The sequence below is a fragment of the Saccopteryx leptura genome, chromosome 1 (genome assembly GCF_036850995.1).
Source record: "Saccopteryx leptura isolate mSacLep1 chromosome 1, mSacLep1_pri_phased_curated, whole genome shotgun sequence".
Lineage (NCBI taxonomy): Eukaryota > Metazoa > Chordata > Mammalia > Chiroptera > Emballonuridae > Saccopteryx > Saccopteryx leptura.
The window spans coordinates 78,847,621-78,984,235 of record NC_089503.1 but is presented as its reverse complement, the minus strand read 5'-3'; the positions used below and the strand labels follow the sequence as shown (position 1 = coordinate 78,984,235).

General features: G+C 38.2%; 1 protein-coding gene across 3 annotated transcripts; it reads right to left on the bottom strand.

Annotated features, from left to right (window-relative positions):
- Positions 1-36,060: 36,060 nt before the first annotated feature.
- Positions 36,061-136,033, bottom strand: DEUP1 (deuterosome assembly protein 1). Of its 3 annotated transcripts, XM_066360723.1 has the most exons (14): positions 135,958-136,033; positions 119,702-119,873; positions 118,279-118,374; positions 111,913-112,047; positions 101,822-101,935; positions 89,684-89,929; positions 81,532-81,677; positions 77,483-77,585; positions 73,047-73,244; positions 70,734-70,820; positions 54,128-54,151; positions 51,125-51,321; positions 42,755-42,869; positions 36,061-36,567 (listed from the first exon to the last, which is right to left on the bottom strand). In XM_066360723.1, exons 1-14 carry the CDS (start codon positions 136,002-136,004, stop codon positions 36,391-36,393), a joined length of 1,857 nt encoding a protein of 618 aa, XP_066216820.1. In that variant the 5' UTR covers positions 136,005-136,033; the 3' UTR covers positions 36,061-36,390. The 3 variants fall into 3 exon arrangements, with proteins under 3 accessions (XP_066216820.1, XP_066216818.1, XP_066216819.1); XM_066360721.1 differs by lacking the exon at positions 101,822-101,935; XM_066360722.1 differs by lacking the exons at positions 73,047-73,244; positions 101,822-101,935.
- Positions 136,034-136,615: the final 582 nt, after the last annotated feature.

Genomic DNA, 136,615 nt, shown 5'->3' with positions numbered 1-136,615 from the left:
TTTAGTATGTGGAGGATACGCTGAAATAGGAAGAGTGCACGGCATCATGCCTGGTGCGTTTTAGGTGCTCGATGGGTGGCCATTTCCTTCCCACTTGTCAGTGTTCACATCACAGGGCAAACGTCCAGGCCCGCCTCCGGGGCTTTCCTGCGGGCTGACTCCACCCCACACTGTGTGCTGGATCCTTCAGATGTCTCTGGGTCTTATCTCCACCCGCTGTTTTCCTCTCTGTTGTCTGTCGGGAGGCCTAGTGCATTGGAACTGGATTTTCAGAAGGCTGTAACTAGATGAGCTCGGTGAAAGCAGGCTGCACATGGACTTTTAAAAGTGAAGACCACTTTGACGTGAGCCACCTCTTGGGCAGGGAAGAAATGCCAATTTACTGTGGACTTGCTGGGCGGAGTTGAACAATTCTCAGGTTGTAAACAGTACTCTCATGTGGGTGCACTGGGTAATTTTATAGAGACATCAGCTTCCAAATTATTCCCAGTAATTCAGTGGCTTCAAGGCAAAATTGAATAATGTATTAGCAGTTTCACAGAAAGTCATGCTGGGGGTTCTGCTGTAGGATATGGGGCTCTTGGCTTTCAGAGTCCTCATTACCAAACCTAAAAATTTCTTGAACAAATTTCAAAAGAGGAATCAAGTTAGCAACAAGAATAGGAAACCACTGTCATTCGTTTAAAAGGTGTCATTTGATTTTTTTTTTTTTACAGTTATCATACCAAGATGTCATAGTGTATCTACTGGTTCTGAAGCCACCAGCTTAATTCCTTCCTTGTTAGTTCAAAGACAGGGCAGCATCCTCCATGAGGCAGGAGGAAGAAAAACTGTACCCAGACTCGCCTGTAAATTAGAGATGGTAACACCTTCCTCAGGGTTGTGTTAGGCAGGATAGATAGCGACTAGGGTAGGAAACGGGAAAGGGGTCACAGGGGATTTATCTCATTCACTGAATAAAAGACTAGATAGTCTTAAGATCTGCCAAAACAAGATTACCAGATGCTCCAACAGGTCTGCAGTGATGCAAAACGGGGAGCCTTGAAACCCTGAATGTTAGTCCTGATATCCAGGGAGGGGACCCTTGAAACTTACAGCTAAAAGCATATAACCCTTAAAACCCCTAACAAGCAGGGCATTCGGACTAGCTGTTTCCAGCTTGTGCGTTATGCCACATGTCGTCTTCTAATAAAGTGCTTGCTTTGCCTGCATGCTGCATTTCGTCTCTCACCTGAATTCTTTCTTGTGAGCATGACAAGAACCAAGAAGAGGAAGCCTCCTGGATTTGAGTCTTCCCTGGAGACAGTTGTTAGAAAGATTAAAGAGATCATTGCCCTTCCCTTTTCTCCAAAAGGATCTCACATCATTTGCTCACTAGAGTTAGAAAAAGAAATCTCTTGAAATTTTGGCTTTTCAATACCTTTGTGGAAGTCTACTATCCTATGTGTGTGTATTTGTATATGTGTGTACACACATATATATTTGCCCTTTATAGCTCTGTATTGAAAATGTCCCCCATGGTCTGTCACCTGAAGATGCTGCCTTTGAATGAAATTCATTTTTTAGAAACCATGTCTAATTCTGTTTCTACAATATTTGCCAAAGACTTGCTTAAGCATTAAAAATGTGATACACAGCCCTGGCTGGATAGCTTGGTTGGTGTAATGCCAGTGGCGGAGGCCAGGCAGGTCCACACTGGATTCTGACAGACTACCGGTAGAAAAACTGCGGAGCTGAAAATCATTGGGCCATTCCTTTAATTGTCTCAAAATGGCGGACAAGAACACAGGCAGGGGAAACCACCTCTGGCAAACAGTAAAATGGCCCCGCACAGTGGTGGGCAGGCTATCCACACATCCACAATCGCCCATCCCTCATCTCTCTCAAGCGCAAGCACCCATAGCCTTATACAGGCTATGCGCACGTGCCTCTGCCACCCACGTGACCATGCACTAATCAAGCAAAGTGCGTGCAGCTGGTAACCCCACGAACAAGCCTAACACAGCTGCCCCACAGTTGGTTAGAGCATCGTCCTGAAGTACAGAGATCGCCAGTTCAGTCCCCAGTCAGGGCACATACAGGAACAGATGTTCCTGTCTCTCTCCTGCCCTCTCCCTTTCTTATTCTAAAATCATTTTTTTAAATGTGACACACAATCTTTGGGTCAGGGAAATATGTGAGTAGCTTCTTCTCAGTCTTTCCAGAACATATGTGCTAGAACTGGTAAAGGGTTTTGCACATCCTCTAGATTCCTCTCGTACTCTCCCCCACTCCTCAAAGATCAACTGATCAAGAAGAGCAGTTGTGCACTAAGCTTTGCCTCACATACTCTGTCAGGCCTAATTTTTTCTTACGTGTCTTTTTTGTTCTTTAGTAGCCAGTCTGCCCTCCTCTATTCTACTTTCTCATTATTCTATAATCACGTTTCTCTGATGTTAGGGTATTTCACTTGGGCTATCTGTATTAGCTCCCTGCCTGCCAGTTCTGTGGAAGGGAGCTGGTCTTTTCAAAAAGCTTTTAATCCCCTGAGCTGTTGGTTAATAACTCAAGGATTATAGACCAGAGTGAAGATGTGGATGCTCATTAATGCTGTGGTTAGGGATCTTTCTGTAGCCTTCATTGTTCACTTCCCTGTTGTGGTATGAAGGTCATCTGTCTTTGAACCCTCCTAGGACTGAAAGTTTTCTCCAGCCTGTGAATATTCCTTGGCCATTTGATATAAGGCACAGCTGGCCACACACTGATCACTCAGCCTTTCAGAAAGAGTATTAAGCCTTTGGGATTAGACTTTCTTCCCAAGGCATAACTCGTGTGGATTGGAATAAATTAAAGTCTACGATGAACTTCTTTTTCAAGACTCTCCACCTTGAAATACCTCTACCTCCAGCTGCATTACTGGCTCAGTTGAAGGTCTGTCTACTTCATCCACTCAGATTCTCCAGAGACATTGAAATTCCTTGCCTCATACAATCTTCCTGGGTTGGGTTAACAATATATAAAAGACATAGCAATATCTATCTATAGAAGCTATATTTAAAGCCAACGTGTACTAAAGATTGAAATTTTAAAAGATGAAAAAAAAATGTCAGGCAAATTGAACAAATGCCATGGTGGCAATTTTAACATTAGCAAAAACAATTATAATATAAAGATGACATCCGGGCAAAGAATAACACATACTAGCAACGATAACAAATGATATTATAAGCATGGATATGTATGTTGCTAAAAATATAGCCTCAAAATGTACAAAACAAGTGACTATGGACAGAGTAGAAACAGATAAACTGTTTTAGCTGGAGATTTTTAAGATATACCTTTCATAAATGTATAGATCGAACGCCTGAGAAGAGCAAAGATGTAGAAGATTTTAATGATAAAATCAATGTACTCAATCTAGAAAAGAAATATAGGTCTTTTTACTCAGCAGAGAGCACACATGGCCTGTTAATAAAAATTGGCTTACAAATGTTTTAATTTGATGGAAAATATAAACCCACAGATTCAAGAAGTTCAACAACTCCAAGCAAGATAAATACAAAGAAGATCACATCGAGGGACTTCAAGGTCCTATTGCTGAAAAACAAAAATAAAATGTAGTGAGGATAGAAATCAGGCCTCAAACTCCTGTAGCATTTAGCACAATGCTGACAAAATTCTCAGGAGGGAAAAGCCCAACCCAAGACTTTGTTTTGTATTTTTCCTTTCTATAATGTTCACTTAAATATTTATAGTGCAGCTATGTGTGTATAACTGTTCTTGGCAATGGGGATACACCGATGAGCAAAACAGACACATATTCTTGTCTAGGTAGTAGGCATTCTGATGAGGAGATGTATCAAACTACCACTTATGTATGAATGTTAATTTATGAACACGGAAAAACTAAGAAATATATTTCATGAACATGTTATGAAGAAACTACAAGAGGATAAAGGCTAATCAAGAGATAAATGGAAAGACTACAGCCAAAGGATTTGCTATAGGATGTAGACAGGATAAACTGTGGAAGTTATGGTTTCAAAATGCTGTAACAGACATTGGAAGTAAGAGGAGAAAGTAGGAGGTGGCATAAGTATTCTGACTTCTTGCTCTGCTATTATTAGAAGTAAAAATTACTTAAAGTTGCTATTATGGTTTATATGGGTAAGTACTGAAGGAAAAAATGGAAATGATATAACCAGCTAATTTAACAGAGGCTGTATGAAGAAGTAAAAACATACTATTATTTTGTCATTGCTTAAATATGGTGTCAGTAGGTAGAAGCTAAAGTAATAGAGGGTTAGTAAAAGTAACCATTTAAGGTGAGACAAATCTTTAAAAATGATCACAGCACATACAGGAGGAGCAAAGGAAACAAGTCATCTATCTGGAGTTACTTCAAAGCATCAATGGAAGTGAGGGTGTGATATAAAATATGGTGACGGAAACAAGACCAAACAACTGTTGTGTCTGTAAATGTACAAATGGCCTGGATAAACTTAAAGAAAAGGCTCAAATTGGATTATAAAGGAAAACTGAAGGATATACCATATACAAAAAGATGCATGTTAAAGTGATTTCAAACAGCTGACAGTAAAAGGATGGGCAAAAGTCTATCAGTGACACGTGTAGAAAACAACAATGACATTCAAGGAGTGCTGAGAGGAACGTCCACAGCTCTCAGAATTTACATCTGTAAACATAATAAGTGAAATTGGTAGGCAAAAAAAAGGAAGCAGTATTCACAAACCCACAATTAAAGGGGCGCAAAAAGTATAAAAGAGATAAAGGACATAGAATGATGATGTATATAATTCACGATGAAGATCTAAAAAGTACGAAAACGCACAAAATGATAAAATTTTAATTTTTTTTATTATTAATTGAGAGGCAGGGAGGCAGAGATACAGACTGCCGCATGCTGTGACTGGGATCCACCCAGCAAGCCCACTAGGAGGTGATATTCTGCTCATCTGGAGCTGTTGCTCTGTTGCTTAGCAAACAAACTATTTTAGTGCCTGAGGCAAGGCTATGGAGTGATCCTCAGTGCCTGGGGCCAGATTAAAAAAAAAATTTTTTTTTTTGTATTTTTCTGAAGCTGGAAACGGGGAGAGACAGTCAGACAGACTCCTGCATGCGCCCGACCGGGATCCACCCGGCACGCCCACCAGGGGGCGATGCTCTGCCCATCCGGGGCATCGCTCTGTCGAGACCAGAGCCACTCTAGCGCCTGGGGCAGAGGCCAAGGAGCCATCCCCAGCGCCTGGGCCATCTTTGCTCCAATGGAACCTTGGCTGCGGAAGGGGAAGAGAGAGACAGAGAGGAAGGAGAGGGGGAGGGGTGGAGAAGCAGATGGGCGCTTCTCCTATGTGCCCTGGCCGGGAATCGAACCCGGGTCCCCCGCTCCACGCCAGGCCGACGCTCTACCGCTGAGCCAACTGGCCAGGGCCAGATAAAAAAAATTTTAACAGTAATTATAGGAACTGCAAAGAGTGATACACAAAAACATAGTAAATGGAGACTTTAGTGTACCATTTTCAGACCATTACAGAGCAAGTGAATGAGAGATAAATGTTTAGAAGACCCAAACTGCATCATGAAAGAGATCTTATTCACCTATGTCAAATTATGTCCCTAAAAACAGGCTGTGTTTTTTTCAAGTTCCAGAAACATTCACAAAAATTGTTATTTATTTACTTATTTAATGTAAATAAGGAATTCCCACTTCCTTTAAATTATGAGCTTTATGAGATGGGAAGGAACCTTGTTTGTCTTGTTAACCCTGTTTCCCCAGGAACTAACAGAGGTGAACAATAAATATTTTTGAATAAGTGAAAGAAAACAAACGAAAAATACAAATGGCCAGTAAGCCCATGAGTATGAGGTGGATATACAACTTTACAAAGATATCTCTGTTCAAATAGAAATAGAATACCTTTTTACCTATCAAATTGGCGAAACTTATGAAGTAACCATGCTCTAAATCCTTCGTTTATATATATAAATGCATACCTAGATAATGTGTCGACTCAAGCAGCACAGATAACACAAATAGTTCTTTCCAGTTTCTAATCCCTTCATGCAAACATTCAAGGTGAGCCATGATCATTGGAAAATGTTCTAGTTGTATATGTCACATCCTAACGTTCTCTTTATTTCATGGATGGCATGGCCCCAGGCAGGATGGCGTATCACGCTGACAGTCCCATAGCAGGGCTGACCCACTTCTAAACGGCTTCCAGGAGCTGAGGCTTAGCTCTTCTTGCCCAGCACTGAGAGTGGCCCACTCGGCTGCTCCTGGTCTAAAGAAAGAACCCAGACGTTTTCCCCAACCCTGGCTGAAGGCAGGTGATTCTTAGGAGAAGGGGTCTTGGTTGAGGGCCTCAGGTTTAGTTGGAGGGAGAGTTCTTGTACTAAAAAGATAGGCCTTTGGTGATACACACATCAAATGTGAGATCCCAGCCTTTTCTACACCTAGCCCCTGAAGGAGTACACCCTTCAGACAGAAAGTAAAGCATCTTCTCCAGGTAACTTAATAGACCCAGGAGAAAAGACCTAAAGACACTAACGCTGTGGGCTTCCCAGAGAAACGATCTATGAGGATTAGCCTTCAGTCAAGACCTGGGACAGTAAAACTCACCAAGCCTCACCACAGGCACACAGCTTTACAGTGCCCCACCCATATAGAATCAGTTAAGGATCACAACACATTTTTAAGAGGCTAACATAAAGGAACAGTTTAAAAGCAATGTAAAGGAAACAGAGACTTTATCGAAAGATTGAACAATGATCGGTGTATTGGACTGATGTAGATTTTTCTAATATGAATATGTGAATATAGGTATTTTAAATATGGCTTAAAAATTTTTTTGTGTGCTGCACAGTGGTCAAAACTGAGATTGCAGGTGGAAATACTGAGAAAGTTAAAACCAATCTATACAATTCAAACAGAAACCTTGTTCAAGAAACAATCATATTTACGTGGCAGACGCAGAGCTGATTAAAACAGACACCAACTTCCAGGATGTAGTGAGAATCCAGGATGTAGGGAAGTAAGAGCAGTGTGCAGCGGGAGCAGGTGAGCTCACCATGCTGGTGTGAAAGCAGCACGAGAAAGAGGGCTGTGAGGATTCCAGTGCGGAGGAGGTTACCTCCTCACTGCTCCCGCCCCTTCGTGTTAGGGCTGGGAGTGGACACATGTCCTCTGGAAAATCACTGCAATCCTTACCAGAAATAATGACTGAAAACACCATTTTAAGACCTCTGATTGTGTCTAGTTCTCTGTAAATTTTTAGCTTCTTAAACACCATTGAATGAACTTAGAGTGTTTCTTGGTGTTTGCATTAGAGGACAAAGCTTCTATAGCCTGTGGGCCAAATCCAGCCTGCCACCTGTTTTTGAACAGAGTGCTAAGAAAAGATTTTTTTGTTTGTTTTGCTTTGTTTTGTTTTATGTGAGAGGAGGGGAGATAGTGAGGCAGACTTCCACATGCACCATGACCGGGATCTACCTGGCAACCCCATTTTTGGGGTGATGCTTGAGTGGCGAGCTATTTTTAGCACCTGAGGCTGATGCACTCCACCAGAGCTATTATCAGGGGCCATGCTCAAATCAATTGAGCCACTGGCTGCAGGAGGAGAAGAGGGAGAGAAGGGGGAAACGGAGTGGGTTAGAAACAGACGGTCGCTTCTCTTGTGTGCCCTGATTGGGAATCAATATGCTGGGCCAACACTTGAGCCACTGGCCAGGGCCAAAAGTTATTTTTTTTAATTAAAATTTTTATTTTGAGAAAGGGGTAGATTCAAATGCAGTTGTCGGAAGTCATACAGAGAGATCCTGTGATCCTTTACCTAGTTCCCCCCAAATTAACTTCCTTAGACCCTCAGTACAGTGTGCTCGTGCGACCAGGGTGTTGGCACGGGCAGTGAAGACGCAGAGCAGAGCACCCCCAGGATGCTCATGTGTTCCTTCCACAGCCTCTCCTGCTTCCCGCGTGCGCCCGCTCCCTCATTGTGTATGGCAACCGGGAATCTGGTCTCTATTTCTATAATTTTGTCATTTTAAGAAAGTTATACAACAAAAAGTAGCCATTTGAGCTTAACTTTCTCCAATCAGCATAATTCTCTGGAGATTCCTCTAGGTTTTGTATGAATTAATTTGTTTCTTTATTGCTAAATAATATTTCATAGCATGGATGTACCACTTCTTTTTTCTTTAACCTTTTATCTGTTGAAGGACATAGGTTTTGTTTCCAGTTTGGGGCTATTATGAATATTAATGCTACAAACATTCCTGTATGAGTGTTTGTGTGTGTGATCATGTCTTCACTTCTCTGAGATAAACGCCAACCAGTCCGGCTCCTCAGTCAGAGGGTAGAGCTGCCTGACTTGGCCAGAGCAGTGGCCCCACTTTACAGTCCTACCCATGAAGTGATCCAATTCTCTGTTTTTGCCAGCATGTCGTATTGTCACTGTTTTTCACTTTTAGCTATTCTGATAGGTGTGTGCGATGGTTTCTTATTGTGGTTTTAATTTGCATTTCCCTAACGGCTAATAATGTTGAACATCTTTTTATGTGCTTATTTGCAATCTGTATATTCTCTTCAGTGAAATGTGCCTTCATATCTTTTACCCATATTCTAACTGGATTGTTTATTTTTTGTTGTTGTGTTTGGAGAGATTTTTATGCACTCTAGATACTAGTTCTTTGTTGGGTATGTAGTTCGCAAATATTTTCTCCCCGTATCTTTTATCATTCTGTTAACAGGGTCTTTAGCAGAATAAGAGTTTTTCATTTTGAAGACTTCCAATTTATCAAGTTTTCCTTTTATGAATTGTGCTTTTTCTTTATGTCTAAGAACTTTTTGCCCAGCCCTTGGGTCCAAGCTTTTCTCCTATGTTTTTATCCTAAAGATTTTATAGTTTTATATTTAAGTCCATGATCTAGTTTTGTATAATTGATTTTATAATTTGTTCATTACCGAAACAAGTTAATTTTTGTATAAAGTATATGTTTGGTAAAGAGGCCTTGTATACAGAGCAGCCCCCAAATGCCAAAGGAGCAGAGAGGCCAAACAACGAGGCAGATAAGCCTGGCTTGTTGGTTTAAGGAGTTTTAATAGGGAACTTACAGAAACACGTGGATACCCGCACCATTCACGCCCCTCTACCTCAGACCACCTGTTTTTTTACATCCCCCTAAGAAGTAGACATACCTGCTCCTAAAGGAATGCCAGGGTGTTTAAGAGGGAACAAAGGGACAAGATACTGGGGGCTCAGGTGCCAGGGTGAGTTAAAAGATAACACTGAAAGCACCTTTCCCTGAGAAAGGACTGATGGTGAAGGAATGGTTAATGGTAGTTCTGATTAACCTGGAGTCCCTGTACACATTCCAGGTCTGCCTGTGGAAGTGGGGGAGGGTGTCAACAGTTCAGATAGATTAGTTTTAAAATGGAGTCAACTTTTGAATATGGAGTCATGTCTGTCTGCACGGTATGATACTTCTATGTCTTATGTCTTGTTTGCTTTCCTTATATATTATAAACTCTTAACATTGCGTAGATTGAATCCTTTTTATTCTTTTTCAAACTGGTAGCTATTATAATTCCTTTGCCTTTCAATGCTTTATTATAATCTTGTTTCTCTCTACCGAGAAATCTTGCTGACATTTTGATAGGAAGTGTGTTAACACTATACATCGATTTGGGGAGGACTATGTTGAGTCTTCCAATCCATGGTATACCTTTCATTTATTTAAGTCTTCTTTGATTTGTTTTATCAGCATTTTAACATAAAACTCCACACGTTTTTCTTACATTTACACCTTTGTATTTCATTAGCTTGAATAATTGTAAATGGCATTGTAGTTTTAACTTCAGTGGCCATGTGTTCATTGCTGGTATATAGAAATATAACTGATTTTTGTATGTTTATCTTGTATCCTGCTAGGTTTCCACACTCATTAATTCTTGGAGTTTTTTTTTTAATTTGTTTTGTTTTTATAGATTCATTGGGACTTACTACTGGACAGTCATGTTATCTATAAATAGGGAGTTTTATTTCTTTGTTTCTGATCTATAAACCTTCTGTTTCTTTTTCTCCACTTATCACACTAGATAGAACTTCCCGTACTGTGTGGAGTAAAAGTGGTAAGAATGGACAGACACCCTTTCCTTATTCCTGATCTTAGGGGGAAAGCAAAGCATTCTGTTTTTCACCATTAACCAAAATGTTATCCATAGGTTCTTTGATAAACGTTCTTTATCAAACTAAGGAAGTTTCCTTCTATTACTTTTTTTCTGAGACTGTTTTTATTCATGACAGGGTGTTCAATTATGTCAAATGATTTTTCTTCACTAATTGATATCAGGTGATTTTTCTACTTTAGTCATGTGTTCAGGTGAATTACATTGACTTTTGAATATTGAAATATTCTTGTATCTGTTAAGTAAATTTCACTTAATCACAGTGAATGCTTTTTTTTATATATATTACAGAATTTGTTAATGTTTTGTTAAGGATTTTTACATCTGTGATCATGAGGGATATTGGTCCATGTTTTTTTGTGGGTTTTCGTTTTAGATATTGTCTTTGTCTAGTTTTGGTATCATGGTAATTTAGCTTCATAAGATGAATTGGGAAGTATTCTATTTTTTGCAAGAGATTGTATAGACTTTATATTCATTCTTATCTAAACTTTTGTTAAAATTTTCTAGTGAAACCATCAGGGCCTGGGCATTTTTTGTTTTGGTAGTTTTTAATTTATGAGTATAATTTCCTCAGTTTTGGGGCTATCTAAGTGATCTAGTTGATACTGGGTGGGTTAAAGTAATTTGTGGTTTTCAAAACCTTGGTCCATTTCAACTATGTTGTCAAATAAATATTTTTGTTCATAGCATTCATAATAGTGTTGTTCATAGCATTCCCTTGTTCTCACTTAGATTTTTTTTCCTCCAGGGTCTGCAGTGATATCCTCTATTTCATTCCTCATTCGGGTAATTTGTATCTTTTTTTTTTTTTTGTCTCTCTTGTTAGAGATTTGTCCATTTTATTGATTTTTTCAAAGAATCAGCTCTTTGTTTTATTGCTGTTCTTCATTGCTTTTCTGCTTTCAATCTCATTGATTTATGCTCTTTTTTATTTCTTTTCTTATGCTTGCTTTGGATTTATTTTTCTCTTTTTTTTCTAGATTCTTGAGAGAAGAGCATAGATTATTGATTTGACTTTTTCTTTTTTTTAGTGAATGCATTTAGTGCTATAACGTTCCCTCTTGTCATTGATTTAGCTGTTTTTCACAAACATTTATATTTTTATGTTCATTCAGTTCAGTATATTTTTATACTTCTCTTGAGACTCTTCTTTGACTCATTGATTACTTGGAATGTTATTTAGTTTCCAAGTATTTGGAGACTTTTCTGTTATTCATTTCTAGTTCTTTCTTTTCTTATTTTTGATTTTCTAGTTTCATTCTGTTATTAATATCTAGTTTGATTCAATTGTAGTGATAGAATTCACTCTATATTTTTTTCATTTCTTTTAAATTTGTTGGGGTTTGTTTGAATACTCATAATATAATATATCTTGGCATATGTTCTAAGGGCACTTAAAATGTAAATTTTGCTTTTATTGGGTAGAGTAATCTATATATGTTTATTAAATTTTGTTGGTTGATGGTATTACTGATGTTTTTCCTATATTCTTGCTGATTTTTGTCTAGTTCAATCAATAGATGAGACAAGGGTGTTGAAATCTTCAACTATAATTGTAAATTTATTTCCACTTTCGTTCTATTTGTTTTATATATTCTCCAGTTTTGTTTTCTGGTATATATGCATTTAGGATTGTTTCCTATTCTTGGTAGATTGACCCTCCTTTTATTGTTGCATAATGTCCCTCCCTGTTTCTGGTAATTTCCTTTGTTCTGTGATATTAACATAGCACTCCTTCAACCTGCTGGTATCATTATATTTGAAGTGAGTTTATTGAAGACAGCATATTGTTGGGTGGTTTATTTTTCTTGTGTGTGTGTGAGGGGGTGCTGGTTTTTAATCTCTGCCATTCATTGTTTTTTTAAATCAGCATATTTAAACCATTTATTTTGAATGTAATTATTGATATATCAGGGCTTAAGTCTGACATTTTATTTATTTTTTATTCTTTTTGTTTTAAAATTTTTAATTTACTTTTTCCTGCCTTCCTCTTGGTTACTTGAACATTTGTAAAGATTCTATTTTGATTTATCTATAACATTTTTGGCTATCTATGTCTATAGTTTTTTCATTGATGGTTCTAGGTTATATTATATGTGTATAACTTATCATAACCTTTTAGTGTCATTTTTACTATTTCCAGTGAGGTATAGTAAGCTTCTCTCCTTACTGTCCCTTTACTCTACCCTGTTTATTACATGATTATAATTTAAAATATAACATAATTATATATTATGAATTAAATATTAATTTTGCATATACTTAGAATCACATAATAAAGTATATTTTTAACCATCAAACATAATTTAGAAAACAATAAGAGAAATTTAGTCTACTGTAACCATAGTTTTATTCTTTCTTGTGTTTTTTATTTCTCTCAATATTCCAAGATTCCTTCTTTTATTTATTAATTTTGCTTACAGAACTCTTTTAGCAACTCCTTTTGAGTATATCTAATGGTGACAAATTCTCTTAGTTTCCCTTTATCTAAGAATGGCTTGACTTCTTCTTCATTCCCGAAGGTTATTTTCATGGTGCATAAAGCCTAGATTATAGTGCCTTTTGTTCAGCTTTTTTTAAATCATATTTTTATTAATTTTAATGCAGTGACATTGATAAATCAGGGTATATATGTTCCAAGAAAACATCTCCAGATTATTTTGACCTTTGATTATGCTGCATACCCATCACCCAAAGTCAAATCGTCCTCTGTTACCTTCTATCTGGTTTTCTTTGTGCCCCTCCCCTCCCCCCACACCCTCCCTCTCCTTCCTCGCCCCCTCCCCACCCCTCCACCCCACTCCCTGTTACTATCACATTCTTGTCCATGTCTCTGAGTCTCATTTTTATGTCTCATCTATGCATGGGTTCATACAGTTCTTAGTTTTTTCTGATTTACTTATTTCACTCCGTATAATGTTATGAAGGTCCATCCATGTTATTGTAAATGATCTGATGTCATCATTTCTTATGGCTGAGTAGTATTCCATAGTATATATGTACCAAAGCTTTTTAATCCACTCGTCCTCTGACAGACACTTGGGCTGTTTCCAGATCTTCGCTATTGTGAACAATGTTGCCACAAACATGGGGGTGCATTTCTCCTTCTGGAACCGTTCTATGGTGTTCTTGGGGTATATTCCTAAAAGTGGGATGGCTGGGTAAAAAGGCAGTTCGATTTTAAATTTTTTGAGGAATCTCCATACTGTTTTCCACAGAGGCTGCACCAGTCTGCATTCCCACCAGCAGTGTAGGAGGGTTCCCTTTTCTCCACATCCTCGCCAGCACTTATTCTGTGTTGTTTTGATGATGAGCGCAATTCTGGCTGGTGTGAGGTGATATCTCATTGTGGTTTTAATATGCATTTCTCTAATGATTAGTGATGAGCATTTTTTCATATGCCTGCTGGCCATCTGTATATCCTCTTTGGAGAAGTGTCTATTAATTTCTTTTGCCCATTTTTTGATTGGATTGTTTGTCTTTCTGGTGTTGAGATTTACAAGTTCTTTATAAATTTTGGTTATTAACCCCTTATCAGACGTACTGTCAAATATGTTCTCCCATTGTGTAGTTTGTCTTTTTATTCTGTTATTATTGTCTTTTGCTGTGCAAAAGCTTTTTAGTTTGATATAGTACCATTCGTTTATCCTGTCTTTTATTTCCCTTGCCCGTGGAGATAAATCAGCAAATATATCTAGGCAAGAGATGTCGGAGAGCTTACTGCCTTTGTTTTCTTCTAAGATGCTTATGGTTTCACGGCTTACATTTAAGTCTTTTATCCATCTTGAGTTTATTTTTGTGAATGGTGTAAGTTGGTGGTCTAGTTTCATTTTTTTGCAGGTAGCTGTCCAATTTTCCCAACACTATTTGTTGAAGAGGCTGTCTTTACTCCATTGTATGCCCTTACCTCCTTTGTCAAATATCAGTGGTCCATAGAGCTGTGGGTTTATTTCTGGGTTCTCTGTTCTCTTCCATTGATCTATGTGCCTGCTCTTATGCCAGTACCAGGCTGTTTTGAGTACAATGGTCTTGTAGTATAGCTTGATATCAGGAAGTGTGATACCTCCCCCTTTATTCTTCTTTTTTAAGATTGCTGAGGCTATTCGTGTTCTCTTTTGGTTCCATATAAATTTTTGGAATATATGATCTATGTCTTTGAAGTATGTCATTGTTATTTTAATTGGTATTGCATTGAATTTATAGATTACTTTGGGTAATATAGACATTTTAATGATGTTTATTATCCTAACCATGAGCACGGTATATGCTTCCACTTGTTTGTATCTTCCTTGATTTCTTTTATCAATGTTTTATAATTTTCCGAGTAAAAGTCTTTAGTCTCCCTGGTTAAATGTACTCCTAGGTACTTTATTTTTTTGGTTGTAATAGTGAAGGGGATTGTTTCCTTAATTTCTCTTTCTGACTATTCATTGTTGGTGTATAAAAATGCCTCTGATTTCTGAGTATTAATTTTATATCCTGTCAACTTGCTGAATTCATTTATCAGGTCCAGTAGTTTTTTGACTGAGACTTTAGGATTTTCTATATACAATATCATATCATCTGCAAATAATGATAGCTTTACTTCTTCTTTTTCAACTTGAATGCCTTTTATTTCTTCTTCTTGTCTGATTGCTGTGGCTAGGACTTCCAGGACTATGTTGAATAAGAGTGGTGAAAGGGGGCACCCCTGCCTTGTTCCTGATCTTAAGGGGATTGCTTTTAATTTTTGCCCATTGAGTATGATGTTGGCTGTGGGTTTGTCATAGATAGCTTTTATCATGTTGAGGTATGTTCCCTCTATTCCTACTTTGTTGAGAGTTTTGATCATGAATGGGTGCTGGATTTTATAAAATGCTTTTTCTGCATCTATTGAAACTATCACGTGGTTTTTCTCCTTCCTTTTGTTTATGTGATGAATACAATTGATAGATTTGTGAACATTGTACCAGCCTTGCCTCCCCAGAATAAATCCCACTTGATCATGCTGTATGATTTTTTCCATATATTGTTGGATCCGGTTTGCTAATATTTTGTTGAGGATTTTAGCATCTAGATTCATCAGGGATATTGGCCTATAATTTTCTTTCTTTGTGTTGTCTTTGCCTGGTTTTGGAATCAGAATTATGCTCGCCTCATAAAAGGAGCTTGGAAGTCTTCCTTCCTCTTGAATTTTTTGAAATAGCTTGAGAAGGATAGAAGTTAGTTCTTCTTTGAATAGTTGGTAAAATTCACTTGTGAAGCCATCTGGCCCAGGACTTTTCTTTGTTGGGAGTTTTTTGATAACTGTTTCGATCTCATGTGGTGTAATTGGTCTGTTTAGGTTTTCTGATTCTTCCAGATTGATTTTTGGAAGATTGTATGTTTCAAGGAATTTTTCCATTTCATCTAGGTTGTCTAGTTTTTTGGCATAGAGTTCTTCATAGTATTTTCTTACAATTCTTTGTATTTTTGTTGTGTCAGTTGTTATTTCTCTGCTCTCATTTCTAATTTTATTTATTTGAATCCTCTCTCTCTTTTTCTTGGTGAGTCTAGTTTAAGGTTCATCAATCTTGTTTACCTTTTCAAAAAACCTGCTCCTAGTTTCATTGATCCTCTGTATTGTTTCTTTAGTCTATGTCATTTATTTCTGCTTTGATCTTTATTATTTCCTTCCTTCTACTACATTTAGGCTTTACTTGCTGTTCTTTTTCTAGTTCTTTTAGATGCAGGGTTAAGTTGTTTATTTGAGCTTTTTCTAGCTTCTTAAAGTGTGCCTGTAGTGCTATGAACTTCCCTCTCAGTACTGCTGTTGCTGTGTCCCATAAATTTTGAGTTTTTGTATGCTCAGTATCATTTGTTTCTAGGAATTTTTTTTAAAAGATTTTTTAAATTTTATTTATTGATTTTTAGAGCAAGAGGAGTGAGAGAGAAAGAGAGAGAGAGAGAGAGAAGGGGGAGGAGCAGGAAGCATCAACTCCCATATGTGCCTTGACCAGGCAAGCCCAAGGTTTCGAACCAACAACCTCAGTGTTCCAGGTCGACGCTTTATCCCACTGCGCTACCACAAGTCAGGCCTGTTTCTAGGAATTTTAAAATTTCTTCTTTGATCTCATTCTTTTTTTTATTAAATGTTTATTCATTTTAATAGGTAGACATCAATAAATCAGGGTACATATATTCAAAGACAACATGTCCAGATTATCTTGTCATTCAATTCTGTTGCATACCCATCACCCAAAGTCAGATTGTCCTCTGTCACCTATCTAGTTTTCTTTGTGTCCCTCCCCTTTCCCTTCCCCCCTCCCTCCTTCCCTCTCCCCGCCCCCCATAACCACCACTCTCTTGTCCATGTCTCTTAGTCTTGTTTTTATATCTCACCAATGTATGGAATCCTGCAGTTCTTGTTTTTTTCTGATTTACTTAGTTCACTCCGTATAATATTATCAAGATCCCACCATTTTGTTGTGAGTGATCCGATGTTATCATTTCTTATGGCTGAATAGTATACCATGGTGTATATGTGCCACATTTTCTTTACCCAGTCTTCTATTTTTTTTACAGTGATTAAAGCCTTTAAGCAAACTCTTGGCCAGTACAGCAAGAATCCATAAAAGAGTAGTGTCCTTAACATGTTCACCAAGTCCAAGTTGGCCCCAACACCATGCAATCCCTAAAAAATGCAACCCAACCCCAGTTCAGTCTGTTAGGAGCTGTCACAAGGAGCAGGAGTCCAGGAAAAGTCCACCTCCAGGAAAAGTCTGCACGGCACTGGAACTGTTGTCACAATTCTATACTTTGCAGCTCATGTCCAAGTCCCAATGACCACTGCTTCTAGCTGGTAATGATTCAGGTAGACTGGAAAAGCCATCTGCAGCACGTGTGGAGATGGAGCTTCTGTTCTCCTCTGCCTGGAGAGATGAGACCAGGTTTCTTTTCCCTGGAGCTCTGCGACTGTGGCTTGGTAAAGAGAACCTTGGGATACACTAAGCTGGGTGGCAAAGGTAGATTCATAATAGAGGTTGGCAGAAGGGGGAAAGCGAGCTCTAAATTAGAAGTAGATCCCAGCCTGAAATATGAGTGGGGCATTGAGGTAGGAGGAATAAAGGAAACACTGTATATTAAACAAAGCAGCAGAAAATAGGACTATCAATACCCACAACAGAGATCTTCGAGGGAAGAATAAAAAACCTGACTATTCAGGCAAGACATAGTTAAGTGGCCCTTGTGCAAATGAGATCAGTTTACCTGCTTCTTGGAAGAAATACCCTAGGCTCGTCCACAGTGTCATAGATGGGGCTGATGGCCCTGGGCACCTTCAGCCTTCAGTGGCTAACCCCAGCATTCTGGGCAAGGTTAGGTTGTAGGTGGCTGGAGCAGGGCTGGAAGAGACTGAACCCTCCCTTAGAGGAGCGAGGGGGAAGCTACCTACCAGTGTCCCTGTTTCCTCACAGCAGAGACATATAAGTATGGCAGGTTTTAGCTCAATGACCTTCCTTTCCACTATTGAAGCAGGACCCAGATGGCATCCTATGAGACCCCTTTGGGGAGTTGGAGCCTTTAAGGGTGTATCCTAAAAGCTTGTAGTTTCCCTGATCTCTATTGGGCTTTTTTTGCCTCTAGGTATCTTAAAAGCCATGCTCAGAAGATCTCGCTGAGGGGTTTGAGGATCCCCATCTGCCTATATAAATCTTTTTCATATATCTGGAACTATTTGGGAAAAGACAAAACAGTGTTATTAGCTGGATCAAATAAAGAAGGTAGTAGTTTGCAGGAGAAAAGGATTTGTTCATCAGCATTCAAAAGAAATTAAAAAAATTTTTTAAGTATAAAGCATGATATGGTAGACCCGTAGGATTTCCAGGATATGACTCCCCCCTTTTAAATTTTTTTAAATTGACCTTAAAATATTTTCTGGGTACACACTAATAATACCTTGACTTTAAAGATTGTAAGAAATACACATAATTTGAAAGGTTTGACAAAATACAGTAAATGCTTTTGCTCTATGTGCAGGAACATTGTCAGTTTAACCAGTTTAGGAAATCCAATAATAGAACAGTGCATACAGATAATGAGCTATAACATGCTTAGTAGCCTCTCCTGTTCTGACAGAGGTTACTATAAATCCAGTATATGTATCCACTGTAATGTAATCTCATTCTTAATCCACTCATTATTTAACAACTTGCTATTTAGTTTCCATGTGTTTGAGAATTTTTGAGCTTTTCTGTTGTGGTTGATTTCTAGTTTCATGCCATTGTGATCAGAGAAAATGCTTGATATGATTTCAATCTTCTTAAATTTTTTGAGACCACTTTTGTGCCCTAACATGTGGTCTATCCTAGGGAATGTACCATGAGCACTTGAAAAGAATGTATAGTCTGCTGCGTTAGGGTGAAAAGTTCTGAAGATATCTATTAAATCGAGTTGATCTAGTGTGTCCTTTAAGTCTGCTTTTCTTTGTTAATTTTCTTTCTTGAGGATCTATCTAGTGATGTTAGTGGGGTATTAAAATTCCCTACTATTATAGTGTTGCTGTTGATATCACTCTTTATATCCATCAAAGTCTGCTTTATATATTTAGGTGCTCCTATATTAGGTGCATAGATATTTATAATAGTTATATCTTCCTGTTGGATTGCTCCCTTTATCGTTATATAGTGGCCTCTTTATCTCTTACTATATTCTTTGTTTTAAAGTCCATTTTGTCTGGTATAAGTATTGCTACCCCAGCTTTTTTTTTCATTTCTATTTGCATGAAATATTTTTTTTCCATTCTTTTACCTTCAACCTATGTGCATCTTTGTTTTAAGGTGTGTCTCTTGTAGACAGCATATGTATGGGTCCTGTTTTCTTATCCATGCAGCTACCCTATGTCTTTTGATTGGATCATTTAATCCATTTACATTTAAGGTTATTATTGACATGTAGTTGTTTATTGCCATTTTATTCTTTAAAGGTGTATTCCTCTTTTGCTATATTGTTTTTCCACTTTGATCTGTTTACACCATGCCCCTTAACATTTTCTGCAGCATTGGTTTGGTTGTAATGAATTCCTTGAGTTTTTTTTGTCTGGGAAACTTTTTATTTCTCCTTCAATTTTAAATGATAGCCTTGCTAGATAAAGTAGTCTTGGTTGTAGGTTCTTGTTCTGCATTACTTTGAATATTTCTTGCCATTCCCTTCTGGCTTCAAGTGTTTCTGTTGAGAAGTTGGATGTCATCCTTATGGAGGCTCCTTTGTAGGTGATAGCCTTTTTTTCTCTCGCAGCTTTTAATATTTTCTCTTTATCACTTAGCTTTGGTATTTTAATTATGATGTGTCTTGGTGTAGGTTTCTTTGGGTTTCTTTTTAGTGGAATTCTCTGTGCTTCTTGAATTTGTGAGAGTTTCTTCTGCATTAATTTAGGGAAATTTTTAGCTATGATATGATTGAACAAAGCCTCTATCTCTTGTTCTTTCTCTTCTTCTTCAGGAACCCCTATGATGTGGATGTTATTTCTCTTTATGTTGTCACAGAGCTCTCCAAGAGTTTCCTGAGACTTTTTGAGTCTCTTTTCTTTTTTCTTCTCTGCTTTCATGCCTTCATTCCAGTTGTCCTCCAACTTGCTGATTTGATCCTCAGCTCTATCCATCCTGTTTTTTTTTGTTGTTGTTTTTGTTTGTTTGTTTGTTTTTTCTGAAGCTGGAAATGGGGAGAGACAGTCAGACAGACTCCCACATGCACCTGACCGGGATCCACCCAGCACGCCCACCAGGGGTGACACTCTGCTCACCAGGGGGTGACGCTCTGCCCCTCCGGGGCATCACTCTGCCGTGACCAGAGCCACTCCAGCGCCTGAGGCAGAGACCAAGGAGCCATCCCCAGCGCCTGGGCCATCCCTGCTCCAATGGAGCCCCGGCTGCGGGAGGGGAAGAGAGAGACAGAGAGAAAGGAGGAGGGGATGGAGAAGCAAATGGGCGCTTCTCCTATGTGCCCTGGCCGGGAATTGAACCCAGGTCTCCCACACACCAGGCCGGCGCTCTACTGCTGAGCCAACCGGCCAGGGCCCTATCCATCCTGTTTTTAATTCCTTCCATTGTGGTCTTCATTTCTGATATTGTATTTGTCATCTCCGACTGATTCTTTTTTAATATTTCAATATATATATATTTTTGTATTTTTCTGAAGCTGGAAACGCGGAGAGACAGTCAGACAGACTCCCGCATGCACCCAACTGGGATCCACCCGACATGTCCACCAGGGGCGATGCTCTGCCCACCAGGGGGCGATGCTTTGCCCTCCGGGGTGTCGCTCTGCCACGACCAGAGCCACTCTAGTGCCTGGGGCAGAGGCCAAGGAGCCATCCCCAGCGCCCGGGCCGTCTCTGCTCCAATGGAGCCTTGGCTGCGGGAGGGTAAGAGAGAGACAGAGAGGAAGGAGGGGGGGGGAAGGAGAAGCAAATGGGCGCTTCTCCTAAGTGCCCTGGCTGGGAATCGCACCCGGGTCCCCCGCACTCCAGGCCGATGCTCTACCGCTGAGCCAACCGGCCAGGGCCTCAATATATTTTTTATACTTGCTATTTCTTTATTTGGGTGTTCATGATGACTATCCATTGTTGTTCTAAGATCCCTAAGCATTCTTACAATTATTATTTTGAAGTCCGCATCCGGAAGTTTGATTATTTCCATATCACGCAGTTCATCTCCTGAAGGTTTCTCTTGTGGTTTCATTTGGATTGCACTTCTTTGTCTTCTCATTGTGTCTGTGTGTTTGGGTGTTTTCTTTGTAGAGCTGGTTGTGTCTAGGCTTGGTGTTGTCTGCCTCTAGTTTTCACTTGTGTTGTTTCTAGGTCTTCTTGGGTTGGCATCAGCTATTATTTCGAATTTGGGCCGCTTTGAAGTCTTGATTTGTTTGTTTTCTTAACAGGTGATTGTCTTGTTTGCTAATCTCAGCAGGGGGCTTATTTGAAACTGTAACCAGGAATGTGGTAGGTGTGACCTGAGGCTCTGAAGTCCTCTTCTGCCAGTTAATCTCTCTGGGGGCAAGTTGCTTTCTCAGCTTCAGTAGGGGGAGGTGTATCTCAGATCTCCATGGAGACCTGAGTTACTGCCCCTCCTCCTCATTTCTTGTTTTCAGCTGTGTGTTGTTGCGCTGATTGGAGCTGGAGAGATGTCTGTATCTCTGCGACCTGGCAGTACTTTTGTATTTTGCTTTGTGGAAGGATCAGCCCCTCCCCCACTTATGGCCGCCTCCAGCACTGAATGAGTCAGCTTTTCATGTCATCACCTGTATTCCTCTCCCCCTCACCATCCGTCTCTCTCTCTCACACCTTTCTTTTTGGAAGACAAGTGGGCCCTTTCAACACACCTCGTTCCCTGGTTGCCAGGCAAGTGGCTGTGAACAGTATTTACTGCTCTTTTCCTTGGAGTGAGAGCCCAGCCTCACCCCCCCCCCCATTCCTGTAAGCAGGGGAGATTCAGGCGCTCCCTACCAGCTTTGTTGTGGCTTCTTTACTCCTTGGTTTTTGAAAGCTGTTCTTATAGTCCAGATTTGGTTTTTTACGCTGATTGTTCATAAATTAGTTTATAATCCAGTTTTGTGGTGTGAGCTGGGAGTCTGTACATCTGCCTACTCCGCTGCCATCTTCAGGTCCTCTGACCTTCTTTTTGATATTTGACTCTTAATTGGCTCTAGATACTTGCACACCCTGCCTAGCTCAGAACGGGTAAAGAAGCTTGCTCAGCTCTTGAACATATATTGTGCCATATATTTCTGGTCCCCATGGATTCTGATGAGAAATCTACTTTAATTAAAACATTTTTCCTTTTATAGGTAAAGTGTTGTTTCTTTTTTCCTACTTCCAAGATTTTTTCTTTTTTTAAATTTTTTTTATTAATTTTTAATTTATTGTGATGACATGGATTTGTGTCCCACTGAATATAACTACCTCACCCCCCACCCCTGTTTTCCTTTTTATACCCCCTCTCCCTAATTCCCTCCCCCCTTCCCTACAGGATTTACTATCCTGTGATCTATATCTCTCTGTTATGTATATATAGTTTTATTAATCCCTTTACCTTCTCTGATCTCATCCCCTTATCCCCCTTCCCTCTGACAGCTGTCCCTCTTGTACCTATGATCCTGCCTCTGCCTCTATTCCATTACTCAGTTCACTTTGTTCATTAGATTCCACATATATGTGAGATCATAATATTTTTCGTTCTCTGCCTGGCTTATTTCACTTAGCATAATAATCTCCAGGTCCATCCATGCTATCACAAAAGGTAAGATTTCCTTCTTTTTCACAGCCATGTAGTATTCCATTGTGTATATGTACCACTGCTTTTTAACCAACTCATTCTCTGACGGACACCTGGGCTGTTTCCAGATCTTGGTTATTGTAAACAATGCTGCAATAAACATGGGGGTGCATATCTTCTTTTGAATCAGTGATTTGGTATTCTTAGGATATATTCCTAAAAGTGGGATAGCTGGATCAAAAGGCAGTTCCATTTTTAATTTTTTGAGGAAACTCCATATGGTTCTCCACAGTGGCTGCATGAGTCTGCATTCCCACCAGAAGTGCAGGAGGTTTCCCATTTCTCCACACCCTCACCAGCACTTACTGTGTGTTGATCTGTTAATGAGCGCCATTCTGACAGGTGTGAGGTGATATCTCATTGTGATTTTAAGTTGCATTTTTCTGATGATTAGTGATGTTGAACATTTTTTCATATGCCTATTGGCCATTTGATGTCCTCTTTGGAGAAGTGTCTATTCAGTTCTTTTGCCAATTTTTTAATTGGATTGTTTACCTTTCTGGTGTTGAGTTTTGGAAGTTCTTTATAAATTTTGGTTAATAATCCCTTATAAAATTTTGGTTATTAACGTATCGACAAATATGTTCTCCTATTGTGTGGGTTGTCTTTTTATTCTGTTAATGGTGTCTTTTGCTGTGCAAAAGCTTTTTAGTTTGATATAGTTACATTTATTCATCCTGCCCTTTATCTCACTTGCCTATGGAGATAAATCAGCAAAAATATTGCTGCGAGAGATATCAAAGAGTTTATTGCCTATGTTATCTTCCAAGATGTTTATGGTTTCACGACTTACATTTAAATCTTTTATCCATTTTGAATTTATTTTTGTGAATGGTGTAAGTTAGTAGTATAGTTTTATTTTTTTGCATGTACTTGTCCAATTTCCCAACACCATTTATTAAAGAAACTGTCTTTACTCCATTGTATACTCTGACCTCCTTTGTCAAATATCAATTGACCATAAAGGCATGGGTTTATTTCTGGGTTCTCTGTTCTGTTCCATTGATCTATATGCCTGTTCTTATGCCAGTACTAAGTTGTTTTGAGTTCAATGGCCTTGTAGTATAACTTGATATCCGGAAGTGTGATACCTCCCACTTTATTTTTTATTTTCAAGATTGCTGAGGCTATTCGTGTTCTTTTTTGGTTACATATAAATTTTTGGAATATTTGTTCTATATCTTTGAAGTATGCCATTGGTATTTTAATAGAAATTGCATTGAATTTATAGATTGCTTTGGGTAATATAGACATTTTAATAATGTTTAATCTTCCTATTTATGAACATGGTATATGCTTCTACTTGTATGTATTTTCTTTGATTTCTTTTATCCATGTTTTATAATTTTCTGAGTATAAGTCCTTTACCTCCTTGGTTAAATTTACTCCTAGGTACTTTACTTTTTTTGTTGCAATAATGAAGGGGATTATTTCTTTTATTTCTCTTTCAGACAGTTTATTGTTGGTGTATAAAAATGCCACTGATTTCTGAATACTAATTTTATATCCTGTCACCTTGCTGAATTCACTAATCAGGTCTAGTAGTTTTTTGACTGTGACTTTAGGGTTTTCTATGTACAGTATCATATCATCAGCAAATAATGGATAGTTTTACTTCTTTTTTTCCAATTTGAATGCCTTCTATTTCTTCTTCTTGTCTGATTGGTGTGGTTAGGACTTCCAGAACTATGTTGAATAAGAGTGGTGAAAGGAGGCACCCCTGCCTTGTTCCTGATCTTAAGGGGATTACTTTTAATTTTTTTCCATTGAGTATGATGTTGGCCGTGGGTTTGTCATAGATGGCATTTATCTTATTGAGGTATGTTCCCTGTATTCCCACTTTACTGAGAGTTTTGATCATAAATGTGTGCTGGATTTTATGAAATGCTTTTTCTATATCTATTAATATTATCATGTAATTTTTATCCTTCCGTTTGTTTTATGTGATGAATCACATTCATTGATTTATTAATATTATAACAGCCTTGCCTCCCCAGAATAAATTCCACTTGATCATGATGTATGATTTTTTTCATGTATTGCTGGATCCAGTTTGCTAATATTTTGTTGAGAATTTTAGCATCTAAATTCATCAGGGATATAGGCCTATAGTGTTTTTTCTTTGTAGATCTTTACTTTGTTTTGGAATGAGGATTATGCTTGCCTCATAAAAGGAACTTGGAAGTCTTCCTCCTCTTGAACTTTTTGAAATAGCTTGAGAAGGATATGTGTTAGTTCTTTGAATATTTGGTAAAATTCGCCTGTGAACCCATCTGGTCCAGGCCTTTTGTTTGCTGGGAGTTTTTTGATAACTGTTTCAATTTCACTTCATTTGTTGTAATCAGTCTGTTAAGGTTTTCTGCCAAGTTTTTTTTCTTAAAGTTTTTAGAAGTTTGACTGTATTATATCATAATGTGTATTTCCTTAAGTTTATGCTATTTGGAATTTGCTTAGCTTCTTGGGAAATTTTCAGGCATTATTTCTTCGAGTACTTTTTTTTACCCTTGCTCTTTCTTTCCTTTTCCAAGACTCCAATGACACAATTGTTAGGTACTCTTTGTTGTAATTCATATGATCCTGAGATTGTTGTTGTTGTTTTTTTTCATTCTATTGTCTCTGGGTTGTTCAGATTGGGCAATTTCTGTTGCCATTAATTGCTCTCTCTGTCTCCTCCAGTTTGTGTTAAGCTTATCCACTGAGTTTTTATTTGCTGTCAAGTATAGTTTTTAGTTCTAAGATTTCCATTTGGTTTTGTCTTCTATATCTTCGCTGAAACAGCTCTGTGTTTTCATTTTCCAGGCATGTTTCTAATTGCTTGCTAAACATCTTATGATGACAACTTTACATTTTTGTCAGATAATTCCATTCCAACATCTGTGCCATCGTAGTGTTGTCCTTGGTTTACTGTCTTTTCTGATTTAACCTGACATCTAGGACATGTGAATTTTGATTGAAACCTGGACATTTTGGGCATTATATTATGAGACTCTGGATCTTATTTTAATGGGCTTACTCTGACAAAGTTCAAGGCAGGAAATAGGGTGCAGCAATACTGAAAAAAATTATACATCATGATCAAATGGGATTTATTCTGGGAAAGCAAGGCTGGTACAATATTCACAAATCAATAAATGTGATTCATCACATAAACAAAAGGAAGGATAAAAATCATATGATCTCTGACTCTACTTTGGTGGGAAATTTGGGATGACTATAGAAATCCAGGCTGGTGTGGGTGGGGGCCACAATATTTTTCTGTGGTGTTTGGCTGAATCAGAATACTTATTGTCTAAAAGTTTTCTACCATACTCTGCTGTCTCTTTCCCTTGTCTTTTGCTTAAAGAGAACAGGCTTCACTGGGGCTTTTTGTCTGTGCCACTTGCATTTCCAGGTTGTCAATTTTTTCAGTGTATTAGTTTGTCAGGGCTCCTGTAACAAAGTATTACAGCTGGGAGGCTTAAACAACTGACCCCAAATTTGGGGTGTCTTATACATCTCACATAGTGTCTTCAATGGAATAAATGCATTCCTCCAACATGAAGCTATTTGTTTGGCCATTAAATCTTAGATTTTCTTGAGTGCTTATAGTTTAATATTTAAAAAAATGGTGACTGAACTATATGTTTATTCTCCAGGCTCTGAGATTGCACTTGGCTCATGTTTGTTTGTTTGTTTTGTTCTTGTTGTAGTTCATTTTTTTTAAACCACTGTATCATGATATGTTTGACATACAAAGGGCTGTACATATTTAAGCATCCAGCTTGATGAATTTGGAGATAAGTATATAATCGTGAAACTAGCACCACAGTCTATGCCATAGACATATTCATTACCTCCAAAAGTTTCCTACTTCCCTCTTTATTATTTTTATTGTTGATTATTTCAGAGCTTTCTGTGTGTGTATCTATGTGTGTGCATGTATGTGTGTGCATGTATGTTCATATGTATGTATATGAATATTTATTCTCCCAAAATTCTTGAGTGCAACTCTTATTAATAAAAACCTTTGGTTATAAACTAAACTTTATATCTAGCAGACCTTAGGCTTAAAGCTAAAGAGGTGTTTTAGTTTAGTTACTCATAATTTTTTTCTTTTTTCTTTTTGTGACAGAGACAGAGAGAGAGTCAGAAAGAGAGACAGATAGGAACAGACAAGCAGGAATAGAGAGAAATGAGAAGCATCAGTTCTTCGCTGTGGCTCCAATAACTGTTCATTGACTGCTTTCTCATATATTCCTTGACTGGGGTGCTACAGCAGAGTGAGTGACCCCTTGCTCGAGTCAGGAACCTTGGGCTCAAGCCAGCAACTATGGGATCATGTCTATGATCTCACGCTCAAGCCAGTGACCCCGTGCTCAAGCTGGTGAGCCTGCACTCAAGCCAGATGAGCCTGCGCTCAAGCTGGCGACTTCAGGGTTTTGAACCTGGTTCTCTGCGTCCCAGTCCAATGCTCTATCCATTGCACCACTGCCTGGTCAGGCTGAAAACTTATAATTTTATTTTTTCAAATCATTTGAGAATGACTCATCAAATAATTTTTCTCAGCCAAAAGATATGTTTGGGATTAAGAATGGTTTTAGCTGAAAAAGTAGTTACTTTTTGAACATTTTCCTCAAGGTGATGAAAATGAGAAATTTCAAAGCTGCAGTAATCTTGTTTTCAGAAACAGAAAAACAAAAGAAATTAAGCCAATGGGAAGAATAGCTCAATTTGTTTCTGTTTTATCATTTTAATGTATACAATTTTCTGATGAAGAGAGATCTATTGTGCACACCTCAAGTGCAACATAAGTCTACTTAGTGTGGGCACTTTGGGCTCATATAATAATTTTTTAGGCAGTCCATCATATGTGATAAAAGACATACTGACCAGATAATTTATTTATTTTATTTTTATTTTTTAATAATTTTATTTTTTTAATGGGGCGACATCAATAAATCAGGATACATATATTCAAAGATAACATATCCAGGTTATCTTGTCATTCAGTTATGTTGCATACCCATCACCCAAAGTCAGATTGTCCTCTGTCACCTTCTATCTAGTTTTCTTTGTGCCCCTCCCCATCCCCCTTTCCCTCTCCCTCTCCCCCCTCCCCCCATAACCACCACACTCTTATCAATGTCTCTTAGTCTCACTTTTTTATGTCCCACCTACGTATGGAATAATGCAGTTCCTGGTTTTTTCTGATTTACTTATTTCACTTTGTATAATGTTATCAAGATCCCACCATTTTGCTGTATATGATCTGATGTCATCATTTCTTATGGCTGAGTAGTATTCCATAGTGTATATGTGCCACATCTTCTTTATCCAGTCTTCTATTGATGGGCTTTTTGGTTGTTTCCATGTCCTGGCCACTGTGAACAATGCTGCAATAAACATGGGGCTGCATGTGTCTTTACATATCAATGTTTCTGAGTTTTTGGGGTATATACCCAGTAGAGGGATTGCCGGGTCATAAGGTAGTTCTATTTTCAGTTTTTGAGGAACCACCATACTTTCTTCCATAATGGTTGTACTACTTTACATTCCCACCAACAGTGTATGAGGGTTCCTTTTTCTCCACAGCTTCTCCAACATTTGCTATTACCTGTCTTGTTAATAATAGCTAATCTAACAGGTGTGAGGTGGTATCTCATTGCAGTTTTGATTTGCATTTCTCTAATAACTAAAAAAGATGAGCATCTTTTCATATATCTGTTGGCCGTTTGTATTTCTTCCTGGGAGAAGTGTCTGTTCATGTCCTCTTCCCATTTTTTTATTGGATTGTTTGTTTGTTTGTTGTTGAGTTTTATGAGTTCTTTGTATATTTTGGATATTAGGCCCTTATCTGAGCTGTTGTTTGAAAATATCATCTCCCATTTAGTTGGCTGTCTGTTTATTTTGTTATCAGTTTCTCTTGCTGAGCAAAAACTTCTTAGTCTGATGTAGTCCCATTCATTAATTTTTGCCTTCACTTCTCTTGCCATTGGAGTCAAATTCATAAAATGCTCTTTAAACCCAGGTCCATGAGTTTAGTACCTATGTCTTCTTCTATGTACGTAATTGTTTCAGGTCTTATGTTTAGATCTTTGATCCATTTTGAGTTAATTTTAGTACAGGGGGACAAACTGTAGTCCAGTTTCATTCTTTTGCATGTGGCTTTCCAGTTTTCCCAGCACCATTTGTTGAAGAGGCTTTCTTTTCTCCATTGTGTGTTGTTGGCCCCTTTATCAAAAATTATTTGACTATATATATGTGGTTTTATTTCTGGGTTTTCTATTCTGTTCCATTGGTCTGAGTGTCTACTTTTCTGCCAATACCATGCTGTTTTGATTGTCGTGGCCCTATAATATAGTTTGAAGTCAGGTATTGTAATGCCCCCAGCTTCATTCTTTTTCTTTAGGATTGCTTTGGCTATTCGGGATTTTTTATAGTTCCATATAAATCTGATGATTTTTTGCTCCATTTCTTTAAAAAAATCTGACCAGATAATTTAAACACTTAATTTTTTATTTTGTGTGAAGCGCACATAGCCAAATAAACTTCATCTCTGATGGCTTCTTTGTTTGGGAAGCAACCATACCATTTCTCTGTGAGTAAAAAACATTTAGGAAATCACACATTGGGCTCTTCTTACCTAGCAAAGGTCTGTGGTATCAGCTGTCGGTGGTCAATGTCAAAACAAGCATGGTTCATTCTAACCCCTTAGATCCTTGGGAGGTTTTAGCTTTCTCCTCCTTGGCAGACAAGGGAGGAAAATGTGTCCATTTAAACCATTTGATACAGCCTGTCAGTGGGTGCCTTCCCAAGAGGGTTTATATGTGAACACCATGCTGTTTTTTGTTTGTTTGTTTGTTTATTCAGTGAGAGGAGGGGAGAGAAACAGACTCCCACATGTGCCTGACCAGGATCCATCAGCAAGCCCAGTAGGGGGTGATGCTCAGCCCATCTGTGGCGTTGCTCTCTTGCTCAGCAACCAAGCTCTTATTAGCACCTGAGGCAGAGGCCATGAAGCCATCCTCAGTGCCTCAGGCCAACTCTCTCCAGTAGAGCCATGGCTGCAGAAGGGGAAGAGAGAGAGAGAGAGAGAGAGAGAAAAGTGAGAGGGGCAGAATTAGAGAAGCAGATGGGCGCTTCTCCTGTGTGTCCTGACTAGGAATCAACCTGGGACATCTACATGCCCAGCTGACACTCTACCACTGAACCAACTGGCCAGGACCCATGCTGGGTTTTAAGGCAGTGACTCTTCATGGGCTGAAAGGAAGGAGACTGTGGTCTGCGAGCAGTATCCCTGCCCTCCAGGCAAGCCCAAGTCTGTGAGAAAAAAAACTTGGTTGGACTAGGGCATATAAAATTGGGTTGTTTTTAGTGGTTACTCTCAGGGGTAGAAGGGTCACTTTAAAAAGCCCTGATAGAGGCAGTGTGGCCCAGTGGAAGGAGCGTGGACCTTGTTGCCCCACAGACTGGCTATTTTCCACACCTCTGACCTTGAGGTAAGTCATGCAGTCTTTTAGGTCTCAAAATAAATTGGGCCTAATTCTTACTTTGAAGAGTTATTATAAATGTTAAATTGAATTTAAAAGTCACAAAGCACTGAAACTGACTAAAGAAGAAATAGAAAATCTCAACAGGCCCATAACAAGGGAAACATTGAATTAATAATTTTGCCATGAAGGAAAGCCTCAGCCCAGATAGATTCACTGGCAAATCCCACCAGACATTTGAAGAAATAATGCTAGTTCTTTACAAACTCTCTCAGAAAATGGAGCAGGGGAAAGTTCCCAGTTCATTTTGTAAAGCGAGAATTAGCTCTGATATCAAAGCCAGACAAAAGCATGACAAGAAAATTACAGGCCATGATCCCTCATGAATATAGACACAAAAATCTTCAATAAAACATTAGTAAACCTGTGGTGTCAGATGAGTACTAGACTTATCAGAGGTATTACTTTGTAAGTTACATAAATATCCAAGCACTATGCTGTATACCTGAAATGAATATACTACTGAATGTCAACAGTAATTGAAACTTTTTAAAAAGATTAATTAAAAATAAAAAATATAGTACGTCTCTTATTAACAACAAAAAGGAAGTACTAAACTAAACCCAGCAACATATAAAATGTATAATACATTATGATTAAGTAGGATTTATCCCAAGAATGTAAGATTAGTTTATCTAAAAACAAATCAATGAAGTCTACTACAGAAACCACATGATCATCTTAATGGATGTTGAAAAAGCATTAGACAAAATCAAACCCCCAATCATAAAAGTTCTCAACAAATTAGGCAAAGTAGATGGGAACTTCCTCAATCTGATACAATGCATTTACAAAAATCCTTAATTTAGCATTTTAACTTAATGGTGAAAGACTGAAACCTTTTCCTTAAGGTCAGAAGCATGGCTGCTGTCATTGCTTCCCTTTAACATTGTATTGGAGATAATTAGTGCAACCAGGTAAGGAAAAGAAACAAAATGAACCCAGAATGGAAAGGAAGAAGTAGAAGCTGGCTTTATTTAAAGACAACATGAGCCTGTATGTAGAAATTTTAAGAAACAGACACTACTGCAATAAATGAACTCAACAAGGTCACAGAATACAAGAACAATATACAAAAATCAATTTAATTCCTATATATTAAGAATGAATACTATAATAATGAAATTAGGAAAACAATTTCATTCATAATAGCACCAGATAGAACAAAATCCTTAGGAATAAATTTAACAAAAGAACTGCATGATTTACACTTGAAAACTGTGAGGCATTTTTAAGAGACAATGAAGAAGATCCAAATAAATGAAGAGATAATTCATGTTCACTGATTAATTGGGAGACTCAATATTATTAAAATGGTAATTTCTTCCCAAACTGTGGTTCAGTTTGGAGAGAATTGCCATTTTAACTCTTATAAAATTCAGCAAGTTTATTTGTTTTGTTTTGAAAAAATTGAGATGGGGACAAACTTATGTGGAAATACAAAGGATCCAAAATAGCCGAAACAATCTTATAAATTGGAGGACTTATGCTTCCCAATATCAAAACTACTACAAAGCCCTAGCTATCAAGGCTCTGTGGTACAGGCATAAGGATAGACCTATGCCAGAATTAAGAGTCCAGAAATAAGCCTTTATTTTTATGGTCAGTTGATTTTTCAACAAAAGTACCAAGACTATTCAATGAGGTAAGAATGGTCTTTTCAAGGAATGGTGCTGTGACCATGGAATAGCCACATGTGAAAAGATGAATTTAGACTCTTATACCATACAAACAGCTTAACTCAAAATATAATTAACCTGATGTAAAATTTAAAATTATAAAACTTCAAGAAGAAAATAGAGGAGAAAATATTTGTGACCTTGAGTCAAGAAAATATTTCATATATATTGTGCCAAAAGCATGATACATGGAAGAAAAAATTGAGGAATTGTACTACATCAAAATTTAAAATATATAGCTACAAAAGACACTATATTTAAAATTTTTTATTGATTTTAGAGAGAGAAACATTGATTTGTTGTTCCACTTATTTATGCATTCAGTGGTTGACTCTTGTACGTGCCCTGACCAGAGATCAAACCTGCAAGCTTGGTGTCTGGGGATGACACTACCAACTGAGCTATCCGACCAGAGCAAAAGACAGTATTAAGAAAATGAAAATATAAGCCACAGATTGGGAGAAAATAAATGTAAATTGTATATCTGATAAAGGACTTATTTCAAAATGTGTAAAGAATTCTTATAACTCAATAATAAGAAAAATTATTATAAAATGGGCTAAAGATTTGAATAGCTATTTCACCAAAAAAGATATGAGAACAGTTAACAAGCACACAAAAAAGTTGCTCGATATGATTAGTCATTATGGAAACGCAAATGTAAACTAGGATGAAATACCACCTCATACACACACTGAAATGTTACATAATCAAAAAGATATCCGATAATAAGTATGGGAGAGACTATGCAGAAATTAGAACATTGCTGCTGGGAATGAAAATGGTGCAGCTATTTAAGCCATACAGTTTGTCAGTTTCTTTTAAAAGTTAAACATAAATATACCATGTGACTCATAAATTCTACTTCTAGGAATCTAACAGCCACTAAAACATCTACATACAAACTTGAATGTAAATGTTCAGAACAACTTTATTCATAATAGCTGTCAACCTGGAAACAAATGTCCATCAGCTGGTGAAATGGATACATAATATGTCATTTATTCACACAGCAGAATACTATTCAGCAATAAAAAAAGAACACAATATTTATACATGCTACAATATGAACCACAAATACATACCAAATGAAAGAAGCCAGATGCAAAACCTCACATATTATAGGTATCCAGTTATATGAAACATCCAGGTAGATCACAGAGACAGAACGTAGTTTAGCAGCTGCCTGGGGTTGGGCATGGGCACAAGGAGTGACTGCAAATGGGCTCCAGGGTGCTCTTGGTTGAAGGAAATGTTCCAAAATGGGGTTGTGGCAGTGGTTGCACACTTTGTAAATTTAGTAAAAATTATAGAATTATACCCTTGAATTGGGTGACTTATGGTATGCAAATATTTCTTAATAAAAGTGTTAGCGATTAAGTAAGTTTATTAGAGTAGCTGGTACATGGTCTTCAATAAATGATAGCATTATTCTTTTTTTTTTAATTTGTTTTAGAGAGGAGAGGGAGAGACAGAGAGAGAGAGAGAGAGAGGAGAGACAGAGAGAAAGAAGGGGGGAGGAGCTGGAAGCATCAACTCCCATATGTGCCTTGACCAGGCAAGCCCAGGGTTTTGAACCGGCGACCTCAGCGTTTCCAGGTTGATGCTTTATCCCACTGCACCACCACAGGTCAGGCCGATAGCATTATTCTTTGAGGATGTGTTTCATCTTCTGAGCTCAGACCCAAGGCCTCGGCGGGCGAGAATGAGAAGCGTTAACAGCTAGCACTTACCTGAGTATTCACTGTGTTCCGGACACCTTGCTAACCATGTCATGTACATGACCTCCTGTGATCCTCACAATGATCCTCTGACACAGGTAGTATTAGTATGCCTGCTCCACAGATAAGGAAATGAAAGGCAAGGCATGAGAACCCCTGCCCCCTCATCTAACCTGTCCTAATGTATTGAGAACCATTAAGGCCTAAGAATTTCTCATCTGGTCCTGAGGCCAGCTAGGTGGCTCTGGGCATCTCTTCATTCTATGCTTGGCCCTGCTGAATGTTTTTGGGTTTGAAACCTTACTATTTGAGATTACCTGGCAATTCAGCTGTGTGATACGATTGTTGGTCACCATAACGGTAATTATCTGCCTAACTAAGGTTCACATTTATCTTTATTATAAGACTGTGACCTCTCTTCCTCCATGTTGGAGGATGGTAATGTGTTCCATTTCTGAACACTGCCTGGGTGACTTCTGTGACATGGGCCAAAGTTTCTGCCTTACCTCTGTCTTGGGAGGTCCCTGAAGGTCATAAAAACTATTCTCCAGGTTTCCCCCTCAGCTAGAACTCAGCAGGCCCATGGTCCATTCATTGTCATCTTTGGGCCACAGTGCAGCTTCACTGTAGGGTGAAAGCGTTTGCAATATTTTATCGGTTAGGACTTAGCTTCTGGTGATGCTTTAGTCTGCGGGGTTTGAAGGGTTGGGCAGAGTTTCAGTTGCTAGTTGGGCTTTAAGTCCTTGGGTGCAAATCCTTATTGTACTTCTACCACATAGCTCTGGTCCTGGGGTGCTTAGGGTTTGTTGGCTCTAACCATTAAGCCCATGGCTAGTGTTCTGTATTATATTCCTATTCAACATTAGATGAAACATAAAAGGAGTGTGTAGCTGCTCAGATGGTGTTACATGAGGTCAAGCATGAATGAAAATCTCCCCCTCACCCACCAGCACTAAGACAAATTTACAGTTTGGGCACTTTTCTGTAGCTGACAATTTGATACATGTAGTATTTTGTCATTGTATTGTAAACTACCTCAAACATCCTCTACTCTTTGCCTTTGCTAAAGGCATCCCTCATGTTTGGATTCAATCCACTCACCAATCACTACTTCTCCAAGAGCTCCCATGACCAGGGCTTGGGCTAGGTGTGCAGGGGAGGCAAAGAGTCCAAGACCACTCCTCTCTCCTAGGAGTTTTCAGACCAGGGGGAGAGGCAGGAACATACACGAAGAGGAAATTTACATTAGTTGAGGTTACAGGATGGGGAGAGGATAATTCCACATCATGTTAAAACTGCAGTTGATTCTTGATTGCCTGGGTCAGATCAGTCATGGTTGAAGCATAGCAGGGCCCTACAAACCCATCCCCAGGGCAGGCCTCTCGATCGGGATCAGGCCGTGGCAGCTGCTTAGCTCTGACTGCTCTCCCAGACTGGGAGGGGTCAGTCAGGGCCTGTGTTGGGCTGAGTCTCAGGATAATGGTAAGGGGATCTCTCTAAGATCCACTTAGTCAGAGAAGCTCTGGTGACAGTAGTCAAGACCTGTTTATCATCTTGTTGTAACTGAAATTTGGGGGTTACCTGTGATTTTTCAGCAGCTCTCCCACCTGCGCCCAATTTGCTCAAGTCCCAAACCAGTTATTATGCTCCTGGATAATTGAGAAGTAAAAGTATGTATTTAAGACATTATGAGGCAAAAGTTAAGTCAAAGCACACACTCCTCTTTGAATTGACTTCCAGTGCTCTATGGCCTGGTGGGGCTTTCTCCAGTTCCTTTGCTTACAAGAGCGGGAGCCAGGCATCGGAAGCTAGCATTTCTGCCTCTTGCTTACCATGATGCTAAGAAGTTTCTTAACAGCTTGATTTCCAGGAATAAGGACACCAGCCTTGCTGACTTCACGGGCTTGTTTTGAGTTGAGATGAATAATGCTATATGAAAGGTTTTTGCAGAGGTAAAGAACTATACAAATCTACCTGGTCAGTCACCCAAAGTGAACAGGCTCTTCATTTTTTCACATAAAAAGGGCACTTGTTATCTAGACATCTTGACTCACTTTTCAGTGCACTGAAGTTTAATTTCTTTCTAGAGAAAAAGAAACTATAAAAGCTACAGGACTTCCCTTGAGTACATGGGATTTTTCACAATCTTTATATAAAACATCATTTTTAAAGAATAGTGGATCACTATGTGTGTATATTTGTTACTTGAATTTTATTGTTCACTACCATACTATTACTGTTCTATAGAGATTTGGAATGTTTACAATCAGTCCATAGATTTTTGCATTCTTTTATTGAAAACAGAGGTATTACAAAGGAGAATGTAACAACAGCAATGCTTTACATTTTCTTTATCTCATTCATGTCCATGAAGTAATTAGTATTAACAGGAAAGCAGTAATATTTGGCACATACATTTTAAGTGTGTAAATAGCTCATTCCATTGTGTTGAAACACAGAGACATTACAGAGATGAATGCAGAAATAGTAAAGCTAGATCTTATTATTATTTTTTTGCCTAAAAGTTTTAGGATGCTTACATAGCTCAAAATATTTTATATTTTTCAGTTTTAAAAATCCTTCAGTTTTCCAACTGGTACACCTGCACAGCACTTGATTCATTTACATCTGGAATACAGTGCTTCCTTTTCCCTCATGTGTCGTTACGGAGGAAACGGGTTTCAGTATACATGATTCAAGTGGGAAATAACTGCATATTTAATACTAAAATACGTGTAGACTAGGAAAACAGTTTTTTTGGAATAGTGATGCTTATTTTATAGTAACTCTATAGCCAAACAATTTTTTATGTTAATGCAGAAATTTAAACGGCTTTATCGAACAAAATACTATTTTCTAGCTGCCTTACAGGAACAATTTACTCAAGAAAATACAACAAACTCTCAGTTTCATTAATCAGCTCTGTAAATATTTTGCCAGAGCCTTTTTTCTTGGGATGGGGGAAACAAACAAAAAAAGTTTAAAAGCTCATATGTGTCTGTTTTGTTTCAGCTTGGTGTATTTATTAAGAGTAAATTCTGTGTGTCTTTGCAGTTCATCGATGTGGGCATTGAGAAGTTTTTCAAGTTCCTTCGCTCGCTTCTCTTCCTCCAGAAGGAAATGCTGTGCAGCCAAGGACGCTGGGAAGGAGAGCCCTGGGGGGGACTAAGGGCAGAGAGAAGTCAGGTGACGAATGTGCAGGCCCTCTAACTCCTCCTGCTTCCCGGCATTCTCCCTGACATAGTGTCAAACACCGCAACCCCTAATGAAATATAGTCTTACCCCTGAAGCTGGAATCCCTCTACTAGGGCAATGCAGGCTCTAATGAAATCCTCAGGGAACCTGAACATCACAGCTCTGTTACATTACAAAGCTCTAGAAATGAATATTAGAGCGTCCAACTGCAAATGCGCAGACAACGTAATTACCATGAAACTTACTTAAAACGTACTGCACTAATTTGCAAAGCCAATGATTTACATGTGAAAACAGGCAACTTAAAAGCTGAAGTAAAGATTGTACAGTAGTAGTAGTATGGTGCAAAGAAATCTTACATAGAAAAAAATTAAAAACTGGCTTTAAAAGGAGGCTAATTGCTACTCAGAGTTACAGGAGGAGGACTGGCTGCATGACTCCCCCCCCTCCCCCCGTGGGGGTGGGGTGCGCGGAGAGTGGCTTCTAAGTGGGGCAGGCCATGAGCTGGGAGGGATCTTGTTTGTCCAATTGCAGCTGAGAGCACCTCAGTGCTGAGCGCCCAGTCCCACCTTTATGTGATCAGGAAGTGCTCATCTAATCGTCTGTGACCTGGTCAGTGCTTACCTTTACACACACACACACACACACACACACACACACACACACACACACCCTGTGTCTGAGGAATAAAGGGTAATATTAGATAATTTTATAGCACTTACTCAAAATAATTTTAAAATAAGTTAGGAAAATTTGTACTTAATTTTTCTAGTTCCGTGTTCCCTAGACACCTCACCTCTTCAACTGTTGTTTTATTGGGAACAATGGGACTTTATAAAGGGCTTGAAAAGTCAACAGTTTGTATGCAGGTGAACTTTGGTATAGGGAGGTTTAGTTCACAAGTCTGTCCTCTGCCAAAGTGTGTGGACCGTGGCGCTGGTAGTGGAGCACAGCAAATGTGCGGGAGACGCACCCCAGCATCTCGCCTAAAGCCCGAGAGCAGGGCTTTGGGTGCCTGGGGTGCTGCTGTGGATCTGGCACAGGCATTCTTTTTAGTGCTCAGTAAGGAGGGCCAGAAGCAGTTAGCATTCACAAGGGCTAGACCACAGCACACGTCCATGACTTTGCCCCAACATTATGTGTTATGTTAATGATACTGTCACGATAATTCTGAAGGAGCCTGGACCATCTGGACATTCCAAGGACTCCAGATAGTAAGGGATCAATGATATATTAGCATTAACATCATGCTAAGGCCTGATGAACAAGAAGTGGTGAGCATACAGAAGGCTTAGCAAGACACATGCTCCACAGAGTAAAAGACAAACCCCACAAACGATTCAGGGACTTGACACAGTATTTTCGGGTATCCAGTGATATGGAGCACATCCACATGTCTCCTCTTAAGCACAAATGAATGTACCTTTCATTTCTTATCACTACAAAAGAAGCACAAAGCTTGATAGGTCTCTTCAGGTTTTGGAGGTAGTGTATTCCACTCAGGTGGAATAGTCCAACTCATTTATTGGGTGACACAGAGGCTGTTTTTATTTTTCTTTGTTTTCAGCAGGGCCCAGAGAAAGAAAGGGCTCTGCTGTAGGTTGGAAAAGGGGTACAACAGGCCTGCTATTTGGGCCAAATGACTTACTAGAATAATCTCTGGCAGAGAAAGATGCCGTGTGGAGCCTCTAGCCAGTTTCAATAAGGAAGAGTTGTTGCAGACCCTTAAGATGCTGGAGTGAGACCATGCCATCTGCAGCGGAAAACTGTATACTATTTACAAAAAAGTTCCTGTCATGCTAGTGAGCCTGAGTTGGGACAGAGTATGTCAGAAGTGGACAGGATGACTTGATCTGGCCTCTTTCCTTGGCCATGCCAATGGACATTATATATGGGCCCAATAGTATATTCTCCCTTTCAGGAAAATTAATCTAGCTACTGTTGTCATTGAATGTCTGATCAACTTGCAGTAAAGACTAAAGCTGTCTTCTTGATATGCCACCATCCCTCAAGGAGACAAACCTGTCTCTTGGTGGCAATTAGATCACATCAGATCCCTTACATCTTGGAAAGGGCAATGTTTTATCCTTACCAGAACTGACATGTATTCTGCAGGTTTGTTTTTCCTGTCTTGGCCAACACCACTATCACTCACAAAGTGACTGATATAGTGACATGAGACCTAAAGGAACCTACTTTACAGCAGAAGACCAGGGGCATGACCATGGTACCCACTGGTCCTACCACACACAGCACCATCCAGCGGATGGTACCCGATGGGCCTCCATAAGGCACAGCTGAGGCATCAGCTTGGAAATGATATCCAGTGAGGATGGGGTGCCTTCTCTGGACTTGGTAGAGACGTTAAACCAGCTGCTTCTGCTTCTGTGTTTCTAACAGTTAGAATACATGGGTCTAGAACAAAAAGGAGGAGGTAGAAATGGCTCTACTCTCAATCACTTCTGTTGCCCAACTCAGAGAATTTGTGCCTTCTGTCTCTGTATTTTTGGGCTCTGTTGGTTTACAGAGGGGGAACCTCCACCAAGAGGCCTAGAAGAATCTCAGTGAACATAAGGCTTTGGCTGGCACCCAGACACTTGGGGCTCCGGCAGGCCAGAAGCACAGGAAGGAGGTTCTCTACTGGCAAAGGTAACAAACCCCTATCATCACAAAGAGGTAGTAAGACTTCTACTACATGATGGAGGTGAAGAGAAATATGTATGGTACTTAGGTAATCCACTGAGGAGGCTTTTTGGTACTCTCATGCCTACTTTTAACTGTAAATGGCAAAACACATCCTGATAATCATGGAAATCAAGGGCTCAGCCCACAAGGCGAGCCACCTGGACCAACAGAGGTGCCAGCTGAGGGGGAAGGGAATCTGGAAAGGGTGAGGAGATGGTGAGTATTAGTCCTTGAGACCAGTTACAGCATCAAGGGATGTAGTGTGTCCCACTAGCCCTCCTTTTATAAGTATTCCCAGAAATTACAACCAGCTAGAGTCTTGGAGAGGCTGTGCCTGAATCTGAACAACCTGAAAAGAACATAGATCTGAGTAGTTTGAAAAGTGGACTATAGTGGCTGCTGGTGGTGCCCTACTCAGACCCTCTTCACCGGGCCAGTGCATCTACCCTGCAGCACTGTGGTGGTGACTGCTAGCTCACAGACGGCCACTTCTCTGGGACCTGTCTTCAGCTGCACTGGAGCCTCCTGCCTCATCTGCCAAGTTGCAATACCTGCTTCAGTCCATTCCATCTCAGAGACAAGACTGATTGACATGGGCATACAATGCCAGACTTCTTGTCCCCACCATGGGGAGCCAACTCTGTTGTGCAATCCATGCTCCAAACCCCTGGTGAGACCAAGCTAAGCTAACCTCTAGCTAAGACCTCATCCTTATTTAGCTTCCCTTCCTCTCCATGTCTACTTCGCCCACTCTTCTGCTGAGAATACTCTCAATGAATCACTTTCACAAGAGTCTCTATCTCAGAATCTGGGGAACCTGACTGATCTCAGACAGATGACTTCCTAGATCAGGCATCCCCAAACTATGGCCCACAGGCCGCATGCAGCCCTGAGGCCATTTATCTGGCCCCGCCGCACTTCCGGAAGGGGCACCTCTTTCATTGGTGGTCAGTGAGAGGAGCACTGTATGTGGTGGCCTTCCAATAGTCTGAGGGACACTGAACTGGCCCCCTGTGTAAAAATTTTGGGGACCCCTGGACCTAGATTCTGGCTTGAGTGACCAGGTGACATCAGTGTCACTTATGGAGAAGGGAAAACAGTAATAGGCAATAAATAAATAAAGGTATAAAGATTTGAAAGCAGGAAAACAAACTGTCATTTTCTTGATTTCGAACACAAAAAAATTCAAAAGCATCTACAGGACTGGAATACACGTGCAAGTTCAAGTGCGTGTAGTTCCCTGGGGAAAAGGACTGAGAGTCCTACCTTGTACCTTATACAAAAATGAATTCCAGATGTAGATCTAAATACGAAAGGTAAAGAGACAAAGCTTCCAGAAGAAAACATAGGATAATATTTTAATAACTTTGGGACAGGCAAAAGTTTTAAATAGGATACCTTTAGGTATTAATACTTTTAATATTAACTATAAAGAAAAAGATTCATAAGTTTAAATGTATTAAAATTAAAAACTGTGGTCATCAAAAGATAACATTAAGTGAAGAGCAAGTAAGAATGGGAGAGTGTCTGCAACACATATCTCAGTAGAGGGCTTATACCCAGAATATATAAAGAACTTATATAAATTAAAATTAATAAGAATAAAGTTAAGCCAATAGAAACTTAGGCAAAAGATTGAACAGACACTTTACAGTGGAGGATATCAAAATGGTAAAATATATGAAAATGTGCTCAACCTCATTAGTCACCAGAGAAGAATTAAAATTACAATAAGATATTACTAGTCACTGGCCATAAAAGCTAAATTTAAAAAGATCAATCACTACCACCTGGCTGGACGGCTCAGTGTATAGAGCATTGGCCCAGCATGCAGAAGTCCTGGGTTTAATCCCCAGTCAGGGCACATATGAAAGGTGATCATCTGCTTCTCTTCCCCTCCCTCTCCCCCTTCTTTCCCTCTTTTCCTCCTGCAGCCAGTGCCTCAATTGGTTTGAGCATGGCCCTGGGCACTGAGGATAGCTCGTTGGTCTGAGTGTCAGCCTCAGGTGCTAAAAATAGCTTGGTACTCATGCATCAGCTCTAGATGGGAGTTGCCAGGTGGATGACAGTTGGGGCACATGTGAGAGTCTGTCTATCTCCCCTCCTCTCTCTTAAAAAAAAAAAAAGGTCAAGCACTACCAAGTGTTGGAAAAAATATAGAATAAAGAAAAGTCTCACACATTTCCCGTTGAGGAGTTAACTGGCTCAGATAATTAGGAAAGCAGCTTGGCAATATCTCCTGATGCTGACCTTATGCATATCCTGTAACCTAGCAATTCTGCTTAGGTATCTACTCAATGGAAATTATACACGTGCACCAAAAGACACATACAGTGATTTTAGCAGCATTATTGGTAATAACCTCAATCAGGATATAAATGTCCGTCAACAGTAGAATGGTTCAATTGTAGTATTACTGCACATAGTATTTATAAAGAAAAGAATACTATAGAGAAACAAAAATGGATAAACTATAGCCATGTAACACAACATGGATGATCAATCTCATAAACAGTATTAAGCAAAAGAAGCCTGAAACAAAAGAACACATATAGTATGATACCATTTATATTAAATTTCCAAATGGCCACAACTAAGCTGTGATGCTAAAAGGCAGGACAGTGGTTATCTTGGGAGCGGGTTGAAGGAGTGATTGGAGGGGGACATGAGAGGAGTTCCTGGAGGGCTACAACTGTCCTATTTATTATCTAGGTGGTAGGTACATTGATGTGTTTCCTTCGCGATAATTCACCAAGCTGTCTAGTTCTTTTTTTTTTTTTTTTTTTTTTTTACAGAGGCAGAGATAGACAGACAGGAACGGAGAGAAACATGAGAAGCATCAATCATCAGTTTCTCGTTGCGCATTGCGACTTCTTAGTTGTTCATTGATTGCTTTCTCACAATGTGCCTTGACCGCGGGCCTTCAGCAGACCGAGTAACCCCCTGCTAGAGCCAGCGACCTTGGGTCTAAGCTGGTGAGCTCTTTGCTCAAGACAGATGAGCCCGCGCTCAAGCTGGCAACCTCGGAGTCTCGAACCTGGGTCCTTCCGCATCCCAGTCCGACGCTCTATCCACTGCACCACCACCTGGTCAGGCTCTAGTTCTGATTTGTGCATGTTTCTCTGTGCATGTCAGAGCAATAGAAAAGATTTTCTAAACAGGCACCAAAGATCACTTTTAGCTCTTTAAAACTGAGAGATCCTTGACGGCTCATGGAATGTCCAGGGAAGTGTCCCAAGAACTTGCATTTTTAAAAATGTCATGTAATTCTGACCTGCATTAGCGCTGAATAACTATTGCTTGAAATACTTCATGAAGCGTTATGGATGTCTTTCCTTCTGTAGATAGGCATGGCCAAATGACTCAAGCAGCACCGTGTTTTTTTAAATAACTATGTACACATCAGTGTATTGGTATCACTGTAAGAGTAATCACCATTAAAGGAAAAAAAAATCCGCAACCAGCAACTTACCAGTGGGAATACTTCTTCGTCACTAACCAAAGGGCTTGTCATTTCTTTCATTTGAACTGGCAAAGGTGCCAATGAAGATGTTGCACTTCTGTTTGGCTCACTGTCTTGGCTACGTCTAAAAAACAAGGAATGGTTGTCACTACTGCTACCAAGGACACCTATTTGCTTATATAGCTATGGATTTTAACTTCTCTGATGTCTAACTGGGGGAAAACACCGGTGAAGGGATTAAGTAAAAACAAACAAACAAAAATCCCTCATAGACCCAGACAACAATATGGTGATTACCAGAGGGGAAGAGGGTGGAGGAGGTAGAAGAGGGCACAGGGGGAATAAATGGTGATGGAGGGAGACTTGACTTGGGTGGTGAACACACAGTGCAATATACAGATGATATAATATAGAATTGTACATATGAACTTTATATAATTTTGTTAACCAATGTCACCCCAATAAATTCAATAAAAATTCCCAACCTGGAGCTGACAGGGGCAAAGGGAAAGATAAAATGCTATGGAATAGGTGTGAAACTGGAGGAAGGGGCCCAAAACAAGGAAATGGACAGGGGAAGACACGTAAGCAACAGCAGATGGAAGTGAAGGGGCTGCTGAGATGATGGTTCAGTACAACAAACAAACAAGAGCAATAAAACAGTAAAAAAAAATAAAAAAGATATTTCTTTAGAAGCCTGGCTGGATAGCTCAGCTGGTTGGAGCATCATCCTGATGTGCCAAGGTTGTGTGTTTGGGGGAGGTGTCACACCTCCTGATATCAAGTTATACTACAAGGCCATTGTACTCAAAACAGCCTGGTACTGGCATAAGAACAGGCATACAGATCAATGGAACAGAACAGAGAATCCAGAAATAAACCCACACCTTTATGGACAATTGATATTTGACAAAGGAGGTAAGAGCACACAATGAAGTAAAGACAGATTCTTTAATAAATGGTGTTGGGGGCCCTGGCTGGTTGGCTCAGCGGTAGAGCGTCGGCCTGGCGTATAGGAGTCCTGGGTTCGATTCCCAGCCAGGGCACACAGGAGAAGCGCCCATCTGCTTCTCCACCCCTCCCCCTCTCCTTCCTTTCTGTCTGTCTCTTCCCCTCCCACAGCGAGGCTCCATTGGAGCAAAGATGGCCCGGGCGCTGGGGATGGCTCTGTGGCCTCTGCCTCAGGTGCTAGAATGGCTCTGGATGCAACAGAGCGATGCCCTAGAGGGGCAGAGCATTGTCCCCTGGTGGGCATGCCGGGTGGATCCCGGTCGGGTGCATGCGGGAGTCAGTCTGACTGCCTCCCCGTTTCCAGCTTCGGAGAAAGGGAAATAAATAAATAAATAAATAAATGGTGTTGGGAAAATTGGAAGTTACCTGCAAAAAAAGTGAAACTAGACCACCAACTTACACCATTCACAAAAATCAACTCAAAATGGATAAAAGACTTAAATGTAAGTCATGAAGCCATAAACATCTTGGAAGAAAACATAGGCAGTAAACCCTCCGATATCTCTTGTAGCAATATTTTTGCCAATATATCTCCAAGGGCAAGTGAAATAAAGGACAAAATAAACAAATTGGACTATATCAACCTAAAAAGATTTTGTACAGCAAAAGACACCATAAAAAAAATAAAAAGACAAACTACAGAATGGGAGAACATATTCGCCAATACGTCTGATAAGGGGTTAATAACCAAAATTTATAAAGAACTTCTAAAACTCAACACCAGGATGGTAACAATCCAATTAAAAATTGGACAAAAGAACTAAACAGACACTTCTCCAAAGAGGACATACAGATAGCCAATAGACCGATGAGAAAATGTTCAACAACCCTAATAATCAGAGAAATGCAAATTTAAACCACAATGAGATATCACCTCACAACTATTAGAATGGTGCTCATCAACAAAACAAAATACAATTTAAATGCTGGCGAGGATGTGGAGAAAAGGGAACCCTCCTGCACCGCTGGTGGGAATGCAGACTGGTGCAGCCACTGTGGAAAACAGTATGGAGATTCCTCAAAAAATTAAAAATGGACCTGCCTTTTGACCCAGCTATCCCACTATTAGGAATATACCCTAAGAATACCAAATCATTGATTCAAAAGAAGATATGCATCCCCATGTTTATTGCAGCGTTGTTTACAATAGCGAAGATCTGGAAACAGCCCAAGTGTCCATCAGTGGACGAATGGATTAAAAAGCAGTGGTACTTATACACAATGTAATACTACATGGCTGTGAAAAAGAAGGAAATCTTACCTTTTGCAATGGCAATGAATGAACCTGGAGACTATTATGCTAAATGAAATAAGCCAGGCAGAGAAAGACAAATATCATGTGATCTCACTTATATGTGGAATCTAATGAACACGGTGAACTGAGGAACGGAATAGAGGCAGGGCAGACTCATGGGGAGCAGAAGGACAGCTGTCAGAGAGAAGGGGGAGGAGGGGGATGGGATCAGAGAAGGTGAAGGGATTAGTGAAATTATGTGTGTGTGTGTGTATGTGTGTGTGTATGTGTGTGTGTATATATATATATATATATAATATATATATATCACAGAGATACAGATAACAGGACAGCAAATCCCAGAGGGAAGGTGGGAAGAAGTTAGGGGGAGGGAGATAAAAGGGGCTTAAATTTAAATAGGAACACAGTGGTGGGGGGTGAGGGTGTTATATTCAGTGGAACACTTGAATCTATGTTTACAAAATAAATTAAAATTAATGAAACAAACAAACAAACAAAAAAAGGTTGAGTGTTTGATCCCAGGTCAGAGCACATACAAGAAGCAATGAATGAATGAATGAATCAGTGGAACAATTAATTGATCCCCGCTCCCTTTCTGTCTCTCCAAAATAAATCAATAAAAAATATTTTAAAAAGACATTTCTTAAAAAATAATTTTCCTAAAAAAAAATAATAATTTTCCTGATGAATAATTTTTACTCAACTTAAAAGACTTAGAATGATTAATAATGAAGCAGAAAACTTTGTACAGTAATATATAGTATAGTAATGTCCTACTATCCTTACTGCCTACATTTCTTCCCTCTCTGTTTTACTTTTGTATCTTTGTTACTTAATTAAATACCATGAAGCCAGTTTGAGAAAAATCTCAAAACAGCTAACAATACTGCTCTTGACAGTTCTGCATAGATACTTGTTTCCTATTTTTTATTTCACTTAACCTCACTGGCTTTCTTAACAGAATTATACTTTTAAAAATTCTAGAACAAGTCTTTGTAAATAATAATTCTCATTCCTATAGGAATTAATAATTTATACCATGTTTTCAATTTACATCATCTCCTAAATTCCTCCACACTGTTGATCTTGGACAGGTGACTTGATCTTTCTGTTACTTTAATGTTTTCATGGATTAAAAAGGTTGTATAAAAACTGAACCCCACAATTCAGATGAAAGGCACAGTACAGAATTTGTTGTTTGTGCTAAAATGTAAGGTAGAAAATGCAACTGAAAAAAATACCAGTGATATTTTAAATTTTGGTTTGCTGACAAAACAAATGAATAATAAAACAGAGAAACAAATCAATTTACCCTAAAATTGTACCCAAAATGTCCTGATAGTATTGGCTGTTTGGGACTAAATAAATGTCTTTCTGAGCATTAATTTATAAAAACAGGGTTTAAATTTAATAAAAATCACCAAAGACCCTGAAAACATAAAACCCCTTCAATTTAAATTTTTTTATTTTTACTATTAATTCAATTCTCCATAGGTATTGATCAATCATTTTCAAAGGCTTCATATTTTAATTTCACACAATTCAAAAGAATTTACATTAATTTTTTCTGTTCTTATCCAAAGACTATCCATATAGACTTGCCTCTTATTATGCGAACATTTTCAAAGCTATGCATACAAATAAAAGTTAAATGAGGCATCTGTAAATTAGTCCATAAAAACAAATACAACATGTGTTCCATTTTTACTTATCTTTTTAAAATTTTTTCTCTCAAACTACAATTACTATGGAAACAAAACAACAAATTAAACTGAAATAACACAGTTTATGACGTGCACAATCAGATGAAACATCCCACAATCAAACAGAATGATAACAATTGCATTGTACATCTGCATAGGACCTTCAGCTGGACCTTCTGAGTGAGGCTCCCATCTACACGTCAAAGCACGGTGAGAAAAGGAAGATAATGATGGAAGTGATTCAAGAAATAGGCATCTCGTTGTAACCTCTATTATACAGAGATTTTGAGAAAAGTATTATTTGTCCTAAATTATCTAAATAATTGTCTCAATTATCCATTTTCTATTGGATGTAGAGATACAGTTTTATGGTGTTAATTACTAAAATTTATGTAGAAAAATTCTTTTTATTGTAAGATCAATAAAATGTAGAGATTGAAAGGAAAGACTACATTATGAAGTAAAGTACTTTTGCTTTAAATCATCTTTATGTCTGACACATTCTTCTTCAAGAATACAGCATTTCAAATACTTCATAAAATTGCCCTGCATAGAATGCTAAGTATATCAATTTAAAAACTATCTTAAAAATTATTTCTGAAGGCTTTTAATACCCTCTCACAAGCTGGTCTGTTCAATTATCTTTTCTATAGGCAATATTCCAAGGCCTCTGCCTACTTTTGCCAGGAGAGAGGATCTGATTGCTGTTGGGGAGAACTGTACCAACTTGAGACCTGAGTCAACTCCTGGCACAGTTCTCAGGGCAGTCTGACTGTCCATCCACTCCTGGCCCTTCACTGATTTCCCCCAGGCTACAGGACACTGTCCTCAGCATGGACAAGGAGCCCTTCACAACGATGCTAATTTACCTGCTTCCAGCCTTACCTCCTAACACTCCACATAATGCTCCCTGGTCTATGGACTGCTCATTTATTTCCTGGCCTAGAATTGTCCAGACTGCTATGTTCTGCTCCTTATGGGTAACACCATGGTACAAAATTTTGTCAACTTACCTCTCTTCTAGATGACTGTTCCTTGACCAGGGATCCTGTGAGAGTGGTTATGACAAACCTGCTGACTTTGTGGTTTTTTAGTATTAGAAACTTTTAATTTATTAACTAGACTTGAAGCAATTTTAATGATTAATGTTTATGATTGTTAAAAATTTTCCAGTTCATGATATAACTTTTAAAACCATAAATTCACATTTTAAGTATGTATCTTAAGTAGAGATAAAACTCCATTTATTACAAAATTGAGTTGTCATTATAGTTATATATTAATAGCTCCAGATATCACTACTCCAAATTAGCTTGTAAATTATTCTAAACTTCAAAACTCTAACTTAAAATACTTTAAAAATCTTCAGTACATCCTCATCCAATTCAATTACATTTCAGTCATATATATTTTTTTAAGTGAGAGGAGGGGAGATAGTGAGACAGACTCCCACATGCACCCTGACCAGGATCCACCTGGCGACCCTGGTCTGAGGCTGATGCTGAACTCAACCAAGCTACTTTTAGTGCCTGAGACTGACAGGTTGGACCACCTGAGCTATCCTCAGTGCTGAGGCTGACACTCAAACCAATCAAACCACTGGCTGCAGGAGGGTAAGAGAGAGAGAAGGGGGAGAGGGAGGGAGAGTGAAGCAGATGGTTGCTTTTCCTGTGTGCCCTGATGGGGAACTGACCCTGGGATATCTATATGCTGGGCCAATGCTCTATCCACTGAGCCAATCAACCAGGGCATAATTCCTTTAAAAACTTCCAAATTACTGTCTTATTAGAAAGCAAATACTTTGTAATATCCTAAAATGTTTCACATTTTAAGTGGATGAGCAGGAAAAACTTATCACTTCTAACAGGAGTGAAAAACAAACAACAAAAATTGAGTTGCTTCTGAGTAGACCAAATATTATTTTAACAAGGTATTATACAAATCTTTTTTAGTTAAAAGCAAGAAGTGGCTAAAAGTTAAACTATAGGCTTTAAAATTCTGTGGAACATTATCTTCCTATATTTTTACCTAAAAGTTTTTTCCTTTCTCAAATAATTTAATAAGACCTTTTTGCATCAGCCATTGATGCATAAATATAACATGTATTTTTCAATTTTTTATGTCTAAAAATATAGCTATATATAGCTTTTACTATTTGACTTCACTGAGCTGTGCTGTGAGGAAAAGAAAGAATATTTCATTTTCTACTTGCTAAATTTAATGGATATGTGCTTTCTAGTTTCCACTGGTGAGTTCACAGTGTCCTCGCATCTGAACAACTCTTTCCGCATAGTGGCTTTTATATGGTAATAATTTATTCAGAACATTTGAAATGCTGTTTCTTTTAAAAAACCAGGTCACTGGAGAACACTGAAATCAGACAAAGCATTAAAACAAATTTAATGAAACTTTCAACAAACGAGACTGGGAGGACACAGGCTCTGCAGCCAGAATACTAGTCCACACTGCTTATTAAGATCATCTCCTGCTGAGCATTTTTCCTCGTGTGCTGCTTTTGTGTCCCCTACTGCCTTGTTTTCGTTGGGCACTTTTAACACATTCTGTACTGCTTAACAAAGAGAAAAAAGGGGCAATCCAAACAATAAAATACTTTTAAAAAGTAATAAACGGCAGAAAACCTGTCTTTTGTTTAACCAACAAAACCTGGTACCCTCACTTAAGTCTTTCAAAGTTATTCCATCAAGCAAGACTAGGAAACAGTGTTCTGCACATTAATGGGTGCTCTATATAGACCAGTGACTAACATATCTGGGTAGATTCTTTATAATATTGTTAGGGGCCTGCTTTTCTCTTACAATGAGAAAACTGTAGACATGGGGTCATGATTTGACCCATGGAAAAATGAATCCACAGAGTAGGGAAGCCTTTTGTGAAGGGTTTATTCTATATTGTAAAATATATTCTTCCACCCAAATCAAGTTTAGACCCCTTTTAGACAGATTTTCAGTTATAGTGGCCAGTTAACATGGGCGCATTCATCAGAGAACTGGCCCCATGACCATCTCAGTGACCTCTTCCACCCTCCCATACTGCTCTCCCCACCCTCTTCCAGAGCACCCCACCACTAGAGCTTTTTGGGGTAATAACTCATCTTCCCTCATTTCCTTCTTTAAGCATTTGAAGAGAGGGTATTAATTTAGCATTTTTGAGTAGTTTCTGTTTCTTGCATCAGATTAGGATATATCCTAATACCTACAGGGCTGAAGTGTGGGAGAAATATTAATATTACAAACACTAACAATTTTATTAGTAATAATACCAATAGTAATGGCTAACATTTAGGAACTACTATATTTGTTTCACAAGAAACTGTGTTTTCTCCTTATAATTCTCACAAAAATAGCTTATTATTTGTATTTGTCAATTGGGAAACTGAGGCTTATAAAGGTTAGGTAAATTTCCCAAGATTATAAACATTATTTTATATAAAAGTGGTATGTAAGGCTTTCGTGCTAAGTATGCTAAGCTTCTGAGCAAAGACTGTGTTGAAGTTGGGCCTGAACCATTTGTTATTTCACCATTGCTCAGCACCATGGAATGCTAATTAATCTGATACCAAATACGTTTGGGAAATGTTACATACCAACCCCCTTCTTGGACACTCACAGAGACATTAACATATTATGAACAATCAGTTGAGATAACTCACTACCTTCGGACCAGCCGAAGCATATTAATAACTCAGAGATCCCATAGAAAAGGATCTTGTTTGGTTTACTGAGCATTTTCCAAGTTTAGAAAAACAGTGAAAAACCTCCAGAGACAGTTTGACTCCATAAATATTTTATTGAAGTTGAATAAATTAGTCTAATTTTGTGGTTGATACATGTTTACTTAAATTTTGAACTAAGACATTTTAAAGAGCATGGGGATTGTGTGGCCAGCAGATAATGATTTTCCATGTACTTCTCTTCACTCCGAGAAGGTCTCTGACAACCCATTGATTATTTCCCCGATGGATAACCAGTGGTTTATTGCTATTGTTGGTGTCAATATAAAGTGTATTGAAGTTAAGTCAGAAGTGAGCATAAAATTCCTATATTTTCTATTTTGTTTGAACAATATATGTAATATTAAAATCTAGGTTTTCTGTTCCTATGACATAAAAGTAAAATATATATATTTGTATATTTTGTATACCACATAGCGAATAAGAATGCTCTGAAGTGATTAAAATTTACTGTAACATTCTACCCATTTCACTGTTATGCTTGGAAAGCTATTGACAACGTCTAATTTCATATAAAACAATGTTCCTACACTGCTGTATTACCACTGTAAAATTTAAACTGAAGAGAATATGTGTAAAGTTATAATTTGAATTGTTTAAAAATAAATTTCAATAAAATGTTTATACATTTCTATCTTTATATAACGAAGTCAGCATACCTATCTTCATTTTTTCCCACTTTTATTTGGCCGTGATAGGCATAGCGTCCCGCGTCTTCATAGGCATTGTGGTTGGCCCACGCTGACTGTCCACTGGCATGAAGTTTTGCGAGGTCATTCCGGAGCCTTTCATTTTCATACTCCAGTTTGTTAATAGTTGTGTACCTTGAATGCTCCCTGTTAGTGCAGTCCGTACTCTAGAGAAGAAAATCAACCATCACTGAAAAAAATTGTTCCTCGTAAGTGTTGCATATTTTCTGTACATTTGAACTCCTGGAAGGGCTGGAAAGGCCCTTCCATTCGAGTGATGTGGCTCTTTTCTTGTGTACCAGCTAAATGCCATTTCCCCCGCTCACATCCTCAGGACACTCAGTGACAGTGGCCCCTGAACACATTGCAGTAAAAGCAATGCAAACACTACTGCCCATGTTCCAATACAGAAAAGGGCTCACTCACTGTCTTTCCCATGTCTAGAGTAAGTTTGCTATATTTAAGTTTTTGTGTTTATATGTTATGCTTTCTAGTGTTAATAATGAACCAGAATTACCATAAATTTCAATTTGAAATTATATTTTTTATTAAAATAATATATGTCATTATAGAAAAGCCTATATTGATTCTCCACTGTTGGGTGATATAACAAATTATATACTAAATCCACATAACTGGGGTCTGATTCTGGACCATTCTAAACCAATGAGCTAACAGCCGAGATTATGCCAGTGCCACACAGTTTTGAGCAATGTAGCTTCATGATAAAGTTTTACTACTTGGTGTGGGCCACTCAATTTTAATGCGTCTTCAAAAGAGAATAAGAAACATGTTTAAATTACAAAATGAGAGGTTTTGAGCAAGGAAAAAAGATCTCTGAAGCTGTTTGAATTAAATGCTGTAAGAACTTTCCTAGGGAGAGTCTGAACTTCTCAGTTTAAAAAAAACATGATATTTCTCACATGAAAATGCTTTGAATGACTCTACATAGTCCTTTCTAGTCCTATGATCTGAATGTCTGGGAACAATGTCATTGCTAATTAAATAATAGTTCTCTACTGTCAGAAGGGTAACATTTTAGTACAAAAAGAAATATCTTGTACCTCTTTTGAAGCTTCCAATTTCTGTGGCTAAAAGCCTGCAAGACTATGGATGAGTGTGGCTTAGAACTTTCATTTTGAAGTTTCTAAATTTAGGTATTAAACTTCAATATGTATTAGGTATTAAACTCTTTTACCTATTTGTTTTATTTTTTGTTTCAAAAAATAAGCCTTTGTAGTAATTTTTTGTTTACTGCTTATAAATATGTATAATAGAAGCTTATAAATCTTTAGAAAGGTCTCACTTTTGAATGAAGGGAAATACTCCAGAAAGTCAAACTTCCCCAAAATAATACAGACAGGGTTATACGCTTCTAGATCTATTGACTATGGTGACCTTTGAAAAAGAAGAACCATTGGAGGTATTTCTCTGCTTGTTAAGCCCTTGCTTGTAGTGTATCTCAACAGTTGTTCATTTGAGATACACCAGTGCAGATAAGAGTAATCAGGATCTGCTTTAAGACAGAAAGAACTGTTTGTTCTAAAATTAGAACAGAATTACGATAATATAAAAGAGGTAGAGTCTTACAAGACTTTGCCCTTCATAAGGATAATATTCATATGAGCAGATCTGGTTGGAAAAGGTCATGAAAAAGATTCAAAATTTTACTTCTAAAAAAATATGTACTATTCAAAATGTGTAATTATTGATGGTCTGCTGCTCAATTACAATTTTATTTAAGCTTTTTCTTATAAAATTAGACTTTATCTGTGACTCTTTTTGGCCTAGTGTTAAAGTAATTAAGAAGAATAGTAAAACTTATTAACAAGGCCACAATTTCCTAAGTGTTCCAGAATTAAATAAGTGTTATGAGCATGACCTGGAAGAATTATACAGCCAATGCACTTACATGATTTACGTTTAAAACATACTCCATTTTTGTGGACAACAGTGTTTTTTTAGCTCTCTCATTTCATGTTTTTCTTAAATACTTCTCTAGAAATTTCAGGAATATATCCTCTGGTACATGGTTATTATGTGAAAATAGACATTGATTAGATTCTATTTCTGTATTTCTGTGGTTTATTTTATAGACCTTTTATCTCAATTTTTTTCTTCAAAATTTTAGGGTTCCATAGTTTTAATCCATTTATTCTTGAAATGGCAAAACCTCTGGTACCTATTAATTGGGACACACTAGCATCAGGCAAGTTGAACTAATGAAGTGTCTGAATAATAGTATTTTGTACGTGCACCTATTCTTTAAAATTCATGTGTGTTCCACAATGGTAGGCTAATAAAGCATTTCTACAGGACTGGCTTTAATCATGTTTTATGGTTCATCCACTGATTTTCAGTATGTAAATTGATGTTTTAGATACTTGGTGATGGTACTAATTTTTATGCTATTATTTTATCTAGCAAACTTTATGGATAGCGAAAGGCAAATTGGTGTTAAAATTTACCATAAATTCTGAGTTCTGATTAAAGCTGATTTTAGGACACTTTAAATGAAAGAAAATGTGATAACTATAACTACAGGTCTAAGTAAATATGGAATCACAAAAATTATCATGCGGACTCAATTCTTTGTTAGCTAATCAGGAGCAGAATAAAGGACAACCCCTCACTTTTCTCCATGCAGTTAACTGTTTGCACAAATCCAAGGAAAACATCTTTTTCAGAGCCAAGAGCCTCTTCCTAGCTCTGTTACTGTTCGAAGAATCTCACTGAGACCTGTGGAAAGCTTACACATAGTGGTCAGCCCCATCAGTCCATCCTCCACAGGAGGATGGGAGCTGCCACAGGCCCCCGCGTGCTGTTGTCCATGACTACATCCAGGGCTGCTATTTCTGCCATTGGTGGGTGGCATTTTACAATTTTCTCTCCCTAAGTATAAATTAGCAGGGAGCTTCAAAGTTAGTCAAGCAGAAAAATTCTCAAAGCTCTAGTTATTTAGAAATAACCTACCTTAATATCAGTAATTCCACTCGTCTAGAAAGGAAAAAAACAATTATTTTAATATTATCCAAATACAATGTATTTTAGAAGACCTAAAAATAATGATTTAAATATTTTGTTTCTTTTTTCTTGAGGTATAATTTCAGCACCAATGATTTAATTCTGTATTTATTCATTCCAATTATTTCAGAAGGAATTAACTAATTATCTAACTATGTAATTAACACATAACAGATAGGAGTTTTCTTCATGCAATCTCTAAAGTGAGTGCAAAATAAGTGACATAATAGATTGTAAAATTTTAAAGAGGAAAGAATTATACTAAACTATTTTTTGTAATTTAATAGATACAAGATTTTTCTCTTTGGAGAGTGGCTTGACTATTTCAATTATCAAAGCCAATTCTGAATCATCACATGCAAAAAAATAGAGATCAGTTATAAAGTCAATATTCCATATGAATTCTAACCATACATTAAATATATATGATTAAATACTATTTTAATAAGTATCACACTGAGGGCCATACATCAATGGTATTCCATTTTATGATATTCAATTAACCAATCTTTAAACAAATAAATACTGTATATGTATGTGCTAAGTATTAAAGAAGTAATCAAATATGAAAGAGACATCTTCCCTTCATGGAAAATACAACAAAACATTGAGTTGATTAAATTAATATGTATGAAAAAATAGTGAATACTAGAAAGTATAATTGTGTGTTAACTTATGTTGCACCAAGTAGGAAATCAAATGCTTTTTAATCAATGAACAGTTACAACTATTTGGACTGAGATCATGCAGGAAGTAAGATAAAACAAGGCTTTGTTCATCTTTTTAATCATATTAACAATGGTTTTCATGATAATTTATTCATGCCTCTTAGACTACAGGTGAGATTCATAAACCCACAAGTATTTAATGAGCCTTACAGTGTACCAAACTCCGTATGAAGAAAATGTATAAAATATAGTTCACTTCTTTTCTAAAGAATTCTATGACTGATGAGACAAAAATTACATACACATACAAAAAAATTAAAAAATAAAAGAAGACTTAGGGCTAAATATTGATAACTAAGTATGTGAAAGAAAGTAAAAAAAAAGGAGAAATAAGTGGGGCCTATACTAGTCGGAGACAAATTCATGGAGGACATAAAATTTAATCTAGGTTTATAAATCTAAAGCCGATACTTTAGAATAAAAGTAATAAAATAAATAATCCCCTTATGTGTCAGACTTAAAAAAAGAGTGAGAGACCTAAGCTATATAAGTTTAGGAGTAAGAAAGGAAAATAAACACAGAATACAGAAGAGATGAAAAGAAGTGTAGAACATTACTTCCTTTGATAATAAAGAAACAAATTGGAATGGGTAAACATTTCCAATACAATACAAATTACACACACAGACACACACACACACAAAAAAAAACTAAGAAGAAGGGAAATTTGAATATACTAAGTATCATAAAAGAGAATGGAAAGATAATTGAAGATTTACTTCATTGAAATTTCAGTATCCAGATGGTTTCACAGCTAAATTCTTTCTAAACTTTATTTATTTATTTATTTATTTATTTATTTATTTACAGGGACAGAGAGAGAGTCAGAGAGAGGGATAGATAGGGACAGACAGACAGGAACGGAGAGAGATGAGAAGCATCAATCATCAGTTTTTCGTTGCGACGCCTTGTTCATTGATTGCTTTCTCATATGTGCCTTGACTGCGGGCCTTCAGCAGACCAAGTAACCCCTTGCTCGAGCCAGCGACCTTGGGTCCAAGCTGGTGAGCTTTTGCTCAAGCCAGATGAGCCTGCACTCAAACTGGTGACCTCGGGGTCTCGAACCTGGGTCCTCCGCATCCCAGTCCGACGCTCTATCCACTGCACCACCGCCTGGTCAGGCTCTTTCTAAACTTTAAAGAACTGATTATTTCCAATATTATTTAAACTCTTCTCCATCATAAAGATGGAAGGTTCCAATTTGTGTTATAAAGCCAGCATAATGTTGAAACAAGTAGAAAAAAAAGAAAATTATATACAAATCTCATTTATTTCTAATTTCTAAATAAAATATTATCACATAGAATCCAATAATACATAAAAATTCTTAGACTGGCCCTGCCGGTTGGCTCAGTGGTAGAGTGTCGGCCTGGTATGCAGGAGTCCCGGGTTCGATTTCTGGCCAGGGCACACAGGAGAAGCTCCCATTTGCTTCTCCACCCCTCCCCCTCTCCTTCCTCTCTGTCTCTCTCTTCCCCTCCTGCAGCCAAGGCTCCATTGGAGCAGGGTTAGCCCCGGCGCTGGGGATGGCTCTGTGGCCTCTGCCCCAGGTGCTGGAATGGCTCTGGTTGCAGCGGAGCGATGCCCCAGATGGGTAGAGTATCGCCCCCTGGTGGGCATGTGGGTGGATCCCAGTCGGGCACATGCGGGAGTCTGTCTGACTGCCTCCCCGTTTCCAGCTTCAGAAAAATGCAAGAAAAAAAAATCTTAGACTATGTCTATATAGCTTGAATTTTGAAACTCCCCCCCCCCCAAGAAGATATGTTGATGTTCTAACCCCTAGCACCTCAGAATGTGACCTTATTTAGAAACAGAATCTTTATAGAGGTAACCAAGTGAAAATGATGTCATTGGGGTAAGCTCCTAATCCAATATGACAGGTGTTCTATACAAAAGGGAAATCTGGAGAGATGACGTCACAGTGATGGCGCGGTAGGAAGCAATACCGAAAATCTCCCCATAAACTCAACAAGTTCTTCAACCAGAAACAGAAAAACCTATCCTTGGAGTCTTCAGATGCTTCACAACACACCCGAAGGTAGGATCGAGCGAAAGATTGGCTAAATATATGGTCAAACCCCGGGGGAAATAAGGAGTAAAAAATGCTCCGCCTTCCTCTCTAATCCAAACAGGATGGCTTTCACTGAGAACTGAGAATATAGAAACTAAGGCGGGCATAGGGAGTAAATAGGTCCAGACCGCGGTACAAACAGCCAAACCAGGCTGTGGCACGGAGATCCAAGCCGTGGAAAAACCTGGGCAATTCAAGCTAACACGCGCGCCAAACCCAGACAAAGAAAGACAAGTGGGACAGCCATTTTCCACATCTCCTGGCTGGCGCGCGCGGGGTTAGTGGGCAAGAGATTCCCACGAACACTTCAGGGGTGGGCTCAGCCCGTGCTAACCCACAGAGAAGCAGAGTCAGAGACCTCTGTGAGGGCAAAAAGCAGCATCTCCTAGGAGCCCCAGCGCCCTGAGGAGACCGGGCACGGGGAGGGAGCTGGAGCCAACTCCAAAGGCGAAACTTTTCTGTGTGGGAGGAGGGCTTTCTCAGAGTGAAAGACGTCCCGCCTGAGACTCAGAATCGGGTCAGTGCCCACGCACGGAGAGTGTGCAGGAGATTCCTCCGAACTCCTCAGGGGTGGGCGCCCGTGTTTTCCCTCAGAGGAGCAGAGTCAGAGGCCAGTAAGCGGGCCAGGAGCGGAAGCCCCAGCGCCTTGGGAAAGCCGCACGGGGACAGAGCGAAAGCCAATTCCAACCCAGTAACTTTTCTGTGTGGGAGGAGGGCTTTCTCGGAGTGAAAGACGTCCCGTCTGAGACTCAGAATTGGGTCAGCGCCCACGCACGGAGAGTGTGCAGGAGATTCCTCCAAACTCCTCAGGGGTGGGCGCCCGTGATTTCCCTCAGAGGAGCAGAATCAGAGGTCTGCGAGCGGGCCAGGAGCGGAAGCCCCAGCGCCTTGGGAAAGCCGCACGGGGACAGAGCCAAAGCCAATTCCAACCCAGTAACTTTTCTGTGTGGGAGGAGGGCTTTCTCAGAGTGAAAGACGTCCCGTCTGAGACTCAGAACCTGGTCAGCGCCCACGCACGGAGAGTGTGCAGGAGAGTCCTCCGAACTCCTCAGGGGTGGGCGCCCGTGTTTTCCCTCAGAGGAGCAGAGTCAGAGGTCTGTGAGCGGGCCAGGAACGGAATCTCAGGCAGCCCTAGCCCCCTGGGAAAGCCGCACGGGGATAGAGCGAAAGCCAATTCCAAAGCTCGATCTTCTCCGTGTGGGTAGGGATTTCACTTGAAGTATGACCTGTCTGGTCTGACATCCTGGTGGGTGCGCACGGAGAGTGGGCAAGAGATTCCACCGAACACCTCAGGAGTGGGCACTCGAGTTATCCCACAGAGGGGCAGAACCAGAGGTCTTTGAGTGGGAGGAAGCTACGCCTGATTATGCTAGCAGCTCTGACTGACTGAGCCTTACTCAGAGCCCTGTGCTGAGTGGGAATAGAGTGGGGAGTTGCCCGCTCTTTGAGACTCTTACTATCCAGGCAGAGGCAGCAGCAACCCCATAGCTGGATTACCAGACTTCTAATTGTGGAAGGAAAAGACTAGAAGAGAGGCTCCAGGAACACTCTCACAGTGAGAGATCCTCTCACTGTTGGAGCCTATAAACACTAATAAGCCTCGACTGCCAACGAGACTGAAGCCCAATACATGACATCACCATAGAGAATTACCTACTGCAAACCTCTTCCAGAGCGTGCCACAGGGGCAGAACCCGGGGTACAAAGTCACTGACCAGAAAGACAGAAAAGAAAAAGCAAGACGACAACCTCTCAAAATCAAGAATAATCTGCAGACTTTATAACCTATCCCATTTTATTATATTTGTTCGTCTGTGTCTCTTTTCTTTATACTTGATTTCTTTTTTTTATTCCAATTTGGTCATTTAATTCTCTTTCAGTCTTACTCTCGCCTCTCTTTGAACTACACTACCCATAAGTGTTACATCTCCCATTATCTTTTCTTTCCTTCTCCTTCCTCTCTATGAGGGTTGCAATCCAAAACCCCTAACTCTCTCTCTTTCTCTCTCCTCCTTTTTCTTTTTTCTTCTTTAAGTGGTTCCATCTTTTCTCTCTCTCTCTCTCTCTCTCTCTCTCTCTCTTTTCTCCCTCTTTATTAGCCTCTTCCTCTCTCCTTTACATCTTCTCTCATTCAAACCTCAATAACGAACAAATTATCTTATCTGGGACTCAAACTTAAGTTTGTGACATTTTGGATGGTTTTTACTTCACCTTTTTAACACATTAGCAGTGCTCCCATCCCTGGCTCTCCATTTTATCTAGTTCTTGTTCCACTAAATACAATAGTAATTTTTTAATTTTCCACCCCTTTTTCCTGTTTCCCTCTTATTCCTCTCATCATAACTCTGAGTCAGCCAACACCTAAAAGCAAAGCATTTTATTCTTGACCCAAATTTTTTCCTAATTTGCTTTTTGTGGGTCTATACTGCTCCCCCCCTTTTTTATATATAAATATTTTTTTCTTTTCTTTTATTTTTTTTCTTTTTTGTCTTTTTCCTTTACCCCTATATTACTTCTCCCCAATTCAGGCCCTCCGCCACAGGTATTGTTTGTTCTATCTAGTACAATATAATTCACAGTTCATCACAAGATTTTCTCAAAAAAGAGGGGAGAGGAGAGGAGAGGAAAAAAGGAGGGGAAGGAATTATTCCTTTTTTTTTTCCTCAAATTTTTATCTTATTTTATTTTTCTTTAATGATTAATTTAAAAAAAAAAACACGCAATTTTTTATTTTTATTTTTATGTTTTTATCCTTTTATTCCTTTTAAAATCTCATTAATACTATCAAGAAAACCACCCTCAGATGCCATTAAAGAAGAGAAAATCGATTATCATGGATACAAAAGAAAGAGAGGTAACACAGAGAGATGAGGAAAAATCTATGGAGAAAAAATTTAAGATATTGGAAACCTTGGAGTTAAACGACAGAGAATTTAAAATAGAAATCCTAAAAATACTCAGAGATATACAAGAAAACACAGAAAGGCAATTTAGGGAGCTCAGAAAACAACTCGATGAACACAAAGAGTATATCTCCAAGGAAATTGAAACTATAAAAACAAATCAATCAGAGATGAAAAACTCAATTCATGAGCTGAAAAATGAGGTAACAAGCTTAGCTAATAGAACATGCCAGATACAAGAGAGGATTAGCGAAATAGAAGACAAGCAACTTGAGGCTCAACAAAGAGAAGAAGAAAGAGATTTAAAAATTAAAAAAAATGAGATAGCCCTACAGGAATTATCTGACTCCATCAAAAAGAATAACATAAGAATAATAGGTATATCAGAGGGAGAAGAGAGAGAAAATGGAATGGAGAACATAAACAAATAATAGATGAGAACTTCCCAAGCCTGTGAAAAGAACTAAAACCTCAAATTCTAGAAGCAAACAGAACTCCAAGTTTTCTTAACCCCAACAAACCTACTTCAAGGCACATCATAATAAAATTGGCACAAATCAACTGCAAAGAAAAAATTCTCAAGGCAGCCAGGGAAAAGAAGAATACAACATATAAAGGAAGGCCCATTAGATTATCATCAGATTTCTCAACAGAAACTCTACAAGCTAGAAGAGAGTGGACCCCAATATTTAAAGTCTTGAAAGAGAGGAACTTTCAGCCACGAATACTATACCCATCAAAGTTATCCTTCAAATATGAAGGAGAAATAAAAACATTCACAGATCTAGAAAAGATGAGAGAATTTATCACCAGAAAACCCCCACTCCAGGAAATACTAAAGGGGGTTCTCCAATCAGATACAAAGAATAAAAAAACAACAACAACAAAGCCACAAGTAAAAGCTCCAAGAAGAACATAACAAAACCAACTTTAAACTGTGACAACAATAAGAAAGGGGGGAGAGGATGAAGATTAACAGTAGCAAAGGGCGATGGAGCGCAAAAGTACTCACAAAATAGTGCACTACAATGAACAGGGTAATAACCCTTTTCAGTACTTAATGGTAACCATCATTGAAAAAACCACCACAGAAGCACATGATTTAAAAAAGATAGCAACAGAGGAAAGATGTATGGAACACAACCAAATAAAAACAAAAGATAAAAAAATGAAAGAGAAGAATCAAACAAGGCACAAAACTAACAGAAAGCAATCTATAAAATGGCAATGAGGAACTCACAAGTGTCAATAATTACACTAAATGTAAACGGATTAAACTCACCAATAAAAAGGCACAGAGTAGCCGAATGGATCAAAAAAGAAAATCCAACTGTATGCTGCCTACAAGAAACTCATCTAAGTAACAAGGATAAAAACAAATTCAAAGTGAAAGGCTGGAAAACAATACTCCAAGCAAATAACATCCACAAAAAAGCAGGCGTAGCAATACTCATATCTGATGATGCTGACTACAAGACAGCAAAAGTACTCAGAGACAAAAATGGCCATTTCATAATGGCTAAGGGGACACTGAATCAAGAAGACATAACAATTCTTAATATATATGCACCAAACCAAGGAGCACCAAAATATATAAGACAGCTACTTATTGACCTTAAAACAAAAACTGACAAAAATACAATCATACTTGGAGACCTCAATACACCGCTGACGGCTCTAGATCGGTCATCCAAACAGAGAATCAACAAAGACATAGTGGCCTTAAACAAAACACTAGAGCACCTGGATATGATAGACATCTACAGGACATTTCATCCCAAAGTGACTGAGTATACATTTTTCTCCAGTGTACATGGATCATTCTCAAGAATTGACCATATGTTGGGCCACAAAAACAACATCAGCAAATTAAGAAAAATTGAAGTTGTACCAAGCATATTTTCTGATCATAAAGCCTTGAAACTAGAATTCAACTGCAAAAAAGAGGAAATAAATCCCACAAAAATGTGGAAACTAAACAACATACTTTTAAAGAATGAATGGGTCAAAGAAGAAATAAGTGCAGAGATCAAAAGATATATGCAGACAAATGAAAATGATAATACGACATATCAGAATCTATGGGATGCAGCAAAAGCTGTGATAAGAGGGAAGTTCATATCACTTCAGGCATATATGAACAAACAAGAGAGAGCCCAAGTAAACCACTTAACTTCACACCTTAAGGAACTAGAAAATGAAGAACAAAGACAACCCAAAACCAGCCGAAGAAAGGAGATAATAAAAATCAGAGCAGAAATAAATGAAATAGAGAACAGAAAAACTATAGAAAAAATTAATAGAACAAGGAGCTGGTTCTTTGAAAAGATCAACAAAATTGACAAACCCTTGGCAAGACTTACCAAGGAAAAAAAGAGAAAGAACTCATATAAACAAAATCCAAAATGAAAGAGGAGAAATCACCACAGACATCGTAGATATACAAAGAATTATTGTAGAATACTATGAAAAACTTTATGCCACTAAATTCAACAACCTAGAAGAAATGGATAAATTCCTAGAACAATACAACCTTCCTAGACTGAGTCATGAAGAAGCAGAAAGCCTAAACAGACCTATTAGTAGAGAAGAAATAGAAAAAACCATTAAAAACCTCCCCAAAAATAAAATTCCAGGCCCAGACGGCTATACCAGCGAATTTTATCAAACCTTCAAAGAGGACTTGGTTCCTATTCTACAGAAAGTCTTCCAAAAAATTGAAGAAGAAGCAATACTTCCAAACACATTTTATGAGGCAAACATAACCCTTATACCAAAACCAGGCAAGAATGGCACAAAAAAAGAAAACTACAGACCAATATCTCTAATGAATACAGATGCTAAAATACTAAACAAAATACTAGCAAATCGAATACAACAACATATTAAAAAAATAATACATCATGATCAAGTGGGATTCATCCCAGAATCTCAAGGATGGTTCAACATACGTAAAACGGTCAACATAATACACCATATCAACAAAACAAAGAACAAGAATCACATGATATTATCAATAGATGCAGAAAAGGCTTTTGATAAAATACAACACAATTTTATGTTTAAGACTCTCAACAAAATGGGTATAGAAGGAAAATATCTCAACATGATAAAGGCCATATATGATAAACCATCAGCTAACATCATACTAAATGGCACAAAACTGAAGGCTTTCCCCCTTAAATCAGGAACAAGACAGGGTTGTCCACTCTCTCCACTCTTATTTAATGTGGTACTAGAGGTTCTTGCCACAGCAATCAGACAAGACAAAGAAATAAAAGGCATCCATATCGGAAAAGAAGAAGTAAAGGTATCACTTTTTGCAGATGATATGATCCTATACATCGAAAACCCCAAAGAATCCACAAAAATACTTCTAGAAAAAAAAAGCCAATACAGTAAGGTCGCAGGATACAAAATCAACATACAGAAGTCAACAGCCTTTCTATATGCCAACAATGAAACATTTGAGAATGAACTCAAAAGAATAATCCCCTTCACGATTGCAACAAAAAAAATAAAATACCTAGGAATAAACATAACAAAGAATGTAAAAGACTTATACAATGAAAACTATAAACCATTGTTAAGGGAAATCGAAAAAGACATTATGAGATGGAAGAATATTCCTTGTTCTTGGTTAGGCAGAATAAATATAATTAAGATGGCCATATTACCCAAAGCTATATACAAATTTAATGCAATTCCCATCAAAATTCCAATGACATTTTTTAAAGAAATGGAGCAAAAAATCATCAGATTTATATGGAACTATAAAAAGCCCCGAATAGCCAAAGCAATCCTAAAGAAAAAGAGCGAAGCTGGGGGCATTACAATACCTGACTTCAAACTCTATTATAGGGCCACGACAATCAAAACAGCATGGTATTGGCATAAAAATAGACACTCGGACCAATGGAACAGAATAGAAAGCCCAGAAATAAAATCACATATATATAGTCAAATAATTTTTGACAAAGGGGCCAACAACACACAATGGAGAAAAGAAAGCCTCTTCAACAAATGGTGCTGGGAAAACTGGAAAGCCACATGCAAAAGAATGAAGCTGGACTACAGTTTGTCCCCCTGTACTAAAATTAATTCAAAATGGATCAAAGATCTAAACATAAGACCTGAAACAATAAAGTACATAGAAGAAGACATAGGTACCAAACTCATGGACCTGGGCTTTAAAGAGCATTTTATGAATTTGACTCCACAGGCAAGAGAAGTGAAAGCAAAAATTAATGAATGGGACTACATCAGACTAAGAAGTTTTTGTTCAGCAAGAGAAATTGATAACAAGATAAACAGACAGCCAACTAATTGGGAAATGATATTTTTAAGCACCTGCTCAGATAAGGGCCTAATATCCAAAATATACAAAGAACTCATAAAACTCAACGACAAACAAACAAACAATCCAATAAAAAAATGGGAAGAGGATATGAACAGACACTTCTCCCAGGAAGAAATACAGATGGCCAACAGATATATGAAAAGATGCTCATCTTCATTAGTTATTAGAGAAATGCAAATCAAAACTGCAATGAGATACCACCTCACACCTGTTAGATTAGCTATTATTAACAAGACAGGTAATAGCAAATGTTGGAGAGGTTGTGGAGAAAAAGGAACCCTCATCCACTGTTGGTGGGAATGTAAAGTAGTACAACCATTATGGAAGAAAGTATGGTGGTTCCTCAAAAAACTGAAAATAGAACTACCTTATGACCCAGCAATCCCTCTACTGGGTATTTACCCCAAAAACTCAGAAACATTGACTTGTAAAGACACATGCAGCCCCATGTTCATTGCAGCATTGTTCACAGTGGCCAGGACATGGAAACAACCAAAAAGCCCATCAATAGATGACTGGATAAAGAAGATGTGGCACATATCCACCATGGAATACTACTCAGCCATAAGAAATGATGACATCGGATCATTTATAGCAAAATGGTGGGACCTTGACAACATTATACGGAGTGAAATAAGTAAATCAGAAAAAACCAGGAACTGCATTTTTCCATACATAGATGGGACATAAAAGTGAAACCAAGAGACATTGATAAGAGTGTGGTGGTTACGGGGGGGGAGGGAGGAGAGGGAGAGGGAAGGGGGAGGGGGAGGGGCACAGAGAGAACTAGATAGAGGGTGACAGGTCAATCTGACTTTGGGTGATGGGTATGCAACATAATTGAACTTTAAGATAACCTGGACATGTTGTCTTTGAATATATGTATCTTGATTTACGGATGTCACTCCGTTAAAAATAAATAAAAGAAAAAAAAAAAAAGGGAAATCTGGATACAAGAAAGACAAGCGAGATGATACAAAGAAATGGAAAGAAGACAGGATTGTAGTGATGCATCTGTAAGCCAAAGACTGCCAAAGATTGCTGGCCAATCACTAGGAGCTATAGTGAGTAAAGGAAGAACCTTTTCCTGCAGGTTTCTGAGGGAGCATGGCCTCATTGACATCTTAAGAATTCTAGGCCCTGGCCGGTTGGCTCAGTGGTAGAGCGTCGGCCTGGCGTGCAGAAGTCCCGGGTTCGATTCCCGGCCAGGGCACACAGGAGAAGCTCCTATCTGCTTCTCCACCCCTCCCCCTCTCCTTCCTCTCTGTCTCTCTCTTCCCCTCCGCAGCCGAGGCTCCATTGGAGCAAAGATGGCCTGGGCGCTGGGGATGGCTCCTTGGCCTCTGCCCCAGGTGCTGGAGTGGCTCTGGTCACAACAGAGCGAGCCCCGGAGGGGTAGAGCATCGCCCCCTGGTGGGCAGAGCGTCGCCCCCTGATGGGCCTGCCGGGTGGATCCCGGTGGGTCGCATGCGGGAGTCTGTCTGACTGTCTCTCCCCGCTTCCAGCTTCAAAAAAATACAAAAAAAAAAAAAAAAAAAAAAAAAAAAAAGAATTCTAGCTTCCAGAGTGTAAAATAAATTTTTTGTTGTTTGAAACTACCCAGTTTGTGGTACTTTGTTACGGCAGCTCTAGTTACTGAATACAATGACCGAGAAGGTTCATTCCAGGAATTCAAAGGTGGATCAATATTAGGAAATATCTGCCAACCATAGTTTATTACATTTCATCAAATTAATGAACAAAATCCACATGTTGTCACATATACTGAAAAGGTATTAAAAAAAAACTGACAGCAAATCTTAACTTTAAGTAAATTAGGGATAGAAAGATATAATAAAGAACAAATATTATCCCAAACAGTAAAACACTAAAATAATTTCATCTAAAATTAGGAATTAAGACAAATTTATCAATAATCACTATTATTTAATATTCTCTTGAAGAATATTATTATTTAACATTCTCTTACATTATGACAAAAATAACTAATATGAACAATAGAAAAAGAAAGAAACTTTTTGTTGATACAGTTGTGTATCTTAAGAACTTAAGAATCTCAAGTAAAATTCCCACTACAAGTAACAGCTAATTTAGCCTTTTTTCTATATTAGCAGTAAGTCCTTACATATGGAAAAAGGAAAATGTTCCACTTACAACAGTGACAAGAATTATAATATACTTGAGAAAACTTAAAATAAAGCACATAAACTATACAAAGAAAATTGTGAGCTCTTATTGAAGAGTTAAAATAAATGAAGAAATGAAAAGGCATGTCATATTCTTGGATAGGAAAATACACTATCATAAAAATATCAGTTCTGTCAAAATTAATATATAGACTTAATTCTAAACAGAATCCAACAGGAAATTACCAGGAGAAACTAGATAAATTGAGCTTCACGTTGGTATAAAAATTTAAACTAGCTTCCTGTTTTTCTATGACATGAAAAATTACAATTCAACTGTATTAAGGACTTAGATGAAAAATGTAGAAATCTTGAAAGAAACATTAAAATTATAAATACTGTTTAGGCAGTGAAAGAATCTCACTCAAGGAATGAGAAAAATTCAGATTCTATAAGCAAAAAGATATACATGTTTGACAAAAGTTTGAAACTTTTTAATGGCAAAAGAATTTGTAAATAAAATTACAAATAATAAATTTAGAAAAGTGCTGTTATAAATTGACAAGAAAAGAACAGCCCAACAGAGAATGAGCAAAGAATATAACAAATTCATGGTACTTTGTCATATAAATGTAAAAAATGTGCACACTATAGTCAAGGAAATGCAAATTTAAGTCCTACTGAGAAACCACTTACACCCGTCAGACTGACAAAAAATTGAGAGAGTTGTAACATATACTTCTGGTAAAGATGAAAGAAAAAGGTAGACATATGATTTGACAATAAATGTTTTATAATTAAAACATATACATTCTTTGAATCAACAATTCATTCTTACAGAGTTATTCCAAGATATATGTATAAGGATTTTTTACAGTATTATTGTGCAAAGACCTAGAAACAGAGTTGAATTAATTATGAGTGAATTAATTCTGAAAAATAGTTGAACAAATTCTGTACATTCACATCATGTGATATTATAAGCCATTATACAAAATGAAGTATACCTAAACCAGTTGACTTGTAAGGATTTGCAAATATTGCTGAGTGAACTAAAATAAGGCACAGAAAAGTCTGTATCATGTAATCCAATTAAAAATTAAAACCCTTAAATAAGTATATATGGCTACATACATATTCATGCATGTATATGTGCATGTATTTATATATGTATATATATTCATACACATATATGAATTCATATATATGAAAAAGTACAAAATGTTACATATTAAATAACATGTTATCTGGTAGATGGAGTATGAGGTGGCATAGAGAAATGGAAGAAAGGAGAAGTAAAAGACCACTAAAATCACAAGTATGTAAATTATGACTCACTTTATTAAAAATTATATATATTTTACCTAAATATGTACTTTTTCCTAAGAAATTAGAAAAAAATCAAAAGGCACTTTTCTACTGATTTGTAGAGATGTTTATGATATATAGTCAAAAGGAAGTTTAGAAAAATGTATAGTATACATTTATTTTGGTAAAAGAACACTCAACTCATCCCCTGTATATGTGTACATGAGCAAAGAAAACATTATAGAATGCTACACCGGATGTCTCGGGAGTCCAAACTAGAACTGAGGGGAGAATTAGGGATCATTAACTTCTTTACACACCTTCATTTTTTTTTCTTGAAAAGAATAAATGAACAAAGCTAAATGCCTACAAAAGCCAAAGTGAACCAGGCTCAGAGGGCTGTGAAGATGCAGAATACACAAATAAAAACATTTTTAACTTGTTCATTGATTTGAGAGAGAGAAAGAGTGAGGAAGGGGAGAAGGAAGAGAGAGTGAGAGAAAAGCATCAACTCGCCATTCCACTTAGTTGTTCCATTTAAGTTGTGCACTCATTGCTTCTTGTATGTGCCCTGACCAGGGGTTGAACCCATGACCTCGGCACACTGGGACAATGCTTTATCCACTGAGCAACCTGGCCAGGGCAAAACATTTTTTTTAAAAACACAAAACCATTTTGTGAAAGAATAACGATACTCATGGGGGCAGGATCCAATTTAACTTTTGTGTGTCCAGTGTTTAAAAATAAAAGTCCTAGGTGTCACTAAGATTTTATGTAACAGAAAGGGAAACCACATATACTTTACTTTTTAATGCATCTACAGTACTCCAATCACAGGACCCATAACCAGGCCCAAAGAAAAAGGCAGAATGGTTCCAGAATGCTTCTACCCTTTGATGCTAGAATACAGACTATTATGAGAACAAGTACATATATGGTCTACCGGAAAGTTCTGTCCATTTTTGGAATAAAACAAAATACAGATTTTTCTTACCATCAATAAACTTTATTAAATAATATAATTGCCATTATTATTAATAATTTCTTGCCAGTGTGAGGGCAATTTGTATATCCCATTTTTGAAAAAAGTTTTATCTTTTGATGCAAAAAATTGAACCAGTACTTGTTTGATATCTTCTTCATTTTTGAATTTTTTGCCCTTCAAAAAATTTTGTAAGGACAAAAACAAGTGATAGTCAGAGGGTGCTAAGTCCAGGGAATATGGTGGATGCGACAGAATTTCTCAGCCTAGTTCTGCAATTTTTTGACAAGTCCCCAAAGCAGCATATGCCTGGCATTATCATGATGAAGTATGATGTTCTTCCTATTGAACATCACCAGCCTCTTTTCTTGGACTGCTGTCTTTAAATTATCCAGTTGCTGACAATACTTCTCCAAATTGAGCTTTTCGTTAGGTTTTAAAAGCTCATAAATGTCCCACCATATACACAACATTCTCTTATTCAGAGTCAAATTTGGTTTAGAGGTGGAAGGGTTAGGTTTTCCGGGTTCACAATATGCCCTTTTCCTTACGATGTTTTCGTAGGTAATCCACTTTTCATCCCCAGTTATCATCCGGTTCAAGAAGGGCTCAATTTTGTTCTGAGCAAGCAGAGATGTGCATATGACGACTCAATCATCCAAATTCTTCTGACTTAATTCATGTGGCACCCATCTTGAATATTTCCACACCAATCCTATCTTCCGAATATGGTCCGAAATGGTTTGCTGAGCTGAATTAAGCCTTTCTGCCATCTCCGATGTTGTCAGAAAAGGATCTTGCTCCAACATGGTCTTAACAACATCGTCATCGATCAAAGATGGTTGCCCAGAACATGGCTTATCAGAAAGGTCGAAATCACCTGTTTCGAATTTTTCGAACCATCTTCTGCATGTCCTATCAGAAACTGTAACTTCACCAAACACTTTCAATAAATTTCTACATGCTTCTGTAGCATTTCTTCCTTGTTGAAATTCGTAAAAATTACAGTGGCGTAAATGAACTTTATCAGTAGCCATGGGTACACTATCGCTTCACACATAAGACTAACATGAATCAACTTTGTTTTAGTTAATTTGCTAAGTCAGTATGTATACATTAAGTGATAAAAATAGAGAGGCACACATGCACCAAATAAACATGTGCTTACGTGTCAAAACTTGTTGTGATAGAAATGGACGGAACTTTCCGGTAGACTTGATACTATTGCAGAAATAAAGTCTCATGGCTTAAGCAGGGACTGTGGGGAAGACTAGTCCAATGTCCTCATTTCACAGTTGAGAGTGAGGCCCCGTTAAGCAATTACCATATTATCTTTCACCCTCTCCATTCCCTGAATAGTGGGAAAAATCTTTTATTTCAGAATTTCTGTTCAGAGCAAATAAGTGATAAACAGGTAACAATGATATTTCATTAGTTCAATAAATAAGCATTATCCTAGTCAACTGTTAAACAGTTAAATGAAAGGCACAGAGCCTGTTTAAGATGCCTTGTGTAAACCTTTAGAACCACTGGTTAAAACCACAATGTCAACAATGTCAGTTCTCAATCATCCATTTACTCATCCTTTTTATTTAACCAATATTCACTGAACACTTACTATACCCCTGATGCTGTGAGGTACTGGTGTTACAAATATTAGCAAGACTAGGACAAGCTTCTGTTCACCATTTAGTGGGGAAGTGAGATGCTACAAAACAAGTCAGATCAAAATACAAAACAAGTGTGGATGGAACACTTCATACTGACTGGACTTGCAGGGGCGGTTTCATCGAGGGGAAGGTTGACAATCGAGTCAGGCCAAGTAGGATATAGGATTTTGAAGCAACAGCAAGAGCAAAAGCAAGAAAGGAGCATGTTTAAGGAAAAAGCAGAATTAAGCCCTAAACAAGAAGAAAACAAGGCAGAAAACCAGAAATTTAAATGTTTCAGCCTGAAGACAAAAGTAAATTCAACCCATGTGCAAGATAATTTGCCAACCTGTAGGAAGAGCTCAGTAAATAATTCTGACCAACTAAGTAATCTCTGTTCAATTTACTGCATGATTTCATCATATTACCAGGTACTGTCGAGGGTCTAAATCTCCCATCATTCCTTTTAGATGTGTGTTTTCAGTTCTGAAAGCTTTATATCTCATATCTGAGACCTGAAAGGCGATGAGTAGGTAAATGTGAATGTAAAATTCATAATAAAAGTTCATAATTTTATTACAATTACTTTTGTTAATATAAATATTTTTTTTCTTTCTTTTTTTTTTATTTGGTGACAGAGACAGAGAGAGGGACAGATAGGGACATACAGGAAGGGAGAGAGATGAGAAGCATCAATTCTTTGTTGTGGCACCTTAGTTGTTCATTGATTGCTTTCTCATATGTGCCTTGTGGGGGGTGGAGGGGGACTCCAGCTGAGCAAGTGCTCCAGTTGGCGACCTTGGACTCAAGCTGGTGAGCTTGCTCAAACGAGATGAGCCTGCGCTCAAGCTGACAACCTCAGGGTTTTGAGCCGGGGTCCTCTGAGTCCCAGTCCAATGTTCTATCCACTGCACCACCGCCTGGTCAGGTTTAAATATTTTCTAAGTGTAGTGAAGAGAACTCCTTCTTAGGCATGATAGTCATAAACCACGTTTTCTCATTTAGTTCACCTACTTTTGGTAGACCCCACTTTATACTCTTTTCTGATCAGTGCTAAGCTAAAAATAGATAATTTACAATAATGACTTATTTGCATTTTTTCCCAATTACCAAATTCCTTATCTCACTTCAATTTTCTATTATATGCATATTATCACCAGAAAAATCACAATTTAAAAAACACATTTGACTAACATTGTCCATTAAATTTCCTCACTACCTGATTAAGTTTTACAATATGCAAATATGACTTTCCTGTTTAATTTTGTTCCTTCTTTCTGCCTAATTTCCTGAACACAGGTCAAGCTCAATATTTTTCTTTGGTGACTGCTTCATTTTGTCTCATAATTTATTTTTTCCTCTTACTTCTTCTACTTGATAATACTTAGAACACAATATCTTCCCTTTTTATTTATCTAGGGTTCACTGCTATATAGAACACTTCCCATAAAAACACTTATTTTAGTAAATTACAAAATATATTCTCTTTGACAGAAGCCTAAAAATATGTAAGAATGGTGAAAATAAAATTCATAATTCAACTACTCAGATCACTATCAACAGGTGTAAAATATATTTTCCTTTATAGGTACAACCAATATCTATCCCATCTGTGCTGTTTTTATGTGTACTGTACAAATTAATCAGTTTAAGTCTTAAAGTTGGCAAAGGCTGACTCTTTTCTTGTTTTTATAGTACACAGATTTAAACAGCCAATGTTATTTCTAAAATTACCCTCAAATGCCTCAAAAGTTATTAAAATCCTCTAGATTTGGGGTAAAAAAGAGCAGATAAATCCTATGCTTTGAATAATCGGTCACCAGTTTGATGATTAGTCAAGGATTAAGGGAATTTCAAAAAAATAGGAAGGAAGGAAAGGAGAGAGAGAGGGAGAGAGGGAGAGAAGAAGACTTAGAAGCTATCTGCACTATTTTCACAGCAGAATGTTCTAATTGCTGTTTTTCTCCCATAAACTATGCTGTCATTGTCAATGTTTAGAAAATATGAACTAATTTTCATGTTTTAACATCCATTTCTTAAAATTTAATGCTTGAGAGAGGGGAGAGGGAGAGGGGAGGAAGAGGGAGAGGAGAGAGGGAGGGAGAGGGGAGGGGGAGGAGGAGGGAGAGGGGAGGGAGAGGGAGAGGGGAAGGAGAGGGAGAGGAGAGGGGGAGGGAGAGGGGAGGGAGAGGGAAAGGGGAGGGGGAGGGTGGGAAGCCTCAACTTGTAGCTCCTTCTAGCATGTGCCCTGACCAGTACAGCGACCTCGCGTTCCGGGTCGAGCTTCATCCCTGCACCACCACAGGTCAGGCTCAACGTCCATTTTTAAAACCCTAAAATAAATATATAAAATGGGGTTGGGAAGTATCTAGGAAAGACTAGAATAGAGACTTTTTATAAAAATAAAAATGTTAATGGAAGGAAACTACAGAAAACAAATTCAGGAAGAAATCCTTGACTATGGCATACTGTGGGAGGTGATCAAACTATGGGTCACAGGAAAATTTCAGGGTGAAATTTAATGAAATTATCTTGTGCTTTCAGTTTTTTTGCCTGGTTCTTTTTTTCTATGACACTTTGCATTGTCTTACAAAGGTTTCTGTGACTCCACTAAGCATTTCTGTGATGTTGGTTTCAGAGACAATGCCGAGAAACGCAATGCTTGTGCTACTCTGTAATGAAGGCTACTCTGCCCTGATCAGGAATGACCCGGACAGATGCTGTCCTGCCCGCCTACATACCTGTTGTCTAGCTAACATTTTTTCTTTTATTTCTAACTCCATTTTTAACTGTCTCTCCAGAAGGGCAGCCTTCTTCATGATGGTTGCTATGGCCATCTCCTTCTGTCGAAGCTCTTCTGTGAGGTCTGAGATTTCATTCCTCATCCTTTCCTGCTCAGAGCCATGCTGCTCTCCCTCTTGGTGCAGATGGCTTTTGACCTGTGGCAGACACAGTCCAGAGAATATGAACACATCTGTCTTTTTATACAGCAGCTCAAAGTTTTTATTAGCCATGATGTCTTCTTTTCCTATCTTAAAACTTAAGCAGGCCCCATCTACTTTCCTTTTCTGATCAGTGCTAATACCTAAATTAGTGATTCACTTACTTTTATGCTTCCAATTTCAGATTTTCATTTCTTTTTTTGTGTGTGACAGAGACAGAGAGAGTCAGAGAGAGAGACAGATAGGGACAGACAGACAGGAAGGGAGAGAGATGAGAAACATCAATTCTTTGTTGTGGCTCCTTAGTTGTTCATTGTATGCTTTCTCATATGTGCCTTGACTGCGGGCCTTCAGCAGACCGAGTAACCCCTTGCTCTAGCCAGCAACCTTGGATTCAAACTGGTGAGCCTTGCTCAAACCAGATGAGCCCGCGCTCAAGCTGGTGATCTCATGGTCTTGAACTTGGGTCCTCCGCATCCCAGTCTGACGCTCAATCCACTGTGCCACCGCCTGGTCAGGCAGATTTTCATTTCTTACTTCCATTTTCTATTGTACATAAATCATCACCTACCCCTGACACTAATAACTACTTTGACAAGAAGGTGAAGAAAGTATCATTAAACATTTTTCTGCAGCTTTTTTGAAGTATAATTCATGCACAGGAAAACTGCACATAATTCATGTACACAATTTTGTGAGTCTGGACCTACATTCGTGCGACTGGCAACATGATCAAGGCAATAATCATATCATTATCTACAAAAGATTTTAGTGTCCTTTTGTTGTTTAATTTGTGTGTGTGCATGTGTATGTGCGTGCGTGTGTGTGCGCGTGCACACGTGTGTGGCAAGAACACTTAATATGAGATCTACCCTCTTAAAGTTTTAAGTGCTCAGTTAACTCTAGGTGCTGTGTTGTGCAGCAGACCAGGAACTTACCTTGTGTAACTTAATTCTCTACCCACTGAACCACCTCTCCAGAGTGGTGTGGGAGGAGAACATTGAGCCCACAACCCAGAGCAAGCCTTTTTTTATGGAGAAGAAAATTGGTTTTGAGAAAGTAAGTAATTTGCTCAAAGTCATATAGCTACTAACTGGCAGAGCTAGGACTAAAACCTAGGATACGTGGCTTTGATTTCAGTGTTTTGTTTTATTACATTGTGCTGTACTTTTTGTGAATAAACACTATGTTTTTTACAGTCATGTTATAATAAATTTCAAACTTAATGTGTCCATGAAAATGTATCACCTCCTCTCTGTAGCCTGTGGAGGCTCCTATTCTTACTCTTAGCCCAGCCTTCCATGTTAGGAACCTCTGGATCACCTTGGACTCCTCCCTTCGCTCATCCTCCCAAATCCAGGCAGCAAATTCCATCTCTTTTGTTTCAGCCTCTCTGAAATCTCACTCCTACTCTCTATTCCTACTACCACTGTCTTAGTCCAGCCTCTACAGATGGTACATCTTTCTACAGATCACTCACTGTCTCTAATTCTTCAGGTTTAGAGATAAAATATGCAATAATTGATCTAAAAAAAAAGGTCATAGTCCATTGCGGTAAACGGAAAATTAACAATACAACCCAGTGTAGCAATCGATGTCAGCGGGATGTAGTGGAGGCTGTAGGGAGTGGAGGGGTTCTTAAGCCAGCCTGGGGATGACAGGACAGGCCTACCAAAGGAGGGGGTATCAGACCAAACGTTGAGGGACAAACAGAAGCCGGATGGAAGACAGATGGGGAAGGGCTCCCAGGCACAGAACACAGCCAAGGCCCAGGGGTGAATGAACACTCACACTGGGTGGACCCAAAGGAGTGTGGAGTGGCTGGGACTGAGTGCGTTGTGAGAAGGAAGGTGGAGGAGAATCATATGGAGACCATCTACAAAGAGATGGATATGTATTGACCCCAAGGCACTTACCTTTTTTCCTCCATTGATGGCAGTTGAGGGGAGGGAGAGAGGGGATCGGAGAAAGAGAGAGAAAGCATCAACTCATTCCATTTAGTTGTGTACCTAGTGATTGCTTCTAGTACACGACCTGACTGGGGTCGACCTCAGTGCACCTAGTGGACACTTTATGCACTGAGCTACCTGGCAGGGCCCCCAGGGCAATTACTTGTAAAATATACTTTTTAAAAAAAATTTCATCTGTAAACATTTCAGGACATATCTCTAAAAGAATAAGGGTATTTTCCCCCTCCGTCTAATTTGATGAAACAACTAAGTCGTTCTGTACTTGGTCCCAATCTGAATTTTGCTGTTTCATCTCTGAGGTGTAGTTTATACTAATTTTCTTAAAATGGAACTTTTAAAATGTAAAAAAAAAAGAATATGCTATTGTGAAAATGGGGTAAACTATTTTGTTATTTTCACAACATTCAGTTATTAAAACAACATGCTATACTGCAAAACTTCCTTCTAAATGAGATTAATTTGCCTAGCTATAAATGACTTTTGGCTTTATTGAAAATATCAGTTTTATCACAAATAAATGACTAAAAATAGTTCAATGTTGAAAAAAGAAGATACACAATACACGGCTCTTGCTGGTTTTATTACAAGAGAATGAAAATGTTCTCTTGCAAACACTTCCTGGAAGCTGTAGCTATTTATACACAATTCATCTGTTACCTTTCTCGCACAGCAAGGCATTATCTACAGGCCTCCAAGAGCCTATAAAGAGATTTGTGCCTTGTATTCTCTCCTTCCATATCAAAATTGTGCAAAATCAATATATTCCTTATATAACTTAAAGTTTTATTACTTTCTAAATCCATTAGGTTAAGAACAGTGTAGCTATACTTTCAGTGGCTTTAATCAACATTTTATCATAATGCATTCACTAGGGGCACCAGTAAAAAACAGTTTTAAAATTGTATTTTAAAAAATCAGTAAAATCGAGTTTACAAGAGTATGTGAGAAATATAAGGAAAATGGTGATTGATTCACAACACCTTTTCTACATGCTTAATCGTTGCCTGACAGTCAACTCTTTGGGAGACAGGATTTATCTTCCATATCACCGTTATTTCCTACAGAAATAAGCAGAATAGCAAATAGTCCTACTGGATGCTCAAGAAATGTTTGGTGAACTTATCCAGATAATAATTGAAGTTACGACCCCATAAAATTATGAGAGACCTTTGCCTTAATATTCTCTAAACATTTATTTTCACTTATTGTGTGTCAGGCACTGTGCTGGACACTAGATGATAAGTCAAAGCCAAACCCAGGTCTTTCCTGATTTTAACAGCTGTTTAGATTATATAGCATTGAATAATGTGTGATTTTCAAATGTAAAGAACCAGAGAAGTGGGTGGTAGCCTTCCTAAACTCATGGAAAGAAAGCCACCACTGGATTTTTGGGAAGAGGGGAGAGAATGTGCTTTTCCTAGGAGCTGAGGACCATATGACCAGGTCTTATCCATCCCTGCATTTCTAGCTCCTGGAAGAGCACTTGGCACATGTTAGGTGCTCAGTGACAAAATGTGGGTGCAGCCCATAACAGCAGCAGCCAATGTTTACCAGGTGCTCCCTCTGAGTTATCAGGCCTTTCCTAAGCACTTCACATGCATTACTCTATGAATTTTTAACTTAAGGAAAGAGTATGAACTCTGGAGCCAGACTGCCTGGATTCAAATCTGGCCTCCGCCACTATTAGCTATATAATATTGGGGGAAATTACCTAATTTCTCTGTGCCTTAGTTTTCTCAAATACTAATAGAGGATAATATTAATACCTACCTTATAAGATGGTTGTAAACAATAAATGAATTAGGTTTTGTTAAGCCTTTAGAACAGCTCCTGGCACATGGGAAGTGCTATTTAAGTAGCAGCTATTATTACTCATTTAATCTTCATCATGATCTTATGAGGTAGGTACTACTTATCTCATATCCATCCTAAAAATGGGGACCCTGAGCAACTTGCATACACAACTTCCCCAAGCTCTTGTACCTAACACGTGGTCCAGAGCCCAAGTCTGTGGTCTCATACATCTTGCTATAAGCTACTTCTCATGAAGCCACAGGCCCTCCACATTCACAGATAGACTCCCTGTGGCAGAGTGATGTCCAAAGTTTGTGGTTTTTATAGCAGTACACTGAAGAAGGTCAGTTTTAGCAGCTTGGAGAAAATATAGAAGGAGAGTGAAGGGAGTGAGAAGGAAAATCCCCTTCCCCCTTTCTATTTGAAGACTTCAGATATACCTGGAAGAATGGAGCTCATTGTTTTCCATACCTTGTTATATTCTTTGTCATGATTTGGTTGATCTGGGGTCACTGAAAACAGCTCTGTGCTTTGCCTTTCTAATTCTTTAATAGGTGAATAAGATGGTTCAAGCCTACAAATTCAAATGAGTAAAAATTAAGAATAACTTGATGAATTGTTAGGATTATATTATTAATTTAGACATTGTAGGTTGCAGAGATAGACTATTTGTTGGAAACATTCAGATCCCATAAGTGTTTATATATTTAACTGAGTGCAAATCGATTTAGTGGGAAAAAACGGTAGCAATTAATATGAAATTTCAATTATACATTAAAAATTGGCAGAATACTGGGTTTGCATATATAGATAAGATTTTTCAATAAGAAGAAAAGATTGTCTTCTATAATTATAAAAAAAATAGCTTGGGAACCCATTTAAAAAAGGAAATACACCAGAGTTGCTTCCCCATCATGGAAAGAAACTACGTGAGGAGAAGCCTGAGGGGAGAAACGACGCCGTAAAAGTGTTCCAAAATGATTGAATCTGACAGTCTACCCAGAAAAAGCTCAACTACATCTATTCTTCGTTCAATTTATAAAATGGAATTGCAACCCCATATGGATACTAGAGAGGAAAAGCAGAGAACTATCGTAGTATGAAAAGTACAGTTTCCACAGGATGCTTGGGGAAGTGTAAGTAGGTATGTTTACATCACGGAAGTTGCTAAAATGAAAGTCATTAAGGCAGGAAGAATAAAAATAACTAGGCAAGGAAAGCAGTATGCTTTCTCACTAATCTGGTAGAGTTCAGAGCTTTGAGAAATGTACCCACTTATAAGTGAGTACAATTTTAGATTTCCAGAGAACTTTTTAAAAGGTTCCACAAATCAAAAACCCTAATCACATAAACAAACAAAACAAAATCTGAGTAATAATAGAAAATAACTAATGAAGAGGTTAAAAATAAAGGGCTTTTTAAAAGATATAAATTAATAGCGATATCATTGAGGTACATGTGTTTAGACTGGATTGTTGTTTTTTTATTTCACTATCAAATATATATGTTATATGTCAAAAAAAATATAATATACACTACTATAATGTCCTCCAGGAAAAACATTGTCAGTATTTATGTGTATACTGTCTTCTTTTTCCTATGCACCTGTATAAATATATAAACATTTCCCATATAATTAGAATGTACTGTACACATTGTTTTTCAGTCTTCTTGTGTGTTTTTCACTCAACAATATATTGTATTTAACCTAGTATTCTCCTAAAACATTATTTCAAGATCGATCTTAAAATTTTCTTATTTGCTATGATTTGGAAGAGGTAAAAATGAAATTTCCTTGGCCCTGGCCGGTTGGCTCAGTGGTAGAGCGTCGGCCTGGTGTGCAGAAGTCCCGGGTTCCATTCCCGGCCAGGGCACACAGGAGAAGCGCCCATCTGCTTCTCCACCCCTCCCCCTCTCCTTCCTCTCTGTCTCTCTCTTCCCCTCCCGCAGCCGAGGCTCCATTGGAGCAAAGATGGCCCGGGCACTGGGGATGGCTCCTTGGCCTCTGTCCCGGGCACTAGAGTGGCTCTGGTCGCAACAGAGCGATGCCCCAGAGGGGCAGAGCATCGCCCCCTGGTGGGCAGAGTGTCGTCCCCTGGTGGGCGTGCTGGGTGGATCCCGGTCGGACGCATGCGGGAGTCTGTCTGACTGTCTCTCCCCGTTTCTAGCTTCAGAAAAATGCAAAAAATAAATAAATAAATAAATTTCCTTTTTTTCCAATTATTCTGAAGCAGTTTCAGGGAGTATAATGCTAAACTGAATGGTAAAAACTCATGATAATCTTATAAGTTTAAGTGAGTGAATAGAACAGATATAAAACTTCAATATGGATAGGTTCGTAGAAAAGAACAATAGTAATGCTAATATCAAATGGTAATATAAATATATAAAGGGACTATCATTTGTCATGTAGGAAAGGAGTGTTGGAATTATTTTTAATAACTCTTAAAAAATGTATCAGCCAAGGGCTTCTACAACTAAAAAAGAAAAAGCTAACAAAATCTTAGCTTTTATTGAGAAAAGTCTGATAATGAATAAAATCATTATAATGGTACTGCAATAAAACTATTGTAAGTCTACACTCAGTAGTCCAGGCTGCTTCACCTTAATACATCTATGAAGACAAAATAGAGTCCAAATAAAAGAAACCAAAATAATAGAAAGGGCAAAATCACATTCTTATAAGAACAAAGTAGGATTAGAAACTTTCAACGGGAAAGATGAAGGCTGAGAAGACTGTGCCCAAAGTTTAAAATAAAAATGGAAGCTGTAAAAAGTTAAATATCTGTTCATAAAATCTCAGACTACTAGAACTGAGTAATACCCTCCAAGTGAGAAAGATATTGTTTGGAGACCAAAATAAATACCAACTTAAATAAAGAATTGCAAGTAGGCATAATGAAAGAATCATGTTGGCCAAATCTGTGAATAACTGCCAAGACTTTAGATTAAATCATGTTTTGAAGGAAAGTTGGCAAAGTTTGTAATTCAGCATTGGCCTTGTAAGATAGCTCCCTAGAAAGTACCTACAACACTCTTCATAAAACCATGAGACATGGTTGAATGGTTTGCTCACCTGGAAATTTATGATTTTAGGCATATGCATTCTTTGGGTGAAGACATTTCTCATCAACTCACTACACTGGAACAGTGCCTTGCACATAATATATATTTCTAATAGATTTATTAATGCTTGGTGATGATACATAGTTTGTACTATACAGAACACTCGATCATGCTGACTGTCTAATAGGCATTCTACCATCCTTGGTAAGATACACAGAATTTTTTTTTCAAAAAATTCTTTCATAATTGAGATTTGGTCTTTATTTTTTGAGACACAGAGAGAGTTAGAGAGAGGGATAGATAGGGACAGATAGACAGGAATGGAGAGAGATGAGAAGCATCAATCATCAGTTTTTCGTTGTGACACCTTAGCTGTTCATTGATTGCTTGCTCATATGTGTCTTGACCATGGGCCTTCAGCAGACCAAGTAACCCCTTACTCAAGCCAGTGACCTTGGGTTCAAGCTGGTGAGCTTTGCTCAAACCAGATGAGCCTGTGCGCAAGCTAGCAACCTCAGGGTCTTGAACCTGGGTCCTCTGCATCCCAGTCCGATGCTCTATCCACTGTGCCACCACCTGGTCAGGCGAGATTTGGTCATTTTTAAGAATGTAATTTGCAAAAAAAAAAAGAAAGAAGAAAGAATGTAATTTGCCATTTGTTACAAAGGGCAGACATCAAGGACATGTTAGAAGTACCACAACTTTGAAGAAATAATTATTATCTTTAAAACAATGTAATCATCTTTTAAGAAAATATCCCTCACCATTTGGCTATTCAATTTTTAAAATCCTATCATTGGTTTAGCATTGACCTTCAAATTTGAGAAGGACTCAAGTTCTAATGAGAATCAGAGCATCAGTGAATGGTTGGAACAGTCACACCATCTATTCACAAGCACAAACATTTAATAATCCTTAGCAGTCCATTTCCTTTGTGGCCATGGGATATGCAGTATCTGTCTGATTTTAAAAGAGGAAAAATTATATTCTAATAAAATCCTTAATGAAACTGACAAGATGGTCAGTGTGGAGACCAAAATAAATACAAGATTTATAGATGAAAAGATAATAGGTTTACAGGCAATCAAAATAAAAGCATTTCAAGAATACGGAATAAATCATATTTATATTTATATATTATTAAATACCAGCTCTATGTCATTGTTTCAACAATATCCTGAGGAGTACAATTTCTAAGAAAATTTCTAAGAAAAATTTATAACAAATAAGTATCCATAAATCAGAACATAAAACAATTTTCTAGGTAAATAAATATATTAATTTAGAAGATAATATAATCATTAACTATTTATAATATCCAATATTATCTAATAATTAACAGCATGTTAATATAAAACAAAACTTTTAATTTTATTTTCAAATATAAAACTCTTAAAAGTCAAACATCATGTTTTGAGCAGTTTCTCTCCAGCTGCTGCATATAAAGAATATACCTTTTCTTATTTTCTTGAGCATTTTGGCTCTCTCTGATTTTTAATAATTCTCTGTGCAACTGCAATCGTTCCATTTCTATAATTCTCAAGAGATCGTCACGTGACTGTAACTCACTTTTCACCTCTGAAAGTCCTGCTTCCATGGCCTAAATAAAAACATCAAAAATTTTCAGTGCTTATATTTGGATATCAGGATGTATAACAACACACTTAAAAATGTTTAACACCTCTGAACCAGCCTAATTTCAAATGAACTGATAGTCCTTTGCTGGCTATGTCTCACAGAATTTTATTCCTTCATTTATTCGGTCAACAGATACTTACTGAGCTCTTGTTATGTACTTAACACGTGACACAGACAAAAAAATCTGTCCTCAGTGAGCTGACAGTCTAGTGATAATGACAAAGAAAATCAAATATGGCCATGCTGTGTGTAACTTTGAAAGAGGGGAACAAAGTATGAATAAAATATCAATGCTTAGCATTTGGATTAATGAAATAACTTCCTATTTAAACTTGACATAGCCAAGAAAAATCTAATTTTAAAGCTGGTCAGCAAGGTAAATTATAAATCATAGTTCCACTATTGCCCAGTAGCAGCCCTACTTTAGCTGGTAAGTAGAAACAGAGTGTTTTCTTTTGTTAGTAAGAGAGACTCTGGCTAGTTTAAAAGCTGTCAAGAGGTGGGGGTACTAGTAATGGTGCCTCCTGAGAAGGTGGGTGGTGGGTCCCAAAGCACAAGTGGGAGTGTTGTGAAAGCACAAGTGGAAGCAATAGAGAATCCCTCCCTTTTGCAGTAGGAAAGGAGAGGAAGGGAGGAAGACAGAATCTAGACAAGTTCAGGCATTTGGATATGGGGCGATAAGACAATGGCTGCCAGTGGCTTCAATCTTCCTTGTGAAGACAAAGCCAACATCGGATGCTGATGGTGGAAGGAGAGGTGGAGGTTTGGGTTTGGGAGTGATTTTTGAGAATGAAGAAGGTTTGACATGGCCTGCGTTGGGAATTGGAGTTAACTGATTGGAGCAACACAGTAGGATTTCTGGCAGTGTCGAGCTCTTGTTCGAGGTTGTGACCATGACCTGTTGAATGATTTTTCTCTAGCAGTAGTTGGCTAGTCTCTGGGAGAGAGAAATGGCAGAGTCCTCCCACATCAACAGATATCTTCCACTGAATTATACAGGGATACTAATACTTATTAAGTGTGCCTGACCCTGCTCATCAAATCCATTGCCATTTTTATAGATGAAGTGAGGGCCAGATTTAATCCAAACTTTATACAGCTCATAAGTGGCAGACTTTGAAATAGAAATCCAGATCTTTTGCTTACCAGTCCAGCTAGAATATTCAAGACATAAAGATAATTTGTTTTATGCAAAGTAAGTGAACCACACCTACAACTTAATAGCAAAGACAGAGTGGGGTGTTCTGAAGACAGGAGGTTCCTCTGCTGATAAAGGCTGCAGAAAATACTACAGGTATTTTTGTTTGTGTGTGACAGAGACACAGAGAGAAACAGAGAGAGGGACAGATAGGGATAGACAGGCAGGAAGGGAGAGAGATGAGAAGCATCAATTTTTCATTGTGGTTCTTTAGTTTTCAGTGATTGCTTTCTCATACGTGCCTTGACTGGGACACTACAGCAGAGTGAGTGACCCCTTGCTCAAGCCAGCAACCTTGGGTTCAAGCCAGCAACCTTGGGTTTCAAGCCAGCAATCATGGAATCATGTCTATGATCCCATGCTCAAGCCAGTGACCCCATGCTTAAGCTGGTGAGCCCGTGCTCAAGCCGGCGACTTTGGGGTTTCAAACCTGGGTCCTCTGCATCCCAGTCTGATGCTGTATCCACTGCGCCACCGGCTAGTCAGGCTACAAGTATTTTTAAAAGTCATTTGTTCAATAATTTAAAATATATGTTCAATAACAGATTTATACAAATACAATTCACATACTATTCAATATAAAATTCATTGAGTATAAAATTCAGTGGATTTTAGTATATCCACAAATCTGTGCAAGCATTACTACTAATTAATTCTAGTACATTTTTATCACTCTAAAATTAAACCTAATACCCATTAGCAGTCACTTCTCATTTTCCCTCCCCCCCAGCCTCTGACAATCACTAAGGTATGATCTATTGCTATGGAATTGCCTGTTCTGGACATTTCATACAAATTAAATTATACACTGTGCAGCCTTTTGTGACTGGCTTTTTTCACTTAACATAATATTTTCAAGGTTTATTCATGTTGTAGTGTGCATTAGTACTTCATTCATTTTTATTGATAAATAATATTGAATTGCATGTATTATTCCACATTTTATTTATTTATTCATTAGTTTATAGACACTTGGGAGTTTATTCTTTTCAGTATTATGAATAACACTGCTTTAAAAATACATGTACAAGCTTATATAGATGGATATATGCTTTTTTATTCATTAATTCTTATCCAAAAATTCACAAAGCCTAGAAATATAATGGTGACAATATAGAACATATGCATTCCCAGATAAACTTTTCGACCAAAACCCTACACATTATTTTCCAGGAGACCTGGAGACCTGGGTTCAGTGAAATACCTACTCACAATATTTTAGCCCCAGAAGTTCCTGGCTGGCTTTGAAGTAAGTATAAGAGTATATTCAAATAGGTGGTTTATTAGACTTGTTCAGATAAAGATTTGTTTGGATAAAGTGCCTACTTCAAATAGTGGGATTTTAAAGATAAAGTTAGAATTTCAAAATGAAATGTGAACAATAATTTAGTAAGTAGAAACACAAATAAATTTGATGTGAAAGTCATTCATTGCTTTGCCCAACTGAAGAAGGCACTATCTGAGCTCCCTGCTTTGCAAACCTGCTGCCAGGGGTCAAGCCACCGTGCAGCAGCATGTGGAAGAGGGGCCTGCCTTCCCTTGGGGAAGTGGGCATGAGAGGGCTCTAACTCCAGGCTGTAGTTAGAGCTGTGGGTACAGTTAACTGAAGCGTTGTAAAATGTAATAATAATGGGGTCTATTTGTTCACTGTTAATGAAAAAGTAACTATAAGAGTGACACTTGGAATTAAAATTAAGAAAAAAATCTTATTTGTGATATAGCTATACAAGTATTAGAATTTATGTTAAAATTAAAAGTATATAATACAAATTAATAGTGATTATTTGATATATTTTCCTAATATAATAAATATGCAAAAATTTTTATCATAATTGACAGCAGTATGTAAACTGACTATAAAAGAGGCTCTGTTGATATTGATAAAGTGAGAGTTGTGTTTTGACTTATGCAATAGTCTTTTGAATTCAATGTTAATAATACTGAGTTGACCTAAGAATTAGTGAATTTAACTGAGATATAGTTTTGAAATTGGCGTGCTTCCGCATAAAAGTTAAATCAATTATTTTTAATGTGGACGCAGATATTCAGGAAAATAATTCTTTGGTCAAATACCATCAGCTATTGAGACACTTCCAAGTTTGTTTGGAGCAACTTGCATATATAAATTTACTTTTAAAGCCTTGAATTTTATGAACTCTGAGTACAGATGAGGTATTTCTGATAAATACTTAGCATCTAAATTGAGATATGTTGTAAGTAAAAAATACGCACCAGATTTTGAAGACTTAGCACAAAGAGAAATATAAAATATCTCAATAATTTTTATATTTATTACATGTTAAAATGATAATGCTTTAGATACATGTTGTGTTGAATAACATATATTGCTATTATATATTAATTTCACTCAATGCTTATCAATTCTTTTAATGTGGCTATCTAGAAAATTTTAAACTATATATGCAGTTTGCATATGCAGTTTGCATTACTGGACAGTGTCGTTCTAGTACTCAGTGGCACATTGACAAGCAAACAAAAAAAAGGTTAAGGTTTTTTGGGCATAGATATTTGGAAAAACTCAGAACAATTTATTTTTCATTAATCTCCAATGAGAAATTGTGCATATTTTACAAGTGTGACTGTGGCACAGTACGGTAATTAAATATATGCAATGAACCTGACCTGTGCTGGTGCAGTGGATTGAGTGTCAACCTGGAAGGCTGAGCTCACTGGTTTGAAATCCTGGACTTGCCCAGTCAAGGCACATGTGAGAAGCATCTACTACAAGTTGATGCTTCTCACCCCTCCCCACCCTTTCTTTCTCACTCTCTCTCTCTAAATAATCAATAAATAAAATTATTAAAAAACTAAAAAAATTTTTGTTAAATATACACAATGAAATTTATATGTATACTGACACATTTCAAAGTTGTAGAAGGACAGGGGAGAAGATGTGATTTATAAAAAAATTTAGATGCACATGGCATTAAAATGTGTTGTAAACTAAAGAGAATTTTATATACAGTAAGTGACAGTAATTCAAATTGATGTGGTTCTTTTTAAATTCACGTGTAAGATGTGGAACACTGGCATAGGACAGTTTTGCAAAGAGAAAAGAGAAACTTCATTTAACTACATGCACTGGCTACAATGATTATTTACCTCTAATTATTCCCATTTTGTACAATACAAATTTAGTAAAACAAGCTTAAGGCTCATCTGTTTAGTTAGAAATTTGCCTAATGGTTTGAGAGAAGCGGTGATTTTAAAGCTTCAAATTAGCTACCAGATGGTAAATAATTAATACATTATCACTTAATATTTATTCTAAAGCAAAAGAATGAAGCATAAGTAAAATTTGGAAATAAAATAAAGAAATGTTCAAAGAAAGCATTATTTTCAGTATTTTTCCTACATGTGTCAAAAATAGTGGTTTCCTGGGAGCAGAGCTCTTATCTCAAACTTTTTGAACCAAATTACTTCTCAAAAATCTTTTCATTAGAATTAAACCTTGTATGTGTGTGTGTCTGTATCTGTGTGTAACATACTCCAGAATAATTTGGTTTATTTTTTAACACATGCAATTCTTCTGTAAAATGTAAAATAAAAATTTTAGTTTGAATTTAATAATGCTCCTAGATCCAGGGATAACTAAATTATTTTTAAATGTACATATATTTGTTAAAATAACTGTAAAATTTCTCACAGGAATTGGTGGACAATAAATCAAGAACTAACAGTCAAGTTAAAATGTATCAATAACTATGGAAAACATAACAAAGTAGGTTTGGAAAACTACTGGTGAAGGATTTGAGGAAAAGAACATCTCAAAATTTAAAGCAAAGTTTCTCAACCTTGCATTATTTCCATTTTGCTCTGGGTAATTCTTAGTTTGTGTATTGTAGGATATTTAGCAACATCTGTGGCATCTACCCACTAGATGCCATTAATACCCCTTATCCTTGTGGTGCCAATTAAAAGTGTACCCAGGTATTGCCAAGTGTCACTTGGGGAGCAAAATCACCTCAGTAGAGAACCAGTGACTTAAAGGAAAATTATCACAATTAGAAAATTAATACTGTTATTTTATAATCTTTAGTATAAATATCAATAAAAATATATTTCACAATTATATTGACTTCTTTTGTTTACATATATTCAAGGACATTTATTAAGTTATTAATTACATTAATATATGTATACATAAGAAAAAGTCAAAGTGTGTAACATGGACTTTTCCTTAGCCCAGACAACCCATAGACCCTTAAGAGAATGTGTAAGTCCCTGGAAGTTTCTATAAATCTTGGGTGGAAGTGTGAATCACATCCTATTGATCTTGAGTCAGGAGGGTAAGTCAATTAAATGATATTGCTAAAAGATAGGGTGGCCTTGGCCATCCGGAGGCTTGAGCTCTCTAAATTCCTGATAGATGTTCAGACTTTGTGGTTGCGCTCTCTCTCTTCTTGACAGTAGGAGTGTGTCAGTGTGATAACTGTGAGGAGCACAGGTTTAAGACATTTATGTGGAGAGAGAGTGAAGATTATAATAGGAATGGGAATTTAACATTAATGTTTCTCAATGTACACTCTTCCTCTATTTGTAACATTCTTTCTTTTAACAAGATTCTCCACCTTACTTCCCTGAGAAATATAAGTGATCGAGTCCCGAGATGTAGCAAGATGGAGTTGTTCATGGAAAGCATTATGAAGAGAGAGTCAGTCATGCTTCCCAGAAAGGGAAACAGAGGCTCTTTCTAGAATAAGGGGTAACAGCAGCAATTTCTAGTCTACAAGTGAGTCAAAGCCCCAAACTGAACCTTAGCCTATGGATATTCTCGGATGCTGTAATAGGCCCAAACAGAATTCTTTTGGGGTTAAGAGAAACTGAGTTAGTGAAGAAGCTGACCCTCACTGAAGGGTAGAACCAGACTTATGAAATATGTTTCAGGCAAACAAAATATTTCTAGGGATCAGAGACCAAACGACTTCAAGAAGACACAAAGAGAACTTGAGAACTTCTTAGTTTGTGTGGGATAACCTGACCTGGAGAGAATATTCAGGAAGCACCCAGGAAAATAATCTCTGTATTTATTTTTTGTGATCCTGGAGCAGACTCCAGCAACACAATGACAGCTGTGTAATGTAAATTTAAGTTGTCTTTAAATCAGGGCCAGAGGCCTGACCAGCGATGGCGCAGTGGGTAAAGCGTCAACCTGGAATGCTGAGGTCCCCGGTTCAAAACCCTGGACTCGCCTGGTCAAGGCATATATGGGAGTTGATGCTTCCTGCTCCTCCCTCCTTCTCTCTCTCTATCTCTAAAATAAATAAAAACCAAAAAAAAAAAAAATCTAAAAAAAAAAAATGAAAGAAACGCATGAAAAAAAATCATGTGCCAGAGACATGACCAGTTGTCCCAACCCAGGGAGATGAATGAGAAGCAGCGTCTGAGAGGGAGAGAGTCCATCAGAACACCAGAAGTTGTGAAAACCCAGCTTCAACAGGAGTGGGTAGGCTGACTGGGGAGCTAAACACTAAAAACCCCCAGACAACCTCCAGGGCAAGAGTAAAGGCTAATCTCATTGATATTACAGGGAAGCCAGAGGCAACACCAATACCTTTTCTATGCCTAGAAAATGTATGGCTTTCTCAGTGTTTAGTATTTGTGGTTTACCTTTGTTTGTTTGTTTGTTTATATCTGTATTCTAATTTGTATTAGAATAAGAAACCTCTCCCAAACAAAGCTGGACTTTGGGAAGGGGGAGATATACTTCTCTTTGAAATGCCATGGAATAGGAGAAGCTGGGAGCGTTGTGTTCTGTGCCCTTGCAAACTAGGGGAAAGAGGAATACAGTAGAGCAGCTGCTACAGAGAAGGAAGTTAAAGGACTGATCCATATATAATCCCATATATTACGTAGCAGGATGGGGCAATGAGGAGTTGACCCTAGACTAACCAATGGCCCTCGGAGTTCAAGTGGAAGAAGATCCAGAGGTGGAACATCTTAGAGAAATGAGTGAAAGTCTGCTCAGATAGTGACCTGAAGAAGTTCGGGGAGAGAATAGAGTGGGACAAAGAAATGGGCCAATGAAGAAAAGAGGCTGAATGTTTGGATGTGGGAGATAAGACCTAGAATGGAAGATAAAATCAGAGAATGTCTCTAGTGACTGGGATATCCATGAATAAGAAACATATATTTAGTAAAGAAATTGATAATGACCAATTTTGATGAATGCTGTATAATCTAAGTGGCTGCAAAATAGAAAGACATTTTAAATTAATGCTTGGAAAAACCATCTATCACATCTCCCAATGTGGAAAGTAGCAAAAAACAAACTAACTCCAGGCTACTGTTTGATGAATGATTATGGTAAGATTAACAGTGAAAAATCACAGGAGTGACCCCCATGCTTCTCTCTGAGTTTATTAAAATGTTGATCTCTTAATAATTTCCTGGATCTTCAATCCAGGATTCCTGCAAGTCAAAGAGGCGCAGAGTCAGAGAATGACTAGTGAGGACAGAGGGGATGTGGGGTTGAAGGCTTATGGTTTCATGGTTTTTGGTCCAAAGTTCTGTAAGTGACCTCTCTTATACGGCACTTGCAGTATGTTGTCATGATGCCACTGCAGAACTAAAGTGCACTCTAGTGGGGCAAAATAGCTCTGGGATTAATGAATTTGCCCATCAAGGGAGAATCACTAAAAGGAAATATGAACTGAATTTACACATGTAATATAAAATTAGCTTTCTAATCCATATACCTGCTGAGCTATCACACAAATCATGGGCAATGTTAGTTGAAACATATTTACCTGACACTGTCTTTGGTACATTTTCAGTTCCTGTAAGAGCTTCTGATTTTCATCTTGTAACTTATTCCGGCTTAATGCCATTTCACTCACAGCTGATTTTAATTTCTCAATAATAAACTCATCTCTGTCACTTGTTTCACAACTAGGCTCCGGTTCACACATCAGCTGAGGAATTTCAGAGCTGCTGTCTTCTTCTATGCACTGTTTTTTACCACTTAGTTGAGTTTGGTAAATTTGTGCCTGTTTCTGAGAAATATAAAAAAATGTGTCAATTAAATAGAGAATATCATATTTAAGTTTCATAAAGTTCAAGAATAATTGAAAAAAAATAGGAAAAACATCTTTAAATATATTATTAGACAATGAAGCTTTTCCCTTTGTAATTCAGTCTTGTATTTATTCCAAAATCTCAATTTTAGATGGCATAAAGAGAAAATATATTTATATAATTTCAGAGGAAGGATGTAGAGTAGGTCAGGACTCCTGGGGTAAAGAATTCTTATTCATAAGAAAAAATCTTGAATATATAAAAAGAGGAAAATTATAGATTCAATTACACAATAGTTGAAAATGTCCTGGGACTTCTGGTCAAGATGGTGGCCCAGGCAAACACAATATATCAAAATTACAGCTAAACTACAGAACAATCAGCATTCAGAACTGCCTGACTTCTGGCTGAATGAAGTTCTACAACTAGGGAATTACAGAAGAAGCCACATCAAGACTGGTAAGAGGGGGGGCAGAGACAGAAAAGGGCTGGTCCCATACCCACATGTGGCAGCTAAAAATTGGGAAGGCCATCTCAGTAATGGAGGTTTCCCCTGAGGAGCAAGGGGTCCCAGCCCTATACTAGGCCCCCAGACCAGGGGTCTAGTGCCATGAAAAGAAGTTCCCATAACTTCTGGCTGTAAAAACCAGCAAGGATTAAGGCTGCTAGAGTCCTAAGCAGTTTTTCTTACAGGACCTGTGCATGGACTACCTCAGACTCACTCTCTCTGAGTCAGGGTAGGGGCAGAAGCTTGAAAGCCACCAGAGACATATGGGGAGGAACTGAATTACACAGTATCAGTTTGAGAGTGAGGGGCCACTTTCTGCTAGATAGAAATGATGGCATTTGATGAGCCCCACCCTCACAGAGACAGCAGGCAGGTGCCATATCTGAGACTTCAACAACATGGTTCACACTGGTTGCTCCACCCTAGTGATTCCATGAGGCCCCACCAACCCAACTTTCAGGCCCACTCAAGCTGTTTCCAGTAGCTTTTCCATATGAATGGTCTCTTTTGGTACATAATCCACATTTTCCTAAATCTCTCAAATAAGCAGTATCTGGCTTCTGTGAGCTCCATACCTTTTTGCTAAGTGACCTGGCACTGGCAGCAGCTGGCCTTGGTTCACAGCTTTGCCACTCCTGGGCACCTCCACATCCAGCACAAGTAGTAGCCACCTGCAAATTGCTTTGTAGCTCATGCTGGCTGGCTTTGGGCAGTACATAGGTGGTGGCTGACCTTGGCCTGCACCTCCCAGGAGGACCCAGAGCTAGCACACACTGTAGACAGTTTCAGATGACATTGAAGACCATGACCTAACCATTTGCACAAGCAACACACTCAAGGGGCAGACTCAGTGTATACCAGAGCCCTGCTGATGTAAGTCCTGCTCTGTGGGGTGGGCTCCGGCATAGCTGATCCTCCACAGTGGCTGGAGGTCAGTGGTTGCAGCCAGTCCTTGCTGCTGATCAGCCTTGGCATAAACCCCTCCCATTTATACGCCAACAGCAATCAAGGCTCAACTACAAGAGAAGGGTGATCAAAGTCCATATCGTAGGGGCGCACCTCGAGTGCCTAACTTGGGTAATCAGGGAAGCTGTGTCACCAGACCCTATAGTTCAGGACACCTACTATATTAGGCCACTCTACCAGCCTAGGAGACATAGCAGCTCTACCTATGACATAGAGTCAAACAAAGGAAGGCTAACAAAATGAGGAGAAAAAAAATATGTCCCAAATGAAACACAGAAAAAAACTCCAAAAAAGGAACTAAACAAAATGGAGACAAGACAAGCAATTTACTAGGTGCAGAGTTCAAAACACTCGTTATAAGGATGCTCAATGAACTTAGTGAGAACCTCAACAGCGTCAAAAACAGGACCAGTCAGAAATGAAGGCTACATGAACTGAAATGAAGAATAGTTTACTGAAAGTCAACATTAGAGTAAATAAAGCCAAGAATCAAATCAGTGATTTGGAATATAAAGAAGCAAAAACACTCATTCAGAATAGGAAGAAAAAAATCCAAAAAATAATGATAGTATAAGGAGCCTTTGAGACAACTTCAAGCATAGTAACATTCTCATCATGGGGTTGCCAGAAGGAGAAGAGAGAAAGCAAGGAATTGAAAACCTATTTGAAAAAATGACAGAAAACTTCCCTAACTTGGTGAAGGAAATAGACATAGAAGTCCAGGAAGCACAGAGAGTCCCAAACAAGATGAACCCAAAGAACCCCACACCAAGAAACATCATAATTAAATAAAAAGGGTTAAAGACAAAGAATTGTAAAAGCGGCAAGAGAAAGGCAGTTGATTATCTACAAGGAAGTTCCCATAAGACTGTCAGCTGATTTCTCAGCAGAAACTTTGCAGACCAGAGGGGATTGGCAAGAAATATTCAAAGTGATGAATAGCAAGGACCTTACAACCACAATTACTCTTTCCAGCAAAGCTATTATTTATAATTGAAGGACAGGTAAAGAGCTTCCCAGGCAAGAAAAAGCTAAAGTTCATCACCACCAAACCAGTATTATATGAAATGTTAAAGGGTCTCCTTTAGGAAGAAGAAGGAAAAGGTGGGGGGGGGGAGAAGGAGGAAAATAATAATAATAATAATAATATAAAATGTGAATAATAAAATGACAATAAACACATATCTATCAACAATTGAATCTATAAAAACAAAATAAACAAGGAGAACAGAAACAGACTCATAAATACAGAGAATATTTTGAGGTTGCCAATGGGAGGGGATTAGGGGGATGGATGAAAAAGGTGAAAGAATTAAGAATTCCAAATTGGTTGTCATGGAAGTCATGGGGATGTAAAGTACAGCATAGAGAATATAGTCAATAATAACTAATATTCTAATAACTGTGTATGATGTTAGATGAGTACAAGATTTATTGGGATGATCACTTTGTAAGTAATGTAATGTCTAATCACTGGGATATACACCTGGAACTAATATAATAATGCATGTCAACTGTAATTGAAAATAAAATAAAATGACACACACACACAAAATGTCTCTAATACCAAAAGTACACAAAATGACACAAAAACAATTGGACTGTAAAAAAAATGTTGTCAGTTCATAAAACGAGGGTTAATAATTCCTCATGTACTAAAACTTTACATATCAATAAGGAAAAGACAACACAAAGGAAAAATGCACAACATTTATGAACAGACAATTCACAGAAGAGAAAATGAAAAAGGCTAAGAAGCATATGAAAAGATTCTCAGTCTTATGAGCAGTCAGAGAAATGCAAAGCAAATCAAGCAAATTTTACTATCAGTTCATTAAGTTGGTAAAAATCAAAAGACTGTTAATATTGTACTCGGGTGAGAGTATGGGTACCCATTCATGAATTGTAAATTACTATAACCTTTTCAAAAGTAATCTGCTAGTATTTATTAAAACTTTGAATGGATATATCCTATGGTTCAGCAATTATTTCTACAATTTTTATCTAACAAAAGAAAAGAACAGTTACTTAAAGGTATATATAAATGGTATTGTTACAATTCTGTAATGACATAAAAATGGAAACAACCTGAATGTATATCAATAAGGAAATAATGAAAAGAATTATGGTATATTATATAAGATTATATTATTATTATAGTATATTATATAAGATATATATTATATATATATATATATCTACTATATACTATAAAATACTATGCAGAATTAAGTACAATTTTATGTAGTAACTCAAAAGGATATTTATGGTTTATTATTAAATAAAAAATAAAAATTTTAAAGGGAAATATGAAACTTCCACACAAATACATATTTTTACATATTTGTACAAACAAAAGAAAAAGTAGTAAAGATAACACCTGTTAACAGTGTTTATATTAAATAGATAAAAATAGAGTAGGAGCAGCAAGATGGCAATGGAGTAGGCGGACGTACCAACTTCCACCTCCCAGAACCAAAGTGGATTACAACTTAATTTTAAGAACCATCATCTGAAAAGACCAACTTTGGACTAAACTAAGAGGACTCTTTAACCAAGGAATACCAAAGAAGCCACCCTGAGACTGGTAGGAAAAGCAGAAACATAGAAAGGGCTGCCCAGCTCCCAGGAGCGAATGGCAGCCCAGAGGGACTCACGTGGTGGGAATTGAATTTAGCAGAGAGGGGAAAGTCCTGGGCCCCAGTAACAAAAGCCCCAGCCTGCAGCCCCAGAGCCTTGAAGAAGTGTAAGACAGTATTTAGATGCGAAACAAATCAGGCTACTGTTTGTGAAAAAGAGACAGATTTCTCAGACCCAGGATTCTTCTTAAAGGGACCGCACAGAAAATCTCTTTCACAACCACTCACCTGGGGCTCCAGGGGACAAGAGTGGAGAGAACCAGAGTAGCAGGAAGAGAATGTAATCTAGGAGGCAGAGGGAGAAACACTTTGAGGGAAGTCACCCTAACCCCTGGGCTGAGTCACTCCCCAAATCTGAAGTGAGTATTTCCCCTGGAAAGAGCAATACCAGCAAAGGGAAGCAGGACACCAGCCAAACAAGCTCTTCTGTGGCATTCAGAGCAGAGTCACTTAGAAGGAGGGAGCCTTAAGGAATACAGTATTGAATGCTAGGGTCTGAGCTGCAGTGCCCCCACCGACACTGCTAAGGGATAGCCAAAGGGAGGGCAGCAGCAGAATGCAGAAGCGCAGTCCCATTGGTGGGGTGGAAGCCAGGCTGGCCACAACTGAGGCCTGGCTTGAGCTCAGTCTCACCCAGCAGGGGTGGAAGGGGCACATGAAAGTGGTCCAGCTGGCTGCAGGCCCACCTGCAATCCTGCCTGCAGGAAAAAGGCAAAAGCCTGGAAACTGCAGAGACTCGTGGCTGAGCACAGGCACGCAGCCCTGCCTGGACCACAGAGCTGGGGCTTGTAACCTGATGTGCAAGTGCAGCCACACCCACAGGGGCAGGGCAAAGGCTGAGGCTTGTAACCTGGGCACATGACACAGCCCCTCCCCTGGAAGAGAGGTGAAAACTGCAGTGATATCAGCAGCCAGCCAGTGCCTGCAACACCCATGCCCAAATGCCTGAGGCAGTGGCAGAGAGGGTGGTGAGCCTGCACACAGACCACACTTAGAGAACACAGAGGCCATACCTATTGGACTAGAGTGGCCACACCCTTCTTATACACAGACAAAATGGGAAGGCAGAGAAATACAACTTAATTGAATCAAGAGAAATCCCCAGAAAAGAACTTGAATGAGTCAGATATAACCAAATTACTGGATGCAGAGTTTAAAATAGTGATGGTTAGGATGCTCAAAGATCTTAGAACAACAATAGATGGACATAAAGAACACCTAAATAAAGAGATAGCAAGTAAAAAAAAAGACATTAAAATAATAAAACAAAATCAGAAATGATAAATACAATATCAGAAATAAAGACCACAATGGAAGGAATTAAAAGCAGGCTGGACGAAGCTGAGGATGGATTCAGCGAGTTAGAGGACAAGATAGACAAAAGCATGGAAGCAGAGCAGCGAAAAAAAAAAAAAAAGAGGCTCAATAGTCTGAGGAAACTCTAAGAAAGCTCTGTGACAACATGAAGAGAAATAACATCTGGATCATAGGGATTCCTGAAGAAGGGAAGGAACAAGGAATAGAGACTTTGTTCAATCATATCATAGCTGAAAACTTCCCTAAATTGATGCAGGAAAAAAATCACACAAGTTCAAGAAGCACAGAGAATTCCATTAAAGAGAAACCCAAAGAAATCTACACCAAGATACATCATAATTAAAATACCAAAGCTAAGAAATAAAGAGAAAATATTAAAAGCTGCTAGAGATAAAAAGGCTATCACCTACAAAGGAGCCTCATAAGGATGACATCTGACTTCTCAACAGAAACACTTAAGGCCAGAAGGGAATGGCAAAAAATATTCAAAGTAATGCAGAACAAGAGCCTACTACCATGACTACTTTATCCAGCAAGGCTATCATTTAAAATTGAAAGAGAAATAAAAAGCTTTCCAGACAAAAAAAAAAAAAGCTCAAGGAATTCATTACAATCTAACCAATGCTGCAGGAACTATTAAGGGGCCAGTTGTAAACAGATCAAAGGGGGAAAAGAATATAGCAAAAGAAGAATACAGTTTTAAAGAATAAAATGGCAATAAACAACTACATATCAATAATAACCTTAAATGTAAACATAAATGGATTAAATGATCCAATCAAAAGACATAGGGTAGCTGTGTGGATAAGAAAACAGGACTCATACATATGCTGTCTATAAGAGACACACCTTAAAACAAAAGATGCACATAGACTGAAGGTAAAAGGATGGAAAAAAAATACTTTATACAAATGGAAATGAAAAAAAAAGCTGGGGTAGCAATACTTATATCAGACAAAATAGACTTTAAAACAAAGGCTATAGTAAGAGATAAAGAAGGTCACTACATAATGATAAAGGGAGCAATCCAACAGGAAGATATAACCGTTATAAATATCTACACACCTAATATAGGAGCAGCTAAATATATCAAGCAGACTTTGATGGATTTAAAGGGTGAGATAGCCCTGGCCGGTTGGCTCAGCGGTAGAGCGTCGGCCTAGCGTGCGGAGGACCCGGGTTCGATTCCCAGCCAGGGCACACAGGAGAAGCGCCCATTTGCTTCTCCACCCCTCCGCCATGCTTTCCTCTCTGTCTCTCTCTTCCCCTCCTGCAGCCAAGGCTCCATTGGAGCAAAGACAGCCCAGGCACTGGGGATGGCTCTGTGGCCTCTGCCTCAGGTGCTAGAGTGGCTCTGGTCGCAACATGGCGACACCCAGGATGGGCAGAGCATCGCCCCCTGGTGGGCAGAGCGTCGCCCCATGGTGGGCGTGCCGGGTGGATCCCGGTCGGGCGCATGCGGGAGTCTGTCTGACTGTCTCTCCCTGTTTCCAGCTTCAGAAAAAAAATGAAGGAAAAAAAAAAAAAAAAGGAAAGGGTGAGATCAACAGCAATACTATAATAGTAGGGAATCTCAATACCCCACTAACATCACTAGATAGATCCTCAAAAGAAAATTAACAAAGAAACAGCAGACTTAAAGGACACACTAGAACAACTCCATTTAATAGATATCTTTAGAGCCTTTTACCCTAAAGCTGCAGAATATACATTCTTTTCAAGTGCGCATGGAACATTCTCTGGGATAGACCACATATTAGGGCACAAAAGCGGTCTCAACAAATTTAAGAAGATTGAAATCATATCAAGCATTTTCTCTGATCACAATGGCATGAACCTAGAAATCAATCACAACAGAAAAACTGTAAAATACTCAAACACATGGAAACTAAATAGCATGTTATTAAATAACAAATGGGTTAACAATGAGATTAAAAAAGAAATAAAAAAATTCCTAGAAACAAATGATAATGAGCATAAAACAACTCAAAATATATGGGAAACTGCAAAAGCAGTACTGAGAGTGAAGTTCATAGCATTACAGGCATAACTTAAGAAGCTAGAAAAAGTGCAAATAAACAAGTTTACTCTGGATCTAAAAAACTAGAAAAAGAACAGCAAGTAAAGCCCAGAGGTAGTAGAAGGAAGGAAATAATAAAGATCAGAGCTGAAATAAATGACATAGAGGCTAAAGAAACAATACAGAGGATCAATGAAACAAGGAGCTGGTTCTTTGAAAAGGTAAACAAGATAGAAGAACCTTTAACCAGACTCACCAAGAAAAAAATAAATAAAATTAGAAATGAGAATGGAGAAATAAAACTGACACAACAGAAAGACAAAGGATGTAAGAAAATATATGAAGAACTGTATGTCAAAAAATTAGACAACCTCGATGAAATGAACAAATTCCTTGAAACATATAATATTTTAAAAATGAATCTGGAAGAATCAGAAAACCTAAACAACCTAATTACAACAAATGAGATCGAAACAGTTATCAGAAAACTCCCCAAAAAAACAAAACCCCAGGGCCTGATGGCTTCACAAGTGAATTCTACCAAATATTCAAAGAAGAACTAACTCCTAGCCTTCTCAAGCTATTTCAAAAAATTCAAGAGAAAGGAATTATTCCAAGCTCCTTTTATGAGGTGAGCATAAGTCTGATTCCAAAACCAGGCAAAGACAACACACACACCAAAAATTATAGGCCAATATCCCTGATGAAACTAGATGCTAAAATCCTCAACAAAATATTAGCCAACCAGATCCAGCAATATATGAAAAAAATCATACACCATGATCAAGGGGGATTTATTCTGGGGAGGCAAGGCTGGTACAATATTCGCAAATCAATCAATGTGATTCATCACATAAACAAGAAGAATGAGAAAAACCACATGATAATTTCAATAGATGCAGAAAAAGCATTGATAAAGTCCAGCACCTATTCATGATCAAAACTCTCAGCAAAGTGGGAATACAGGGAATATACCTCAACATGATAAAAGCCATCTATGACAAACCCACAGCCAACATCATACTCAATGGGCAAAAATTAAAAGCAATCCCTTTAAGATCAGGAACAAGGCAGGGGTGCCCCCTTTCACCACTCTTATTCAACATAGTCCTGGAAGTCCTAGCCACAGCAATCAGACAAGAAGAAGAAATAAAAAGCATCCAAATTGAAGAAGTAAAACTATCATTATTTGCAGATGATATGATATTATATATAAAAAACCCTAAAGTCTCAGTAAAAAAACTACTGAACCTGAAAAATAAATTCAGCAAGTTGGCAGGATATAAAATTACTCAGAAATCAGAGGCATTTTTAAACACCAACAATGAATAGTCAGAAAGAGAAATTAAGGAAACAATCCCCTTCACTATTGCAACCAAAAATATAAAGTACCTACAAATAAATTTAACCAAGGAGATTAAATACTTGTACTCGGAAAATTATAAAACACTGATAAAAGAAATCAAGGAAAATACAAACAAGTGGAAGCATATACCATGCTCATGGTTATGAATAATAAACATCATTAAAATGTCTATATTAGACATTTTATAAATTCTAAATTTATAATTTATAAAAGCAATTTATCAATTCAATGCAATACCAATTAAAACACCAATGACATACTTCAAAGATATAGAACACATATTCCAAAAATTTATATGGAACCAAAAAAGAACACGATTACCCTCAGCAATCTTGAAAAGGAAGAATAAAGTGGGAGGTATCACACTTCCTGATATCAAGTTATACTACAAGGCCATTGTAATCAAAACAGCTTGGTACTGGCATAAGAACAGGCATATAGATTAATGGAAGAGAACAGAGAACCCAGAAATAAACCCACACCTTTATGGACAGCTGATATTTGACAAAGGAGGTAAGAGCATACAATGGAGTAAAGACAGCCTCTTCAACAAATGGTGTTGGGAAACTGAACAGCAACCTGCAAAAAAATGAAACTAGACCACCAACTTATACCATTCACAAAAATAAACTCAAAATGGATAAAAGACTTAAATGTAAGCTGTGAAACCATAAGCATCTTAGAAGTAAACATAGGCAGTAAGCTTTCCGACATTTCTCGCAGCAATATATTTGCTGAGTTATCTCCACGGGCAAGGGAAATAATAGACAGGACAAACAAATGGGACTATATCAAACTAAAAAGCTTTTTTTTTTTCCTTTTTGTATTTTTCTGAAGCTGGAAATGGGGAGGCAGTCAGCCTCCCGCATTTGCCTGACCGGGACCAGGATCCACCCGGCATGCCCACCAGGGGGCGATGCTCTGCCCATCTGGGGCATCGCTCTGCTGCAACCAGAGCCATTCTAGCATCTGAGGCAGAGGCCACAGAGCCATCCTCAGCGCCCGGACCAACTTTGCTCCAATGGAGCCTTGGCTGCGGGAGGGGAAGAGAGAGACAGAGAGGAAGGAGAGGGGGAGGAGTGGAGAAGCAGATGGGCGCTTCTCCTGTGTGCCCTGTTCGGGAATCGAATCCAGGACTCCTGCACGCCAGGCCGATGCTCTACCACTGAGCCAACCGGCCAGGGCCTCAAACTAAAAAGCTTTTCCACAGCTAAAGACAATAAGAACAACAAAAAAAGACAAACTACACAATGGGAGAACATATTCGACAATACATCTGATAAGGGGTTAATAACCAAAATTTATAAAGAACTTGTAAAACTCAACACCAGAAAGACAAACAATCCAATCAAAAATTGGCAAAAGAAATGATTATACACTTCTCCAAAGAGGACATACAGATGGCCAATAGACATATGAAAAAATGCTCAATATTACTAGTCATTAGAGAAATGCAAATTAAAACCACCATGAGATATCATCTCACACCAGTCAGAATGGTGCTCATCAACAAAACAACACAGAATAAGTGCTGACGTGGTATGGAGAAAAGTGAACCCTCCTACACTGCTGGTGGGAATGCAGACTGGTGTATTTTACTGTGGAAAACAGTATGGAGATTCCTCAAAAAATTAAAAATCAAACTGCCTTTTGACCTAGCTATCCCACTTTTAGGAATATACCCCAAGAACACCATAGCACTGTTTCAAAAAAAAGAAATGCATCCCCATGTTTATGGCAGCATTGTTCACAATAGAGAAGATCTGGAAACAGCCTAAGTGTTTGTCAGTGGATGAGTGGATTGAAAAGCAGGGATACATCTATACTATGGAATAATATGGGGCCATGAAAAAGAAGGAAATCTTACCTTTGCAACAACATGGATGGACATGGAAACTATTATGTTAAGTGAAATAAGCCAGGCAGAAAAAGAAAAAAATCATATGACCTAACTCATTTGAGGAATGAAATTAACAATGTGAACTGAGGAATGGAATTGAGACAGAGGAGAGATCAAAGAGACCACAGGAAAAGAGGACAGAGGGAAAGGGGATGATAGGATGGGATAAACCTGAAGGGAATGGGGGAGGGTGCAATGGGGAGGGGGGTAGAGGAGATGTTGAGGGGAATACGGGGGAGGGGGGATGCATTCGGGGCAAAACTGGAATCTATGTAAACACAATAACAAATGTAAACAAATGCTGATTAGTTATAAGGAAGTTTAAAATCAATAAAAAATAGAGTAGGGGTTGAGGCTATTAATTTTACATTACATTAGTTTGTATTGTTGAATTCAGGGAAAATGTATGACATATAATTCAATTAATTTAAAGAAAAAGTGAAAAATAAGTATGTCAACCAAACAATAGTTTCCTATTGGCTTTAATGAAAATTCAAAATTCCTTAGCCAAGCATTAAAGGCTTACTACAATCTGCATCCAATTCACTATGCTTACCATCTACTACTCATCTATACCTCCCACTCACACTGACTCCCTGCCAACTGACCCATTTTCCATTTCCAGAATTTGCTTCTCTTGCCTCAGTGACTTTGCCCATGTTTTTCCCACCACAGCACATCCTCTCTTGTCTCAAAACATATCCATTCTTCAAGGCTCAGTTCCACCCCTACTGGCAGATGTTTTCTGGCTGAGCTCAAATTTTTCTCTTCTTTGACTTTGAAAAGGATTTTGATCCTTTCCATTCACTTTGTCATTAAATCAGGACATGTATTATCTCTGTGTCTAGGCTGTCAAGGTCTTGAGGGCAAGGAGCAAGCAACACTAAACTTTCTGAGCGACTTCCACATAGGCATGCAAAAAACACACACTATTAACAATTGACACTTTTAATAGCACCATCCTTGGAGACATGTAGACTAAACTTACCATTATCAATATTTCATGCACTTAGGACTTTAACCAGTGTCGGACTTACTCTGGTTATTTTCTATTACTTGGCCTTTCTATTTGAAAAACAATCTCATGCTGAATGGCAAAGATAGTAATATTTAACCTCTAATTTCTTCTAATTTAGAGGATAGTATTAAAGTACCTGAAATTGATTACACTTCTCAGACAATAATTTTTGTTGAGCATCTAAAGAAACCAGATGAGTCTGATACAGTATCTCTTGCTTATCCCATTCTCTTGACTTTGCTCTAAATTCCTTTTAAAAAAGTAGAGGAACAAACATAAATTTGAGAAAATTATTGAACAGGGCTCATTTCATTTACACATCTTCATTCTGAAAAAAAAAAAGTGCTCTTTTTCCCCACTAGAAAAGCAAAAAAGCATTAAACCACCCATTTTGGATTTATTGCTTAGATATATCTTAGTTTTTACTACAAAAATATGGAATTTGTAACTTAATCTTTGTATAAAAACTAAGCATTTTATTTGTTAAAAATGAAAAAAAAAATCTCATAACAAATGCTGATTAGTTATAAGGAAGTTTCAAACAACCTGCATCTGGTACTTCCTTTTGACTTCCTGAGCTAACACCAGACGTTTCTTCTCTTCTTTTATTCTCTACGCTCAGTCACCAAACCTGTTTCTTGTTTTTTTATGGGATGGGGCTTGGACTGATTTAATGACTGTCCCTGTGGCTTTCAAAGCTACCATCCAAGGTGAAGCCAATATCAAGTCATTCTGGGAAACAGAATCTAGGTCTTCATTTAGGCAGTACCAATTAGGCTAACCTGGGGAAGAAGTGGTAGAAATAGCTTGATACAGCATGCTCAGTTCTTCTAGTTTTTGCTCACAACGTGCTGTGGCTTTGGGAATACCAAAGACTTCACTGCTCCTCAATTTTGCTGAGGGCTGGCCACTGTATCTTATCTTCTTGTCCATGCTGTAAGCAACTTTGTTTTTAAATTTATTTTTTATTCAGTGAAAGGAGGGGAGGTAGAGAGACAGACTCTCACATGTGCCCCACCCAGGATGCACCCTGCAAGCCCAATAGGGGGTGAAGCTCTGCCCATCTGGGGTGTTGCTCCATTGCTCAGCAACCGAGCTCTTCTTAGTGCCCGGGGCAGGGGCCATGCAGCCATCCTCAGTGCTCAGGGACAACTCACTCCTATGGAACTGTTGGTGCAGGAGGGGAGGAGAGAGGGAGAAGCTAGAGGAGAAGGAGTGGAGAGGAGTGGAGGAGTGGAGAAGGAAATGGGTGTTTCTTCTGTGTGCCCTGACTGGTAATTGAACCTGGGACATCCACACACTGGTCTGACGCTCTACCACTGAGCAAACTGGCCAGGGCCCACACTGTAAGCAACTTAAGGGTAAGGACTATGCATTTCATTATCTTTGTATTCCTCACAGTGCCTGACTAAATGCCAGACATCACTTATATTCTATGAATATGCAAGCAGAAGTATGGTATTAATATAGTACTTTCTAGAATTTAAACATTTCTCACTAAATTTTGCAAAGAAAACAAAATGGTTGGAAACAAATCCTATAGCTACTAAGTCTTTGACTATCTATTATTGCATAAATAGATTGATGTTTTCAATCATCAACTCAGTAATTTTTATTAAGCACTTAGTGCTCACCAAGTGGGCAGAGCAAAGAATATTTGGAAATGTTTAATGATTAAAATTTTTTTGAAAGAAAAAAATCAAGGAATATGTAATACATTAGGGAAGTGTACATGGAAATAAATAATTTTACAGAACAAGTGCAATGTAGTGTCACATAAAAGCCATGCAGAGGATGTTGTGATTATTTAAGCCATCTCCAATATGTCAAATTGGAATAATTCATTTGGCCACAGTGAGTAGTGTTGTTTTGGAAGAGAAATAAAATGGCTGAACTGGTTATGCTGGAAAACAAATATACTTATATAGAGAATGAAAGCTACACCTTGCTTAAAATTAGAAAAATATAGAGTTTCATGTTTTCTATAGAGATCTGATTTTAAAGAACACTTGGGGAAATTTTTATTTTATAAATCCACAAGTTCCAAAATAGTCAGTGAAGAAAGGCTATAAAATAGGAGGCTTTTACAGTAACTTAAAGGTGACCTGAAACTGTGTGGTGGTAATGAGGTTGGAGAAATATGGAATGACCCCTTGTAAAATATATAATGATACTTCGTGATAAATAGACTACAGTTGACCCTTAAACAATATGGGTTTAAATGCATGGGTCCACTTACATGTTTTTTTTTTCCAATAAATACTGTAAATATATTTTCTCTTTCTTAACGTTTTCTTGAGACTTGTTTGGAGGTTCTAGCAGGGGAGCGCAGCTACTTGTATACCCTTGACCGAAGAATGGTCCTCTCCTCTAGCGGGGAAGGTCATCCTCTTCGACCAAGCGCACAGCTTCGGGAGCGACGCACATGGAGCGGTGAGGGAGGAAGGGGACACCCGCCTAGCCAGCCAGATCAGCCGAATCAACCCTAGCAATCAATGGGGTGACAGATGTCACAGCCAGATCGCCCTCACATCCTCTTAAAGTTTTCTTAGTAAAATTTTCTTTTCTCTAGCTTTAAGTGTAAGAATACAGTATATAATACAATAACATACAAAATGTTTATCAACTATTTATGATATCAGTCAAGTTTCTGGTTAACAGTAGGCTATTAGTAGTTACATTTTTGAAAGAGTCAAAAGAAATACATGAAATTTTGGCTGCATGTGGTAGGGGGCCGACACTCCTAACCCCCTTGTTGTTCCAGGGTCAACTGTATGTTAAGATAAACTGACAGTTTATTTAAAGTTATTGACTTTGATTCTGACATTCAACAATTTAAAATTAGGTACATGAAAAGTGTCCTTAGTAATAGTGACAAATTTATAAAACTTGGTTCTAGTAGAAAATAGGTAACATTTCAAATCAATCCAAGACATAAAAATTGCTATTTACTTTTAATCTAGAAAGGAGTCTTTGGAATCAGAAGTCAAAATGTGGGTAAGGTTGACTTACACAGTTCATATTTTTCAGATAATACTAATAGTTAGCAACACCCACCCCAAAATTTCAATCTTAAAAATATTTAGGAGTGAAATTTTAAGAGGAACTATTAATTGAAGAGTAAGGTGATAAAGTATAAAACCGGACAATGAAAATTAGGTAAGAGGAAGGGGGAGATAAGAGACACTGGATAATGCAGAGGGGAAAACCTGGACTGGAATATAAAGAATAAGAGAAAGGAACAGATCTGAGATTCCTAAGAGGTGCCTACCTGGGTGATTGGGAAGTACAGAACAACATCAACAAAGTAGGGGGAAAAAAACAACTAAAATCATTGGCTAGGGCTTGGTAGAAGCTGGGGTTTAGGGTGAAAGAAACTGAGTGAGATAAAATGATAAGGGTCAACTGGAGGTCATTTAGAAAACTACTGAACAGCGATCAACCTGTATAACAACTTGGAGAATAGCTGAAAAAGTCTCTCTCTCTTTTTAAAAATTTTCCATTGATTTGAGAGAGAGAAGCATCACCTCGCTTCACTTAGTTGTTTCATTTAGTTATGTACTCATTGATTGCTTCTCATACATGCTCTGACCAGGGTTCAAATCTGTGACCTCTGGTGCTCCAGGTTGATGCTTTATCCTTTAAGCCACCTGGCAAGGGCTGAAGAGAAATCTTATAACCAAGGCTTTAAGGAAGAAACCATATCAAGACTGGTAGCAAGGGTGGAGATATGAAAAGGGCTAGTCTCACTCCCACAGGCCATACCTGAAATTCCAGAGGCATATCTTAGCTGCAAAGGTTACCCTGAGAAGCATGGGGTCAAAACCCAAGATAGTCTCCCCTGTTCAGAGTTCCAGAGCCTGGAAGAAGCACCCACATAGCATCTGGCTGTGAAAATCAGCAGGGATTCTCTCCTCTAGGGAGAGACAGGAGTCTGCTAGAGACACAGGCACCCTCTTAAAGGGCCAATGCACAAAATCTTGTTCATAGACCCTCACCCTGAGCTCCAGAAGAGGGAGGGCGGAGTGGACTAGAGTCATTTGAGAAGAGACTGGGGTTTGTGGCTCTGGGAAAGAGAGCTGAAGGGACAGCCACCAGTCTACCTGTGCTTAATCATTCTCCCATATTGTAGACACCATCTTTCTTGGATGGAGCACTACCCTCCTTATGGCATCAGCTTGAAGGAAAGCAAAAGCCCCATCCTCTGCACTCCCTGTAGCCCCACCCTCTTGAGATTGTAATCTGATGAGGAAGGAGTAAACTGCCTGGGCTGGGCTGTAGAGATTTAGGCAGATTTAGGGGTGTCAGTGACTAGGATATGTGACTTTGAGGCAGAGGCCATTCCCCCCCACTTTTCTGTGAACCTGAATGGCCCTTCCTCATCTCAAGAGATCCACTAGCTCCACTCTCCAGGCACCCAGCAGCCCCAACTTCCTGACTCCTGGTGGCTCTGCCTTGCTGAGGTCTGGGCAGAATCCAGGACAGACTGAGTTGTGTGGCTCTGGGATGGGGGCTACTCTCATCCCAGATCATAGCCCATCTCCCTGGAAACAAACACAAAAAGGCGGCCAAAATGGGAGGCAAAGAAACATGTCCCTAATGAAATAACAAGAGAAATGTTCAGAAAAAGAACTGAATGAAAATGGAAGCAGGCAAATCAATAAATACAGGTTTTTAAAAAATGGATTATAAAGATGCTCAAGAAATTTAGTGAGAAATTAGTAAAGCTAGCAAGAACTTCAATAAAGAGACAACATGCATAAGGACATAGAAACAATAAAAAGAATCAGTCAGAAATAAAAAAATACAGTATCTGCAATGAAGAATACACTTGAAGGAATAAAGAGTAGGTTGGATGAAGCTGAGGATTGAATCAATGATTTGGAAGACAAAGTAGCAGAAAATACCCAATTAGAGCAGGGAAAAAAAATTGAACAAACAGAAGATTTTAAACAAAGCATTTCATAAAAATCCAGCACCCATTTATAATAAAAACTCTCAGCAAAGTGGGAATAGAGGTATTACCTCAAAGTAATAAAGGCCGCATACAACAAACCCACACCTAACATCATACTCAATGGGCAAAAACTACAAGTGTTTCTCATAAGATCAGGAATAAGACAGGTATGTCGGCTCTTATTCAACATAGTATTGGAAGTTCTAAACACAACAATCAAAAAAGAAGAAATAAAAGGCACCCAAATTAAAAAGGAAGAAGTAGCCCTGAGCAGAGGGCTCGGTTAGTCAGGGCATCATCTTGAAGTGTGGAGGTTCCTGGTTCAGTCTCGGTCAGGGCACCTACAGGAACAGACTGATTCCTGTTTCTCTTCCTCTCTCCCCTTCTCTCTTCTCTAAAGTCAGTAAGTATTTTAAAAATTAAAAAAAAGGGAAGAAGTAAAACTGTCATTATTTGCAAATATAAAATACTGTATATAGAAAACCCTAAAGATTCCACCAAAAAAAAAAATACTAGAACTGATATATAAATTTAGTAAAGTAGCAGGATATAAAATAAATATTCAGAAATAAGTTGCATCTTTATACACCATAATGAACTATCAGATATGGAAACTAAAAAAAAAAATCCAATTTATAATTGCATAAAAAAATAAAACCCTATGAATAAATTTAACCAAGGATGTAAAATACCTGTACTTGGAAAATTATAAAATACTAATGAAAGAAATTAAAGAAGGTACAAATAAGTGGAAGTATATGTTCAAAGAATTAACATCATTAAAATGTCAATACTATCCAAGCAATCTATAGGTTCAATGCACTTCCTAACAGGATACCAATGGCGTATTTCACAGAACTAGAACAAATATCCCAAAATTTTATATGGAACCACAAAAGACCCCAAATAGCCACCAGCAATCTTAAAAAAAAAGAAAAGTTGGAGGAATCACACTATCTGAAATCAAACTATACTACAATGTTGTAATAATCAAAACAGCAGAGTACTCACATAAAAACAGACTGATAGATCAATGGACCAGAATAGAGAGCCCAGAAATAAACTTATGCCTTTTTGGTTAATTAATGTTTGACAAAGAAGGCAAAAATATATAATGGGGTAAATATAGTCTATTCCAGTGGTTTTCAACTGCAGGTCTGTAGACTGGTGCCAGTCCATCAGAAATTTTGTGTTGATCTACATGTTGGTCCACAAAAGTTAATCAACCTAATGTTTTGTTTGTTTATTAAGTGAGAGACAAGACTCCTTTAAGGAGGCAGACAGACTCCTACATGCACCCTGACCAGATTGACCCTGCAAGCCCCTACCAGGCTATGTTCTGCCCAGCTGGGCTGCAGCTCTGTTGCTTGGCAACTGAGTTATTTTAGCACCTCAGGCCTGAGGCCATGGAGCCATCTTCAGTGCCTGGGGCCAACTTTGTTCAAACCATTCCAGCCATAGCTGCAGAAGGGGAAAGGGTGGTGGTGGTAGTGAAGCAGATGGTTGCTTCTCCTGTGTGCCCTGACCGGGAATCAAACCAGGGACTTCCATACACCAGGCTGATGCTCTACTGCTGGGCCAACCAGCCAAGGCTAACCAACCTAATGTTGTATGATGGTCTGTAATCATACATCAGCGTGGTTAACTAGTTGGGGACTGACATGAAATTTCTGGTAGACCAGCACTGGTCCATGGATCAGGTATTGAAAAGCACTGGTCGATTCAATAAGTGGTGTTGAGAAAACTGGACAAAAACATGCAAAAAATAAACCTAGACCATCATCTTATATCATACAAAAGAATAAACTCAAAATAGATTAAAGACTTAAATGTTAGACTCAAAACCATAAAAATCTTAGAAGAAAATATAGGCAGTAAAAAATAAAAAGACAACACTGAATGGGAGAACATATTTGTCAATGATACATCTGTTATGGAGTTATAAAAAACTTATGCAACTCAACACCAAAAATCAAACAATCCAATTAATAAATGGGCAGAGGACCTGAATAGACACTTCTCCAAAGGGTACATATAGATGGCAATAGACATATGAAAAGATGCTCAAAATCATTCATCATCAGAGAAACACAAATTAAAACCACAAAGAGATATCACCTCACAACTGTCAGTATGACTATCGTCAATAAATCAACAAACATGTGCTGGTGAGGATGTGGAGAAAAGGAAACCCTCTTGTACCATTGGTGGGAATGCAAATTGGTGCAGCCTGTGGAAAGCAGTATGGAGTTACCTAAAAAAATTAAAAATGAAACTGTCTTGTGACCCAGCAATTTCTCTTTTGGGAATGTATCTGAGAAACCTGAAACACTAATTTGAAAGAATATATGTACATTTATGTTCACTGTGTTGTAAGGTACCAAAAAGCTGAAAAAATAATATTGATATTCTGGGAGGAAAGGTCAGGCTTTCCTGTCAGGCTTTCTTGTCCTGTCCCTCCTTTGGGGAGGGGAGGGAGAAAAATGTAGAAGTTTCTGGCATGCAAGAACAATGGAATTTAGTTTTAAATCTAAAATAAAGGTTAACAGAGAAACTTCTCTTTCAATGGGAGACAGAATTTATATACCACCTAGCATTGATTGTAGTCCCCCCCCTCCTGGAATATTGAGAGTAAAATACCTCTAGGCCAGTGAGGGAAGATGAACCCTAAAAGATTTGTAAACATCTTTGATTGTGTTACCTTGAAAGTCTTAATGTTTCTGTGTATCCCCTAAACAAATGTTGTCAGCTTGTGTCATGATGTCATGCTCTCCCCCGTCCATGTGTGATCAGGGTATATAAACAGCCCCTGAACTATTTTTGGAGCTCGCGCACACAATTTGGGTCTACTGCCGTGTGTCAGCCATATGTGGCCGGCATATTTAATAAATCTCCTCCTTTAATAAAAACTTTTCAAAATTCATCTGGACTTGGTGTCTCTACGTAAACCCATGAAATTGAGGTACAGTACTTTATAACAGCTGCAGCTTTTTTCACAATAGCCAAGATTTGAAAGCAGTTCAAGTGCACGTCAGTAGATGAGTGGAAAAAATTGTGGTATATTGACACAATGGAATACTACTCAGCCATTAAAAAAGAAGGAAATCTTATCTTTTGTGACAGCACTGATGGACCTGAAAAGTATTAAGTATATTTTCCCATGTATAAGATGCATATTGTTTGGAAAATCTGAGGTTTAAAAACTGGGCACATCTTATACAGTGGTTGTAGCTTTTTTTACTTGCATTTCTCATTTTTTCGTGCTTATTTTTGCACTTATTGTTGAAGACAGTGATTCATCATCAGACACAGATGAGGATAAGCTAATGGATGGGAGTTTTGACAGTGATGAGGAGTTTTATGAATTTTTTTATGAATAAAACTTGAGTTCAATAACTTTATGTAATACATTTTTTTTTCAAATTTCAGTCCCCAAAATTAATGTGCATTTTATACATGGGAGCATCCTATATTTTTTATACATAGGGAAATACAGTAAGTGAAATAACCCAGTCACAAAAAAGTAAGTACCACATGTGCTCACTTATATGTGGAATCCAATGAACAAAATTAACAAACAAAATAGAAACAGATCCATAGATACAGAGAACAGACTGAGCTGTGAGAGGGGAGGCATGTTGGGGAGCTGGGTGGAAAAGGTGAAGGATTAAGCAAAGAAAATAAATGTATGGACACAGACAACAGTTTGGGAATGACAGGAGGGAAAACAGGGTAGGGAAGGTGAAAGAGGTAGAGGGGAGACAGATGGTGATGGAGGGAGACTTGACTTGGTGTGGTTAACACAATATGATATACAGATGATGGATTATAGAATTGTATACCTGAAACAAATGTCACTCCAATAAATTCAATGAAAATATTTTAAAAAAGAAAAACAACTGAGCAGCCCTGGGAACTCATCTAAGGTTAAAGATGAAGTTATAGTAGAATCTATATACATTGTTATATAACCAATAGGAGGAATGATCAAGAGTGTAAGGAAGAAAAAGCACATCTGTGACATTGTAGACCTTTTTGGGTACTGAGATTTTTGAAGTTCTAGGTGATATACGGTGGCTATATTGGAGTGGCACTACCTCTTCAAATAAAAACCGCTGACACTTCAGGTTCTGTTCTGAAAATCGTTATGAGGCTTCACTGGGATTTAAGTACGTAATAGTTAACTAGGCATTATAAGGTTTATTGGTAGTTAATGTAGCAATAGAATATGAAATACTAGCAAGTCATTAAAATTGGGTTTTCAGGAAAATATTCAAGATACTGCTTACTAATGTATCCCTAAAAATAGTGCCTCATAATAGTGCCCTCTAAATATCAGATGAAAAAATATAACATTGGGCCCTGGCTGGTTTGCTCAGTGGATAGAGCACTGGCCTGGCATATGGACATCCCAGGTTCAATTCCCAGTCAGGACACACAAGAGAAGAGACCATCTGCTTCTCTCCTCTTCCTTCTCCCCCTGCTTTCCCTCTTCCTCTCCCATAGCCGGTGGCTCATTTGGTTTGAGCATTGGCTCTGGGCACTGAGGATAGCTGGGTTGATCCAAGGGCATCAGCCTCAGGTGCTAAAATAGCTCAATTGATTTGAGCATTGGCCCCAGACCAAGGTTGCCAGGTGGATCCTGGTCAGGGTTCATGTGGGAATCTATCTTCTCTCTTTAAAAAAAAAAAAAGAAAGAAAAAGAAAAGAATATAACATTGAATGAAAGAGGGTACAAAATCATTTTTTCAGCATTATCCAAATTCTCTTGTAAGAATAATTTAGATAGAACCCTACTTATGCATATAAAAAGATCTTAAAGTAAATACTCAGGATAATATACCATGAATTTTGGGGGTAGTGGGTTTGTGAATTGTTTTTATGTTTTTTATTTTTAAAACCTTCTACAGTAAATATTCATGAACCCGGTTATGGGGGGAAAAAAGATTTATTAGATATTCACTCTAATAGACCCCAGGGATGTCCTTCAATTTCACTCAACATCTGCAGTTTCTTTGCACTTTTTTTTCTCTCCAAAAATGCTGATATGTGTAAAGGATATATAAATCAAAGTGATGTTTTAATTCACTGAGTGCCTGAAGGGAAGGTGCACTATGAAAATATATTCATTGAGAAGTTCATCTGTAATGGTGTTCATTACCACAGCTGCACACACCATTGTGCACCCTAGAGACAAATAGCCCACCACCACCACAACAACAGTAATCAATCTTTAATACACACCAAGAAACTAAGAACATATAGCTCACCTCTAACTTCTGGTTCAAATTACTCAGTTTGAAGGGTATTTCTTCTTTGAAGTGTGATGACTCTTTTCGTCGAAATTTATTTTGTTTCATCTGGTGTAATCTCAGTTTTTCAAAGCTATTAGTTAGTTTACAAAACTGTAAATAATAAAGAATGCTAACATTTTACTATTACTGGTAATTTCTAACTTGATTTCACTATAGTTCTCTTTCTTTGTACCTCTTTGAAAATTTAAGTCATGATTAGAAAATGTAGTAGAGCTTAAACGTTTCAGTTATGAAGACAGAACCAGGGATTAAAACTAAATTATTGAAGCTGAACACAATTCACCTTTCATGTAAATTTCAAATTCATAAACTGCACAGTTAAACAATCATTCACTTGATAAATGTGTTGTTCAGTTTTGTTTTAAGCATATGTTGCAAAGCTCATAATTTAAAAAAAAAACACAAGTTTTTTCTTACTTTTATTTAGTGCCATCTTGTGTTGATCATTTTAATTTCATTATCTCAATCTATATAAAATAACCAGATTAAACTTTATTCAAGAAAACCTAAATACTTAATTCAAAAGACAAAAACAGTATAAATGACATACTCATACTAACCTTAAGTTTAAATATAAAAACTGATATATTTTTCTTACCAATAATTCTTTTTTATAATTTAGATTGTATTTTTTTTCCTATTTCTTTTTCTGTCAAATATTAGATTAAAGCAGCATGGTCTATTAAAATCTGTTAGGAAATTTCTATAACTTTAACAAAAGTTTTTTTGTTTTTACTTTCTATTTGCAAATAATTATAGATTCACAGGAAGTTATAAAGATATTATTGAGAGGTTCTATAGCATCTTCATCAAGTTTCTCCCAATATTTATACCTTAATGAACTATGGACAATATCAAACCCAGGAAATTGGCGTCAGTGCAATATATGTGTATTGTTCTATGCCATTTTTTATCACACGTGTAGAATTGTGCAACCACAGCCACAATCAATATACAGAATTATTCCGCTCTGGCCGATTCAGTGGTAGCGCATCAGCCGGGCGTGTGAAAGTCCTGGTTAGATTCTCGGTTAGGCCACATAGGAGAAGTGTCCATCTGCTCTACCACTGAGCCAACTGGTTAGGGCCTCCGGTGTACAATTTTATAATACACCATCTGTACACTGTATTGTGTGTTCACCACCCCAAGTCAAGTCTCCTTCTATCACTGTTTATCCCCCTTTACTCTCCTCCAACTTCCCCCACCCCCCTTTCCCTCTTTTAAGTGTTTTGTTTGTTCTCCAGTTTTACTTTTTCCTGTTTTAGCTTTCCTGTCTTCCTCTGAGTTATTTCACTATTTTTTAGAATTCCATTTTAATTTACCTATAGTGTTTTGAATATATCTCTTTGTATACCTTTTTTTGTTGTTGCTGTAGGCATTATGTTATGTATACATTCATTGTTAATACAAAAGTCTACTGGTGTTGATTTTACCAGGTCAAATGTAGTGTAGAAAGCTTACCTCTCTTTATGTTCCTTTACCCTTATATCCATTTATAATATTAATGTCTTAAGTATTTCATCAACATACATTAAAAACCACATTAGACATTGTTTTAATTTTTGTATTAGCTGTCAAACAATTTGGAAAACTCAAGAGAGAGTCTATTGTGTTTAACCATGTTTTTAGTCTTTCCAGTGTTTTTTCTTCCTTCCTGATGTTTCAAGTTTCTTTATCATTTCCTCTCTGTGAATGGAACTCCTGCCAGCCATTCTTTTAGTGTAGGTCTATTGGTAACAGATTCTCTTAGTTTTCCTTCATTTGAGAATGCCTCAATTTCCCCTTCATTCTGAGACAGAATTTCTGGACATAAAATTTTGAGTTGATATTTTTGTTTTTTCAATAAGTGAAAAACGTTTCACTTTCTTCTGGCCTCCATGGATTTGGATGAGAAATCTGTTATCTGAATTGCTTTTTCCTCAGAGGTAAGATGCTATTTCTGTCTTGCTGCTCAAGATCTTTTCTTTATCTTTTAGTTTTCAGAATATTGACTATGAGGAGTTCTTTTTGGTCTAGCTTTCTTTGGATTTATCATGTTTGAGTTTCACTAAGATTCTTGAATCTGTAGGTTTATATCTTTTGCTAAATTTTCAAACTCTTCCGCCATTACTTCAGTCAATACTTTTTCATTACCACCTTTTTCTCCTTCTGGGACTCTGATGACACCAATTTTCAATCTTTTCTTACAGTACTACATGTCTCTGAGGTTAATATTCTGTTAGTGCATTTTCTCTCTGTTGCTCAGATTGGGCAATTTCTATTTTGCTATCTTCAAGTTCATTGATTGTTTTCTCTCTCCTCCTCTTTCTGCTTTTAAGCCCATTCTTTGAAAAAAAATTAGTTTGGTTATTGTACTTTGCAGTTATAAAATTTATAATTGATTGTTCCTTATAGTTGTATGCCTTTGCTAAAACTTCCTAGTCTTTCATTTGTTTCAAGTATGTTTATAAATTCCTCATTGAAGCATTTTTATACCAGCTTACTTGAAATCCTTGTCAGATAACAACTTGGTGTTGGCATTACTTGATTATCTTTTCTCATTTAAGTTGAGATCTTTCTGGTTCTTGGTATAATGATCCATGTTTTATTGAAACTTATACATTTTAGGGTATTGTGTCATGACAATTCAGATTTTACTTAAATATTGTGTTTTAGCAGTCTTCTTCAGATCATGTTCCAGCAGGGAAAATGGAATGCTACCTTATTACTTCCAGCTGGCAGTAGAAGTCAAAGTCATGGAATTAGTAACCATGGAAAGTTGTTCCTTATTACTACTGAGTGGGAGAGGGGCTTCTGGCTTCTCAGTCATCTTTTACTCACACCATCTTGATTGGAGGGGCATAGGTGCCTTGCTACTGCTTCTCACATGGCCTTCAGTGATACTGTACTAAGGCAAAGTAGCCTTGTTACCACTAAGGGGTGGTGAACATCTTGATTCTTTTTTAGGCTTCCCCAATACCATTCTTGCGAGGAGGAGGAGGAGGAGGAGGAGGAGGAGGAGGAGGAGGAGGAGGAGGAGGAGGAAGAGGAGGAGGAGGAGGAGGAGGAGGGGGAGGAGGAGGAGGAGGAGGAGTAGGAGGAGGAGGAGGCATGCCTTATCACCTGCAGATGGGCATAGAAATCCAGGCTCTTCACATCATCTCCACTAACACCATGGGTTGGGGAGGTCTTTGTTAATGCTCAGTAGTAATGTAATGCTCTTCACTCAGTCCTCAGTCTTTGATCCCTCTCAGGCAGAGGTGGGACATGGTGGGATTTGCTACCTCATAATAGCCTGGTGAGCATGGAAACCTAGGCTGTCCACTAAGACTCTGCTGGTCTGCTGGTGGGTTAGATTTGGGGTTGTAGTCATTTTCTGAGCTGTTTCACTGGAGTAATCATGTTTAATCTTAATAGGCTGTCTCTTTACTGGTCTTTTGGCTGAAGAGAGAAGGCTTTCATTGGGGCTCTTTTTGTTTTTTCCATTAAAGTCTGGGTTGCTGGCTTCTCTGTTACCCATTTTGGGACATAAGAAGCAAATAGAAATGCCAGAGAACTCACTGTCATGTTGTTCCTTGGGTCCCAAGATCCTAATTGATTGTATCTTCACTCTACTTCTCAGAGTATTCTTAAACTGTTTTATAAATAATGATCAGGGTTTCTAGTTGCATTTAGCAAGAGGAATAGGGAAAAGTAAATTTACTCCATCTTTTCAGAAGTGGGAATCATATATATTAAAGTTTTATAATGGTTAGAAGAAAAATAAAATATACCTTTTTTTAAAAAAAAGCAATTTCTATAAGAAAGCTTTGACAGAGTTGAGTTATTTAATGCAGAGTGCTGTAAAGTATAGCCTTAAAATAGTTTAGGAAAATGAAATTGTAAATAAGCCAGGAATTTCAAAGAAGGAAGCAGTAGAGTAAGCTAGCAGCAACAAAAGTGTGTTTGCCATAAGACAGCATTTTCTGGTTAGAAAAATGACACATTACTAGTTATTATGCAAACCAAGTCAAGTATATAGTACTTTTTTCTCTTTGTTTACCTCTTTCACTCTTTCTTTGTCTTCTGCTCTCCCTCCCTAATTCTCTTCTTCCTTTCTTGTAACCAGAGGAAAAAAGAGAAGCAGAAAACAACAGTGGAGGCAGATGGCTATTCTCTCAACAATAAGGTAGTGTTTCCAAGATGAACTACATGTTTACAGTGTTTACACTGTAATACTGTACTACAGTTTTAATAGATTTTAGTTTGAAAAATAAGGGTTCTGAGGTCAAATAAATTTGGAAAATGATGAATTAAAAAGAGTAAATGCATTTGTTTAAAGTAGGAATTCTCACAGCACGTAATATGCTAATATGCATTGTGAATATCCAGGAACAGAGGAGTCAACAATTCCTAAACTTTCAGTATTAGCGTTTCACAGAACAAATTTCTGTGAAATTGCCATAAAGATATTTGTTGGTTAGCCAGAAGCCAAGCAAAGCATCAAATAGCAAGGATTCATATACAGTGTGTCCGTAAAGTCATGGTGCACCTTTGACCGGTCACAGGAAAGCAACAAAAGACAATAGAAATGTGAAATCTGCACCAAATAAAAGGAAAACTCTCCCAGTTTCTGTAGGATGATGTGGTAGCATGTGCGCATGTGCAGATGATGACGTAACATGTATACAGCGGAGCAGCCCACGGCCATGCCAGTCGAAATGTGGATGGTGCAGAGGAAAGTTCAGTGTGTTCTGTGGCTCGCTAAATTCGAATCCGTGACCAAAGTACAACGTGAATATCAGCGCGTTTATAACAAAGCGCCACCACATAGGAATAACATTACTTGGTGGGATAAGCAGTTTAAGGAAACCAGCAGTTTGGTGGAGAAACCCCGTTCTGGCAGGCCATCAGTCAGTGACGAGTCTGTAGAGGCTATACGGGATAGCTACATAAGGAGCCCTAAAAAATCTGTGCGTGAGTCCACATCGAACTGCACTGAATAGGTATGAAACCGGGAGAGTTTTCCTTTTATTTGGTGCAGATTTCACATTTCTATCGTCTTTTGTTGCTTTCCTGTGACCGGTCAAAAGTGCACCATGAATTTATGGACACATTGTATTAAAATGACTGCACAAAATCTGTAAACAAGGCCCAAAAAACTTTTTAACAACAGACATAAAAAATGCCAGAAATTAAAAATTTTGTAAGTATGACTGAACTAAAATATAGTTTAGAGATCGTACTTAACTTGTATCTAAATTCCTATATTTTTTAAATTTATTTTTTATTTTTGAACTTATTCTGGATCATGATCTCTTTTTTTATACTGAAAAATTATAGTAATGTAATATTTTGCAATTGTAGAGCTTTATCTTTATAGAAAATGCAAGGTTGATTGACTTTAAGTGTTAAATGCTCAGTCTTAGCAAAAAAAAAATCATAAAAAGTTTCATAATTCAAGCTACTACCTAGTCATAGCTATTTAAATTGAAGGCAAAGTGTCTAAGACTTAAGAGCTAGTCTTATCAGATCATATTTATTATGTGGCATCAAATGTTTCATATTCCAATACTAATGGCTGGTAACCTCCCTTAAAAAGGTACTTAAGGAGGAACATTAAATACTTTGGGCTCCTTTAACTATATTATTATTTATGAAATCTTTGCACTCTAAAAAAGTTGGTTGTAAGGTATCATTTCATAATCAAGCCATGTTTTCCATTGATTCATTTACTAAGTTAAGCAAGGATATATCATCTATTAGATCTGAGATACTCTCAGATGATTATTGCCCTATGTGTTATTTGTGTAAGGGAGAGAAGACTTTTTGCTTGTCAACACAGTGAACATCTATATAGGAATAAATAAGAAAGAAATCAGTATTCTTCTCATCAGGTATACAGAGCCCTGTAATTTCTGAGACAGCCTACCAGTAACAAAATAATAAAGCCCAGTTTTGCTCCTTCAATTATCTATTTCATAATAGCAAACATGCATATTTTAAATTGCCATAGAAAAAAGAACTTCCCCATTAGGGAGTAATGTCTACAAAATAGTAATTTTTTTTACTGTTGTTTTTGTTCACATAGCTATTTATTATATAATTAATTAACAAGACACTTGATAGAAAGTGTCAGAGTAGCACTGTGCTAACAGTTAAAGAGATACAGAGCTGATAATCTAGTAAAAGACAAAATCAATATATATAAAACAGTGAAAGACAGGGCCAAACATATAAACTGTAGTTAAAATATAAGAACTTTTGCTCATATTAAAAACAATCCATTTTAATAAAATTAACACAATTTTATAGGTCAAAACATATATCAAAATGTGTGATATTAAATAAAAGTCTCCTTACTTGAGCTTTTAGAGTTTGTAATTGTCCTTCATAATTCTGAGTCATTGCTATGTTACATTTTTCCAGACTGTCCAACTTCTGTTTAAGTAATCCCACCTGCATTAAGAATAAAATTTAATTTTGATTTTACCAAATTTTGCTTGACAAAGTTAAAAATATGCAAAAGAGGGGTACAATTCAAATAAAACTGCTGTACCAAGCCAAGAACAAATATTTGTACTGCAGTGCTTAAAATAGTTATCAATTAAGTTCACAAAAACCAAGCCCTGCTGGCACTATTCCACTGGGCACAAACCAGGACAGTACGGTGTGGAGGTCTGACAAAAGATTCTTATCACCATCACATTTTAAATTAAGGTTTAGAATTTACTTTGCATTATCTTTTTGGCAAGCTGTGTTGTTACTTGGGCAGAACCTCTATCTACAGATTCAGCTCTTATTTTAAGCTCCATGGCCTTCAATGGGAGCTCTGCTTTGGTAGGACAATGGAATAATTGTTACATTTTAATAAGAACTAACATATTAAAAAGGAAATTGTCTAACAGGAGTTCTTAGGAATTTGGCTTAGAATTTGTCTATGTAAAAAGCAGGTAAGGCACCTGTTTATACATCTGTGTCATTACAGGTATGGAAGTCAGATAATAGTCCCTTGCATATGTACTGTGAAGGGAAACCAGAAGCTAATAAGTAAGTTAATGATGCCAAACAATAAGACAGTTAACTATGCCAACAACTCAGTTCCAGTGAGAGGCCAATAAAGGTGGAAAAGGCTGCTGTACTCATTGACTGATGATGTTTCAGCATATGATTAGTAAGCATTCCTCTTTTGCCTTGCACGAAAGAAAAATTCAGACACAAAAGTGCACCCCAGGTAAAGCATATGGTTGTTCAACTCCTCCGCGGGCTTGAGAGCACTCATCCATTCTGGTGCAACCTAAGCAGCCCCACAGGGCCGAGGACACGCGTGTGAATGATGCCCAGGTACACACACACATGCACACACACACCCTTCACCAAACTCTTGACATTTCACTTCTTTCAGGAAACATTTTTCTAGCATATTAAAAAGTGCAGATGCTCTTGAACTCTGTCTTGCCCAGGGATCCAGCTTTGCCAACTATAAACTTGTTTCTACAGCAGTAAAAGCACTGCCATCATTGCTTGCCAACCGTATTTATTTCACATACATACTGAATGTTTGTTTGCTTTTCGAGATGACATTGATACTATATTTCTGTCTGCATCAGCAAACTGAGTTTAGGCTCTGTCACTTATTCTGATAGAACACATTTTGCACTTATAGCAGAATTTCAAGCAATAACGGCTATTGCTGATGCCTCATAAAAACTATGTGTAATAAAAACCATAGCCCAGAGACTAAAGACTCTTTATAACAGTCTGAGGAATTAATAGTGCACAGTACCTCTTGACCCTTCTGATCCAAAGAAGTCTGTGCATCTGCCAGCTCTTGATCCCGGATATCTAATCTTGTCTCCAGAGCCCGCATCTTTCTTTCCCAGTCCAATTTTTTGTTGCTTACCATGATGTCAATTTGTTCCATTAATTCCTGAAGCTCGGCCTCCCAAGGAGAATCTCTGCCAATCGTAGAAAAGTAAAATACATTTTTAAATGTGAGGACAAGGAAACTTACATTGCTCTGAACAAATCATTAGTTCCTCAAATTGTTCAATTATGTAAATAAGAAGTAGTCCAAAAGTTGATGTTAATATTTAAAATGAAACACAAAAGTTAATTTCAGATCTAACAGTGTATATACATTAAAATTTTAAGTGATATTTTCATACTATAATACAACACACTAATAAAGTCATTGTCCATATCTCTTCTTAGTGCAAGTGGTCTGCCTGAACCAAAAGTTTTGATTTAGACAAGGAAATTCTAAAATGAAAACATATTCTGTGGGTTATATCAGAAATAAGTTTGCAATAAAAGATAGCTAACCAAACAAACAAATAAATAATATGTTTAGAGCATACAAATTCTAACTATGAAAAATGATTCAATCCTGGCTGGATGGTTCAGTGGACAGAGCGTCAGCTCTGCATGTGGACATCTTAGGTTTGATCCCCCATCAGGATATATGTGAGAAGTGACCATCTGCTTCTCTCCCCCTTCTCTCTCTCTTCCCCTCTTGTAGCCAGTTGCTCAATTGGTTTGAGTGTTGGCCTCAGGCGTTGAGGATAGCTAGGTTGGTCCAGGTGCTAAAAATAGCTTGATTTATTTGAGCATAGGCCCTAATGGGGGTTCCCGTGTAGATCCTGGTTGGTGCACGTGCTGCAATCTGTGTCTCTATCTACCCTCCTCTCACTTGGAAGGAAGGGAGGAAGGGAGGAAGGGAGGAAGGGAGGGAGGGAGGGAAGGGAGGGAGGGAGGAAGGAAGGAAGGAAGGAAGGAAGGAAGGAAGGAAGGAAGGAAGAAAGGAAGGAAGGAAGGAAGGAAAGAAAATGGTTCAGTATTCTTACGTGTGAATATCCATGTACCTATGTCTATCATAACTTGAGGAGATCCAACGGCAGGCAAACTGGGACTTCAGTTGCCAGGGATGGAAGAGCAAGCCCTGTCAAGGTAGGACCAGAATCAAAGGTACTACCTTGGCTACAGGCTGCTTCTTCAGTAAGGGAACTTAGTATGATATGACTGGTGTCTGTTTGGAAGAAATGTGATCAGGCAGGTACGGGCAAAGGAATGGAAGTCTTTGGACAATGGGGATAGTATTAGAGGCTCTGATAATCTGTTGTGTTTGAAACAAAACCCATGGCGATAACTAGAATTACAGAGAATGAATATTGGTGAGAAGAAAGGTTGCTGGGTGCTTCTAGGGCAGAGCTCTCCTTCAGAGAAGATGAAGCATTTCCCAGGGGCCTGGCATAGTGTTATTCAGATAACAGTAGCTACTGAAGCCTCACCTGCAGTCAAAGGAACACATACATGTCCATAACAGAAAAGCTAGTTATTTCAGTATCCATTCAGTGGTGGTGAAGGGGCTTCTGATATATTTGCGACACTGCAGGGAAGGCAGGAGGAGATGCAGGTGCAAAATGACATTTCTTCATTTAGTTTCACCAGATCAGAATTTTTAGGCCTATTAAGAATCATCATTTTTAAAAAACTGAGGCCCAGTGAGGTCAAAGTCAGACATTAATTAGTGGAAGAGCCAGAGCTAGATTGTAGGCAGCTGCTTCCCATCTTAAGCTCCTTCCTGTATACCACACAGGAAGAGACAGAGTGCTTTGAATAAGAACTTGCTTAAATTATATAATTCAAATTAGCTTCATTGCAATAGAGTTAGAAACAGGTACTAGAACCCAAACAGCTCAGAATTTCTGGAATCACTTTCTAAAATACCCAGGGTCAACCTGAACAAGGATGTTCCTGTGAATTGTTTATTCAACAGCGGAGAGGTTTTAAAAACAAAGCGCCATTCTGAAGTCTTCTAGCATTCCTGGGTTAAGGCCCAAATATTCTCAAATTTTACTTAAAATGAAAAACAAATCTGAGGAAAGTAAGTACTAATTTGTCTATAAAAAACTCAATTGAATTTTAATTGGAGTTATGATGTGGGAGAGAAACAACAGAATAAAAAGGGTGGTTTTCACACCATTTTCTTTTTCATCACAACATGTATCACCCTTTACTGTAAATATGTTTTATTTTTTATGCAATATAAGCTCTGAAAGAAAAGGATTATATCAGTCTTGTTCATCACTCTCACCAGAGCTCAGCACAGTGCCTCAGTACATAACGGAGGCTCAATAAATCTTTGAAAAATGCACAAATGAGTTCTTCTTATCACTTTCTTCTTGGCATGTAGGAATGCACCATGCTAATGAAATTAAAATATAGGCCTAAAGTAAAGTGTGACATAAATATTGTCAATCAATCAATATTGTAAAATAAATGAATGAATGGGTATTTCCTGGTTATGACTATGCTATGCAAGTTATTACACTCTTGGGATGGAAGGACTTTTACAAGTCATTTAGTCCAACTCCCCACACAGTGTCTGCATATCTTCCACAAATGTTTCCTAAGAGAATCATATGTCATACCCCAGCCACCACATTCAGCAGGTCTAGGACAGGGCCCAAGATTCTGCACTGGTACCAAAGATATAAAGTAGTTATGGGGCATGTCAAGGTATTTTATGTTTTGCAATATCGTTGCCAAAAGGTCATCTAACCTATGTCTGAGTTCTTCCTTTAGCAGATAACAACTGACTAAGATTGCATCTAGATAGTCTGAGTTTTCAAAAGTTTTTTTCTTATACTGAAGAACTTTTTCATCCACCGGTCCTAATTTGATCCACTGGCATTATTCCAAACAAATGCTTTTTCAAAATAGTCAACTTTACAGTACTTGAATATAGTCATCAATATGATGAATGCAGTTATCAATGTACGTCCAGATTCTTCTGAGTCTTCTCAACATTCAGAATTAGAGACTGAACATGAACTTCAACAGCAGTAGTCTTAGAATGGTCAGGATTTGGTAAATGACTGACAGCTTCCTTAATTTTTGCCCCTACTTCCATCTCAGGACTAATTGGAGAAAGCTAAATATGATCCCCAAACCAATCACACAGGATGCCCCACTTCTAATATTCTGCCTCCAGCGTCTCTGTGCTAACAGTTTCCAAGAGCATGCCTGAAGCCTTTTGTTTACTATAGAGCTTTTCCAGTCCCCTGCCTGCCTTTGAGTCTCTGCCAAACACAAGTGACGGTTGCTGACTCCCTTGTTCTAGCAAGCTCTAAATTAAAAAGGCTTCATTTGTTCTCATTTGAAGGGACTTTGTTTATTTCCAGAAGTATCTTTATTTCCTTCAACTGCTCACAGAGATTTTTTTTCTGTACCACTCACTACTTAGCTTACTGCCTGAAAAATACTAGATGCTTAATATATACGTGTTGAATAAATGGAAAAATGAATGACAACAGTAAGATTTTCAGGCTCTTCATAACCCAGGTGATTTTCCTCTGAACAGTTCCTGTTTTTCAATTTCCTCTTTGAAATATATCACTCAGAACTTTAACATAATACCCCAGGTGTGATATAATCATCTTGCAGAGGGACTCTCACATCCTTTGTTTAGGTGCTGTATACTTTTATCCAAGCGGATGAAGATCAGCTCTGAATTGGGGAAGAGGAAGGAAAAGCAGTGCTATCATACCATTTCGAGGTGCTTTCATTTTTGTCTAAACTCCTTACTTCTTTTTCATACATGCTATGAGTGAAGCTACCTAGTCACTGTCTTGTGCTCATTTAGTTTTTGGGGAGCGTACCAAGGGCAGGTCTTTATATTTATTTTTATTAAATTTTAGCTTGACAGTTTCAGCCTCTCAATGTGGCCTGTCATGATTGGTTCTGCAATGATGCAAACTTTCATTAAGTGGGTGCTGTCCACGTGTAAATTGGGAAAGACAGGGGCACAAGACAAACTGCCTGTGAGTGGACAGAGACTTACAAGGCAGGTAGAACGATAAGAAACTGGTAAACACATGCTGCTCTTTGGGGAATAGAAATGCGAGTCCTGAATACAGACGTGGACAGTGTGGGCTATCGCAGGAGCCTTCCTAAAGGAGGAACATCTGAGCTTATATTTTGGGATCCTGTTTCTGTGAGATGATATTCACTATACCTCCCAGTTCTGTGTCGGCTGCAAATTTGGTGAGCATTGCTGGTTATATATATACAGGTGTTTTTACATACAAGTGGTTGTAAAATGTCATGAAGGGCAAGATGGAGGACAGACCCTTACGGCATTACACTACCAAGCCCTTCAGAATGACAGTGATCCAGTGATTATTTCTTTTCTTATAATCAGATTCTAATCCACTTAATTAACCTATTTTTTTCTTCTCCCCTTCCCCTCGAAATGCCATGAAAGTCCCTGCAAAATAGCATTCCAAAGCCGGAATTCAACTCCCCGTATGTTGCCTGCAACCAGCACATTAGCCCGCAGGCCAGACTGGCCTGGGACGCGGACTCCGAGGTCAGGGCTCCCATCCTGCGTCCCCACCGCTGCTTCCTCGCCAGGGTGCTCACAAGCCACGGTGCTCTGTCTCAAACTCTTACATACGATTTAGTCAAATTCATTTTTACATCAAACTCATTTGTCAAATTTAATATTCCCTGTAGAAATTCAATTGTCCCATCTTCTTGTATCTCTTCCCTTCCACAGTTTTCTAGAGATAATAGTAGCAGATGCTCAATAGTATCAATATTTGCCCCTAAATCTAGTGAACTTTAAAATAAAATAAAAAGGGCTTAGTTTAGCCCCCTTCTCAGATATGGGCACTAAAATTTTTTATATTTTCATTTCTTCCTTTAGTCAGATGCTAACTCTATGCTAACTATTTTCCTGAACCCTCTCTCATGGACCCTCAAACACCCCATCAAGTAGGTTATTATCCCGATTTTAGAAAAGTTGATTGAGAAGATAAAAAGAAGAAAAATCCTGAGTCCCCCAGCCTTGGGGACTGGGTAGATTGTGTTTAATGCACTACACTAAGACATACAGACCATGGCCCTGCTATTTATTATACTTATCCTTGGGGGCAATTCACAAGAGAAGGGTCCTGGGGTCAGGCCAGAGGTCCAATGCCTTCAACCAGGGGGGAGGGGGCGTGCTGACATTCACAGCATGATACATCAGTCTGGTGAGCCTAGAGTCAAAATATCAGAATACCAAATTTGGAGATAAAGAGGGAGCAAAATAGAAAGCTGGTGACAAATTGAAATGGCAGTGCGAGTATGTTGGGAGGGGGCAGGGAATGGAATGTGTAGAAAGTCATTTGGAGTAAATAGAGCCGGTGTAAGATATATAGACCTATGTGTCACTCCACATGGGCTTACAATCAGATTCTTTTTTTTTCAATTGAGAGGCGGGGAGATACTGAGACAGACTCTGGCATGCAGTCTAGCCAGCAACCCCTGTCTGGGGCTGATGCTCGTATCAACCAAGCTTATTTTTAGTGCCTGATGTAGACGCTCTCTCAGACCAACCAACCTATCCTTAGCACCTGGGGCAACGCTTGAATCTCTCGAGCCACTGGTTACAGGAGGGGAAGGGAAAGAAAAGGGGTAGGAGGAGGGGGAGAAAAGCATATAGTCTCTTCTCTGTGTGCCCTGACCAGGGATTGAATTTAGGATGTCTATATGCCAGTCTGATGCTATATTCACTGAACCAACTGGCCAGGACCACATGCAGGTTTTTAAAAAAAACAAACCTTCAGCAGACAGGTAGTTATGGTGATCTTATGATCTGTTATTGAAACCAAGATAATTTTGAAATCAAAAAGTGCATTAATAATAATTATGCCAGGAAAAGAGATGTAAACAAGTGATTGTTCTGAGAAAACTGGGATGTAGGGTCAGCCTACCCATCACCAATCTGGAAAATAGAAGTGGATAAACAGGTTGGTAAAAAGAAAAAAGAGGGACATGCAAGAGATAATCTGAATAGAAATGGATCTTCAGCTCAGGAAAGAGAAGAGGAGATTTAAAGGACAAATATGGAAGTTGTCATGGAAAAAGGGGAGGGAGAGAAGAAGGGAAGCACAGAGAAAGAAGTAGAGGAAATTACTCCATGCAATGTGGAACAGTCTAAAAAATGAGTTTCCAAAAGGTTGATGAGCAACCATATTGCCTTAACGTTTTCAAAATAGTTTAATGTAACTCATTCTAAAATGTATAAATGTATATGTCTTAGTGATATTACTGTATATTTAGCTATACTAAATATAATTTAACTATTCTGGGGTGGCTCACAGGCCCTATTCTGTACATCAAATACCATGTAACACCAGAAACATAAATAGAACCAAATGGGATAGACTCCAAGAGAAGTCCCAGAACCACCCTGGTAGACATGTCAGGAAGTAGGGGGCTAATACTGGCAGTCCAACTTATACCCTCCAATCAGGAGAACTGAGAAGAGTGTCTCTGGCTCTGATCAGCCTGAGACAGATCACTGACAGAGACTGGGCTGATGGTCGTACTATGACCCCTGGTAACCAGCCCCATCAGGTACACTGGAGCTCTTTGTCAGTTTCTGACTCTACCACTCTTTAATAGGAACAAGCAGTCAGGAATCACAGCCATTTGAAGAAAGATACTCAGACAACTAGGTTAAATATAAAGACATTTTTGAGGAAAATTATGCAGAAAGAAGAAAATGTCAAAAAATTATAATTATGATACTAGAGTTTTAATTCCAGGAAAAACAAAATATTGTACAAGAAAGGAGACATAATCACAGTATACTACATGGCTCAGCAGTAAAGATCATTCATGAAGTCACTATAAGGCAAAGTGAGTGCTGACCCAACCAAAATCATGATATATTGGGAGAATGAAGGAATCTCAAGGGTGACTGTGTGTTTCATGCATGTGTGTGTATGTGCACACATGTGTGTGTGTTTACGTAGCATAAAAACCATTGTGAATGTCAATAAATAATGTCTTTAACTGAAAAATCAAGAAGTAGCAATGTAAGCATGTTGTTTAGAGATTCAGAGGTAAAGACCAAAATAATTAGCCAGAAGAAAGTGCCTCTGGAGAGGGAGCGGGAGAGTGCTGTGTTTTGGTAACTGATAAAGAATCAAATGACTTTTTAAACTTCATACTTGTATAACTAGGTAAAGTAAGATCTGGATAAATGTTCTTTCAGTTAGAAATGATATTTTAAAGAAGTAATCCATCATATGTGCATCCACTTATATAAGGAAATTGACATTTTTATAAAACAACTCTCCTGAATTTGTACGTTTTGAGACTTTATGTATGTGTTTCATACCCTAGCATTGCTCAGTGCATCTGTGGAATTACCATTTAGAAATGACCTTCAGAGATAAGTTTATTAAATATATGATTTAATAACCTTGAATATATTAGACTGTGTAACATCGTGGCTGGTGGCTCTGAGCCCTCAGGGAGAGGCAGCTGCATGGTAGTTGGTGGACAGATTTCTCTGGAAAACCTAATCGAATTCTCTTTCAGAGCAGCAGAGGCTAGCAGTGAGGCTGTGAAGTTGTTAGTGTTTGGGGAGAGATACAAACTGAAGGATGTAGAGAAATATACCAGAGTCATCATACCCACAGAATAATTGATTGTCAGGAAGTTGCTATAAAAATCAAGAGATAATTTCAAACAATTTTATTCATAATTTTAGTCAATGGTATATTGCATTGATTTGAAAAAGAAATTTAGAATGTAAAAGGAACAACAAAATAAACATACAAAAACGTTGTTTTTGGAAATAAAATCATGGTTGCCAATACCACAAATAAAGATCTTAGTAGAGGCAAATATAAACAGAATACAAACACTGCTGAAATAAAAGTGAGAAAACTGAAGAAATTCCTCTATAACATAGAGTAAGAAAGACAATAATAGAAATTATGAGAAAAAAGGAAAAGCTCTAGGTGTCCTAGGAGATGAGACTGAAACATGATGGTAGAGATTTATTAATCAATAAACAGAAGAAAATGTCACCGAGTAGAAGAGTTTTGAATCCTTAAAGTGTTTATCAAATGATGTGAAAGATTATTAAGAAAGGATCCATACCTACAAAGTTATCCTGATAAATTTTTAAATTCCAAGGATAAAAATAAATCCTATAAGCCTCTAAACATTAAGAAAAAGAAGGAGAAAAAACACCCTGAAAGGAGGGTGAGCTGACACTGGCCTTCTCATCTGTAACACTCAGTTCTTCAGACAATGGGGAATAGCGTTACCAAGTCTGTGTTTAAAAGTAAAAATAGGACATTTGGACATGTAAAAAGTTAATAAGCATTCTACTCATGTTCACTTTTATTTTCTTTAGAGAGATAGAGAAGCAGGGAGAGAGAAGAAAGACAAGAACATCGAGCTGCTCCTCTATGTGCCCTGACCGGGGGTCTAAGTAGCAACCTCTGAGCTTCATGACAATGGTCCAACCAACTGAGCTGTCCAGCCAAGGCTCACGTTTATGAAAAGATTACCTAAGAAATACTTTAGTTCAATTAAATATGAAATAAAACATGTTTTAAAATTAAGAACAGAAAATATTTTGTGTATAAAATAATAGTAATAAAGCAAACTTGCAGCTGTTAAAAAGGATTCTTAAAAGAGGAATAAAATAACAATGAACATTATTCTATAGGTAATAATTTATATATAAATTAATAGTACCCAGGAACTAGAGATCCAGATGATTTCTTGGAGGTAAGATAAGAGAATGAGGAAGCAGAGGTATTACTAAAGGTTAAGTCTTTTTTTTCTTCTTCTTCTTCTTTTTTCTTTTTTGAAGCTGGAAACGGGGAGAGACAGTCAGACAGACTCCCGCATGCGCCCGACCGGGATCCACCCGGCACGCCCACCAGGGGCGACGCTCTGCCCACCAGGGGGCGATGCTCTGCCCCTCTGGGGCGTTGCTCTGCCGCGACCAGAGCCACTCTAGCGCCTGGGGCAGAGGCCAAGGAGCCATCCCCAGCGCCTGGGCCATCTTTGCTCCAATGGAGCCTTAGCTGCGGGAGGGGAAGAGAGAATCAGAGAGGAAGGAGGGGGTGGGGTGGAGAAGCAAATGGGCGCTTCTCCCATGTGCCCTGGCCGGGAATCGAATCCGGGTCCCCCGCATGCCAGACCGACGCTCTACCGCTGAGCCAACCGGCCAGGGCTTAAAGGTTAAGTCTTATTAAGGTTGAGAGAGGTCAGCCCTGGCTGGCTTGCTCAGTGGATAGAGTATTGGCCTGACATAGAGACATCTCAGGTTCAATTCTCAGTCAGAACACACAACAGAATGGACCATTTGCTTCTCCCCCCCACTCCTCCTTTTCTCCCTTTTCCCCTCCCACAGCCAGGGGCTCGACTGGATTGAGTGGCTGCCTCAGGTGCTAAAAATAACTCAGGTGATTCCAGCACTAGCCCCAGAGGAGGGTTGCTGGGTGAATCCTGGTCTGAGTGTCTGTCTCACTCTCTCCCGTCCTCTCACTTAAAAAACAAAGAAAAGAAAAGAAAAGAAAAGAAAAGAAAAGAGAAGAGAAGAGAAGAGAAGAGAAGAGAAGAGAAGAGAAGAAAAGAAAAGAAAAGAAAAGAAAAGAAAAAAGAAAGAGGGAGGGAGGGAGGGAGGGAGGGAAGAAGGAAGGAAGGGAGGGAGGGAGGGAGGGAGGGAGGGAGGAAGGAAGGAAGGAAGGAAGGAAGGAAGGAAGGAAGGAAGGAGAAAAGGAAGGAGAAAAGGAAGGAAGGAAGGGGAAAAGGAGGGAAGGAGGGAAGGAGGGAAGGAAGGAAGGAAGGAAGGAAGGAAGGAAGGAAGGAAGGAAGGAAGGAAGGAAGGAAGGAAGATAGAATGAAAGAGAGAGGAGAAAGGAAGGAAGAAAATAAGGAAGAAGGTTGAGGGAGGTCAAAGTTACAGTAAAAAGTCAGTAAGCCAAGAGAGACTCCAAATTTAAAATGTTTCTAAAAAAGGAAAATAAACAACTTATAAAATAGGATATAGAACTTCTGAAGAAAAAGATGGAAAAGAAAACTAGATAAGACTAGCAAGTGTTACAGAAATAAAAAGGGTTAAACATTAATATATTAATGATCATAAAATTCTCTTTTTAATGGCAAAGACTCTCCAATTAAGGTATATATATATTTTAATCTAACCATAGGCTATTTACAAGAGATACAATATGATTTAAAAAATATTGAAAACAAGGGGACGATCAAGGATACTATGGACTAAGGTAAATTAAAAAGAAAATAGAATTGGCAATATCAGTACCAGCAAAGTAGAACATAAACAAGAGCATTAACTTATACTTGTGAGATTTTATAAAGCTAAATCACATAATATACCAGGAAGATATAACATCCATGGGCCTCAATATTTATACATTGAACAGAACACTAAAATATATATTTTTAAAAAACTGCTTGAAATACAAGAAAAACAAAACCATAATATGGTAAAGATCTTTCTTAAAATTTTTGACAGATCTAATAGACAAAAGTAAGGTAATGATAGATTTAAAAAACATAATTTAAACATAATAACAATTAAAGATTTGATTATATATGTATAACCTTATTTAACCTTTTTACTTAACCAATAGTGCACATATAGTTGTTTTCAAATGCTCAAAGGACATTTTTAGAGGTTGATGATCCATCTGATAGATCACAAGAATAATCTTAATAAAACTGAAATATCACCTGGGTCATATTCTATGAGCATGGTGGTAGGGAGGTTATAAAGTAATAACAAAAAAATAATTATCCACCCCATCATTAGTTATATCTCCTAAATATCTCTTAAGCCAAATAAGAAATCAAAACTGAAATAATAGACTATTTACAAAATGACAGTGGGAACATTAATCCTATGGACTACAGTAAAGCTATACTTAAGAAGAACTTTAGCTTTAATTATTTAAAGAAATCATGAAATCCAGGAATCAGGAAAATAACTGATCCATATTTTTCAATTCAAAAATCAGAAGAACAAGTAAAATAAATCATAAAAGGATGAATTAATGAGTAGAAATTCATGAATGACAAAAACAAAGCAATAGCTAGACTTGGTGCTCTCTCTCTCTCTCTGGAGTAATGTTTATTGACTGAGAGGTGCCAACCAAGAAGATGAAAGATAAAGTGGTGCCTTAAATTCATCTTAAGGAAGTACAGAATGTAGATTTCTTTTATGTGAGCATAAGGGGGAAAGGAAACTGGAGTGGCAAGAGGTGACTGACTACAGAAGACACTTGGGTGCCGCGAGGGGTCCAAGGGAGGCAGTGCTTAGTCTGCCGACCCTAGTTGATGTGAGTCTGGTCATAAAGTCCCCGCAAATCTCTGATAAACAATATATATATATACTTCCCCTATCTCATGGGGAAGTATGTAGTGTTTTTGTAAAACTCAAGCCAAAGCAGAATTCCTCTAATGATAAGCATGTCTATATGCAAGACTAAACAGAAGCTACTGAACAATGGCTTCAAGTCAGAAAGGCAGAGCATTTCACTCTGTTACAATCCCCTCCTTCTGTTGTTCATTCCTCAATCTTGAGGAAAATAGGGCAGCTGGGTCCAGTTTCCATTAAGAGGGAGGATTGGCTTTAAGATGGAGTCAAATCTGCCTACCCATTGTGCTCCTCTTCTCCGGCTCTCATAGTCTCACATGCCTACCTCTTCCATAACGGTCCCTGAGCCGTAGAGAGGGCATTCTGGATGTTCAAGACAAGAAATAAAGTATAACTTTTGTTACTGTGTCCCCTGGGACCCAAACTGTGATGAGCTGACCACCGCACAAACACTTCCTTGTTCAGCTAACAAGTAATCTAAAGTGATCCTATTGTTTAAGAGCCCACATGCCAAGGACGCTAAGGGGCACATGATTTGCTCAGTGAAGTGGGTGCCTAATCACCCACTTCTAGAAGGTATACCCCAAGTGGGAGACACATATTCTAACAGTTTCTTTACCATTGTGAGGACATCAGTCCAGGGGAAAGCTTCAACTTATCCAGAAAACATACACACAAAACACAAAAACAAGACCATATTGATAACCTGAACCAAGTGACAGTGGAATGAAGTCCAGCTTCAATGTACAAAGTGGATGAAAGAATGTGAAAACAAAAACAATAACCCCAAGGAGCTGGGTTAACCCAGTGGCCATCTTGGGCTTCTCATAGCCCTATTTTTTTTTAATTTACAGTCATTGTTTACACATTTTAATTTCCCTCATTTAGGAGCAGACTACTGCCATGTTACGAGAACATCGGGCTGGCAAAAGCGTGACAAGGAGGGGTCATTTTTTGCAAAAATAGAATGGATTTTATCCACATGTGCCACGATCTGATACTCAGGTTCAGTCATTTTAGTGTGTCACTCAATTTTGATTACAGACAATCTTATGTCAGGACATCTCACATTTCCAGCAATTTCATATATGTTGTAGGAACATATACAACATAAGAAGGCTCAATGTTATTTTTTATTTGGCAGTGCTTGCTATATAATTTCAACACACAAAAAGAAGCCTAATTATTTTAATACTTCTCTTTTGTAAGAAGAGAAATCAAATCTTTTGATGTGTTCCAGAGCCCTTCTGGAATACCTTAGTTATTCCTTGGACTCTACTTAAAATTTAACTTTTTCAAAATTTTAAGTTTTGGGAAAAGTTTTAAAATGTATAAAAAAGTTTAAACATGGTACTTTTTAAAGGTCAATAAATAGATCATTTATTCATTCCATAATTATTTATGTTCTGGGCATACACTCTAAGAACAAATAAAAAGGACAAACTCACTTAAGTGTGATTTTCTTTTCTTTTTTTTCTTCTTTTCCAAGTGAGAGGAAGGGAGATAGAAAGACAGACTCCAGCATGCATCCCAACCAGAACCACCCCGCAACACCTGTCTGGGACTGATGCTCTGCCCATATGGGGCCATGCTTACAACCAAGCTACTTTTAATGCCTTAGCACCAGGGCCAATGGGCTTGAATCAATCAAACTGTGGGAGGGGAAGAGAGAGAGAGAAGTGGTGGTGGAGAAGCAGATGGTCACTTCTGTATGCCCTGGCAGGACTCAAACCTGGGACTTCCACATGCTGGGCCGATGATCTACCACTGAGCCAACTGGCCAGGGCCAAGTATGACTTTCAATTAGAAAAAGTTTAGGTTATGATGGCACAGATAAAATACCTATAATTTGGAGAAATCGTGGATAAATTAAAATTGAACTCTGTTAAAACCTGGATATCAGAGAATAATGATTCACCTGCATTTTAAATGTTCTGTGAAAAACAGAACACCTTCGCCTTTGTACTTCTGTTCCTGCTGTCTGGAACTCTCTTTGCCCAGATGTAATCTCTGCTTAAGAAACATTTTACCAGAGAATACTTGTTTAATCAGCCCATTCACACTCTATTCCTCTCCTCCTTAGCTGACTTTATTTTCTTTATATCACTGTATGAAACATGTTTGTATATGCCACCATCTTTCCCACTAATGTGTAAGCCCCTTGGAGCAGTGGTCTCTATTTTGTTCACTGCTGTCGTCCTGGTGCTTCCACCAATGACTGGTTCATGGTAGATTCTAGATAAATATTTGTTAAATGAAGGTTGCTCCACAAAACACTACTGTGTACGTAGGTGACATGGTTTGATAACTACATAACAAATCCTTGATGAATGATGTCTGATTGTCTTCATGATCTAGATTTCTACATATTTCTCAATAGCATGTGCAACAGAGACAAAGCCAACCTAGCGTGGGAGACCACGGTGGACAATGTCTGGTCCCATGTCTTTTCTGACGATTGGAGCAGTTTTTGGTGGCAATTTCTAATAATTCCCATTCACGTCTGGTTTGTAATTACGTTGTACCCAAACAAAGTCTATAGTTCCCTACCAAACTCTAAGTTCTTTAAGGTCTGTTTCTTAATGATCTTTGTATAAACCATAGTGCTTAATGTTGTGCCTGGCATGCATTCAATACTCCATACTTTTTACCAAAAGAATGAATAAAGAGGAATGGGAATGGAGTGATATATGGTACCCAACCTTAGGTTTCAGACCTCCAATCTGCATCTTAGCTTTCCTTGCCAAGCACCTACCACCTGCTCAATCCAGAATGCTAACCTGACTCTGCTACAGATACGAGGCAGGCTGCTCCCACATCTCACTGCTATCCATTTCCAATGTAGCAAAGAATGCAAGGATTGGAGCCAGATGTGTCTGAATCCCACCTCCTCCACTAACTAGTTGTATATTAGGGGAAAGTTCCTGCTTTATTCCTATATTTTTTTTTCTACCTTTCTCAGCTCAATGTGGCAGAGGCTGCTAACTCTCCACCAATATCCATTCTTCTTTTTATTATAGAACTTCTAAGCTTTAATTGGTATTATGGCTGTCCAGTAGAGACCACATTTTCCAGACTTCCTTGTAGCTCACTGTAGCTCTGGGACTAAGCTCTGGCCAATGGGAAGTGAACAGAAGTGAGGCCTACCACTTCAAAGTCATTCTCCTAAAGGAATGGTTACTCTCTCCTCTTGCCCTTCCCCCTCTCCTCTAACAGGACTACAGTCATGATGATGGGAGCTGAGGCAATCACCTTGGGCCCAGAGGTAGAAATCATGTAGTGAGGAGGGCAGAGTTGCTCTACCAGCCCTGCCCTGCTTAGGTCGGGTCTTGTACATGAAATGGAAATGCATGGCAATCTTATTTAAACCACTGTATTTGGGGGTCTCTTTGTTACAAGAGCTTAGATTATACTCAAACTAATATGCCCAATTTCTTAGTTGTGAAATGACAATAATGCCTAGCAGGACAGGAGGAGTATGCCGTAGGACTTAAACAAGTGATAATTAGAATTATCCAGGCTTGTGCAGCTTTCCTCTAGCCCAGGGGTCCCCAAACTACGGCCCGCGGGCCACATGTGGCCCCCTGAGACCATTTATCCGGCCCGCCACACTTCCGGAAGGGGCACCTCTTTCATTGGTGGTCAGTGAGAGGAGTAAAGTACGGTGTCGCTCACGTACAGTACTACTTCCGGTGACGTGGGACGTATGCGTCACGGCTCCGGAAGCGCGTCCTATCACTTGTTAGGGCTAGCAGTGACAAATATGGATCTGGACATTGACCATCTCATTAGCCAAAAGCAGGACCATAGTTCCCATTGAAATACTGGTCAGTTTGTTGATTTAAATTTACTTGTTATTTATTTTAAATATTGTATTTGTTCCCGTTTTGTTTTTTTACTTTAAAATAAGATATGTGCAGTGTGCATGGGGATTTGTTCATAGTTTTTTTTTATAGTCTGGCTCTCCAACGGTCTGAGGGACAGTAAACTGGCCCCCTGTGTAAAAAGTTTGGGGACCCCTGCTCTAGCCTGATGTCAAAGTCATGGTTAGAGCAGAAAAACTGAAAGTGAGACATCTGAAGGGGTTTGAATAGTGCAAAATCAGTCACAGTCAAGATAGGCACAAGAGTACCACCCCTCCCACCATACCCCCTCCCCCCCCACTAAGCTCTGGGATCAGACAGTAGCTAGTTAGCTAATTAAACAAGAGGAAGAGGGACTTTTGTGGTGCTGGTGACAGGGAAAAGGGGGGGGGGACAGATATTTATGGAAAGGAATTTAATTTTTTTAACAAGTGAACTTGACTTGAAGGAAACGTTGAGCTAAAACCAGCCCTGAACTTAATTTTTTTATGATGGCAAATGCTATACAAATTCTATTCCTTATCTCTTCTTAAAACTTTTGGTAAGATATCCAGTTCTTGTTGCTGTTTGAGAAGCTAAGTCTGTTCTGAGGCTGTGTGTAAGGCTGCGTTCAGCATTAAGGACAAGTGTGGAGGGATGCTTAAACATCTGTGCAGCATGAAAGGCGCCAGCTGGCCAGGGGCTGCCACACCGTGGACACCCAGGAACATGTGGGGCCCGTGTGCGCATCCATCACTCTAAAAGTCTAAAAACCTCACCAAAAGTTAGAAAATGTTGACTTTCGACTGCAAATCCATAGTCAAAGTTGGAGACTCAAACTATGGATTCTCAAAGTCATTTAAATTTCCCTCCACCCTTCTCACCAAAAGTGGTATATCCTTTTGTTAACGCTAAATTTCAAAATTCCTGTATCATGAGGGAGTTTCTGGCAGAGTTTAGTACTAACTTATTAAATAGAAATTTCTTAGCGCTTACCCCATCGTATTATGGTCTTGGTTCTCCATGTTGAAAAACTGCTGCATCTGATTTATATTTCTCAATGTTTAACCTGTAAGGGGGAAAATGGTTTAGGTTCCTAAAATGCTAACATTTATTAACCTATAAGACAAGAAAATTTTGCTTTTGGGAAACCATTTAGTATGAGTTTTTCTGAGTGTTGCTCTTGGTTCTACAAAATGTAGAAACTTGCACATGTGTGTGTGTGCGCGTGTGTGTGTGACTTTCCATGCCTTTGACTTTGGCTTAGTGATGACTCAGAGGAGCACTGTATACAAAACAGCTTGGTGTCAAGTACATGAGATCAATAAAATAGAATTCCTGTTCAAGAGGAGTTCCAGCCAAATGCTCCCAGACTTTCCTTTTTTATTGGTTCCCTAAAGGTTTGCCTTTATTTGAGTAAATTCTTTATTTGGCCCCTTCTGGGTTTTGTTAGAGATTTATGACAAAAAGACTAGAATTCCCTAAAAATAGAAATCTGAACAATTCCTCTAACGCTCTGTGGGCACCTACTTGCCCTTTTGAGAAAATAGGGGTGTTAGTACTTACATAAAGTAAAAGAAAAAACGCTTTTCCATAAAAAAAAGTTTTAATTGGAAACCAATCTACAAGGATAAATGAACAAAGTATTGAAAAG

What these genes read in the sequence shown, in the direction of transcription:
- DEUP1 (XM_066360723.1), bottom strand. Translation starts at nt 136,004, where the DNA reads ATGCAGCAGTTTTTCAACATGGAGAACCAAGACCATAATACGATGGG. An exon ending in GTGGAATTACTGATATTAAG is followed by an intron (nt 51,322 to 54,127) that starts GTAGGTTATTTC and finishes TTTCTTCTCTAG; the next exon opens with AGTACGGACTGCACTAACAG. An exon ending in GTGGGAAAAAATGAAGATAG is followed by an intron (nt 42,870 to 51,124) that starts GTATGCTGACTT and finishes CTTGTTTTTTAG; the next exon opens with ACGTAGCCAAGACAGTGAGC.